The sequence below is a fragment of the Phoca vitulina genome, unplaced genomic scaffold (genome assembly GCF_004348235.1).
Source record: "Phoca vitulina isolate PV1807 unplaced genomic scaffold, GSC_HSeal_1.0 scaffold7, whole genome shotgun sequence".
In the NCBI taxonomy this organism is placed as follows: Eukaryota; Metazoa; Chordata; class Mammalia; order Carnivora; family Phocidae; genus Phoca; species Phoca vitulina.
Window position 1 is genome coordinate 29739538 of NW_022589710.1, and position 144179 is coordinate 29883716.

Genomic DNA, 144179 nt, shown 5'->3' on the forward strand with positions numbered 1-144179 from the left:
ATGAATCTAAAATTCTTTACCCAGCTAAATTATCATTCAGAATCAGGGTGAAACAAAAGACAAGCATAGATCTACAGAGATTCAGAAACTACTAAAAGATATATTAAAAAAAAAAAAAAAGATGAACCCAGAAGGAATAGCATAATGAAAGAAGAAATAATGGGAAAAAAATGAGAAACATGCTGGTAAATGTAAGTATTGCCTGAGAAAGCACTTTTATTTTTTTTTAAAGATTTTATTTGCTTGTCAGAGAGAGAGAGGGAGAGAGAAAGCCAGTGCACAAGGGTGGGTAGGGGAGGGGAGGCAGGCAGAGGGAGAAGCAGGCTCCCCGCTGAGCAAGGAGCCGATGTGGGAATGGATCCAAGGACCCTGGGATCATGACCTGAGCCACCCAGGCAACCTGAAAGCGCTTTATTTAAATATAAATACTATAAGGTGTTTGATTACATTTTTCCCTGTCTCCACTACCATTACTCCTTAGGACCGAAGTCAGCTCTCACCTAGATTACTAGTTTGGTTACTGCTAACCCCTTTCCTTGCCTCTAGTCTTACTTGTCTTTCTTCTCCATTCTGCAGCCAGAGGGAACTCTCTACAGCATAAATCATACAACCCTTTGACAGTTTCCTAAGGTTTTTAGGAAAGAGGTCTTAGAATTACATGTGTGAGCAGATAAAATATGATGCCGGCTTGAGTTTTGTTTTTGCTGCTCTAGATACTTTTTCCTTCTCCATCCCGGGAAGGAAGTTAGATCTCTGTGTTCACTTGGCTCTGTGTTGGAGAACTAAAAGGAGAGGTTCTCAGGAGGAAGACAACTCCAGGCTCAGCTTTCATTTGTGACATTTGGGCTCATGAATGTTGGCTTGTCCCAGAGAGGGAGAGGAAGGGCAGAAGAGCTGAGGATTTAAGACACAGAAATAGCCAAACTAGAGGGATGAGAGAGATTTCCAGAGATAAGAGATCAGATTCTTGAAGGTTTTCAAGCAAGTAGATACCCAGGTTCCCTTGTTAGCAACACTTGAGACTAAGCACTGGTGGAGAATGCTGAAGTCAGGTCAAGGGAACAAGGGTGGGACTACATACATACAGAGACGTCTCTTTTGTATCCAAGGGGAATATTTCTGCAGACCCAAACTTGGCATTGGCGTTGATGACATCTGCCTTCAAGGGAGAATGTGGACTTGGACAATGGGCATACCAGTAGAGGCCACCATACAGATTAAGCCCAGAATGTTGTGGCTGTGTAAGCCTCAAGACTCTCATATGACCTGGATAAAGTGGGAAGGAGCCCCAGTAACAACTGGGAAAATTCCCTGACAACCAAGTGGGATAGAGACTCAAAATAGATTAAGTTTGATTTATTGAAATAAAGTCAATGTATCCTTATGGTGTAAATTAAAATTCCTCTCTGCTCCACTTGGGTTACCATCTCTGCACGATAGAGCCCCCATCCTCCACCCCCAGACCTACCTAGCCTCACCTTTTACAGCCTACCCTGTGTTCTGCACTCTAGGCCCACAGATCTGTTCGCTTGGATACACTATGTCCTCTTCAACTCCAGGTGTTCCCACACCCCATTCACTCCTTCCCTCAGGCAGCCCTTATCTAGCAAACTCCAAACTCCAAACTTCAGGTCTCAGCTTCTTCAAAGCCTCCTGTGATCCTGTAACATCCTGGATGTCCCCAGTCATAGCCCTCATCACACCAGATTATTTATATTGTCTTTCACAATAAGGTCTGTGAACTCCGGGAGGAAGAAATAATGCCTGCCATACTTTTAATTGTTTACCAATGCACAAAGCCTGGCACACAGTAGAGAGAATCCCAGTTGATATTTTTGAGGTGACTAATAATAATATTGTTAGTAATATATAATTACTATTAATATAATAAAAATGTTGTTACAAACATTTGTTGGAGTCTTTACTCTGTGCCAGGCTGGCTGCTAAGCACTTACCCTAGATTTTTTTTTAATTCTCATAATATTCTCATTTTACAAATAGGAAAAATAAGGTAAGAGAAATTAAGCAACCTGCTCAGCTAGTAAGTGATTGTTGTGGGTTTGAACTCAGGCAGTCTAACACCAAAGCCCATGGAGTTAACCATTGCCTTCTAGTCCTGAAAGGAGCATGGATCCTGGTAGATCAGGTACCACATGCTTCTGGACTCCAGCAAGACTACCACTCTGCTGAGAGGCCCATCTCACCGTTCATGACCGCTTCTGGCAATCTGTGCATGCTGTCTGCTCACTCTACACTCTCCACCTCTTCTGCTCTTACAACCTTCCTTCATTTCTTCCAGCATGTGTGTTTATGTCCTACCTTCGTGTCTAGGATGTTGCCTTCTGAGGTGAAAACCTACTAAGCCCATCTTTCATGTGCATGGGGGAGGAAGTTCCCATTTGTCCCTCAGATAGCATATTTGAATCCAAATGATAACATGTAATGAATGGTACCTCGCCCGACTCCACTCATTTACAGTCAGCTTATTGCAAATCCTGAGCCCAATCTTGTGATTCAATCAAATGATACACTCAACATGGTGTATTTATTCCCACAAGAAAACAAAGCCCTTTTACTGGGTTTGTGGAAAAATAAAACATCAGGAAAGGCATTAACTGCCCAGTCTGCCATATCCCTTCTCCTGATGCCTGATAGAAGTCTCATGTGTTCAGGTATTTTTCATCTCAGCTTATCTTGGGCTTCCCTTGGACTTGCTGTTACTATCCTTCCAAGGTGAGGATTCAACTCAGCATCCTCACCTTTCCCATCTTAGAGAGACAAGCAGTAGGGATAGATCTTGGGCATCATCTAACAGGATGTAAAGCCAGCCCCAGAATCCGTGGGGCTCAGATTCCAGAACTGCCCCCTCTCCCTATTGTGCTTAAGCTCTCATCTTTATTGGAGCTCCCATCCTTCAGAGAAAAGCAGTTTCCTACTGTGTTCTGTTAACTGAGAAGTAAGGGGCTTCTCCCTCACTTGTCTTATTTTATTCCTAAGGTCCAAAAAGAAGAAAGATCCTCCATCTTATCTTACTTATGTAGATAAATTTAATGAGACACTCTTCCAATGGGTTGTGAAACACTAAGCTGTCTTTTGACTCTCAAAACATTTTGAGCCAATGTTTGCCTTCTTCTAAATCCCAGCTACTACTGTACTGATATTTTCTAACAGGAAAGAAAAGTATCAGTCTCAGAAAATCATTAAAATACAGTCTGACACCTATTTTACATTTTTTTCTCCCTAACTTCCAAGATTAGATCATCACAAGCAAACTGACACTTTTAAAGGCAACATCCCCAACTTTGATGTTTAGTGTGGCTGAATGACTAATCATAGAATTTCAGGTCAGGGAGAAGTAAAGAGCAGGGTCACAGCCTGACTGGCCAATAGGGTCTTGGGGTATTGATCCTCCAAGAGCACCATCCAGGGACTCCATTGCCTACACTCAGAGAGACCATTGCACAGTCCATGATAAATAGACTTTATTTATTTTTTTAAATTTTGTAAGTTTTTATTCAAATTCCAGTTAACATACAGTGTAATATTAGTTTCAGGTGTACAATTTAGTGATTCAATACTTACCTACAACACCGGGCAGTCATCACAACAAGCACAGCCCCCATTCCCCATTCCCTATTTAACCCCCCCACCTCCTCTCTGGTTACCATCAGTTTGTTCTCTATAGTTAAGAGTCTATTTTATGGTTTGTCTCTCTCTTTTTTTCCCCTATGATCATTTGTTTTGTTTCTTAAATTCCATGTATGTGTGAAATCATATGGTATTTGTCTTTGTCTGACTGACTTGTTTTGCTTAGCATTAATACTCTCTAGTTCCATCCACATCATCGCAAATGGCTGAGTAATATTTCATTGTTTATATGTACCACATCTTTATCCATTCATCAGTTGATGGACATTTGGGCTCTTTCCATCATTTGGCTATTGTAGACAATGCTGCTATAAACATTGGGGTGCATGTATCCCTTCGAATTAGTATTTTTGTATCCTTTGGGAAAATACCTAGTAGTGCAATTGCTGGATCGTAGAGTAGTTCTATTTTTAACTTTAAAAAAAATTTTTATTTGTTTATTTATTTGAGAGAGAGAGGTGGGGGAGGAAAGAGAGAGACAGTAGGGGGAGGAGCAGAGGGAGAAGGATAAGCAGACTCTGACCCAGCGTGGAGCTGGATGTGGGGCTCAATCCCATGACGCTGAGATCATGACCTGAACCAAAATCAAGAGTCAGATGCCTAACTGACTAAGCCACTGAGGCGCCCCTATTTTTAAATTTTTGAGGAATTTCCATACTGTTTTCCAGAGTGGCTACATCAGTTTGCATTCCTATCCACAGTGTAAGAGTGTGCCCCTTTCTCCACACCCTCACCAACACCTGTGCTGTTAATTTTAGCCATTCTGACAGCTGTGAGGTGATATTTCATTGTAGTTTTAATTGTATGTAGAATCACTACTTATATGCGTATAAATGAAAATATTTAATTCATTTTATCAACTATGTTAAATTCATCAAGATGTTACATATCTATACTTCAGTAATTTTTCTTTAGATGTTGAAAGCATCAATGCAGGAATCCGGAGAGAAAGAAAATATATCAGGCTGAGAGTCAGGTACTAGATCATTATTCCAGTGATTAGGAGCTTGTAAACCCTGTCACATGGAAAGTCCTTTATTCTACTAACTAAATGCCTTTGATGACTTTGGGTATGTTAGTTTGGGCAACCTAACATGCTGTACAGAAAAAGGGGGAAGAACTTGGAGTTTGCAGAGGCAACTTTGGGAGAGAGGGAGATGAGGAGGAGAGCGAGTAGGAAGCTGAGGTGATGGTTGTTGGTGGAATATTTCTTTCCATTCTAGTAGAACCAACTCCTTTGGCACGAGTGGATTTCCATGGAAACTGGAAAAAGGGCTGAGTCTGGGCTGATGCAGCATGACCAAAGAGCTAGAGGCAGAGGAGAATACGGTGGCAGAATTTCCCACCCTGAAATATTAGGAAGGGGTTTGGACTTCCACAGACCATGGAATTGGGTGTTTATCCAAGGTAGACCAAGTCTCCAGGGAGCAAGGAGCTTCCCAGATCACATCTAGGCTGCAAATGAATGCTTTCTTTTGCATTCTTTTGCAACTCTTTCAAATTAACTTTGAAATGGAAGTAGAAAAGTGTAAGTTTTACTTGCCCTATTTTAAAATCATATCCTCGAGTGTTTCTTCCAAATGTTAGATAATAGTAATGATAGCAAATATTTATTGCGGCTCACAATGAATGAAGTTTTGTTCTTTTTATTATTTTACTTATTATTCAGACCAAACTTATGAGGATGGCACTGTTGTCATTCTCGTTTTTTATTTTATTTTTTTATCATTCTCATTTTTTAAATGAATAATCTAAGGGCCATAAAAGTTAAGAAACTTGTTAAAATTCACAAGGATAATTAGTAGAGCCAGGATTTAACACAAGCTGCTCCCTGAACTATTAGTAAGAAAATACTTAATGTCACATATGTGCTATAATTACTTTCTAAATTACCTGCATAGTTATATGTCTCTTAAATTTCTTTTGTCATTTGATTTATATCTTTTTAAGTCTGGTTTAGGAAAGATCTTCCTTAGAGTGGGTGGTTTAGATATAATCTCTTCTGAAAACAATTGGTAAAGTTAGATATCCTCTCTACAGCCTTTCTACTGCCAATCATCAAATACTTTTTGAGTACTTATTATGTAGGTACTATGACAGGCACTAGGATAAATCCATAGTTTTAGTATTCAATATCCATATTCAATCTGATAGGTACATTTTAATATTATCTTTACATCTTTTACATCTGAGTGTAAAAAACCTCATTATTCGACTCTGAATTAGAACAAAGATTTAAAAAACTCTAGTTGAATTACTCAGGTATAAGTCTACCAGATTTTGAAATAGTAGTACCATAATATTTGTTATGAGGCTCTTCTGTGTGTGGGCCAGACATTTCTTTTCTTAAATCCATATTGTTTTAGAGTAGTTTTGTTTTTGCTTTTGTTTTAAGATTTATTTATTTATTTGAGAGAGAGAGAGAGAGGACATACATGAGAGTGGGGGGAGGGGCAGAAGGAGAGGGAGTGGATCTCAAGCAAACTCCCCACTGAGTGCCGAGCCAGAGGGGATGGGGGTTCGATCTCACGACCCTGAGATCATGACCTGAGTGGAAACCAAGAGTCGGATGCTCAACTGACTGAGCCACCCACGTGCTCCTAGGGTAGTTTTTAACACAAAAGCAGATAACTGGAACAAAGATTTTCAAAATACTTTATGAAAAATTAATTTCTCTAACATGGATACAATTATACTTGCAAATCAAAGTAGAAAGGCTAAATGAGAGAATTTTTAAAATGTAATTCAAACAGGAAACAACTGATTTAGGGCAAACATTTATATGGCTCCTGTATTTCAGGCTCTTCATATAATCTGCAATTCAAAACAGCTGTGGTTTTGGCTTTTTTTCATTTTCATTTGTTCCTTTACAAATATTTTCTTATTCTTTATCAAAGTAATAGAATGCACATGGCAAAATGTATAATAGTACAGGACAACTTATAATGAAAGCAGTACCTTCCATCCTGCTTCTCCCCTCCCACTAGTCTTTTTCAGGGGCAACCACTTTCAGCCTTGTCTGATTTTGGTCCTTCTCATGACTACCTCTCTCAATAATAGGCCTCCAAAGCTACCTGTTGATTTATCAATTTAAAACATTATCTCTTGATGAATGAGGAGGATAGACAGACAGACAGAATGAGGATGTGGCTCATCACCACAATCCTTACCTCCGCTTCTAATTTTGAGAGTTGTCAGGGTACCTTGTCTAATTTTTGCTTTTGTGCCTTTAAATAATATTCCTTTTTTACGTGCTATTTTAGAGTTTTGTTTAAAGAAATTGGTTCATTGACATTTTGAAGACTCCTGATAGACATCACACTATAAAACCAAGTATTTGTTTTTGCCAAAGGTCTGGAGCATAATTCACAAAATCTATGTTCGAAAGTAAATTGGTTTCAGGAGCGAGTTTAGTATGCAATTACAGTAGATCACCAGAAGGGATTTTGAAAGGAAATTTACTTTCATGCTGAAATCTATTTTCCTTGAGTATAAAACACCTCCCTATAATCCCTTAGATTACACCGAAGTAAAAAGATGCAGGGACAATAATGAGTTATCACATGCCAACTCAGGGTAATATTCTGCTTAGCATTCATTACAAAACTATCTTCTAGATAACTGCTCCACAATCTCCCTTCCTTCCCGTTTTTTCATTGAGATGTATCACATATAGATAGGAGAGTGCTTAAAAACGTTTATAAATAGTTTAAAGAATAATTATAAAGAAAATATCCAAGTAGCCACTGCCCAGGTCGAGAACAGAAGCACTGACAGCACAGTAAAGCCCACAGGTACCCCTCCCCATCACAGCCCCCACCAACCCCCGAGGTAACTACCATTATCCCAACATCAGTGACGATTTTTTATTTTCTTTATAGCTTAAAACTTCACGGATAGATCTCCAAACAATTTAGCTTAGTTTCACTATCTTTTAACTTTAAATAACTAGAATCATTCTATCTGTACTATTTTATAACTGTTTCTTTTGCTTGGTATTTTTTATGAGAGGCATCCATACTTTTCCATGGTGGTTAACTGTAGTTTGTTCATTCTCTTTGTTGTGTAGCAGGTTATTGTATAAATATACCAGGATTTGTTTCTCTGTTCCACTGTTGAGGGGTGCTTGGGGTTGTTCCTATTTGGGGGCTCTTATGAACTATAATGCTATGAACATTTTTTGTAACTGTCTCTGGCTTCTCTAGGTACAAATGTGGCAATGGAATTGCTAGGATCCAGGCTCTGCATATCTTTGTCTTTCCTTGAAAAACGTGTGCTTTCCAAAGTGGTTGTACCAATTTACACTCCTGCTAGAGTTTCCATTGTTCTACACACTTGCTGACATTAAATATAGTTGGACTTCTACTTTTGCTAAACTGGTAGGTGTGTAGTGTCCCACAGGGGTTTTATTTTGCATTTCTCTGATGACTAATCAAGTTGAACACATTTTCATACTTTCACTGACAATTCTAGGTCACATTATATAAATATCTTATAGATTTTTGATACATGTAGCTAAATTGCCCTCTAAAATGTTATATCAGATTACTTCATCACTAACACTCTATAGATATTAAATACCTTCAACAATTGGAAAGATTGAAAATGACTTTTTTTGGTATTTATTTCAAATTCTTTTGGTTACTAGTAATTTGAGTGTTTGAAATTATTTTTCTAAGGTACTGTACAGGGACATTTGTGTCTTCTTGCATTGTCCTATTGTAGGTGGTTTATGGGGTGGTATTCCAGGTAGCTAATTTCTAATCTAAAGTACCGAATCTAAAATTTTACAGGTGTTGGTAAGATTAAGACACATTTGACTTTATTTTAAGTGGGATTTAGTGGTAATAATGGCTTCTAAATGACAATTTTTAAGGCAGATTTCAGTGCATTAATGTCTGTGAAGCTGCTGTAAATGTTCGGAAAGAATAAAACAAAGGGGAGTGACTCCTGCTTCCAGAAAGATGGAACAGACACTTTTCCCTATTCCTCCTGCTAAGTGCAACTAAACATTATATGTAAGACAATGATAAGAAAACTAAAGGTGGAGAGAAGAAGGCAGACCAAATAGGAGCCTCAGAAGTTGAAGAACAACATGATAGTGAGTTCCCTGGGTTTTCTTTTTGCCTCATAGATCCTAGATTGGATGCTAGAGCAGCTGACAACCCAGAGATGCTGATGGGCACAGACCAAAAAAGCCCCAACAAAAGCATGTTCTTTCTGGTCAAAGGACAGGGAAAGCATCAGCACAGATACATTAAGAAAGTAACATCTCTACTATAGCCAAAAACCAAAGAAAAAAACAGTGGCCCCAGGCCCTACCCATTCTAGCGAAGGCTGAGTAGGGACCTAAACTTCCACCCTCTCCAGATGTCCCCAAATACCCACCAGGGTGATGTTGAAGGCTGAGGAAGGAGCCAGAACTTTCATCCTGGCTGGGTAGAAATGGGGCCTCTCTTCTCCACAGTGTCAGCGAAGTCCACATGGGGAGCCTAGACTTCCACCCTCACCCAGCAGTAATGAGCTGCCCACCCCTCTCTGATAAGGTGGTGTCAGATGGAGCCTAAAGGAGAGTCATGATTTTCACCAGCAGCCCAAAAAAGGAGGCCACGTCCCTGCCCTGCCTCCTCCTCCTCACTGTGGTATCATCAGAAGCCACAGGGAAACAGTAATAAGATGCTACTTGCCACCCCCCCCCACCCCCCCCCACCCCGCCACCCAGCTAGGAGGTATCAATGGAGGCCTAGTGAAGAGCTGGAATGCCCATATCTGCCCAGCTGTATTGAGGAGCCATTCCCTAAGGTGTCCACAGAAGCTAGGTGCTGGCCATAGGTGCCAGGAAGACTTCGCTTTCCCTGGGGATCTAAGAGGCCACACAAATGATCTTATTTCCCTCTTGTTTTGCTTTCAAGACTCCCAGAGCCAAATTTGGTACACCATAGGCCCATACATTCATATATTTACTTTCCTTCAATCTGATATTCTATTTCTAATTCACATGTTCTCTGACTTGAATTTGCATTATGTATACTGTGATGGTCTTTGGATGAGTCACCTTGGCTTGACAACATTCTTCAGTTTTTCAATCAAACACTAATCTAGGTGTTTTTGTGAAGGTATTTTGTAGCTGTGATTAAAGTCTGTGATCAGTTGACTTTAAGACAGGGAGATTATCCTAAATAATCTGGGTAGACATGATTCAATCAGTTGAAAGGCCTTCAGAGCAGAGCTGAGGATTCCCTGATGAAGAAGAAATTCCACCTGTGGACAGCAGCTTCACCCCATGCCCAAGACTTCCAGCCTGCCCTTCCTGACAGCCTGCCCTAGGGATTTTGTACTTGCCTAGCCAGCTTCCACAAACACGAGAGACAATTTCTTGCAATAAATTTCATAGCACCCATATATCTCCTACTACTTTTGTTCCTCTGGCTGAATCCTCAGTAGTACACATATTTTTCTAATTTATAGTATGTATTATAGTAGCTCTCTCTAACCCACTGTGGAATGAACCAGAGCATGTATAATAGGTACATGTTCCTTATATATTTCACTAGTCTCCCCAAGGATCAAGTTCAACAGTCATGCATTCCCTTAATTTCCCTCCTGAACTCTAATATTTTCTAGCTTCATCCTTCCTGTTCTTTCTTCCTTGGTTCCATTCTCTCCAGCCTCCTGTACATCTTTACTTCATTACTGTCTCTCTCCAGATACTCTCTTGGATTACAAAAAAAACCTCATCTGACACTTCAGTCCCTATGAATTCCCATACTACTTCTCTCTTTCCCTTCACTGACACACTTCTTACCAATGTGTTCTATTTTCTCTTCTTCCATTTCCTCATTTCCTACCCACTACTGCCTGGTTTCCATATCTACTACTCTACTGAAACTCACCCCTTGAACTTTCAAGGTTCAAACACTTCCAACTCACCAAATCTAACAATAGCAGCACCTGCTAGTTGCATTCCGATATCCATTCTCCCCTTCTTCCTTGGTGATAAAATCCTGAAAAGCCATCTAGCCGCAAAGGTACATTTCTCAACTGCCTTTGCCCCTAGGAGTGGCCTGTTAATCAACTGTGACCAATGAAATATAGCATAATTGTGGAATGGCATTTCCATAACCTTCTTTAAAAGGCTGGGGCATTCCCATCACTTCCTATCCTTTCTCTTTCTTCCTCAAATACAGATGGAGCATTAGCATCCATCATGGGTCAAGAGATGACCTTGAGGACGTAAGTTGAGTAGGATGGGGCAGGGAGATATAAGGAGCTCAGTTTTTTCCTTGAGGACATGAGAGAGTTGCCAAATCAATGTTGGACTGACTGCTTTGAGACCTCTACATAAGAATATAAATGCTTGCATGTTGAAGACATTGTAGCAGAGTCTCTGTTACCAGGAGCTAAATGCAATCCCTAACAGGTATACCAGTGGTCTCTTATTGTGCATGTATCCATCCATTACGCCAATATTTGTTAAGTACTATTTTGTGCCAGTCACCATTTTAGGCATGGTATATGGTGCAAATAAGACAGGCAAAGACTGCCAGGTTTGAAATGTTGTTTAGATATATAAACAGGGAAATCACAGTGCAGTTATTTTCTTTTAAAAGCAGTCGCTTAAAGGAAAGAATGGCAGTGTGTAGTTTTGGAATTTATTAGACTCTAGTTGCTACTTAAAATTTCAATAAAATTATTTTGGGAAAGGAGGCAGAAAGAGAAAAAATAAGTCTACAAGTGAGCCCTGGCACACTCTAGTATTTGGAGGTCTGACAGAAGCGAAGCCAGGGCAGAGAGGCCAGTGATAGAAGGAGAGCCAAAGCAGTGTCCTCTCAGGGAAGCCTGGAGGAGACAGGGCTCCAGGTGGGAGCAAAGCATCAGCACACGTCCTGAGAGGCAGAGTCGGGCACAGAGCACTGGCCCTACTTCATCGTCAAAGGAGATTAACTATGAAGCTAACGAAGCTTAAGTTTCACGGCCTGTCACTAGCACAGGCTCCTTCCAATGCCTGTACCTAATTTTGTATCTGCAGTTTTGTATTCTTTTGCTCAGATGATTCTCCAAATTGTATAAACTCAAGCCCCACAAAACCTCAATCTGGCCCTCCTCACCGTCCTTCCCCCCTCTGTGACAACCTGACCACATATCCTTCACTGACATCATTTCTTCCTTAGCTTCTTGGGACACATGACCCTCTGCCACTGTTCTCTCCTCCTCTCCTGCCATTCCCGAAACGAAAATAGGGGCTAATACTTGACCTTCACCTTGTTCTCGATACACTATGCCTCGGTGAACTTCCTCATCCTTCTCATCCCTACATGAGAACTCCCAAATTCCTACTTCCAACACTGATCTCTACTACCCATACATGGGCAAAGAATTGTGCCCTTTAGAAAATAATTTGCCATGATAAAAATGTATCTTTTTACAGAACTCAGAAGCAAAAGATGAAAGGGACATGCTTGGCTCAGTCAGCATGAATCATTGGCGTGCTCTTTCAGAAAAGAAACAGAAAGCAGCCTGTGTCAGCACGATGGAAGTCAGTTTTTTATAAACCTAATCCATCACTCATGCCTTACCATACTGAGAGCTCTGGCCCCCACACCAGAGAAAGGATTACATAAAGGAAAGAATACCCGCGGTCAGGGGATCATTGGGAGCTATTTTAGAAGCTGCCTACCACACGGCCATGCCCTCCAGGAACCCCCAATATGGCCGAGAAAGTATTATTTAAGTACCTGAGGAAGACTAAGGTATTGCTGGCGCAACTGCCAGCCGATGCAGGTGGATGTTACTCCACAGTTGAGACCAAGTGTTCCACTCAGAGTACTTGTGACACGTTTTAGATTGTCACTAATCTTTAGTGTATTTTGAGATGCATTCCACAGAGGATGCCCTCCTCCCCTCCCACTTCAGAATAATTACTATAATAATGTAAAATGTAAGCTTAAAAATCTTACTAAGAGCCGTGCTACGTGGTTGTCCTGCAGTCCCCGTTCTTTCTTGCATCGCAGCTAACCGTGTACAGCGTACCGCATCTCCGTTTCATTTGTCATGTTGTGTCAAAGCTCCACCACAATACCCCTGTTCATCAAAGCAGGAGACAACTTTAGCAGGATACGAATTATTGGTATTAACACAGAAACTCAAGTTTCTCAACTCACCGGTTGAGTTTTCCTCGTGGTATAAGGAAAAAAATAGACCAACTAGCGTATTTTAATCTCTCTGAAAGTAACTCAGCGATTTAATAATTCGCACACGGGCTTGTGATTAATCGTAGTAAACATGCGGTTGACGCGATGTATTGGCCTGCTTCGCACACGCTGCGCGCACACTTTCCCGGGCTCTGGCACCGGGCGGCGCGGGCGGGCGTTCGCGGCCCTCCGGTGTAGTTCCACCCCACACCAGCGGGGGCAGAGGCGGCCCTGGCGCACCCCGGTTTGCGACCCCGCTCCGTCTCTGTCAGACCCGACCAAGTCAGTGTGGGGGGGGGGGGTAGAGATGGCAGTCCCGCGCCCAGGCTTGCTTTCTTAAGAGAAGGCTCTTGCTCGTGGTGGGCGACTGTAAAGCACATTATACCCCCGTGGGTCCCAGCGCGTGGCGCGCTACCACCGAACCCCCGGCAGGCTGGTGCCAGGTGGGCCGCGTCCTCTCCCCGCGCCCGGCGGAGGAAGGTGCGGTCCGGGGAGCCGGCCGAGGCCCGACCCGGAAGCCTCCGCGCGGGCTGTGCTCGCCTCTCGCCGGGGAAGCTCCGGGCCGCCCGAGTCCTTGGGCCTGCCGCGGCCTCCTTCCCCCGGCCCCACGGGGCCCATGGGTCTCCGTGGCGACGGCGGGGGCCCGGCCGGGGGGCGGGCAGCCCGGGTGGGGCCGCGGCGCTCCGGGGGCCTCCGCGGCGGCGTGGCCGTGTTCGCCGGCGTGGCCGCCGTGTTCACCCTCACGCTGCCCCCCTCGGTGCCGGGGGGAGACTCGGGTAAAGTATCTCAGGGCCGCCTTCCCGCCCCTCTCCCTGGTGGGTCAGCTCGCGCCCCCCGGTCCGCCCGCCCGTGCTCCGTGCGGGGTTCTGCGTGCCAGGCCAACTTCTGTTTCCATTCCTGTAACTGGTGTCTGTCGTTCTCCGGCTCTGGAGAAGGGGCTTGCCGGTTTCGCCTGGTGGGACTTTGCCGACCCCTGCCCCTGGCCAGGTCATTTTTCGGGACCCGAGTTTCCGCTTTCCATTCCTTCTCAGCCCACAAACGTTCCTGAGTCCTTATTGTGTTCCAGACAAAAGGAGTCACGGCGGTGGTGACCAAGTACCCTGGGGAGTGTTGTCGGGCGGGCGGAGACAGTACACACACTACCGCCTGCACAGCGACAGCCCGTGGGAGGGAAATGGGGGATAGGTGGGGGCGTGGGGCAGCCCGGGCCTCCTTCAGAATGGCTGGCCAGGAAAGGCCTCCGAACAGGGTGTTTAGTTGAAACCTGAATGTTGAAAAGGAACCGGCCCCGCAGACTATTTGAGGGAGAACGCTTACAAGAGCGGAAGCCAGCTGTGATTCAAGCAAGCTGCTTCTATTAAAAAGAAAAGTACGGACCACGGAAATCACATGAGCCATTGTTATGTATTTGTTATAGGCTTGTTACGTATTTGGGAAGAGGAGCAAGAGCCTGGTTTTGTTTGCTTTTGTCTTGATGCCAGATTAAGTGACCATCCGATAATGCCGGTAGTGCTGTAACTTCTCGAGGTGAATCTATAGACTGAAAAAAAAAAAAAGGAGTGTACTAGTTAAGTTACGTCTTGCTTCTTAACAAGATGACCCCAAAGTTAGTGGCTTGAAACAACAGGTGTTTATTATCTCGCCTTCCCTGTGCATCAGGAATCTCCGTGCAGGTTGGCTGGGTGCCTTTCCTCAGGACAGGGTTGTTGTCACGGGTTGGGCGGGAGCTGCAGTCTTCTCAGGGCTCATCTTGGGAGAGGATTCGCTTCTCACCTCAGTCCGGTTCTTCGCCACGTGGGTCTCTCGGGAAGCCGACTCTTGTGAAGAGAAAGAGACGGCACCCTCGACTGACACGGCTGTCATTTCCTAAACCTAGTCGTGGAAGTGATTGATAGACCACTGCCCTGTTTTATTCTTGACAGTCTGTAAATGCAGCCCACGCTCACGGGGGAGAGGATTATATAGTGAGAACAGCAGGAGTTGGGGATCAGTGGGGGCCATCTTCCGGGCTGCCTTCCACGTTGAGGATCCTTGATGTTCCTTTTACATACAAATCATTGCCTTCTTTCTTTCAAGTCCTATTGAACAAATAGGAGCAGTGTTTCATTAGTATAGTTGGGAATGGAGTTACCATGTTTCCAAGGCTTACGTTGAATAATAGAAATAACTATAGTTGTGAGAGTTTTGACAATGGGGAGAGCATTACTTAAAGATTGAGTAGTCCTGTACCTTAAAAAAAAAAGAAAAAGAGAACATTGACAGTTACTTACCCTGGTTCTTTGAACCTGAAGTTTTCAGATAGGATGAATAAAAATAACTCTTACTGAGCACTTACTATATGCCAGGCACTGTTCCAAGTGCTTTACGTGGATTGTCCTTTGTTAACTACCCCTGTGAGGTACGAACTATCAGTATCTTCCTTTTATAGCTGACAAAACTAAGGCTCAGCTGTGTCCAGAATTCACACAGCTAGAAAGCAGGGGGCAGTCAAGGAAAGAGTAGATTGACTTTAGAACAGACTCTCTTAACCTCTGCTCTAAGTTCTTTGTTAAATCCGTCATCACATATATAGTGTTATTTAAAGTCTATTTAAAATCTATGATTGGTGTCTTTATTAATACTGTTATTTTTTCCCAGGAGAATAAAGTTACCCATTTACATTGAGTTACCAAACTTTTTAGGTGTTCTGATTTGTTTAGTTTGATGCCAAATAGTGGTTGCTTCTAATATTTTGGTGTTCATTGTTGGGAATGATAAATAAACTTTTCCAAGTCTTGCCAGTAAAATGTGTATAATCATATCTTTGATAATATTGTTTATATGTTGAAAGTACTGTCCTCCTTGAATGTTGTGTTTATGAAATATATTTTTATCAATAAACAGAACACATCTCAAAACCAGTATAAAGTATGTATTTTTTTCTTGATAAGTCTTAAATTATACTCCATAAATCTATCAAATTGTGTAGTCTTGCCAAAATTATTTCTTGCACTGTTTGATACTCAGTTGATTTATGGGCGGGAATACTCATGATCCTCTGGAGGAGAGTGTGGGAATCTTGCCTTCACATCTATTTGTTATTCTTGGGTAAAACAAAGCTTATTTATGTGTTCATATATTTTAAGGATACTGTCTGTAACAGACTTGATAGATGAGCATATAATTGCGTAATTAATATAAAAAGTATAACGCAGAGGGAGCTGGTTTTTGTAAAGGATAAGCATCCACTAACAATTCTGAGCTTGCCACCCATTTGCATCTCAGACAGAAAAGCTGTAATTCTCAAACTTGAATGTACCCCAGAATTGTCTGTGAAACTTGAGCCCCGGTGCCAGAGGGTCTTAATATAGGTAGGTTTGCTCAAGGAATCTTCATTTTTAAAAAGCATCCAGGTAATTCTGGTGCAGTTGTAGTGGGACTTAAATTTGAAGAAGCCCTAGGATAAAGGGTTGGGAGTAACCGAGCATCCAGGAGGCTCTTTTGTTCCCCCCAGTCACATTTCTCTTTTCTCTTTATCATAGTCCATTTTAAGAGTAATGTTTCCCTTTAGCTTTTTTCAAGGATGCATTTATAGACTTTGAATAATAGCTATCTTTCCTATTTAGATTTTAGTTTAACGTTTGATAAGAGTAGGTGATGGAAATTTGTCACATTCCCCCAATTTTTATACCTACAGAACTTAAGAACAACATGATTTTTTAATGGTAAAAAGAAGTTAGCGAAACTAGGCTATTTTTCTTAATGTTAAATGCAATTCTAAATACATTTTACATGGAGGAGAATAAATATTCTGAAAAGTTGAAAATTTGAACTTAATTGTGTTTCATCATACCTATAGAAATACCAAAAAAGCTGATTAAAACGGTTTGGGACTGAAGACAAGCCTAATCCATTCTGGAGTAAAACTATAAAGTGTCGACAGTAGTTACAAAGGGAAGTTAGTTTAAATATTTTTAGACCATAAACTATTTCTTTAAAAAAGTCTCTAAGATGGAAAAAGTGCCTTTGGTTTCCAAATTGCTCTTGAATATCTCCAGAAAACTTAAAAGGTATCCCTAAGTAACTGACTTAGGAAAGCAGTATCTGTCTTTGGGTGCCTTTATGGGGCTTCCATGAGGCAAGCAGTCATTCACCCTAAGATAGGGGTGTCTGAGTAGTAAGGATGACAGTATGATTTGTCTTATTGTCAACCTCTGTGTGCAGGACTTGAATTAGTTTCTTTGTGGGACCAGAGGAGGGAAGGGTGGTGGTGTCTTGAAGACCCCTGAAATGGATAGGATAATATTTTCAACTTAGTAGAAAAGACAGAAATGAAAACAACTAACTAGAATATAAGGCAATCTAAATAAGTGCTAAGAGCAGGTTCTGTGGAGGAGGAAGAAGTGATTAATTCTGGTGGGGGAGGCTAGGGAGGGGTATGTATAAGGAAAGGTGTCACTGAGAAGGTGGCAATTGAACTAGGCCTTGAAGGATTTAGGAGAGAACACTGGGTGAGAAAATGAGTGATAAGAGGTGCAAAAGAACCATTCCAGAGGAACAGTGGGTAATCAGATTTGACTGAGGTGAGCATAGGTTTCATTGATAAATGCCTTGTAAAGGGACCTTGAAGCCTTTAGAGGGTTAGCCTGTTGTGCTGAGGAATCTGAACTTCATTTAGTAAGCAGAGAGCAGCCATTGAGAAATTTTGGATTAGCGATACAATCCAACCTGTTTTGGGGAGGTGGGGTGGCAAGAGGTGATTTCAGTATGAAGATGAAGTAGAAAACTGGTCAAAGCTCTTGCTGTCGTCCTAGCCAGAGGGTAAAGATCTACGTCGCGGCTGGGACAGTAGAAATTAAAGAAGCACTGATACCCATCGAAGGATAGAAAATGGACATTAATACATTTCCTAATAGATACTAGTAACTTTCATAAACCATCAACATTGACTTCTTACATTGTCCTGTATTACAGTGCACAGGAATGAATCAGAAATAGTCCCTGTGCTCTGGATACTTAAAATATTAACAAATAGACATTGAATTACTGCATCATAATTTTAGAAATAATCGCTGATGGTGAGGAATTACAAAGGACTATGTAAATAACATAATGATTTAGTGGTTTGCAGAAATGTATTACGGTAGTCAGAGCTTACCAAAATAGCCTGGAGCTAATAAGTGCTCGGCAATTATTTAAAGATACCCGACATAATTAATGTAGAGAAGGTATTCAAATGCCAGTTTAGAGCAGAATGGTACATGTTATGGAGTGTCCAAGCCTCAGAGGTCTGCACATTTTACATTATCATAAAGTTGCATCTTTGTAGATATTTTTATACTAAATTCTTGAGGGACATTGCAGCATATTACACTTATATTCTATAAGAGTTTTTGTATATTTGCAAGTGTGCACAACTTTTAGGAAGGAAAATAAGCACTTTTTAAAAACCAGAATTCACCTATGTTTCCACTGACCAGTTATTAAAAACTATCAAAGATCATTTGTTCAGTAAGACCTAAGGGAGAAAATATCCTTAGACTATTTCATGCTGTTAAATCTCTACAGATTTACAGTTTTATCCAGTCAAATTAATGCAAAACCCCAGTGCAAGCATTTGGATTTTGAAAACTTTGGAGGAGTGTCATTTTCTAATAGTAATTATTGGTTTTACATTATTTTTTCACAGGGGAACTGATCACAGCTGCACATGAGCTTGGAGTAAGTATTAGTTTTATTGTTTAATCAATGCTCTCATTAACAGTTTTAGGAATTAAGAAAGTTTAATTAAGCATGGAGTAAAGTAGATTAATTTATTTTCAAACCCCAGTTTTTAGTAACTTATAAGTACAGTACGTGACAATTTACTTTAAGTTTTAAATCCAATTAAACTAAATTATAAAGCAAAGCCTTTACTATATATACAGTAGCTGGCTTATTATCACCCCAAATTTTGTATAAGCTATGGAGAATAAAATAAATCGGGTTAACAGTTTTAATAAGTTTATTATTTAATAAACTTTATTATGGTGCATGATCCCTTTAGGCAAGACCTTAGGACTGTCAGCGTGGTGGTAATCCGATAGCAGTGTGGTCTTTCAACTTCCCAACCAATACGAAATTTCAGAACCTGCTTTTTTTCAGTAGCCTTTTAAATGACCCTAATGTACTGTGAACCCAGAGAACAAACTGCTTAAGAACTGACAATGAAATATGTCACCCTTTCTCTAGGTGACACACCATGTGATAGACGCTGCCAAATCCGCTAAAGAAAATATTTATTTGTATTGGCACAAAAGGATTACAATAGAAAACCACTGTTCAAACATGTAGACATTGCCTCTTAATCTTTATACTTGCCCGAGCAAAGGGCTACTTTGCAATTAAAGCCAGTGTGACTCTTTAGTAGGAGGTGAAAACCTTCTAACTCGCTGATTTTTCCATAGGTTGCCCATCCTCCTGGCTATCCTTTGTTCACACTGGTGGCTAAACTGGCAATTATGCTCTTTCCTTTTGGTTCAGTTGCCTACCGCGTCAATCTTCTGTGTGGCTTGTTTGGAGCAGTAGCTGCGTCGTTACTTTTTTTCACCGTTTTCAGGTAAAGTAGTTGATGAGTTAAAATTAATTTTGGCTAATTGGAGGTGGAGCATTCTGATGGCCTAAGTGCAGACATTAAATAAAACCCCAAAACCAAAACTCTTTTCGTTGCTTGAATGGTTTTCCTAATCACTCCTGTGATTACACTTTCTTAATTTCCAGTAATTTCATACGCACTTGACCCCTCAGGTGATTACACAGTTGGTTGTGCTTCCTACAATGGAGTCAAGGTGTCACCAGTTCATTATCACAGTTCTCGGGTTAGGCAGAACTAATAAGGTTTGTCATTTTATGAAGATGCAGATGGGCCAGTTTAATTCAACAATATGAAGTTCATCTTTTGGTAAATGATAAATATCATTTAATTACTCACAGTGTTGCTGATGGGCAGCTGCCTATCAGGTCCAGAGCTAATACCTAATTATACTGTATCCTAAATATGCACATGTTGTATACTCTTTGAAATGAGGCTGTTAACTAAGGAAATCAGTTTGGGATATGGTTTTGGTAAGGTTTCACGTTGTTCCTAATAAGGTAGGCAAATTAGACCCCACATACTTCACTGATAGGAAGGTTGTCTTAGTTTGGAAGGCTACCTTGCTTTTAAAAAATGGGTCATTAGTTTAGGATGTTGGTAAACTTAATTTGTCTTTGCTGCTTCTGACTCCTTCATTCTTAACCAGTCTAACCTATGCCTAAGGAGATTATAGTTAAAAAATACAAGTTACACTTCCTGCAAAGGGAGAACCAAATTAAAACACTTCTTTCAAAAACTACTGCAGTTTTGGGCGCCTGGGTGGCTCAGTCGTTAAGCGTCTGCCTTCGGCTCAGGTCATGATCCCAGGGTCCTGGGATCGAGTCCCACATCGGGCTCCCTGCTCGGCGGGAAGCCTGCTTCTCCCTCTCCCACTCCCCCTGCTTGTGTTCCTGCTCTCGCTATCTCTCTCTCTGTCAAATAAATAAATAAAATCTTTAAAAAAAAAAAAAAAAAACTACTGCAGTTTTTATTATAAAAACAAATTTTTGTATGTAAATATAGTATAATTTGAATAGACAATTTCAAACGCCATTTTTGGAGACTAATGTTTTTATTTGCATTAGTCATAAAATTGCCCTTTGACTAAATTCTTTCTAAATTTCCTTTTTAATTATTTATGGAAAGGTAAAAGTTAACATAATTATAACCCTAAAGCTTACTTTTAAATTTATTTGTGGAAAGCTTTCAGATTCAGATGTTGTAACTGTTGATCATTTACTACATTTGTGTCTACATTATTTAATTCATTTTTATTTCAGTTACAGGTTTTCAGTGATAGCCAATCTTTCAGTATGAAATGTTGAAAATAACATCTCTGCTTGGATTGATTAGTATTATGAATACTTTCTTTTTCTAAATGATTAGAGTAATCTTCTTTAGAATTGTTTCTCCTGAGTCTTTTATAATTAAGAATTTGTCGTTATTTCTATTGAGAGAAAAACTGATCTTTAACATTTTTAAATATCTAGGTTGAAAGGTAGAACTACTTGTCTTGTATTGAATGTATGAATTAATAATCTTCACAAGACATTTAAGACAAAGGCATTTAAAGAAAATTAATACCTGTATTTATTTTAGTAGTTCATCTGTAATTTATTTTATTTTATTTTTTATTTTTTATTTATATTTTAGAAGATCATTTCTATAACATATATTTAAATGCTATGTGGCTATAAAAAGCTCTTATGCAAATAAAGTGATTTGTTCTCTAAAACTTTTCCATGCTTTTCAATATATTAATTGGTGATACCATTCCACATGAAAACCACTGTAAAAATCATACATAAAAAATTTACAGAATCCAAATAGCTTTGGACAATAATTTTCCTTTGAGTTGTCTGCATTTCAAAATAGCTTTTATTATCATGCTTGATTATAATGGGTTTTAGATTAGCACACTTAACCTGTGATCCTTTTTTTTTTTTAAATACAGTCTTAATGGTAAATTTGTATATTTGCTGAATAGGCTTTAAATCAAAAACCCTTAATATGACTAAACTGGATATTCGAGTGGTTTTCAGAATGTTTTGGTAATATTGTACTTGGGAAAGTTGCTTTCTTTCAGAAAAGGGATCCCACAATATTCTCTCCTACATACATTTTAATATGAAAATACTTCATTATTTTGAATACAAATAATTGACAAGGTACACGTCCTCTGGGAACAACCTAGTTCAAGTGGCAAATCTGTTTTGTCAAACAATAGACACCCTTCAGGAGAGAGCAAGCCATCTCTATGGTAATAGGACTAACAGTAGCCTATTGATTGAGTGGAAGAAGACATTATACAATGTCAGCTGGCTTGTTACAATTTCATTTGTTGTATGACCTGAACTTAACCTTTAAAACCTTTCTTCTGTGAATATAAACCCAACAGCAGGACACAGTTCCTGTGCAGCCATTACAGTGACAGCTTTTTTTCCAGCCCAGCGTCCGGTAAATGTGTTCCTTTACAGGTTGCCTCCTTTATCAGAATTTGTTGAGGAGACATTTGACTACTTTATTCATCGACAGGCCAAATCATCATTCCATTTTGTTGTGGAATATTGGAGGGTTTTGATCCAGGAAACAGTTTTATTCTTTCTCTCCCCCCATCACTTCAGAGAACATTACTGTACACGTAGGATTAGCGCTGACTGGTGTGCAGTAAATTAATTCTTTTAACAGGTTTAGGTTTTTTTCAGGTAATTGTTCACATGGCATTCACTATATTTAGCTCTTGGGGTGGACATAAAGACCTTCTGTACCTTTTAAACAAAGATTGTATTTTAAAAGCAAATTTCTGTTTAAATGTGTTGATGTAAAAAGCTCCATTTTTTTCAGTAAACATGACTTAGATTGAAAGAACAGTTTATTCGTTGTTTCCAATTACTATGTAATTTTTGCTTTCCTTGCATCTTTCTCTTGCTTTTAAGAGCCGTAAGATGTCATTAACACTGCATTTTTTTGTCAGTCTTTCCTAATGGTTGACAAGAACTCATGTATATTCGCTTCGCCCTAATGTAGAAAGCATGGGAGTAAAAGAGCACTTTGAAAGCTGTATGCGTCACTATACTTTATTGAATTAAAAATAGTAAGATTGTGGCAGTTGTTTCTGTATGTATTTATGTATTGTCCCCCTCAGGGGTATTTTTCAGCATTCACTATGTGAAGGGCGTTTAATACATTTCATTTCTATGAAACAGTATTCGTTTTATTAATGTGTACATCTGTGTTTTTAAGACTACATAACACAGGGATTTGTAGGAACTGGGATTTTCTCTTTCAAGGCCATTGAAGTAAATGATTTTTAAGTTTTGATGGTACGATATCTAAAGTGTCACCTTTAAAATTCGCAAATCCTATTAATACAGAATTTAAAAAGTTACAGCTCAGGTACGTCACTAATATGAACGGGATTTAGCATTGCTTAGTACTTGAATTTCAAACTTATTTTCTAAGCAACCTCAAACTAGGTCCTATATACTTAATAAGGAAGGAGCCCTGAAATCACTGTCTCGCAACATCAACATGCTTACATTTCTTATGCTCTGGTATCACTAAAAGAGAATGGAGTATGTTGATAGCATTGTATAAAAATTCTTTCCCTCAGGTAAGATTTCAATTGCTTATGATCTCAGATGAGGGCATATCTTGTATCGTGTATTTTAGTAGGGTCCAGGGCAGGAAATCTACTCTCAATAGGCTTGAGAGTCAGCATATCCTTTCCAAACTATTGTGGGCCAAATGGAAGTATGGAAGAATTCATTCAACAGTGTTTGTTGAGGACTCTTGTGAATCGAAAGTAAAACTATTTTAGTTTTTATAATCAAAATTCAGTGTTTACTTAAAGAAATTAAGACAAAGTCACTAACCATTGAATAAACAGTTTTGCAAATATTTTTTTCTAGAAGGTACTGTCTTAGGAAACTTGCATTAAAAAACTTTCTAACACCGTTAACATTGTACAGTAAGAAATCAGATCTCTTCATGTCAACCAGGTTACCTAGAATATATGAATATTAACGATAATTGAAGGTATAGTGAAACCGTGCCTGCTCACTACAAAGAACCGACAACCAATTTCAGTGATATTTAAATATCTTCTGGCAGATCCTTTTGTGCCAGTATTTTATTTTTTGTAAGTGATACAATTCTAAACGTTATGCTGCTGCTAAAAATTAATTTGATTAAACTTTTGGAGGAGGAATACTTGATTCGGAGCACTGTGTCTGCGATTCTTATAGCTCCAGCTAAGATTCCATTCAATAAAGAATAGGAAATTAAAATGCCATACCTTAGAGAATGTAGAATCTCCTGCTTAAGGGACATTTGGATTTTCCAGCTCAAAGAGTATTTTAGATTATTGCCATAGAGAAGAATGTCAAGCTCTTCCTAATTTCAGAGGTAACTATGCAGAAGTAACAAATAGTCACCAAGTTTTTGTAGTTGAAGAAGAATGGAAAGTACTGGAGCATTAATTTCCATTCAGGAGAATATCTGTCTTGATCCCTGGTTAATTGATCATATATTTCTCTCATACTTGTATAAAAATTGCATTGACTCAGACTGGTTAAGCATATTAAGAGCTTGGTTCATTTGCATTTTCTTCTAAGTAGAGGGACATATTAGGCTCAAATAGCAGCACTTCATTTTGAAGGGGAAAAAAGCAGGGCAAAAACTCTTTTTTAAGACTGTAGAGTCTTTTCTGACAGCTAGTCAGAGTTAGAATTAGTTCAAGGAAATGTTAATAATGCACTGCCTGGCCTAATCCCTTTGATATCACCAGGTATCCTCCTGTTCATGGGTTAATTGCTTTAAAAGCGAAGGCAATATTCTGAGCGGTGGGCCGCTTCACCTTTTCACAGCTGTTACCATTGAGTGACAACTAAATCCCATGTGTAAGATGAGGAAGAGCTCAATCTCCAATTGGGAGAAAATTTATGTAAACCACAATCCCTTCAGAATGTGCGGAAGTCATAGACTTTCTTGATTTACTCTGCTTTTCCCAGAAAGCTCTATTGTTCACTTTACTAAGTCCCATCAACCCTTTGTAGCAGAATATCACAGAGGCAGCAGATAGCTTGAAATATATAAATGCTATCATAGCTCTGATTAATAGCAGTGCTTATGAGTCAAGTCTGATAACAGTGCAGCTCTCCACTCAATTTCAGATACTGCTAATGGAATCTGTCTTCTCCAATTGTAATATGAGAAGGCCTAATTTGCCATGGAGCTTGGAGCTGTCACCAGTAGGGGATTGTGGGGTCAGATGGGAGCTGCCAGGTTTTTGCCCTGCAGCTTGTATCTCTCACTTTGAATAGAGCAGCCCCCTGCCTGCCAGTTAGCTGATAGGCCGCTGTGGGGTTTATGCCACTATATACAATAGGAAAGGGCTACATAGGCTGACTTTATAATTGTGAAGCTAGCTCATATTTCCACAGCTACTGTGCTGCATAATTTCTAATAAGTGGTTTTAACAAATGTCAGATTATGAAAAGTTTCCTCAATTACAAAAACTTATAAAACATTCAAATTGCTAAATCTGTTTCCTGCCGAGATTTTGCCACTGGAACTAGTCATCAGTCATTACAGCTGTAATAATAAATGCATGTTATTTCTTAAAATTACAAATAAAATTCTAGATCGTAACTCCCATAGATGTGCTACTTTTCAAAGCCATAAAAACAGAAAGCGGTCTTCAGGAATTGAAGTATTAAGATATGCTTTCATAACTTTGCATGATAAGACTACTTAATATTAAATATCTATTGTTTATTGAGTTGGTTAGTGTTGCTGATGAAAACAGTTTCATACCCTCATTCGGCTGATTTTAGTTATTTGGATCTTTTAAGTTTACCTCCCATACGTTTAGTATCTTAATGTTTCAAAATGTATGCAGCATCTTCTAAGTTTTGAGTGAAAAGGGACTTAGTGTGATGACAAGCCAAGGCCAGGGCCTTTGAGAACAATATGCTGGAATGTACTTTTTAACCATTCAGGTTTGCTGTTGAATACAAAATAACACTGTCAAGCTTGAGTCACAAGGTAATTTGAGGTCTTCTGTGTCTTTAAACATTTCGAACAAAATATGAAAATTTGTAATTTGGGAGTTATTTTAAACCAGGCTGTGCTTTCAGAAGAAATTGGCTCCCATTGTGCAAGTTATTTGGCATACCATGAGAACTTAGTAAAAAAAGTAAGGTGTATGATGTTGATTCTTAGAAAGCCCAGGGTTTTTTCTTTTGGATAATTAGGTAGAAGCTGATGAGATATAATAAAAGGAGTTGTTCTAAACCTTGAGTAACTTTATTATTTATTGGTTAATGCATAAATCTGAATTTTAATGGGAATTGTGTGATTTTATCTTATTTTCGGAAGCTATTCATAATCTTACTCCCTCCGTGTCAGTTGTGGGTTTTTTTTTTTTTTGAAGACTACAGTTTGTTTGTTTTTTTTCCCAGTGTTATTTAGTGGTTTAAAATCAGGAATAATACTTTGTACTTTTCCTTTTAGTGTACTGGTATTTGGTATTTATGTAGCTGAAACTTCAGACCGGAACCAGTTTTCCTTTTGATTGAATCTCGTGAAATAGAACACACCTTGGGAGAATTTTATCTGGAGTGGAAGTAAATTTTTATAAAATGTGGGAAAAGGGATTATTTGCAAGTTTATTAAAGGTGGAAGTGTTCTACATTTTTTTAGGTGCAGTGGTGGCAGCTTCCAAGATGTAACTTTAATATACCATGCCCTAAATGATTGACTTATGTTGATTAGGTCCAAGCTTTAAAATGAACAGGAAAGTTTAGGTTCTACTGTTTTCTAAATGGCTACTGGCTATAATTTGCCCACAGAGTATCTGGAACATATTAGATGCTTAATGCGTATTTGCTGCCACTGGGTTGAGTGAACTGCCATGGAAAGAGAGGCTTGGCAGTAGCTAGCTTCCCAGTTTGACCTTTTTCCAGGTACACAGAAGAGATAAATATATGGGTGTTGATTATGTGATTGAGCCAGAAGGTAACATTTATATATTTTCATGAACAAGACCCAGAAAGATAAGAACTCCGGTAGGATGGGGGTGGTAGATTTGCTGTTGTGTCCTGCTTTACCTTACTTCCTCCCCGTAGTCCATTACATTTTTTTTAGTCATCAATATGAGTTGACACTAATAGTAATTTATTTAATAATCAGTCTCAGAGGCTGCATTGTGGCCTGCTTACTCAATCCTACTGCCTTCAAGCAGGAGTTTGCAGCGTAGAAGGAGGGCGGTGTACCCTCCATGTTGGGTCCTTTGCATGCAAGTAACACTGAAGACAAATACATTCGTGAATTTTATGAGGCACGTCAAATGTGTGTTCTGAAAGAATTTCAGGTTTCTGTTATTTGCCTTTTGATTGAGGGTTAGACAAACATGTGACTACACATGAAAATCGAATACCACGTAGTGGAAAGAAAAATATACCTTATCATCAATAGCAAACCTATGTCAGTGGTACAAATTGTAACCTCCTGATTTATCCATTGTGTCAACAGATGAAGAGTATTCCATCAGTGAGAAAACTCCTGCACAATCAGTCCCTTTCCTAGGAATCTTATCTAGGTTTCATGGATTTTGTGGACCAAAAAGAAGGCAGTTATGTATTAACCATAGAATTCTGAGCTTCACATTCTTTAGGATGATCTTAATCCTTACCCCATATTCCTTACCTCAGTGGAGAATTTTTGTTATTTGCGTTATCTGGGTGAAATTTTAAATACTTTACCACCCTTCCCATGCTGTCTGTCATACTCTTGGTGTATCTTTCTCTGTTGACTAACCACTGTGCTTTACTAGAATGTGAACTACATGATGTTAGTGTTAACCCAAGCAAAAAGCAATTAGGAAGATTTACTTACTGCAGACATACTGGAAAATATATTTTATGTGTCACATAAAAATATTTTTATTTACATAAAACATACTTCAATGATTTTTAGATTATTTGATGTTATGAATCATCTGTATCGTTGCTTTACAGCGTTAGTATGAGCCCTTACATTCAGCATACCTCTCTCACAGTGGGAAAACTTGATTTTGATTGTTAGTACGCAGATATAACTATCTTTTACAGTATAGTGGTTGTGTTATTAAAATGATCACAGTAATGGTGGTGTAAGTATGCGATCATTTCTTCATATAGCCTCATAAGATATTATCTTCTATAAGTCAGGTTAGATTCTGTTTTTTTTTTAAGATTTTATTTATTTATTTGAGAGAGAGAGAGAGAGACAGAGATAGCGACAGAGGGCACGAGTGGGGAGGAGAGGGAGAAGCAGGTTCCCCGCTGAGCAGAGAGCGTGATGCGGGGCTCGATCCCAGGACCCCGGGATCACGACCTGAGGCAAAGGCAGACAGATGCTTAACCAGCTGAGCCATCCAGGTGTCCCTAGGTTAGATTCTAAACATATGTATTTCAGTCAAAGAAATGTCTTTTTTGATCTCCTTCTATGAGGCTTTATGAGAATCAAATTAAGAATGGAAAACATTTTTTCTCATATTGTATCTAGTTCATCATAAGTTGTCCTTAAGTTAAAATGGAAAATAGTTGAGACTATTTTGCCATTTATTCTTGAGTTCTGGTGAAAAGACTTCTTATTTTTGTTCATAACCTCATTTGAATTTCTCTTCTCTTTTTTGTTGAAGTAGTCTCATCAGTGTCAGTAGAAAAATGTGTATCTTTTAATTTAGTGAGCTCATTTTAAGATGCCACTTTAGCACGTTAAGTGTACATAAAAATTAAATTCACTAACTCCTTAGTTGCTTTGTAAAAAATAATAAGCATGTTTATTCAAAAGAATACAATGAAAATGAAAAGTAGGACTCTTGGATTGCCAAGTGAAAACACAATGGTGTTTTTGATTATGTCATTTTCATTTGGAAAAAAAATCAGACTGAGTCTATGGGTAGATGACAATTGTTTTGCCTTATTTTGGAGCTACTTATATTTATAGTCCGTCTGTATATCTGACTTTCTGGATGATGCCGAACAGCTCATTTTGTGGGCTCAGAACAACCATTTCATTTAAAACTCATGCTTAAGGAATAATGTCAGATTGGACATTCCTTCCATATGTTTTTAAAAGAAAGATTACTTAGCCAGAAATTTGGATTACCAATTCACTTAACAGTATTGCATTCAGTAAAGTATATAAATAGTGTTTCCTTCTACTTACATAATTTAACTCTGCATCCCCTCACCCCCCGAAATTATAAATATCTGTTATAGCCTTTTCGGGAAAAAAAAAAAATTGTGGAGCATGTGTTCTGGTTAGAATTACTCCCCAAAAGAGATTACGACTAACTTGTCTAATCATTCACTCTGGAACACCCTTCATTGAGAGGGATATTTGGCCAGTCTCATAAAATAACAAAGACCCCAGCAATCAGAATAGACGATGGACTCATTGGAGGCTCTAGATATTCTGTGGATTCATACAAAAACACTTTTTTAAAGATACACATAAACAGATAATAAAAGGATTTATTCAGTCATCTTGTTTGCTTAACATGTTTAAAAATTAGATTTGCCTTCAGACATATTCATCAATGTGATTTTTACAATATCACTTAGGTAAATCTTCTGAACATTTAATGTCTTCTATCTCAGACTTGCAGTGACTTATTGATATGGGTGGCTCATTGATATTTGGCTCAGTAAGACATAAGAGGAAAAATTTGAGGTGTTTCGTTTGAAATTTCAGAAAAACATGAGAAAATGTAAGGGACTTTATTTACACGTCAGTATGCGAAAGGCAATATGAGTAACTATAAACCTGTATTTTCTCATTTCCTTTGAAATATGTATTTTATAGACAAGGAATAAAGTAATATAAAATTATTTTAAATAAATTATGATTTCTATACTCTTGCCAAAAGAATATTTAAACACTTGAATTAAAGTACGGGGTGGAGAGGTGCCTGGGTGGCAAAGTTGGTTAAGCCTCCAACTCTTGGTGGCTCAGATCCTGATCACTCTGGTGTGCTTGAGACTCTCCCTCTCCTTCTGACCCCTCTCCTGCACTCTCTCTCTTTCTCTTTCTCTCAAATCTTAAAAAAAAAAAAAAAAAGTACGGGGTAGAAAAATGATTATTCCTTAGTTTCTGTAAGATATATCCATATGGACATCACTTTATTTTTAAAAAATCAATGTAACAAAAATTAATGTAATAAAAATTAATATAACAAAATCTAAACAAATCCTTTAATTTTTCCCTCAATTTCATTGGTTACTAAGACACCATTTTATAATAGTAAAGCACAGCAACAATAAAGGACATGGTTCTTAAAATTTATCCCAATACCAAACCATCTTTTCTTTCAATTTTTTTGCAATTAAAAAAATAAAGAATAAATTCTAAATAATGGCATAAGTAACTTTATAATAAAGCATCATTTGGAAATGCTTGGACTTGGATCAGATAATTAGAAACCTTTGTTATTTGAAAAGCATTAAAAACTAAAGTTAAAGTATGCCTGAAATATATAGGTGGAAAAACAGTTAATTTTCAAAAAAATCAAAAGGCTCTTGTAGGGACACACACACATATGTATGTGAAGTGAAATAGACTTATTTTTTAAATGCATGAATATGCTGAAATGGCTATATCAGTAGTCCAAAAATAATTCTGTTGGCTTTGTAATTCATTATTTAGAGGATTTTAAGTTCCCTAAATCTGATTTCCTTACTGTGTTTAGATTAGGTTATAGTTAAAAATTTCTATTCCTCAGGTTTGCAAAGTTTTAGAAATATAGAAAAACCTGTCTATTCAGTACCCATTTAATACATTTAATAGAGTCTAGAGAAGGGGCAAACACCCTGGTCTTAGTGAAAATACTTTAGGAAAAACTTCTTGTGGGGTGCCGGAGTGGCTCAGTCAGTTAAGTGGCTGCCTTCAGCTCAGGTCATGATCCCGGAGAACCTCGAGTCCCGCGTCGGCTCCTTGCTCAGCAAGGAGTCTGCTTCTCCCCCAGCTCATGCAGACGGGTGCTATCCCTCTCTCTCTCTCATAAATAAATAAAATCTTAAAAAAAAAAAAAAAAAACTTGTTGGAAAGGTATGCCTATGCTGAGTTGGAAACACCAATTCAGTGGGAGTCACCCCCATAAAGGCAAAACAGTATACCTCATCTGCAAAAAAAATGCTGCGATGGAGGAGAGACAGCTTGTAAGTGCAGGAACTTACAGCTCATTTAGTGTTGCTAGAACACAAACTATGAGATGGGTTATATCAAAAAATGAAGCTGCAGGTAGGCTGAGACCAGATCATAAAAGGTCTTGTCTGTTGTAATGAGGAGCTTGTAATAGGCTTCTTTTTTTTTTTTAAGATTTTATTTATTTGAGAGAAATGTGTATGCAGGGGAGGGAGAGGGTGAGAGAATCTGAAGCAGACTCCACCCTGAGCACAGAGCCCAACATGGGGCTTGATCTCACCACCACGAGATCATGACCTGAGCCGAAACCAAGAGTCAGAAGCTTAACCGATTGATCACCCAGGCGTCCCTGTATTATGTTTTATAATCAAAGAGGAGTCATGGGGTTGAAGGCAGAAAAGTACAAGATCTTCACTCTGGTGGCAATGGTGGGCCTAGGGCTGGAGGCAGACCACATACAAAGCTGTTGAACTCTGAGGTAGGGCAGTGGCAGTATGGATGGAGAGGAGGATGAGTTTTTAAAATGTTTATGAAGTAAAATTGGCAGGATGTGGTATGTTCGACAGGGAGAGGGGCCAGGAGCTCTGATGATGATTCTTAGGTTTCTTGGGTAATTAAACTCGGTAGATAATGACAATCACTAAGACAGAATACAGGAACAGGAATCATTTAAGGAAGAGGATGAGAAATTAATTTTGCATGTGTTGATACTAAGGTTCAGTGGGATGCCAAGAGTTGGAGTGGCTTTGTGGTGAGGCATAGAACAGTCAGTTGGAGATCTGTCCATTTGAGACTAAGGGGGAGGTCGCGCTAGAGACAGATTCGGTTACTTCAGTTTGTGGTTGGCAGCTGACATCAGGATAGTGGATAAGGCCACCCAGGTGGAGTATGTAAGAGTGAGAAGAATTGCGTGAGAATGAAATCTTGGAAACACCAGCTTTAAAGGAGATGATGGAAGAAGAGGAGCCATTCAGAGAAAACAGAAGGAAGATCCAGAACCACAGAAGGAACACCGGAGGGATGTGGAGCCAGGCTCAACTCAGTAGAGTGTGCTTGGGGCTGGGATCAATCCAGCAGAGAGGTCCTGAGAGCCTATTGTATTTAGCAGTTAGATGGCAATTGGGTGCTATTTGAATAGAATGCTCGGGTGACAATGGAGCATAGAGGCTACAGATGTGGACAGCAGGAAGCTAATACTGAGCCTTGCCATGATCCTGAACTGTCTTCATGAAGTCATCTTTGAATTCAGCTGCTCTTTAGTCATTTATCTCTGTCTCATTAGGGTGAAATGAAGCAAGCTCAGATAATGTAATATGCCTTGCACAATATAATGAGACTGCCTATCTACAGAGTCAGTGAATGAATTGAAGACCTCCAGAGTCTTCAGAAAGTCCTCATGGCTTGGGGTACCTGGGTGGCTCAGTCGGTTAAGCAGCTGACTTTGGCTCAGGTTGGGATCCCAGGGTCTTGGGATCGAGCCCCATATCGGGCTCCTCGTTCAGCAGGGAGTTTGCTTCTTCCTCTCCTTTTGCTCCTCCCCTCTGCTCGTTCTCTGTCTCTCTCTCTCTCTCTCAAATAAATAAAATCTTAAAAAAAAGGAAAAAAGAAAGAAAGTCCTCATGCTTACCACTGCTGACATCATCCTTTGCTTGTCAGCAGATCACAGACTTAGCTCACAGTGTGCTGATGTGGGCCCTCACCTCTCCTTGTTAACTTGCATATGGTGCCACGGCCCTGGGCTGCACACCTGTCTTCCTACAGAGCATTCAGCCTGCAGACTTATTAGCGTATGCTGTACTGCTTGTCTTTTAGGACAAATACTTAGTTTTAATGAAAATCTTATGATTTTGAAAAAAGCTTTATTAAACCCTTTTCCATCACAGGCTGCCCTCAACAACAGAGTCCAGTCTTGTTTAACTGGCCTGTTCCTTCCTTTAATGGTTCCAGTCCCCTTCCCCAACCCACTTTGCACTACCTGGCATGACTTTAGCTTTCAGTTCACTCATTTCCTTGATGCTTCTACCCTTGTCTTCCATTTGACTGAGACCTAGAACGCTTTGCTCATCCTCTTTATTGCCTTCATCAGCCCCCTGCTGCTTTGCTTTCTTCCCTATCCAATCTAGGCCCCATGGCTTATTACAAACTCCCTTCCCTCTTGTCCTTCTGTCCTACCTGCGTAGTAAAGCCGCTAACCCTGGCTCTCTCCAGCTTTCCAGGCCAGCTTAGGCTGCTTCAGAGCTTTCCACAGCCATGCTGACAGATCCTGCCACTCCATATCCACGGTCTCTGCAGCCTCAGCTGAACAGTACTGCTACCTACAAATCCTTGTATGTATCCTTCAACTTGCGGAGTTTTTCTACAACAGATGTTTTGCATTTTCTCTGTTTTTCTTAGTCTACCAGTTGATACATGTTACATGGTCAGTAAATGTTAATTGATTCTGAATCTTAGCATAAAGCGAACTTAAAGGCAGTATGTTAAAATACGTGTGTTTCAATGGACATTCATAGTTGAGTAAAGGCTGCTGAAATCAATGAAATTCATACAGGCTTAGCTTATGTACAGCACTACGTAAACCCCAAACTGAATAGTAAAATGATGAGGCCTCCAAAAAGTTTTCTATTCTACATATCCTATATATGGATGCACACATATAACTTTTGTTCTTAGACATACTGCCCTCTCTTCTGTTTTTCACAAAGCTATGACCTCTTCAGCATTTATTTTCAGAATTTGCTCACACAGTTTGCCTTGAAACCTTAATAAGAATAACAAAAAGGGAAGGCAGTGTGTTTCAATCAGGGCTCTTGGGTGCAAGCAATGGACTCTGGCAGTGTTTAGCAGGAAAGAAATGTATTAAAAGGAAGTTGAGAAGAACTCTACAATAATACAGAGCACAACCTAATTTTTAAATGGACAATGGATCTGAATAAACTTCTTCAAGGAAGACCTACAAATAGCCAATAAACACTTGAAAAGATGCTCGATATCATTAGCCACAAACAATATGTGTGTATTGTTTTGTTTTTAACCATTTAAGAGTAAGCTACATAGATGCTATCCTTCTACCCTTAAATGCTTCAAGGTATGTTTCTTAAAAACAAGCACATTCTCTTACATATCCACAGTGCAGTTCTCAAAGTCAGGAAATTATCACTGATACAACATTGTTATCTATGGAGGTGATTCAGATTTTGCCAGTTGTTCCAATAATATCCTATTTGGCAGAAGGAAATTCGAGATCATGAATTTTATTCTATTATATCCCTTTAGCCTCTTTCATATGGACTCGTGGTCTTGTGCTTTTTGTTTTTGTCTTTCAAGACCTTGACATTTTCTTTGATCTATATCAGCCAGTTACTTTGTAGAATGTTCTTCAATTTGAGTTTGTGGGTTCAGGTAATACATTTTGGCAAGAATACCGTAGAAATGATGCTCTGTTCTTTTCATTGGAATAGATCAGAAAGCATATGAGGTTTGTCCCATTACTGGGCTTTATCTTTGATCATGTGGTTAAGATTGTGTCGGCCGGGTTTGCCCCTGTAAAGTTACCATTTTTCCCTCTGTAATTACTCTGTTTATAGGGAGATATCTTTAGACTACGTACATATTTCTGTAAAACTTTCACTCACTAATTTTGGTATCCATTATTATGATGATATTGGCTGCCAAACTCCATCATTTCTTCTACAGTTATTGTTGACTTTCTGTGGATTTTCTCTTCCCCTATTTATTTATATCACTATAGATTCATAGATTACTTATTCATTGGGTAATAATCTATTACTGTAATTATTGATGTTCACATTATCCCTGATTTGACCCCTTTAAGCTGGCTCCTTGTCCTTTTGTCATATCCTCTTTTGAATCCTTCCTTATTTTCTGGTACAAGATATTTCAGATTCATTTTGTACTTGACCTGCCCGAGACCTGGAATCGGCCATTTTTCCAAGGAAGCTTATTTATTTATTTATTTATTTATTTATTTATTTATTTATTTAATTGACAGAGGGAGAGAGAGAGACAGCGAGAGAGGGAACACAAGGAGGGGGAGTGGGGGAGGGAGAAGCAGGCTTCCCGCTGAGCAGAGAGCCCGATGCGGGGCTCTATCCCAGGACCCTGGGATCATGAAACTGAGCCGAAGGCAGTTGCTTAACCAACTGAGCCACCCAGGCACCCCTCTAATTTATGTTTTAAGTAGAGGAAGGAATCTTGTATCTTATGCTGACTTTCCAAAGTAATATTGACAGACAAAACATAGAAATTCCTTTAAAAATGTTACCCATTATTTAAGATTAATTCATTCTCATTCACAAAGTTTCCTTTCTGTGCTTCGGGCGAACGACTTCCAATATAAATGAAGCTTAACTCCAGTTCACATTTCAAAAACAAAGTCAAAGTAATTATTAGAGGCAACTACATGCTATACATGTTCCAAGATGAGCTAGAACCTGGGAATTGAAGAGAAATTTGAGAAAAGAGTAGAGTTTGAATAAGTAGAAGGAATCCAAGAACACATTGGGTTCATGGGTATAGCATGAGCAAAGGTATGGTGCTGGGAATGGGCATGTCTTATCAGGGAATTTTGGGGAGCCTAACTGGTTGGTGTAGATGATAATGTTGGTGATTAGTGGCTAGGTACCGTTTATTAGGAGCTTCAGTTCCAGCCTGGCTCACTTAGAATATTTCCTACAGGCAGTGAAGAGTCCTTAAAGTGGGGGGCTAGGTATTCATAAAGAGTATGTTTTCAGAAGTTTAATGTGATGTTATATTGCAGAATGGTTTGGAAAACAGAAGACCACTTAGGAAGCTTAATTGAGTCTAAGGTAGTAGGAATACAAGTAGAAAGGAATTTGGAAAGTAATTTAGAGGGAAGAAAAGCCCTCAATGTGATGAATCAGGGTCACTGGGAGAACGGGGAACTCTGAAAGAAATAGGAAACTGATGATTTTTATAAGGGAAAGAAAACAAATATATTGCAAAGAGGAACTCCAAAAGAAGTTCGGTGATATCAAAATTTTATTTTAACTTTTTTTTTCTGTGATGCTTGATTAAAAGCCATAGAATGACTCCACAGCTTTTTATCCAAAACAATATAGTTTAGTTTAACAGTGATGATTTAGGGCCATATACTATCATTAACTATTAGACACGGTAATGCTTGCTGAATCATAACACTTGTTAGAGATATTTGGTAATAGCTTTTTCATAATTTTAGATTTATGGGGAAATAGGAAGTTGTTTTGCTTTGATATGCTCTGTCCACCACATTACTAGTCTCAGATCAAATCTCGGAATTGAGATCCAGATTCCTGATTGATTTGAAATGTCTGGCTCTCCTTGGCGTTGGGGTTGAGAAATTTGTTTCCAAGTGTGGCGTTTGATTCTTTTTGTGCTATTGAAGTTCACATTCCCGTCCCTCTCTTTAAAGAAATACATTGTTTTCAACTTCAACTTTGTATAAAGAAGGAATCACTAGAAACTAAGAACTCAGTTTTCAAGATCTTAAAATCACCAGGTATCGTGACAAAGACATGTTTGCCATATGTTGGGAGATAAACTGGTGTGATCGTGTGGAAAGTGCCTAGGCCCAAACATTCCACGAGAAGTGAGAATGAGTGTTCCTGAACAGATATTTTGCCATTTCATTAATTCTTACAATTCAACATATTTCCGTCTCAACCAGACCATCATTCCGATTTGTGGATAGAGCAAGAGAAGTGATACAGGTTTGTAATCTCTCTAGCTACTGTCTCTTCAGGCTTTCTGAATTGGCTTGAATCCTAGAGGTTCCATCTGAGAACTAAACCTCATTCAGCCCATAGGAGACTGAGGAGGTTTGTTCCTTTGTTTGTTAATAAGTTAACATATGGACTTCCTAATTAAAATCTGTTGGAAGAAATTATTATACGAAGTAATGTATTAGCCATATAATGTGTTGGGATAGTGCTGGGTGCCTCATAATTTCTGCTGCTACAGTTTATAAAAAGGAAAAGAAAGTCAGTTCTTTTTGTTGGGAAAGAAGATTTCATGTTATCTGTATTTGCAGGCTTTCTGGCTCACATGCTGGAGGAATCCTTGCTGCGGGGGTGTTTTCATTTTCTCGTCTAACATGGCAGTGGTCCATTGCAGCAGAGGTTTTTAGCTTAAACAATCTGTTTGTGGGGCTGCTTATGGCTCTTACTGTACATTTTGAGGAGGCAGCAACTGCAAAAGAAAGATCAAAGGTAACCTATTTTGATGAAAGTGAAATCACTTTTTGTTCTAATTTTTAGACAGATGCTGTATTTCTTTTTAACTTTGGATGCTGTTTATCTGTCTTGATTACAGTCGAGGTAATTTAGGCGCGTTGAGAGAGAAAATATTCTGAGTTCTTTTACGGTGAACCATGATAGCCTTTATAAACCATGGAGCTTTTTTTTTTTTCTCCCAGAGTTCAAAAGTTTTTTGGAGAATGAGAGGATTGAAATCCCCTCTGAGTCCTATGGGAAAGATGGGCTTGTTGGTTAATTTCACCATCGTGCGTGTGTGTGTGTGTGTGTGTGTGTGTGTGTGTGATCGTTAGATGCCAAGCTCTAGATTGACCACCTTAAATTATATACCATTATGGTACATTGACTTACTCTCTAATTGAAAAAAAGACCAAATTTATACTTTTTTTTTAAACTAAGACTATCAAATACATAAATGAAGTAGTTCGGAAGAGTTTCCAGTGAATTATAAGGCAAACACTAATATCAAGATCATTTGAAACGTGAAGGAACCCTGTCTTCTAAGAGCTTACAATCTACACATTGGGAGGTACCAAACCATTTTAGTAAAGGCAGCCTTTTGTTGTTAAAGAATATACAGACAGAAGAATACCATGGTTTATCAGTGGTGCCTATAAACAGATCTGTGCTGCTATTAGAGTTCATTTTTTGTCTAAAGTAAACTTTTTTCTGATTATGAAAATTGCACATGTTCAAAAGAGCAAAAACAGCACCCATAACTGGTTTTTAAATAAAAAGTGTTCTATTTTATGTATTTAATTTAATAGGAGAAAAAGTAAAATGGAAAGAGTGCCTGAGTTTTAGTTACAGACTTTAGTAAGAATTACACAATATCTTATTACTGGTAGGACTTACCCAGTTATCATGCAGGACTTTCTAAAACTTACTTTGAAGGCAGTCATTTCAGGTCAAACTGCAGTGATGTGATGAGAATGGACAATATTATAAAAAAAAAAGTAATGGTGCTAAATATTAGTGTCTGTGGAAGCGAGCCTGTGTCTAAGAGGTTGACTTTAGCCTGACCTATGGTACAAATGCTTGGTTCTCATATAAAGAATAACTTTTTACTATTGTGCTTACTTAAGAGTTTTAGGTAAATTTTTAACTTAGGTTTTTTTTTTTTTCTTTTTTCAGATAGCTAAAATTGGTGCTTTCTGCTGTGGCCTTAGTTTATGTAATCAGCATACAATAGTACTCTATGTTTTGTGCATAATACCATGGATTCTCTTTCGACTTTTAAAAGAGAAGGTAGGTTTTTGGGTGTTTTTAATGAAAATTCATAATGTTTTAGTAAGGCCCAATATAACATTTATGGCATAAAACATGGGGCTTTCTTTTTTTTTTTTTTTTAGTTTTATATAAAGTATAAATGACCCGAGGCTCTAACAACATTGAAAAAAAATAGGATTTACAAAAATTATACAGTATTTTTTTTTTTAAGGTTTTATTTATTTATTTGACAGAGAGAGACAGCGAGAGAGGGAACACAAGCAGGGGGAGTGGGAGAGGGAGAAGCAGGCTTCCTGCCGGGCAGGGAGCCCAATGCGGGACTCGATCCCAGGACCTTGGGATCATGACCTGAGCCGAAGGCAGATGCTTAATGACTGAGCCACCCAGGCGCCCCAAAAATTATACAGTATTGATTGCAGTGGCATCTGGTCTGATTCACAATTTCCTTACTGATTCTGAGCAGCACCTTGATAATAATAAGCTAAAAAGGAGTTAAAATGAAATAACAGATTTCCTTGATTGTTTTATTATATGTCCTAAAACAAAGGGTAGTGTATTAATAATAGTTTATTCATTGATCCAGCTGTTTGTTGAGGGCCTGCGCTGCGCAGATGCCGCTCTAGGTGCTAGAGATTCAGCTCTCCCGACAGAACAGACAGCATCACTGTGAGCCGAGGAACAACATCTCTGGAAAATAACAACCTGTTTTCTCAGAACAGATGTCTCTAGAATTAAAAATGATTTATTTTAGTTTTCCCTTTCCCTCAAAGGAAAAATGATTATTGATTTAAATGGCGGTCAATGTAAGAAAATTACTATGCTGTGTAAGGCATTGTGAGATGGACTGAAGAAGGCAGGGAGCTGAGTTAGACATGAGGTTTTGGAAAGATGGAAGCCCTTTATGCTGTCAGTCCTCCTCCTAGAGGTTGAAACAATCTAAATACAAAGCCAGTACTAGAGTCATTTTGCTGAATTTATTGTTTGTTTGTTAATTATACCTCAGCTACATTTATTTATTTATCATTTCATTATTTGTTGCTCTAGTCAGGATTATATTAGAAAACACATGTTCAGTAAAATTATTATACAGAAATAGGGAAATTATAACAAAACTTTAGGTAACTATTGTATTTACTGTACTTGAATATATTTTTTGTTTTTAGCTTCTGGCAACAAAGGAAAAAGTATTAACATGGAGGTTATAAAATTCTTACTATGTGTTAAAAAAAGGGAAATAACAATCAAAGGGAAGATCAACTTTTTCTTGGAACTGAATTCTGTTAAGTCAGTCATGTCCACCTTATATGAGGAATATTAAACAGTGTAACAGGTCGTGTCTAACTGGTTTTATAGAATATACAGAAGGTTCTTTATCTGGTCTTTTATTATATAAAATAATAAAATATTTTATTTTTGATTTTGAATAAAGGAGATAGAACATAAAAAACATAAATTCAGTGAAGACTTTTCTATAGATTACAAACCTGAAGAGGCCCAGATATTTTTCTTGTGAATTGATGGATGCATGGATGGGGATGCATTAACATCCAGCTGTCGGTTACTTTGGCCAGGCATTTTTTTTTTTTTTTAACCAGTCTTCATTTCTTTCTCTTTTTTTTTCCAGCTTATTGAGATACAGTTGATATATAACATTGTGTAAAGTTTAAGGTGTACAACATGATGATTTGATATATGGATATATTGTAAAATGATTGCCACAATGAGGTTAGTTAACGTATCTATCACCTCACACAGTTACAGTTCTGTGTCTTGAAAACTTTTAAGATCTACTTTCTTAGCATCTTTCAAATATAAGCTACAGTACATAGTCCCCATACTGTACATTACATTCCCCAGAACTTATTCATATTATAACTGGAAGTTTGCACACTTAGACCACCACCACCCATTTCCCTCTAGTGCTGCCTTTCCCTGTCTCTAGTGATCACCAGTCAACTCTCTGTTTCTGTGAGTTCAGTTTTTTTTAGATCCCACTATAGGTAAGGTCATACAGTATATGTGTTTATCTGACTCATTTCATTTAGCATAATACCCTCAAGTTTTATCCATGTTGTTGCAAATGGCAGGATCTTCTTCTTTTTGTGGCCGAATAATACTCCATAATATGTATGTATGTCTATCTGTTTTCTATGTTATCTCTTAGGAGTTTTATGGTTTCAGGTCTTACAATCAGGTCTTTAATCCATTTTGAGTTAATTTTTATATGTGGTATAAGATAGTGGTCCATTTTCATTCTTTTGCATGTGACTGTCCAGTTTTCCTAACACCATTTATTGGCCTTTTCCCCTTGAATAGTTTTGCCTCTTTGTCATAAATTAATTAACCGTATATGCATGGGTTTATTCCTGGGCTCTCTACTTTGTTCCATTGATTTATATATCTGTTTTTATGCCAATGTTTTGAATACTATAGCTTTGTAGGATAGTTTGAAATCAGGGAGCATGATGCCTGCAGCTTTGTTGTCCTTTTTCAAAATGGCTTGGGCTATTTGGGATCTTTTGTGGTTTCATTCAAATGGATTGTTTGTTCTATCTCTAAAATGACAGTGGAATTTTGTTAGAGAGTGCATTGAATCTATAGATTGCTTTGGCTGTTTTAACAATATTAATTCTTGTAATCCATGAACATGGAATATCTTTCCATTTATTTACGTCTTCTTCAATTTCTTTAATAAGCGTCTTAGAGTTTTCAGTGTATAAGTCTTTCACCTCCTTGGCTAAATTTATTTGTAGGTATTTTATTCTTTTTGATGGACTTGTAAACAGAATTGGTTTAATTTCTCTCTGATAGTTCATTGTTAGTGTATAAAAAAGGCAGCAGATTTTTTTATATTGATTGTGTACCCTGCAACTTTACTGGTTTCAGTTAATAGTTCCAACAGTTTTTTGGTGGAGTCTTTAGGGTTTTCATTATATAAAATCATGTCACTTACAAATAGTGACAGTTTCACTTCTTCCTTTCCAATTGTATGCTTTTTATATTTTTTCCTGCCTGATTGCTCTGGCTAAGAGCGGTGAGAGTGGGCATCCTGGTCATATTACTGAGAGGGAAAGCTTTTAGCTTCTCGCTGTCGAGTATGATGTTAGCTGTGGGCTTGTCATATATGTCCTTTCAGTGGCCATATACCTGCTTTGTTGAGAGTTTTTATCATAAAAGAATTTTGTAAATGCTTTTTCTGTATCTATTGAGATGATCATATGATTTTTATCTTTCATTATGTTAATGTGGTATATCATGTTGATTGATTTGCAGATGTTGAACCGTCCTTGCATCCCTGGAATAAACACCACTTGATCATGGTGTATAATCCTTATAATGTATTGTCAAATTCAGTTTATTAGTATTTTTTGAGGATTTTTGCATGTATGTTCATCAGGGATATCTGATATGGCCTATAATTTTTTAAATTAATTTATTTTTTTGGTGTCCTTCTCTGGTTTTGATATCAGGGTAATGTTGGCTTCATAAAACATGTCTGGAAGCATTCCCTATTCTTCAGTTTTTTGGAAAGTATAAGGAGGATGGATATTAAATCTTTAAATGTTTGGTAGGATTCACCAGTGAAGCTGTCTGGTCTAGGACTTTTGTTGGGAGTTTTTAAGTTACTGATTGCATCTCCTTACTAGTAATCAATCTATTCAGATTTTCTATTTCTTCATGATTCACTCTTGGAAGATTGTATGTTTTTAGGAATTTATCCATTTCTTCTAAATTGTTCAATTTTTTGGTGTATAATTGTTTATAGTAGTCTGTTATAATCCTTTGGATTTCTTTGGTATCAATTGTAACTTCTCTTTAATTTCTGATTTTATTTATTTGAGCCCTCTCTCTTTTTTTTCTTAGTTTAGCTAAAGGTTTGTCAATTTTGTTAATCTTTTCAAAGAATCAGCTCATAGTTTCATTGGTCTTTTCTATTTCTTTTCAGTCTCTACTTCATTTCTTTTCACTCTGATCTTTATTATTTCCTTTTTTCTACTAATTTGGGGCTTCATCTGTTCATATTTTCCTAGTTCCTTTAGGTGTAACGTTAGATTGTTAATCTGAGATTTTTCTTCTTAACTATCTCTATGAACTTTTCTCTTAGAACTGCTTTTGCTGCATCCAATAGATTTTGGTGTGTTGTATTTATTTTCTTTTTTTTGGTGTGTTGTATTTCCATTTTCATTTGTCTCAAGGTATTTTTTAATTTCTTTTTTGATGTCTTCATTGACCCATTGGTTGTTCAGTAGTATGTTGTTTCATCTTCACATATTTGTGATTCTTGCAGTTTTCCTCTTGTGATTGATTCCTAGTTTCATATTGTGTTCAGAAAAGATGCTTGATATGATTTCAGTCTTTAATTTACTGAGACATGTTTTGTGGCCTAACATATGATCTATCCTGGAAAATGTTCCATGTGTACTTGAGAAGAAAGTGTATTCTGCTGTTTTTGGATGGAATGTTCTATATATATCCATTATTCCATCTAATATGTTGTTTAAGTTTGATGTTTCCTTATTATTTCCTGTCTGGCTGATCTATCCATTGATATAAGTGAGGTATTAAAGTCCCCTAGTATTATTTTATTCCTGTCATTATCTCCCTTTAGGTCTGTTGGTGTTAGCTTTATGTATTTAGGTGTTTCTCCATTGGGTACATAAATACTGACAAATGTTATATCTTCTGCTGGATTGACCTCTTTATCATTATATAATGCCCGTCTTTGTCTGTTACTATAGTCTTTGCTTTGAATCTGTTTTGTCTGATGTCAGTATAGTTACCCCTGCTTTCTTTTGGTTTCCATTTGCTTGAAACATCTTTTTCCATCCCTCATTTTCAGTCCATGTGTGTACTTATATCTGAAGTGAGTCTCTTACAGGCAGCAGATAGATGGGTCTTGTTTCTTTATCCATTCAGCCACTTTCTGCCTTTTGATTGGAGAATTTGACCCATTTACATTTAAAGAAATTGATGGGTATGTACTTATTACCATTTTATTAATTGTTTTTCATCTGTTTTGTAATTCCTCTCTGTTCCTTTCTTCTCTTGGTTTCTTACTTTGTGGTTTGATGACTCTGTGGTGTTACACTTAGATTCCTTTCTCATTATCTTTTGTCTATCTACTATGGGTTTTGCTTTATGGTTACCATGAGGCTCGTATATAACAGCCTGTATATATATAACAAGCTGTTTTAAGTTGGTAACAAGTTATGTTTGAATGCATTCTAAAACTGTATTTTTATTCCTCTTGCCCTGTGGTTTATTGATGTCATATTTTACATCTTTTTATTTTGTGTATCCCTTAACTAATTACTGTATTTGTAGTTATTTTTACTACTTTTATATTTTAACCTTCATACTAGCTTTATAAGTGATTAAACCACTACTACATATTTACCTTTACCAGTGATATTTTTAAAATATTGTTTTCTTATTACTAATTAATGCCCTTTCCTTTTAGCTTAAAGAAATTCTTTTAACATTTCTTATAAGGCTAGTTTAGTGTCTGTGAATTCCTTTAACTTTTGTTTATCTGGAAAGCTCTTATCTCTCTGAGTGATAACTTTGCCAGGTAGTATTCTTGTTTGGGAGTTTTTCCTTTCAGCACTTTGAATATATCATGCCATTCTCTTCTGACCTGCAAAGTTTCTGCTGAGAAATCTGCTGATAGCCTTATGGGGATTTCCTTGTGTGTAACAAGTTGTTTTTTCTCTTGCTTTTAATTTCTCTCTTTATCCTTAACTTTTGACGTTTTAATTATGTGTCTTGGTGTGGGTCTCTTTGGGCTCATCTTTGGAATTCTGGGCTTCTTGGATCCGGTTGTCTGTTTCTTTTCCCAGGTAAGGGAAGCTTTTGGCAATTATTTCTTGAAATAAGCGTTCTGCCCCATCCTCTCTTCCCTTTCTGGGACTCCTATAATATACATGTTATTCTGCTTGATATTGTCCCATAAATAGCTTAAGCTATCTTCAGTTTTTAAATTTTTTTTTCTTTTTGCTGCTTGGTTTGGGTGAGTGCCATTGCCCTGTGTTTTATTTAGCTCATTGATTCTATCTGCTTCATCTAGTCTGCTGTTGAACTCCTATAGTGTATTTTTCAGTTCAGTTATTGTATTCTTCAGTTCTGTGACTTCTGTTTGGTACTGTCTTTCATTTTCTGGGTCTTCGTTGAACTTCTCACTGTGCTCATCTATTCTTCTCCCAAGTGTGGTGAGCATCTTTATGACCATTACTTTTAACTCAGGCAAATTACTTATCTCTGTTTCATTAAGATTTTTTTCCAGGGTTTTATCTTGTTCTTTCATTTGAAATATACTCCTCTGTCTCCTCATTTTGCTTGACTCTCTGTGGTGGTTTCTGTGTATTAGGCAAAATAGCTGTCTCTCCCAGTCTTGCAGGAGTGGCCCTGTGTAGGAGATGAACCTCACATCAAAGTAGCTACAGCTACTTTGCTGTAGCTCTTGGCTGTCTCTCAAACCTTTATGATTGTCTAAGCAGCCTGAGTTTCTCTTGGTAGGTTCTAGTTATTGTGTCAAGACTTGTGAGTGTCTCAGAGGGAGGGATCTCATCAGCACCTAGTTTTAGACTGATTGGAAACTAGCCGCTCAGTCAGCATCTTTAAGGTATGCAAATAGATACAGTCCTGGGAGACTGCAATCATAGACCATACTAGCCTCCAGACCAAGTGATCTGGGGGGGGGGGGGGGGGGTCTGCCCTTAGGGACTGTTGCAAATTCAGGGTTCCAGATGAGTGTACAAGTTTCTTTCTGGGAGGTGCCAGCAAGCTGTGGTGAGGCCAGATGAGAGCTCAAAGATGGTATCCTTCAGCCTGTGTTCCCTGAGAGCACTTCTCTAGCCCTTAGATGTGTGGTAAACCTGAAACCTACCGTTCAAGCTGAAGTTTTTTCATGGGAAGACCATGGGTTGTTGTTTCAGTCTATTGTCAGTGCAGTCCCTTGGGGATGGTAACCTGCCAAGAACTGTCTTTCCAGTTGTTTTAGACCCATAGGACCCAAAAATGCAATTCCCCTTGACCACCAGATCCAGGCACTTACGGGGCATCCCCTGTGTGGGCTGTGCACCCTGGCTGACTCTGGTGGAGCTGTGGTGGAGTGGTATGTGAGGTTGGGCGTTTGCCTGGCTGGCTTTGACAGAGCTGCGATGGAGTGGTACACTGGAGTGGGCACACTCACTGGCACTAGCAAGATAGAGGAAGAACGCCAGAAATGGCACCCTCTAGCATCTCTGTCCCCAGGGAGAGTTCTACCAGGCTTCTGCCCTTACAGCAGACATTTTAAGATTAGCAAATGAATCTTCTTCACTTATGGTCTAGCACTTTCCAGACTGCTGCTTCTGTACCAGGTTCTGGGGCAAGCAAGTCTGTCTGTAAGTCCTTAAGAGCAGAGTCTCTGCCCCGACAGCCCTATAATTTTCCTGAACATTTGACCTATTGGCTTTCAAAACCAGACATTTGGTGGGGGATCATCTCTCTGGTGCAGGACCCAAAGGTTGGGGTGCCTTATGTGGGGGCACAAACCCCTTGCTCCTCAGGAAGAAGTCCTATATTTATGAGACCCCTCCTAACTGTGGGTTGCAGCACTGGGATGGGGTTTTCGGTGAGACCATGTCTCTGTTTCTCCCACACATTTTCATGTGGCCCTTTTATTCTTTGTTATGGAGGCACTTGTTCAGATAGTTTTTAAGTCTTTGTAGATTTGTCGTGTCTGTGGAGGAGGTGAGTTCAGAATCTTCCTATCCCACCACCTTGAACTCCTAATTATGATGGCTTCATAATGTAGTTTGAATTAGGAAGTGTGATGCCTCCAGCTTCATTCCTCTTCTGCAAGATTAATTTGGCTATTTGGGGTCTTTTGTGGTTCCATACCAATTTTAGGATTTGTTTTCCTATTTCTGTTAAAAATGCCATTGGAATCTTGATAAGGGTTTCATTGAATCTATAGATGGCTTTGTGTGATACAAACACTTAAAAAATATTAATTCTTCCAATTTGTGAACAAGGAGTATCTTTCCATTTATTTGTTTCTTCTTCAATTTCTTTCATTAATGCTTTGTAGTTTCTAGTGTACAGATTTTTCACCTCCTTGGTTAAATTTATTGCTAGGTATTTTATTGTTTTTGATGCTATTATAAATGAGATCATTTTCTGTTTTTTTTTTCAGACAGTTTATAGTTTATTGTTAGTGTGTAGAAACACAACTAATTTTGTGCAACTTTACTGAATTCATTTATTAGTCTAACAGTTTTTTGGTAGAGTCTAGGATTTTCTCTATATAAGATCAGGTCATCTGCAAATAGAGACAGTTTTACTTCTTCTTTTCATATTTGGATGCCTTTTATTTCTTTTTCTTGCCTGAATACTCTGACTAGGATTTCCAGGACTGTGTTGAACAGGAGTTGGTAATACCGAGTAGGCACCCTTGTCTCATTCCTGATCTTGGAGGAGAAGCTTTCAGTCTTTCACTATTGAGTATGATGTTAGCTATGGACTCGTCATATGTGGACTTTATTATGTTAAAGTATGCCCCAGATCAAGTAAATCAGAATTAGTTTAGGGTGGGATCAGCTACCGGCTCAGCTCAGCAGATGGGCAGAATAGCTGGCTGGGATCTCTGCTTGGGCACAGCTGTAAGCAAGAACACAGTCCTCCAGATCTGAGCACTGGTTGCCGAAAGCCCTGCTCCCCTTCTCCTGCATGATCCCCAGTGGTTGAGCCGACCCCTTCCTCCCACCATGGTCGTCAAGAGGTGAGAACCAAATGAGCCTCCTGGGAAGTGTCCTGCCATGCTGGGGGAGCTGGTTGTCCACCTTGGAGTCTCTTTTCCCACTGGAAAAACTGTCACCCCAGGGGAGCTCTGTTAGTGCAGAGCTGGGCTGGTGTGGGGGAGGAGTGATGCAGTCAGAGTGCTCCTTCTTATTTCTAATGTGGTTCTTCTCAGTCTGTATGGTCCAAGGTGTGCTTTATCCTCACCCCTGGATTCTGGGATTCTAATCTAATATAAGACTGAAGTCAGGAATGATCTGTGTTGCCATCTTGATGACCTTACTCCTAGACAGGCTTCTGACATCAGAGAAGGTTCATTCAGATAATAGAGAGGTGCATTGACTGACAAGAACTTAAAAAGTAAATATTTTGTGTTAGTTAATTGAAAGAAGAGCCATATGCTTTTTATAAAACATGCAGGACTCAGTGGATAAGGTAGGAGCCTGGTCTGAGAGCCTGTTTATTCTGTACTTAGGTCAGCTACTGATGAATGATGCAATTTGGGGAAGTATGACTCTTCAAAGGACATTTTATTTTCTCTAGTTAAATAGCAGAGGCTAGAAAGTGAGGCCTACCAATGAAGTGACAGAGTAGTTGGATCTCACTGGTCAGATGAGTTGAGGCAGAGTAAGAAGTCCTGAGTCAGTTGGTTGCAACCCTGGCTACTCAGATGGTCTGGGAAGCTTTTAAAAAGTATGTGTATGTGTGTGCATTTGTGAATGCATGTATACATACATATATTTGTATATAGGTATGTATATTTATGCTGACCCCACTCCAAAATAATTCTGATTTAATTGGTCTGGGGTGAGGCCCAGACATTGATATTTTCAAAAAGCTCTGCAGGTGATTCTAATGTATGTACATCTAGGACTCAGAGCCACTTTCTTGCACTCTCTGAAAAAACTCTCATGTAATTGTCTCCCTGTTGATTTCTCACACAAAAGGAAAATTCTCCGGCAATTGCATCGTGCCACTCTAACTTGAACTTTATAACATGCAGAAACTGTCAAAATATAAACATTTGCTTTATTTAAAACTTTTAAGAATAGCAAAGGCATGTTGCTCGATTAGTTATTTCTTATACTCTTTCATGCCATTATTTTTATGCATCTCATTACCACTTTAGAAATATCAAATGAAATCAGTACTATAGTAAAAACACTCCATTTTCAATTAAGAGTGTTTATCTGAAAATGCTAATATAAGTCAACTGCTTGTTCTCCTGGTGAATGTGAACCTTGGTTCTTGTATTCGTTGTCACATGTGAATTTTCCTTTTTTGTAAAGGAAAAGTTGGCAATTGCCAATTATGATATTTGGAAGAGACCCCCTTTCCCACTTACTAAAGCAACCACTATTTGAATCTTTTAGTATACCAGAATTCTTTTGGGTGTAATCTTTATAAGACTTTGTCAACATTGTCCTTTATTTTAGAAATGTGCAGATGAAGGGGTGTCTGGGTGGCTCAGTTAGTTAAGCGTCCAGCTCTTGATTTCAGCTCAGGTCATGATCTCAGGGTCGTGCGATTGATCCCTGTGTCGGGCTCCGCACTCAGCAGGGAGTCTGCTTGTCCCTCTCCCTCTTTGCCTCCTCCTTGCTCTCTCTCTCTCAAATAAATAAATAAATCTTAAAAAAAAAAAAAGATACACGCAGATGAGAAATACACTCTTAAGAGGCAACATTGTTATACAGAGCAAATTTCTATCAGTACTCCTTCCTATATGTACATTGAGGAAAGAGAGCATTTGGATGAACTGGGAGGTTATTTAAAAGCTAGCTTCATTTGTGACACATATTTCCATGAAATATCCAAAACCCTTGCGGAAAGAATCATATTGTCAGTGTGTAATCATAATAGAGAATATAATTGAAGTCTACTCCTGGTGATGGTGATGAAGGGAATTGTACTGGAACAATATTTGGGGTATATTCAAAATCAGCCAAACAATCACTCCCACGTGTGTTATCCCAGCCGTGTAATGCTGCATGTCATGACATGGTTTTAAATATAAACATGATACTCCAGAGTGTCCCCTAATATTATTTGCTTCGCTCAGATTTCACCTGCCATGCAAAGGAGTTCAGGCTGATGCAATTTTCTAGTAATCCACAGTACTCAGAAGGTTTAACATAGTATTCTGTGGTGACTTAGTAGAAATTGAGAGATGAGCTCTGAGTAAACATTTTGATGTTTTCCTTGATGTGTTCTTGAAGTTCCAGGATGAATGGACTAAAAATAAACATTGTTACAAAACACAATATGCTTTGTGCAGGAACTCTCCCTGGGCTCTCTGTTGAAGTTGAGTCTGTACTTCTCTGCTGGTTTATTGCCTTACGTCTACCTTCCTATCTCATCCTACCTCAATCAAGCCCGTTGGACCTGGGGAGACCAGACAACGTTGCTAGGATTTTTGACGCATTTGCTCAGGGAAGAATATGGAACATTCAGTCTGGTAAATTTATATTTAAAGCCCTTTTAAGGAAGGAAGTGGTGAAACTTCAGTGTTCTGCCTGGGCCTTGGCTGAAAAAAAACAATGTCTATCAATGACAGTACATAGGATTTTCATTTTCGTTATCTGTGTAACAGACTTCCTCCTTATAAACGTGGAATCACTTAACCTGACATCATAATGTTGGATATCCTAAGTATGTTTTTCAGGATAACAAACATTAAAAAGACTCTGTTGCCAGCATTTAAAACATTTCATTCCTCTTAGTATTGGGTATCACTTTGGTCCCTTGGTCTGTGCTTTTAAATATTTGGAAAAGATTGAAGAATCAGAAAAAAAAAAAAAAAAAACCTCAAAATTTTTAATTTACCTTGACCAAAACACTTTCTTTTTTCATATTTGACAAATAGTGTTCATGATAGTATTTAGTGTAATACGTATGTGTAAATACTTTATAAGATATAATTTCACTAGAAGTGTTTTTTTTAAGTTCAAAAGGCCTTGTTTTCCCTGAAACGTAAATTAGAGAAAAAACACTGAATGTGGTTAGAGTAAAGTTTATCTGAAAAATAAAAGGACAAACATTTTTTTTTTTTTACCTTAATAAAGACAGTTGTATCAGATTTTTCTCTCATGGTTTGTGCTTTTTGTGTCTTATGCAAGAAGGCAAATCTCTGAAGACTATGTATTATATGACACCATTGATACAAAATTCTAAACCACACAAAAAGTAAACAATCTATTGCTCAAGGTACATACAAAAGAAGTAGAACTATATATTTTTAGAAAGTAGGGGAGTAATTAACACAGAATTCAAGGTAATAGTTATCACTAGGGGGTGAGAAAAGGGAGGTCTGTGAACGCTTTGTGAGATACTTTATGGTATTCATGCAGTTCTGTTCTTAAGTGAATGGCGGCTCTGTAGATTTTTAAAAACTCTTTATCCCTTAAATATACATTATACGTGTTGTTTGTAGGAGATATTTCATAATAAACTAGCTTAATGAAAGGATAATTATTAATTACTTTTTGAATTAAAGAGTTTGATCCTTTCAGTTTATATTCTGGCTTATATTGGTTATTCCGTTACAATATGCTTGAGGGCCACTCCAGATTTGAAATTTGTATAATTCACACATAATTGTGAAATTATAGACTAACATGTGATAATGAGCTCTAATCAAAGTGCCTTAAAGACAGTCTACGACAAAAGTGTAAAGTCTGTTAATTCATCAGTGTGTTAATCATTCCTGCCGGAACTAGTTTAACTGATTTTTAGCCCATCATTATTTCTGCAGTTCTTCCTCCGGGATGTCTGTGTTTAGTTTCCACTGACTTCTCTTCAAAAACTCAGTAAGGCTCTGAAGCAAAGACTGAATGAAGAGAGATGTTGCATTGTCTACTTAAAACATGTATATTCTAAATCAGGATAGTTAAAATGCAATAGCCTAACACAGCTGCAGTTGAAGGCTTACGCAAATAAACTTCTCTCTTTTATGTTTAGGCCAAATATGAAACAGGATCCAGTATGTCTAAAATTTTGCTGTGAGTATGAAATATTTGAAACTGGTTTTAAGTGAATTCGCTATTAGTTCCTAGACTAAGTGATTTGGGGGCTTCTGGGATTGTTTCTTTGTGAAGCAGCGTGTCTGAGAAGTGGCTCTCACGGGTATGGTCACTAGTTGTTTGTGTGGACTGTCAAACATTCTAGCATTTCCTTCAGGAAGAGAAAGCTGAGAGTGAGGGATAAATACAACAGTGAGTTAGTAGACTGTCAAACTAGAAAGTTTCCACTTCCATTTGGATACAAAATGACCCAATGCAGTGTTGCTTTATACATCATTTATCCTTTGTTCTGGTTTTGACTCTTTTTTCTAGAGACATTTTAGAACATTGCATTTAGCAATTCGATTCTTTTCTTTTTAGGATTGAGCTCTGTTCTTAAATTCTTTAGAGCTTCATTTATTTAATGTCTCTTAAGACTTTTTCTTTAGGCTGTTCTTAAGCTCTATTTTTGACTTAAATATTTCTAATATCCAACCTTTTTAGAGCCGGTTAAGCAAATATATTTCATCTGTATTACCTACTAGGGTTCTTTGAAAAATGGGTTAATATTTGCTTTAAAACCCACACAGATTAAGACAACTTGAAAAATATCCATACCAATCCTGTACTATTTTTATAATATTTTCAATATAAAATTATGGAAGAATAGTCTTCTATAACACTAAAGTGATCTCCTAACTGATTATTAATTTAGGATTCCCAGGACTATTTGAAAACCATTTTTAAAATATGGGGAGAATATTTCAACTCTGTACATGAGGCAGTTCATAGGTTCTCACAGTTTCTGTTGTTAATTTGCTAGCTTGTTTGCTTCCTTCCATCCTTCCTCCTTTTCTTTTTAAATGTCCCTTTCCCCTGCTCCCTAAATGTGATACATAATCATTATAGAAAGTTTAGAAAATCCAGGTAAGCAAAAATAAGAAAATTAAAATTACTATAATTCCAATGTGTAGAGATAACCACTCTTGTTAATCCATTAACATTTCTGTCTGTACCTTTCAATGTTTTTTATATTTTTGTTTTGAAAAATGGGATCATAATATGCAGACTTTTTTATTAGCCCGCTGGTTTTCATTTTTTACTGTATCTTGAAAATATTTTCCTGCCACCAATTATTCTTATGTAACCTTTTGTTGGTTCTCACAACTGATTTTAAATGTGTTTTTTTTTTTTTTAATGTCTGACTGAAACTTTTGTGGCTCCTTTTTCTTTTTGGTTGGGGAAAATTATCAAGAAGCTCAGTTACAAAGACAGCTTTACCAATGTCTGTGGGCTTTTATTTTATTCTGCTCTGCTCCAGGCCAGAAGACTCACTGCCTTTTCTTTTCAACCTACCTTATAGGGTTGTGATCACATTTGACATTGGCAGTATATTTTGCCTTAACAAATCCCACATGAACTCCAAAGAACTCTCAAGAGTTCTCAATTATAAGTTGCACATAAAACTCATCTATTGGGGAACATAAAAGCCTCCTTTATATTGAAGTAATAGCAGTTAGGTGATATGCCTAGAAAAAAGACTTGACAAAAGTGATGACCACTCACACTCACACTATTTGTTCGAACCAAATCATAACATAGAATGGAGGCATAATCCTAGCACTCTCTGAGTGAGAGAATTTCTAGTCTTTAATTGTTTCAGGAGGACAGGAGTGTTGAGAAAAGCAACTTATAATTAACTTACTAGAAAATCCTTCAAAATGATGGGACCTAATCATCTCTCCTTTTCCAGTCAAGCAAATTAAATTCTTTTCCCATACATATCTCTAAATTGCAATCCTGTACAAGGAAATTATTGAATCTAACCCTAGGCAGTGACCATGTTTTAGAGCTTACATTTAAGCAACGGATCTCCAAGAATTAATTTTGAAACTGACTTCATTCCTTTTGAAGAATGGTTTGAAATGGACTTCATGCTGGAATCAATTTTTCAAGTGTATTTGAAAATGAGTAAGAATATCTTCTCATAGTAGATGAGTCTCCATTAGTAAAATACACATTGTGTGGTTTCCATAATTATGGCATCACATTTTCTCCAGTAAAATTGCCAGCAGGGAGAAGAAAGTTCTTCGAGAGGGTGTATAGAGTCATTTCTTTTTTAAAAAATTGGAGACTGCTAGAGCTATTTCAGAACTCAGATAACACTTGGGAAATGCTTATTAGTTAATGGAAGAATTTAGTTTAATTATAGGAAAAAAATACATTTCTCAGAGATGGCTTAAACATTTTTGAACCAAATAATATAGAAAACAAGGAAGCCCTTTTTTTGAGAGAGAGAGAGAGAGAGCACATGCCCACTCGCACACTGGGGAAGACGGGCAGAGGGAGAGGGAGAGAGAGAATCCCAAGAAGGCTCGATCCCACAACCCCGAGATCATGACCTAAGCCAAAATCAAGAGATGAATGCTCAACCAGCTAAGCCACCCAAGCGCCCCGCATTAATTTTGTTTTCAATTGCTAAATCACAGGAGGCCGTGTCTACACTACTGACAGAAGTTCAAAAACTCATTTCACATGACTTCTTACCAAACCAATTGGGGGATCCAAAATGTTATCAATACAGTATACCAGCATTACAAATACAGAAGAATTACTTGCTCTGATCCTATCCCAAATAATATAAATTGGTAACCAAATATTACAATTGGAAAACATCTTAGAACCGTTTAACTCTTTCTTATGGTACTTTTTCTCCCAAATTTAAAAGAAGACAAAATAATTTTAACATCTGCCTCCAGCCCTTAAAACTACTCAGTGCATAATCAGATGTATTTTACGAAGAATGTTGTATTTGGATCTAACCAAGTTTGTTTTCTACTCATGATAAGTTAGATTGTCTTTTACAGTTCTCAAGTAACGAGTATGAGGACCCAGCTCTCACTCAACATTCAAGCCCTTGCAGTTTGGGCAAATATATGTTTAGCAAGAAAGTGAGTAATATAATTTCTTTTCCTATTCTTTTTCCCATATTCATTAATTCGATTCATATTTTTAATATGCCATTGAAGAACATTGCCAGTATTATTTTATATTCTAAATTAATGACTCTAATCACTTCTGTTACAGCAAATGTGTATTGCTTTCTTCCTAGGTTTTTTTTTCCTGATAATAAATTAATGATTTTGGAAGATTAAGCAGTATATTACAATCTAAGTAAGCAAGTCATTTGATGTCTTAAACTTCTGGTTTGATCCCTAACTATGCCCACAGCTACTCATTATTATTGCATTGCAAAAGAAGTAAACAACTATTTGAATTCCTTGGAAGAAGAAAGTTACCTCTGATGATAAAAGAAAACCTAAAAAATATAGCACTCTTAACCTCCATTAATTATTTTTTATCCATTTTCCCTCTAACCTGAGTGTTTTATGTAAATTTATATATGTACACACATTTATAGTTCTGTTTCCTTGACACTTTATATTATGAGCATTCACCCTTATCATAAAAAGACTGAAGGTCATTTAAATGTCTGTATAAAATTCCATTCTCTGACCTAGGAGAATTAACTGAAGTGTTTTTCTGTTTGGGAATCTTCAGATTGCTTCCACTTCTATTATAAATAATATTAAAGCATTTTTATGGATTAATCTTTATCCACATTTCTGGTTTTGCTTAAAGATTTATGCCTACATGTCAAATTACTGGGTCAATGAGTGTGATTATTTTTTTTTAAGATTTTTATTTATTTATTTGAGAGAGAAAGAGCACAAGCAGGGGGAGGGGGAAGGAGTAGAGGGAGAGCGAGAAGCAGACTCCCACTGAGCAGGGAGCCCGACGTGGGGCTCTATCCCAGGACCCCGGGATCATGACCTGAACCGAAGGCAGTTGCTTAACCGACTGAGCCACTCAGGCACCCCGAGTGTGATTATTTTTAAGGCTCTTGATATATATTATCAAATTAATTTTTCTTGAGTATTATACCCACATATGTGCTCATTATGTTGCATCCTCACCAATATTGAAATTGCTGTTTTAAAATCTTTATTATTTTGAGGCATGAAAGTATTCTTTTGTTTTGCATATGTTTAATTACATCTTAAATTTAACAAGATTGATCATTTGTATTTCTTCTCTGAATTTTAACTTTCTATCTCTTGCTGCATAGTTCCAAGTGAAGTTGTCTGTAATATAGTACAGTGTGTGGTTGATTCCTATATTTCAGTTATTTATTCCAGCTCACATTTTTTTAAATGGAGATCTTTCTTTGTCCCTAGTTAAAAATGGAAAGTTCTGGGGCGCCTGGGTGGCTCAGTCGTTAAGCGTCTGCCTTCAGCTCAGGTCATGGTCCCGGGGTCCTGGGATTGAGCCCTGCATCAGGCTCCCTGCTCCACGGGAAGCCTGCTTCTCCCTCTTCCACTCCCCCTGCTTGTGTTCCCTCTCTCACCGTGCCTTTCTCTGTCAAATAAATAAATAAAATCTTTAAAAAAAAAAAAGTTTTATAGATCTAATTTTTTTCCTATGTAATATTATTATTGATATTCATGCACATAAATAATTTTGGACATATTTAATTTTTTTATAGGGACAGACAGAATCCATCATTGGTATGGCTTTTTACTGGAATGTTTTGCATTTATTCATTGTTCTTTGCTTGGAGGGCGAATTTAGATATTTCAAAACCACTTTTCATGGGTGTGGTAAGTTTTACTTAGATTTATCCTTTGACCAGAAAGTTGGTGAAGAGTGTACAAATTTGTCCTCATGAATCTTGTAGAAGAGCAACTGATCACAGAAATAGCTAACATTGTGTATACATTTTTACAGATCGAAAGTTAAATTCTTGAACCAGTAAGACTGAGGCCTTTTTTTAGGGGGAAAAAATGCTACATTTAGTTAACACAATAGTTAGGTAGAAAAATACACGTAAGGTAGTTTTAAGTTAGTTATTTTATGTGTGTGCTTACAGATATAAGTACTCCTGCAGATCTCCTGGAATTTTTTTAAAAAACAATAAAGAAATAAAGGTGGTAGCTGGGCCTCTTACCCACACACTCCCTTGGTTTTTACCTCAGCAGTCTCAGGCCTGTGCAAGAGTGACCACGTTTCTGTTTTCCCCTGGCTGCCACTTCTGAGATTAGAGTATTTCTTCTCTTTGTAGTAGAAACTATAAATGTAGACAGCTCCTTTTCAATGGCTAAAGCCAGCTCTTTTCTATGTGTATGTTCAAGAGGCCTAGTAAATAATAATACCGTTCTTGATCATCTGAGTTCTGAGTCAGTTGAGAAACGAGATAAACCAGCACAACTACAACAGGTGAATCCCCTTTATACTGAGAACGCTGAGAATGGAGAAGGTAGTTATACTGAGAACGCTGAAAATGGAGAAGGCAGTTTCTATCTGTGGGCAAGGGGGCTTCCCCATGCTGCATCCCGGAATGGACGGACTTACCCCCCACCCGCACCCCTGGTCACAGGCAGGGCTGCACAGGGGGCCCCTCCCCACCCCACCCCTGGCCACAGGGACGGGGTGGGCCCCTGGACGTGTGCGTCCTGTGGGCAGATCACTTCCCAGAGGAAGAGAGGGGGAAAGGGCCCGGCCATGCAGGCCCACTCCCAGCTCGCAGACTCCCCTTCCGCTCGGTGCCTGCAGTCTTACCGGGAGAAGTGAGGGCTGTTATACCAGGGGAGCTTCCCCACATGGGAGGAGACCTCGGGAGTAAAGTAAAACCATCTCTCCATCTCCTCCTCCTCTCAAGTGGCAGGAGTTCAAGGTGCACGCCATAGCATTGAAAAGAATGTGTGGATCCAAAAAAGGGAGGTTCGTGTGTCAAACTGGAAAGGAGAAGTATTTGAAAATTGAAAAATAAAGTGACATGGAGTTGGGTTAGGGAAGCCCGCAGACGAGACCTGAGTGACCGCGGGCCTGAGCGGGTAGGGGTACGCGATGTATTTGTTAAATAGACGAGTACCCGATTGATTGCCTCAGCCTGTCAGCTGGATGTCCTGTGTGCACGTCTCTGTCACAGGTGGAGAGATTCTGGATGCAGAGCAATGCGGTGGTGGCCGTCCTCGCCGGCCTCGGTTTGGCAACGCTGGCCTCTGAGAGTAACCGAGTGCTGAACACCGGTGGGCTTCAGTGTCTGGAATGGCTTTCCGCAACTCTTTTTATAATTTACCAAATATATTCTAATTTCAGGTAACATGCTTATTTTTATGAAAAGTAGCACTCAAGCAAGAAACACTTAGATATTTAGAGTCTTGGGCTTTATTTCACCTTTAACCTCCCCTGGTTTTCAGAGTGAGACAGCTGAGTCTGAATGCAGCGCTGCTTGAACTTTTGAACAGAATCTCAGCATGAGCGATGTGTGGTTTCAGGGCATTGCAAACAAGGGCTTGGGTGGGACACATAAACTATTTGTATATTTTCCTCTAAGGAACCCTAGAGATACTTGGTAGGATCTGGAGGGTGTAATAAAAGTCCATGATGTAAAATACCACTTAGATGGAGAGTAAAGACATTTGGGCCTTTTTGTATGTCCTAAAATAATTCTCCTTTATGCTTTGAAGATTTCATCTTTTGAGTGACACCTGGCCCTTATCTAGTTCCCTCCATAGCAGTGAATATTAATTATTTTGAAATAATTAAAGTTCTAAACGTTTCTTAACACTTATGCATTATGAGTATTATATATATTTTTCAAAATCTGTTGAATAATCTTGCCAATGAAAATCTCAGTCTGGCATAAAACATGTCCAAGTTTTAGATGATAGTTCATTTATTTCCTGCAGTATTGAGTAAACATTACAGCAGTGGAAGAGTCCACTGGAGTTTCACTGTAGTGAGATTTTATTGGTATTTTAAAAGGTTCAATACCCCCCCCTTTTTTTAAGATTTTTTTATTTATTTGAGGGAGAGAGAGAGCACAAGCGGGAGGAGGGGCAGAGGGAAAGAGAGAATTCCAAGCAGACTCTGCACTCAGCAGGGAACCCAATGCAGGGACTCAATCGCAGGACCCAGAGATCATGACCTGAGCAGACACCAAGATTTGGATACTTAACCTACTGAGCCACCCAGGCGCTTGAATTTCCCCTTTCAACTTAACTTTAAAAACTGATGTGCTTTATAATACCAGGGTAGAGCCAGTATTAGGACGCCCGTATCACCAGGAGGTCTGTTGGAAAGGGCATACATGTCCGAGATACAACTCCATAGCTGGCTCAACAAGGGCCTGCAAAGCCCACCGTGTTTCCCAAGCTCGTTTTATCCCAGTCTTCTGACTTGGGTCTTTAGGGCAACCCAGGTTCAACACCAGGGATGCTTGGACAGGCTGGGCTGTTTTATTTTGTTTTGATTCCTGTATTTGTCCCAGGGGAATAGAGAGCAACTTTGCTAGGTGGCAGAATGTGGGGCACCACCCTGCAAAGCAGGGAATCAGTAGGAAGCAGTTGCATCAATCACAAAGACAGGGGTGAATATTTTGTTCCTAGCAGTGTTCATTTGCTTTGTGATGCTTTGTGATGCTAGCCCACTGATTCAACTTTAGACTGTTTCTCAGAACCATTACATGTAACAGAGCTGATAATAACAGGAAGGACAATGCCTGTTCCGTTTTTTGATGCTTTTACTCTCTTGTACTCTTTTTCTTTTTTCATGGGAAGCTCTCAGAGTTCTTGCCAGTTTTCTTTGAAGTCAGAACGTCCACTCTGTCATTGAAAGGAGTTGTACACTGCTGTTGGCAATAGCAAAAAATGCCTGGAGAGAAGTAAACAACTCAGCCAACTCTTCCTTCCCTTCCTTCTTATTGGTCTCATTCCCTAATGATTTCTCCGTCTAGAAGGGAGAGAGGACCACAGGGAGCCTGTGGTTTGGGGAAGTGGTGGAAAGGCTCAGGCTTGCATGCAAGAGAGTCAGACCCATGCTATACAAAGTTATGCTGGAAACTGGCAGATTTCCTTTTGCATCTGAAAATCCCTTTGGTCTAAATGGAACTGACATGCAATTACCTTGAATTTCAAGTGAAATCAGAAGCCTTACTTCTTTTTAGTGAAATTAGATGTCCTTTTAGGTGGGGAAAAAAAGGACTTATTCTTGAGCACTAACCAATTCCCTTTTTATAGAAATGATGTTAAATTCCAGAAGTAAAGCAGTACACTGATTTTTACTTAGTTGCACAATTAGTCCCTTCTCTTTTTCTTTCAGATGATAGCATTCTTTTTTCAAATATATGCATCTTCTTAGAAGATACAAATTAGAATACTTTGAAGCACTACATGTAGAGTGTGTGATGGGAAAAGACTGCAGCAGAAAATAAACCCATTCTTGTTAAAACTGTAGCAGTATGTTGCTATTTTAATGTTTCCTTATCCTTTTATTTAGCATTTGTGACCAAAGGACCAACTATGTGATTGATAAATTTGCGAAGAACCTTCTAGCCTCTATGCCTCGTGATGCAATTATCTTACTCAGAGGAGATTTGCCAGGCAATTCTCTCCGTTACATGCATTATTGCGAGGGACTGAGACCAGATATTTCACTAGTGGATCAGGAAGTAAGTATATAAGAAATATACTTAGAATATAGTAACAGTAATCACTTTAAAACAATTATTTTTTAAACGAATTTTTTTTTTAAAGATTTTATTTATTTATTTGACAGAGTGAGACACAGCGAGAGAGGGAACACAAGCAGGGGGAGTGGGAGAGGGAGAAGCAGGCTCCCCGCGGAGCAGGGAGCCCGATGCGGGGCTCGATCCCAGGACCCTGGGATCATGACCAGAGCGGAAGGCAGACGCTTAACGACTGAGCCACCCAGGCGCCCCTAAACGAATTTTTAATGGCGGATTGGTACAGGTTTCACAGTTACTCTTAGATAGAATATATATCATGTTCTTTTGTTTACTTTAACTAATAGTATAAGCCATATGAATTGCTTCCTTCTCATCTAAACTGAATGTTTTAAGAATTGATGTTTTTTGTGTTAGAATCAAATAATAATCTAGGTCTCTAGTTCACATGACAAACCATGAAAGTACTGTACTGTAAATTTATTTTTAAATAGTTCGTTGACGTTCTTTCAACCCAGCCATTCAAATTAATACTGCCCACTGGTCCCAGAATTAAAATACATTAGGTTGAATATAAAATAAGTCATACTGCAGGGGAGTAAACATTTCACTCAAAACAAATTATTAACCACAATTCTGCTATAGAATTTGTGTTTTGTAAACTTTTTGGTCTTATGACAAAAATATGTTTGGAGAGGACTTGTGAAAATTTCCAGGTCTATTAAAACGGTCTTCCGGAAAAGAAGAAATGTACTTAAGCTATAAGATTTATAATTTAAACCAAAATACCTAAAAGGGAACAAATCTATCTCTGGTGTTTTTAGAGCAGTCATCAGGGAAAGAGAAATTCCTCATCTTGATACTAATCTTAATACTATAATTAGTTTGAGCAAATTATTAAGCACAATATTTAATAAATTTTGTTGAATGAATGAGTAATTTGAATTTTTGGAAGAAAACCATATAAACAGATTTGTAAATATAGGGAAATTTGCAAATTACACATTTTTATAAGCAGTTTGCGTTTGTGTCATCTATACAAATTGATTAATTTGATCTTCAGTCTAGTTTCTGACAAAAGCTAGGCTGTTAGTTGATAATATGGTATCCCACCATGATTTTAAATACTGTTTAGGATGGCAGCAACTATCATTGAGAAGCATGGATTTCAAAGTTAATTAGACCTAAATTCAAGTCCTCATTCTGTCACTCCCAGGATGTGTGATGCGGGGCTAATGATTTTTCCTCTCAGAGCTTCTGTTTCCTGATCTATAAAATGGAAATGATCATCATATAAGTTAGGATGCTTTTGAATGCAAGAAACAAAATACCTGAGAGTAGCTTAAACTATGGGGTTTTTAATCTCACATAAGAAGTAGTCTGAAGATAGGAGGTTTTAGGATGGATAATATAAGCAGTTCAATGATGTCAGTGCTCTGGGGCCACTTTTCTACATCCATCTTGAACTGATGAATGCCCAGTTCCAAATATCACATCCTAAAGTGAAGCAAAGTGCCTCTCTCCTTCTCTCCCTTCCGCTCCCTTTCCCTCCCTTCGCCCTCCCCTCCCATTCTCTTCTCTCTCTCTCTCTCCCGCACCGTCCTCTCTCTCTCTCTCTGTTGAGAGTAACATGTGTCCCAGAATCCCCTAGCAGACCTCCCCTCGGGTCCCCCTAACCAGTATTGGGTCATATGCCCATTCCTAAACTACTTTCTAGCAAAGGAGAAAGACCAGACCCAAGCATATAGCTGCCCTGGGGGACCTGATCAAAGTCAGGATTGTGTGAGTGAGGAAGAGGAGGGTATTAGCTGTTCAGTGGACAATCAGCAGTGTCTAATGTAATTATTCTCACACAATATGGTTACTATGAGAATTATATGAGAAATATTGAGGTCATAGCATATAGAAGGTATAGAATTAATGTTAATATCCCCAAGAATTGAAACTGTTGGTTAATAAAATCTAATGCAGTAAGTATCTTTTGAGTATTTATAATGTACACCTAGATTAAAAGTAATTTGTCATTCCTAGTTAAATTACTTATATAAAGCAAGTAAAACATAAGCATAATTGTTCAAAAGATGATATCTAAACTAACAAAGCTTTGAAAGTGTAAATAGGAGTCTTTTCTTTAAAAAAAAGTAAATCTGTACATATAAAAGTATAGATAAGTATAGAATTAAGAAAAAGTGATTTTTCCTGATATTAATGATTTATTTTAACCAAAAGAACATGTGAGGATATGTAGTTAATTTGGACATACTAGTAAATTCAGATAATTTAGCCAAAAGGGGTTTTCTCTTTGAGGTCTAGATGATCATACGTTGAGCTTCTCAAGGGCAGAGACTTTATCTTCTTCACTGCAGGTGAGCAATACTTGTTTCTTGAGTAAATGGTGAACGAAAGAATAATGACACATCTCTGTATCTGGCGCAGGTCTTCTAGTCTGGCCACCTTAGACATTTCACTTCAGCAAACAGAATTTGCGAACCATTCAATGCCAGGCACCGTGCCAGGTGCAGAGGCACAGAGCTAAAAACATACAGTCCCTTCCCTCTAGAAGCTCACAGGCTAGCGAGGAGTAGGGTCAGAGCTGTGGCAGAGGTGAGGTGCAAAGTGCTGTAGGAGCATATCATTCTGCTGTGGAACCGGGGTGGGGGGCGGGAGACGGGGGGGGCATCACAGAGGAAGTGATACTTCAGCTTGGTCTGAAAGTTGGGTACACATTCTCTAGCTAGGAGAATGGGGAAAGGTCATTCTGGGTAGTCTGCCAGATGCACGGAGGTGAGATCAAACCAGGTGCTTATGTTACCAATAATAGTCACAGCTTAAGAAATGAAATCCAAGGTTTAAGTCATTAGAGGAGAAGTCAGTGCCACGGATGTGAGTTGTGATGTTAATGTTTAATGAGTATATCCACGTCGTAGAACTTTTTCATTGTACTCGATAAACCTGATTCTTTTTTAAGAAGTATATAAAAAATATGACATCATTTGTTATTTTTCTGATAGATGATGACTTATGAGTGGTATTTACCCAAGATGGCAAAGCATTTACCAGGTGTCAACTTTCCTGGAGACCAGTGGAATCCTGTGGAAGGAATATTACCTGGTGGAATGGTCACATTTAATCTTTATCATTTTCTTGAAATAAACAAACAGTAAGCATTCTTTTCATATAATAGCTTTTCTAAAATCTTAAGCTTTTCTAAAATTATTTATGTAGCAGCTGTGCCTCATCCAAAGACCAATTTTCTACACCTATTTCCCTGTCACCGGTGAGATTATCTTTGTAATTAAATTGAATATCTGTGCATAAATGAGGCCAGGCAGAAATAAATGTTATTGTTCTGGGTAAAGGAAAAATAAAGACAGATTAACAAGAATGGCAAATAAGATCTTAGTACAACTCAGAGAAATTGGAGATGTGCCTGTCTACTTGAAATCATTGCAGGTGGATCGCAAGCAATTATAGCTTCCCCCGATCAACACCAGGGCCCCCTTTTAAGTGTAAAGCAAATGTTTTCCAGGAATAATCACTATATAAAAATAGCTTAAGGATTTTTTTTTTTATAAAGGATAAGGCATTTTTGTAAATAAGAAAAACACCTACAGTTAACGCTGGCCGAGATAACGTATGAGAATTGTGAATTCTATACTTAAGAATATAAAATTATTCATAGTTAAGGTCAAGAATGAATAACTCCTTCAGTGGTATAGTGTTGAACATTTTTCCTAGCCATGAAGTGCTTTGGATTGTCCAGAGTGTGAAGAAGACTTGTTTTGTAATTTCTATTCTCTTACAAAGGGAACTTGAAAAATTCTCTCTAAATTCCAAAGTTAAATTATCCCTTACTAAGAATATGATAATGTGGTACTTGTGGTGTTCAGAGGCTGAAGTTTACTGTGGCTAATGAAGTAATAAGTAATCAGTATCAATGTATTATGAGAGTAACATTTAATTGTTCTATTTTGGAATAAAATATCAAGAGCCATTAACATCCGTAAAGAGGCATTTTTTTGGGTGAATTTTATTTAATTCAACCCCACAAACATTTATTGAATTTACTATGTTCCAGCTCATGTTAGGCTTTGGCAGTAAAGTGAGACTCAGTTCCAAGTTCAAAGAGACCACAATCTAGTTGCATCTGTACAGAGATACGCGTTTAACTGGCTGTAATATAATGGGGTGAGCTCTATATTAGCCAAGCTTTGTCAAGTGTGATACCCAGCTCAATATGTGTTTACTGAATGGATGACTTAACTGGGAGCATGGATGAAGAAGCAATTGATTCTGCCTGGGGGCATTCATTCCACATTTACTTAATAAATATTGCGTGGCCAAGATGCCCCAACAACTGCACAAGCTACGGCTGCTGGGGCATGGCCTCTTGCTGTTGCAGTCTTTCAGGGAGGGTTTTGGGCGGTGCCTGACGTATGAAGCGGATAATTACATTGTCATCCGGGAAGCATGGCAGTGTTGGTATGGACAAAATGTTAGAGACTTAAGGACGAGGTAGGAATTTGCCAAGTGGGCGGGAGAAGGCTGATTCAAGGGAAGTGCTTGTGTGAAGTCCTGGAAAGGGCTGGCTGAGCTCTAGGGAAACTGGGGGTGGCCCAGTAAGTGTGGAGCACGGGGCTTAGAGGGCTCGGTGAAGGGACAATGCGCAGGGAGGGCGGGGCCCAGATTGTCAAGGGCGTTATCCCATAGACGGGGTTGAGGCCTGGCCTCGTTATGGAAATGCTGTATGCTCCTTGGAAACTCTGGTGTAAAGAAGAGCAGTATCTGTCTTTAAGACAGCTGTCATAGTCTTAACATTTTGCTAAACTTTTTGGAATTCCATTCAGTACCATCAATTATTTACTTACACAAACACATACATTCTCACACACTCATACTGCACTAGCTGGGATCATACTTAGTTTCCTGTTCAGTTTCTTTTCACCTAATATCATGTCATAAACATTTCCCCATGTACTCCGAAAAGTGCCTTTATTACCGTCGCTTCTTGACTATTTAATATTCTTATATAGATGCACGATGACTTAACAAATATTCTATTTTTGGACATTTTTGTTGTTTCTAGACTTTGGCTATTATAATATAGCATGGTGATGAACTTTCTGGGCCATCAGTTTTTATTAATCTGATTAACCAAGGCCTCAAGATTAATGTTGCTTATTGGTATCAGTTTTTTAAATAAAATTTTTAGTTTAAAAAGTAACATTGTTCATTATAGAATAAGAAATTATTTTTTTAAACTAGAAAAAATATGGTTCTATCACTCAGAAATACAAATAAATCAAAAGTGCATATTTTTACAAAATTGAAAGCATAAAGCAGAATTCTGTTTTTTCAGTAAATATCATAAAACCATTTTTTAATGTTTTTACACACTTTTTGTAAATACTTTTAGTAGGTACATGTACTATATTTTAATAATAGAGGAATGGAACTATTAGATATTTAACGTATCTTAATTTTTAACTGTCATAAAATTATAGACTACATTAAATGACTTTGTGTGTATAGTTTTTCTTTGGAGGAAGTAGAAGTTTGAATTCTTAGGATAGATTCTCAGACATGAAATTACTAAGTCAGAGGACATGAACAATTGAAAGGCACTTGATAGAGATTTTTTTCCCCCAAGCATTGAACCATCAGCATCATATGAAAGCTCTCTAAACGGGTACTTTTTAAAAGGAAGGAAGCTAATATTAACACTTACTATTTTATTTTATTTTATTTTATTTTAACATGAAGTAAAATTTATCTTTTTTTGATGTATAGTTCTATGAATTTTAACACATGTATACACTTGTGTAACCCCCACAACAGTCAGGATACAGAACAGAGCCATGACCCAGAAACTCCCTTCTGTGTGGTCTATTCTCCATTGCTATAGTTTTACCTTTTCCAGAACGTCATGTAATGGACTTATAAAGTATGTAACCTTTTGACGCCAGCATATTGCACTTAGCATAATGCCTTTGACATCCATCCAAGTCGTGTGTACCGATAGTCTATTCCTTGTCATTGCTGAGTAGTGTTCCATTGTAGAGGTGTGGTACCACAGCTTCTTTATCCATTCACCTGTTGAGAGACATTTGACATTTGGGTTGTTTTCAGTTTGGGGATAGAGCTGCTATAAACATTCATGTACAAGTTTGTGTGTGAATATGGATGGGATTATTGAATTGTTTGTTTTCTTAACTATTGGGTTTTAAGAGTTCTTTATGTATTCTAGGTAGAAATCCTTTGTCAAATATGTGATTCATGAAGTTTGTAGCTTGACTTTTTATTCTCTTTGAGGTGTCTTTTGCAGATAAAAGTTTTCTGATTTTGATGAAATCCGGTTATTGGTTTTTTCTTTTACGGATCATACTTTTTTTCTTTTTTGGATCATACTTTTTGGTGTCACATCCAAGAACTCTTTGCCTAATGCCGGGTCACAAAGATTTTCTCATGTTTTCTTCTAGGAGTTTAATAGTTTTATGTTTTACATTTCAGATCAACGATCTACTTTGAGTTACTTTTCATAAGGGGCAGGGGATTAAGACAAGGTTCTTGGGGTTTTTTTATTGTTGTTTCTTTTTGGCATATAAATGTCAAGTTGTACTCATAGTTGCTGAAAATGCCATTGAGTGGCATTTGCATCTTTCTCTGTATTTACAGAAAAAGAATTCTTCTGAGTTTTTTATTGGTTTTAATTTGATTAGTGTTTTCATAGTGTATCTTTTTTTATCCTTTTGTTTTTAACCACCTATATCATATATAAAGTGGGTTTCTTGTAGATAGCATATTTATTATCCATTCTGACACTATCATTTCATTGGTGTATTTAGACCATTTGCATTTAATGTAAATATTGACATATTTAGATATATGTCTACTATTTTATGATTTGCTCCCAATTTGTTCCCTCTGGTTTTTAGCCCACTGCTCCCCCTTTCCTGCCTTATTTTGGAAAATTTGGTTTTTTTAGTACTGCATTTTAAATTATTTATTGAGATTTTTACTATGTCTTTTGGTAAATTTTTTTGTTTTACAGTTGATCTTGGGAATCACGGTATACATACTGAACTCTTCACAGTCTACTCAGGATTGATATTTTGCTACTTCAAGTGGAATATAGAAAATTTGCTGCCATATAAGTCCCTTTAACCTCCCCACTTTTGGTTGTGTTGTCATATATCTTATATCAGACATGCGATAATTTTTGTTTTCAACTGTCATACATACATTTTTAAATTTAAGAGAAAAAAATAGTCTAAGATATTTATGCAGATATTTACCAGATCCGTCGCCTTTCTTTTGATCCTGATAGTCCATTTGCCCTTTTGTATCATTTCTCTTCTGTCTGAAGATATTCCTGTAACGTTTCTTTTAGGGCAAGACTATTAGCAGTGAATTCTCTTAGTTTTCCTTTATCTGAAAATGTCTTTATTTCTTCCTCATTTTTGAAGAGTATTTCCAGATATGAAGTTCTGGGTTGTTCGTTTTGTTTTGTTTTGTTTTTTTTCCCCCACCAGCACTTCAAAAATGTTATTTTGCATCCTTTTAACCTACATGGTTTCTATTGGAGAAACCCACAGTCATTCAAATCATTGCTCTCTGTGTGCAATGTGTTGTTTTTCTCTGGCTGCTTTCAAGAGTATTTGTCTTCAGTTTTTAGCAGTTTGATTATGGTGTATCTGGGCATGGATTTGAATCTAATCTGTTTGGGGTTCACTGAGCTTCTTAAATCTGTAAGATGGTGTCTTTCACAAAATTTGGGAGCTTTTTAGACATTATTTCTTCACTTTTTCTGCTTCACATTTTTTCTCTTCCCCATCTGGGATTCTGATGACATGAACATTAGACCACAGGTGCCTGAGACTGTACATTTTTTTTCAGTCTTTTTGCTCTTGGTTTAAATTATATCATTTCTCTTGATCTGTCTTCAAGTTCACTGCCTGCCAGCTGTCTGTCTCTTTCTCTCTCTCTCCAGACTTAATATTAAGCCCATCTGGCAAATTTTTAATTTCCATCATTGTATTTTTCAGGTCTATGATTTCCATTCGGTTCCTTTTTATATCTTTTATTTCTTTGTTGAGATTTTCTATTTTTCCATTCATTTCAAGAGTACTTGCCTTTACTTGTTGGTGCATGCTTATAATAGGTATTTTAAAGTCTGTCTGACAATTCTCACATCTGTGTCATCTTGGAATTGACATCTATTGATTGCATTTTCCATTGTGAGTTGAGATTTTCCTGGTTCCTCATACGCCAAATAATTGTGGATTGTATCCTGGACATTTTGAACATTTGGGCCTTATTTAAATCCTAGGGAGGATGGTATTTTGTTTGTTGTGTTTGTTTAACGGACCTTCAGTCAGGTAGATCTCAGGCTGCAAGTTCTGACCTGCTGTCTGAGGCCTACAGTTCCAGTGTTGGTTCTGTTTTCAAAGCATTTGCAGTGCTATCTGAATCAATCCCTGTGTGTGCTGCCCATTACCCAGTCTGGGACCTGAGTGGCCATCTGTCCAGTGGCTCATTTCTCAAAGTCTATTAAGGGTCAGATCCATGCATGCTGAGCTCAGAGATAAGCCAGGAGTTCATACACAACTTTATGGGATGGCTCTCTTGACCTCCCTCCTTTCTGTCTTCACCCTGGCCCTTCCCCCTCCTTGGAGCCTTCTTTCCGGTTCTCTGGGCAGAAAACTGGCTCTTTAATTTCCCTCTTCGGCCATGTACTTCCTGTGACTGTCTATATGTGGGACCAGGCTGCCAGAGGACACAGAGAGGTAAAGAGCCGTGAGGATTTGCTCCCAGCTCTTGCAACCACAGCTCCTCTGATTAGAGAGCAATGTTCCTTTCCCTCCGAACTGTGGGAACCAGCCCACCGTTGTACTGCTGCCTTGTTGCTGGCACAGTACTGCCTGGGGCCTGGGGAAGAAGAGAATGGGGGCAAGCCAGGGCATTTCCTCTGCTCTCCACAGAGTTCCCTTTCCTCCTCCCCAGGCTTTTCTTGGAGCTCTTTTTGTCCTCACTTGGTATGTACTTCCGGGTTTTATGCTTCCCTTGAGTCCAGGCAAGGCAATACTGGAAGGGGAAAAATGGAAAACTCACCACAGGTTTGGTAGAACTTAGAATTCTGGTGTCTCTCCCCATCCTTCTTTACACCATTTACTTTTCAGAGTCCTCAGATTCCATGCATTCTGTCCAGGAAATCTGGTATGCAGTGGGAGAGACAGGGGAGAGTGTGCTTACTCCATCTTCCCCAGAACCAGAACTCTTCTAATGTTTGAATACTGTACTTTGTATCAGATGCCTCATTTAATCTTAAATGGGTTATACCCATTTCACAGATGAGGAGACTAGACACAGGTAGTGAAGTAATTTCCTCCAAATCATAGAGGTCATAAATGAGGGGGGAAAATCTAAAATCTAAGCCAAAAGTATCTTGTTTCAAAGTTCATGAAGTTTTTTTACTTTCAAGTAATTTCTTCTAATATGCTTCCCTGACCTCCCCACTTCGTAATAGCTACTCAGGCATACACCACAAATTGGAATAGAACTATTCAATTATAGTGAGTTTGAACCAAGCTTATTTAAATCATTTCTATTCCTAATTTTTGCAGGATTCAAAGCTCCTAATAGTTTATTCAACCTAACTAATTTTATTCAGCAAATATTGTGAATTAGCTAAGCATTGTGCTATTTGCGATTCAGAGTGAATTCAGAGATAGAGAGCCTATCCTCAGGATGCTTCTGGGCTACTCGGGGAGATTTGTGAATGGAAACAATAAGCACAATACACTAATGATAAAAGAGACAAAAAATAAAGTGCAATGGGAATTGAGGCAGGAGACATTACTTCTAAGTAGGGAAACAAATGCAGCCTTATATTTCCACCTGTAAAATGAAAAAAAAAAGGTGTCAAATAAAGTGTCTGTTTACATGTGAGACAGGACCACAGAAACCGTCACTCTAACAATGCTTGTCCCCAAGTGATTTCTTACAATGTTATGAACAGATCGGTTTTTATCGTTTATGTCTGTTAACTTCCCCCCCAAAATCTCCCCAGATAGCTTTTTTACACTAATACAAATTCTAAACAGCACGTTTAGGAAAGATTTAAATAAACCAGAAGGTTTTTGCAAATGGTTTATTGGTAACAGTTTAAGGAGTTAAAAATGACCCTTCATGAATTGTATTTATTAACATTTAGAACTTGGAGTTAAAAATATATGTATTTTTCTGTTTTCAATAGAAAAAAAACATTTGTTTGCATAGGAATTCATGAAGGCGACCCAACCTGGAAAAAGAACTATTCACTGTGGCCTTGGGGCTCTTGTGACAAATTAGTTCCTTCAGAGATTGTATTCAACCCTGAGGAGTGGATTAAACTTACAAGAAATATCTATAACTGGACTGAAGAATATGGAAGGTATGAACAGCAGCTGTATTTTTCATCAGAGCATAGCGGTTTTGTGTGCTTACTAAATTTTGAGATGCCCTGCATATTTTTTATTTTTTTTATTAGTTATTAATACTATAATACTAGTTATTTGCTGCCCATGCAAATCATTAAATAGAGAACATGTATTTCTTGTCCTCGTGTTTGAAGAACAGTAGGGAGATGGGAGGGCAAGGGGGGCTGTGGTTGAGTGAGCTTCCCAACAATTTGGGGCATGGCACCTTCCACTTCCAACTCTCGTGATGCCGTATTGTCTGTCATCCTCTGTCTCGCACCCTGAAAGCGGAAGACATCTATTAACTGCAGTAGAGCTTTACGAGGTACTCTGTGTCCCATGATAATTTGCACAATGCATGAACTTACCCTATTTGTTGTTCTTCAGGAATGGCAGATAACTTCTCTCTGGGGGACACTGGCCTGTGATGAGTAACTCGTTCTTCACAGTTGTTCGTCATTAGCCTGCTCATGTTGTTTGGGGCATGATCAGTCTTCCAATAAGCATCTCTACAGAGCTGATTCTCTCCCATATGGAAACTGAGTCACCATCTATAGAAATGTGCCTTCCTTGCCTATTTTTAAGTTATGGATTATTTAAAGATTCGATAATTATTGCTTATAATTCAAGAACAGGCAAAATGATACGAAAAATGCTACAAAGGGGTTTTGGATCCATTCGTGAGCAAACAGACCACATTGCACCAACCAGAGATGGATAAGTAGGTCTATATCAAAGCACTCGGTGACCATGGTGAGGAAAAGTTAGAAAATAATCTATTCTGGGCACCCAGCTGGCTCAGTCATTGGAGCATGCAACTCTTGATCCCGGGGTTGTGAGTTTGAGCCCCATGTTGGGCATAGAACTCACTTAAAAAAATAAAGAAAAGAAAGAATATAACCTTTTCTGCAAACAGCTGACCAAAGTACAAGTACCCAGCACCACTCACTATGTCCATTCCATCAAAAGAGACACATAATAAGAAAGTCTAATTAAGAGAAAGAAAAATTCAGCAGATGGTTCAGCCAGTGCCCTGTGATGGCATCCTTGCTCCAGCAATGATGTCAGCAAAGCCAGGAGCCCCTTCTCTCAGGCTTACCGCCTTGCTTCCCAGCTCTTTGGCTCTTGGCCGTGTCCGTAGAGCGACCCAGGCCTCGCCTCTGTCCCATTGCCCATCTAGCACTTCTTAAGGGACAGCAGGCTCTTCAGATGCCTCCAGCCTCTTCCCACTAATCCTTCGTCCACTCCCATGGAGCGCTGGGGCTCATTATGCAGATTAAGAACACATTTACCAAATGCTCCAATTCCTAGCGATCAGATTTCTCTAGGAGAATAAGTTTATTATTTCAGTCCCTATCAGTCCTTCAAGATCCAACCTATTTTATTTGCCTTGTAAGATTATAAACAGGGATTATATGTCCATAGCAATAAACGTAGCCAGCAGAAAAATGTCACTGTTTTCTTGTAACTGCAGGTTTGATCCATCTTCTTGGGAATCTGTGGCCGACGAAGAGATGTGGCAAGCAAGGTGACTAGCCCACACTTTTGTGTTTGCAGTCTGTTTTGGGGTCAGTGGTGATAATAAAATAGCATTTATGAGCAGTCATTTTGTTTGAGGCATTGTGCTGATTGCTGTACATTCATAATCTCATTTTGCCCTCAAAACAACCTATAAACCTATCAAGAAGTCGCTATTATCCCCGTTTTACAAAAGGACAAACTGGAGGTAGAGAGGTTACCTGTCCAAAGCCAAATAGCGACACGTGAGAGAGTCTGGAACTCGCGTCTGCCCACCCAGGAACACTGCTCTGCTCTGATGCTCTCCTGCCTCAGCTAAACCAGAGTGATTGAGGAGAAGTTGAAAAGGCCCCGAATCCATGGGTAATGTGCTAGTTAATTATGTAAGCACTTACTCAGTGTTTCCTAGAGGCCAGACACCATGCCGCGTTTGGAAGCTCCACCTGTGAATACGACACAATTCCTACCCTCAAGGAGCTCACAGTCTAATGGAGCAGACGGACTTGTTAAAAGGGATTTGAATGCAGGTGTGCTAGATGCTATACTTTCCTGTTGTTCCTGTATGGAACACTTCACGGGGACGCTGTGGATGCTCTTGGTTCCCGTCATTATTTTAAAATATTCGAAATACTGGGGCGCCCGGGTGGTGCAGTCGGTTAGGCATCCGACTCTTGGTTTCAGCTGGGGTGGTGATCTCAGGGTCATGGGATCGAGCCCCACGTGGGGCTCCGCCCTCAGCAGGGAGTCTGACTCCCTCCCTCTCCCTCTGCCTCTCCCCACTACTCTCTCTCAATCTCTCTCCCAAATAAATAAGTAAATCTTCAAAAAAAATAAATAAAATATTTAAAATATCTAACACTCACAGACTTTGGCCTAAATATAATATAAAAGTCCTCAGTGGCATATAGATGGGGAGACCAAGTACAAGGGAAGCATCTCCTTCAGGGAAGGAAGGGGGCCCACTCTGAGCCAGAGACTGTGCTTTGCAGTGAGGATTGAGTTATGATATAAGGGATTTACATAAGTTTAAAGAGGTTTTTAAAAAGTTGTCAAGAAATAGAGCTTCAAAATAGCAATTACAAAAATAGCCGTACTGCGGTTTATGCAGCAGTGTTCTTGAAAAAGTCAGAAAACAGCATATTGCAAGTGATCAGCCTAGTTATAGGGACAAACACTTGCTTTGAAGAACTGATCAAAGATGCGCCGTATGTTTGCACAATTCTTCACTGCGATTGAATGTAGGAAAGCTGGGGAAGAAATCACATAAAAGAAGAAAGCAGGTCATTATTCAGGCAGGTACTGATTTAATGGGTTTGCTGAAGACAATTTGGATGTGTTCATGTGGTCAAAGAGTCTAGCTACCTTTGAGGAACCAGTCACACATGGCATGAGCCGTTGCAATGGATACCTCCAGGGCTGTGCTGACAAACTCAGCAAGTACCCCCCTTCCCAGCTGCTCTCGCATGACAGTGACGTACATCTGGTGGAGATCTGATGTATAATCGTGACGATGAACTTAAGCTTTTTCCTAAAAGCTTTGGCAAGCAGTGTGAATGCAGCATGTTGGCAGTGGGGACACTTCTATGAATATGAGAGAGGAAAAAGTATATAATAAAGGGTTTTGTATGTTCTTTATCGGTGGGAAATCTGGCAGATATAGCTTTAAATGTGAAATTTGACAACATGATTTTAATGAAGGTTCCCCCCTCCCCCTGCCCCAATTCCCAGGATGAAAACACCGTTCTTCATCTTTAACCTGGCAGAAACCGCGAACATACCTTCAAATGTGAAGGCTCAACTCTACACTCACGCGTATAACGTACGTTACACTTTTGTATCTATAAATATGTTTGGTGGGAAGGTGGTGGTGATTGGAATGGGGAGTGTGTATCACAGTAGAGTTTTTACTTTGTCGTTTCTAGTCTTATTTGGCTTTATAAAGCAGTATAAATGGAAAACTACTTGTGTACCACAAATAATGTCTAAAGTAAATGGTGTGGTTGGCTGATGATACCCCCTCCCTAAAGATGCCCACATCTTCATCTCCACAGCCTGTGAATGGACGGATAGCCTTACATGATGAAGGAGACTTTGCACGTGTGATTAAGTTAAGGATCTTGTGGTAGGAAGATTATCCTGGATCGTCCAGGTGGACCCAGTGTAATCACATGGCCCTTCTAAGAAGGAGGGCAGGAGGGTCCAAGGCAGAAAAGGAGAGGTGATAATGCAAGCAGAGGGCAGAGAGAAAGATTCAAAGGTGCTGGGTGGCTGGCCTGGAAGGTGGAGGAAGGGGCCACAAGTGGGGGAGTCCAGGCAGCCTCTGGAAGCTGCAAAGGGCAAAGAAACAGATTCTGGAGCCTCAAGAAAGAACACAGCCCTGCTGGTTTTCCAAAAACCTTGATTTTATGTATTTTGACCTCCAGAAGTGTAAGATAATATGTGTATGTTGTTTTAAGCCACTGTGTTGGTGGTGATTTGTTACAACAGCAACAGGAAACCCATAGGGAACCATTGGAACAGGACACAGCCCCCACCAAACAAGTTCTGACAGGTTGCCCTCCATGCAAACGTCCTGCCCCTCGCCTCACTTGAAGCGATGGGTTCGTGGCTGGTTGGGATTTCCTGAGAAAGATAAAGGGTCTTGGAGAGTGGCTCTGGCACAGGTGGTCCTCGCTGGTGGGGAACAGGAGGACGGAGCAGAGGCTTGCTGTTGCTCTATTGTAACGAGCCCCTGCTTTTCTGCGATTCATAGCCCTGGGCTCTTCAAACACCTTCGGAGACCGTCTGGGAGCCTGCTGTCTAAGAAACAGATGTCCTGGCAAGGACCAGTGAGCCCCGGGCCCCGGAGCCATCTCTGTGAGCAACTGAGGTGTCCCTGCCACCTCTAGAGTGCTATGGGGCTACTCACCCAGCACTGGTTTAGTGCTAGGTCCGCATCGCACTGTGTCCCATCAGTACGACTCATCTTACTCCTGAATGTTGTGGTCAGGGGCTCATTGTTTATTCATGTATTCACTTACTCACAGAGCATTTCTTGAGCACCCAGTCTGTACCCAGTACTGTGGTGGAGACAACCAAGCATTGTCCCTGCTCGCCAAGAGGTAGCAGCTACAGAGGGAGACAGAAGATAGAGTCGTCAGGTACACTAGTCTTGTAAGGGACACGAAGGGTTTGCAGAGGAACCATGAGGAAGAGCAGGCTGTACACGCATCCACCTCCTGGACAGGGGCCGGTGAGGACGGGAGGGGAGCCTGCGGAGGGGACGTCCCTGGAGTGTCATCTTGAAAGATCGGAAGGAGCTGGTGGGGCAGAGTAGTGGGAGAGTGGGCCCAGAGGACAGTCCACAGGGACAAGGGCAGAACCCTCCGAGGTGCCCACTCGGGGACAGCAAGGGATGGATTATGGGAGACCGCAAGCTGGAGTTCTGTGTGGCAGTTGGCGGATCCAGGTGCAAGGCCTGCTGCACCATTAATTGCCGACTGTAAGTCAGTTCACCTTTCCAGGCCTCGATTTCTTCTAAAAATAAAAGTAGGCTTTAAGCTTTATCGATTATCTCTCATGTCCTTGTCATGTCATAGCCCGTTCATCTCTAATACCCTGTGATTGTGTGAACAACAAGCAGTATTTAGTGGGGAGAAATCTGAGACTTACTGTTATTTCATATTCTCGTCAGTGACCCGTTCCGTGGTCATTTGCCAGGCCAGTACTGAAGCTGATTCACGGATTTATTGTCCCTTTGGGCCTGTAAACTTTACTCTTTTCATTGGACACAAGTCCATAGGTCTCTTCTTTGCATATGTCTCCAGAGGTGTGACCTTGCTTGCAAGACATATAAGGTCAAATACTGGATGGGTCCACACAAATCCACCCCCTGGTACTGGTTTTTCAAGAACATTCTTGTTAGGTGTAAGACATTTTTGTTGTTATTTATAGTATTCCACTCAATAGCTCATACAGAACTTTAAGTTCGGGGGACCTTAAGTTCAGGTGTAGTGGGGGAGCAGGGAATACCCCTATTTTCTTTAGGAATACATTTGATAAATGGGTGTCCCCAGTAAATAGGATAGAGTCTGCTAAGACAAATGTCACAGTAACCCATAGAGGAGGAAGTATAGTTCCACGTGATGAGAAATGACCGGCTTCTTAAGATACAGCACACGTGGCTTAATGGGCTACCCCGAATAAGTTGATGATGTGTCGGTAACAAAGTGTTCTAGAAACAGGTAGTATGCTTGTTCCGATAGCTAGAGACTAAAATGGGGAGGACACGACTGAGCCTCTCATTCTCTTGAGCCATTGGGGAAGGGCTGGCCTCTGTTTTGAACTCCAGAACTTGGTAGGACTTCGAACACTTGGGAAAGTAAAGAACCTGAACAGTCCTGAGCGCCTGCTCTGTGCCTGGCAGCGCGCCGTGCACTTCACACACATCCCTCATCGGAGGGGCGCTCAGGAAGGGAAGCAATAGTAGAGTAAACAGACCACGAGGAAAGGTAGAGAAACACTGGATATTTGACTGAGAGAACGGAAGAGTAGGAGGCTAGCTTCAGAGCTTTGATGTACATGCAAGTGCAAGGTGACTGTTCCCTTGGTTCTGGAGGGAAAGAAGCGAAGGGGGAAACTGCTTTAAAAGCCAGCTTGAAGACTGACACTTATTAAATACTGAAATGAGACATGGAACATGAATTCTGCGGATTTTTCCTGTGGATGCTATTTAAAAGTAGGTTAGGTAGGGATGCATTTATCTGCCCTGGAGTAGAAGTTGGGGCAATAGCTAGTATCTTGGGTCCCTTTCAACTGAATGATGTGATGGATACAGTTCTAACCGCAGAAGCCCTTGTCCCTCGAGAAAGCATCGTTCCTTGTTCTGTGCGCTCGCCAAGTCTGTGGACGACCTCACGTTCCTGCAGATCCGACTCCAATTTGCCAGCCCCCAAGAAGGCTGTGGAATTTCCACATAAGCAAGTCTAGTATTCCATTGTGCAGATTTGGTTCTGCTTTATTTGTTAAATTTTAATGTTTCTCCCTGGAAAACTCAGTATCAAAGACTCAAACTCTGTCCAAATTCATACGATCTCTGATGTTGCAAAACAAAATTCCTGATTTCTGTGGGCAAAATGTTAACTATCGAAATTGTAATTATAGGGCGCCCTGAAGATTTTTAATATCTCACTCTAAGGATGTCTCTTAAATTCTTTTACGCCCAGCCTATTTGATGATGGACTTGTCTGAGCTGGCTTATGGTTGCCATTGTTACTGCTGTTGTTTTTAATGAAGAGAGAAATTTATGTGAAAAGGAGGGTCAAAATTTAAATTCCTTCCAGTTCTTTTTCCATGCAGTTTTCTAAAGAAAGCTATTTTTTTTTTCTCCAACAGCTAAATTTAGAGTTTCAGCCTTTCTGCCTGTTGAGTAAATAGCTTTCCATGAATTAGAACTAAATCCCTTTCCCAGAACATCTTTCTGGAGGAAGAGCATTTTGTCCTGACACAGTGTGTCTTAGGTTCCCTCTGCAACATCCGAAAAACCCCAGAAGCAGTTTTAGATGAAGCACATTTGCCTCCTGCCACTGTAATAATTACAGTCACATTCTTGCATCTTCTGCATGGCCTAGCAATGATTCGATTTTTACTATAGGCTGTGTGGATTTTCCTTCTTGTGTGATTAATTCCTCTGTGTTTTTTGTGTTTTAAAAAAAAGTCAGGGGATAACAATGGAATACCAACATCTTTGCTGTTTTTCAGCTTTATAAGGAGATTGTCTCTTTACAAAAGGAACACCCAGTGAATTGGCACAAGAACTATGCCATCGCTTGTGAGCGGATGTTACGCCTTCGGGAAAGAGGTGCAGACCCTGAAGTCTTGTTATCTGAAACCATCAGACACTTCCGTCTCTACACTCAGAAAGCACGGAATGATCCACAGCTGCCTGATATTTTCGTTGCTCTAAAGCACCTAAGAAAGGAATTGCAAAGTCTGAGAAATAGGAAAAATGTCTGAGGCAACAGGATGTGAAAAAACCTGCTCATCGTTCAGCTTCCAGAATTCCAAAGTCCAAAAGTTTTTCCTCCAAGAAAAAAAATTGTAAAAAAAAAAAAAAAGAAATTGAAGACTCAGTCATTTCCCAGATAGGGTACAGCAGTACTGTTCAGTGGGGTGTTTGAGTGATTGCGATGTGCTACGTATGCAAATTCTGTGTATCCCTTGTCACTTAGCATTTCAGTGAGAACCTTCCAGAAAACCCTCCTACTTCTTCTGTCTTTCACCTAATGACTTTGCTTGAATAGATGCTAGAAGAGAATGGGCTATTTTCATGTACTTTAAATATCGACTGTGAATCGTTTATTGGGATCAGTTTTGAAGATTGCTTATTGCTTATTGGGATTAGTTTTGAAGATTAAATTCATAAAATATTAATACCAGACCAAAGACACATTTTCTGTTTCTCAAAAGTGATTTTTTTTTTAAAAGAGTGAACCTTGCTCTGCTTCAAATTAAAAACTTTTTTTTTTTAAGTAGCTTTGGTTGTTACATAATCTCACACTTCAAGCTAAACACCAACCCAGTGAATATTTTGAAAAAAGTTGGGAGTTTTATTGTCTTTGATAATTCTCTGAAATCGTTAAAAAATAAAGCTGCTAATTTGCTTTCTTTCAGTTGCATAATGTGGCAAATAAAAAGGATTTTGTATTTCCTTAGTTAATTTTATATTTATGTTTTACTTCTGTTTGGGCTCATAAATCCAGGCCCAATAATTAGTAGGCTCCTGCTGCCAAAATGCAAAAAAAAAGAGGAAAAAAAAAAAAAGGCGGGGACTGGGGGGTGGGGGGGATGGGGAAGTGGTTCAATAAATTCATTTCTGTTACAAGCATCTTTTATACATATTACTAAAGAGAACATAGTAAGAAATGCAAATAATAGTTCTTTATTTTATTATGACAGTTAATTAATAGCAACCTGTTTTAATGAATAAAGTCACTCCGAGTCCTTCAGCACTTCCTAAGTAGAGGCCAGAATCTGTAGGGATTCTTTTCCCCCCAATTGTATAGTTCCTAGACTCCAAGCGCTATATAGGCCCCTGTATAGAAATGCTCACTAATGAAGAGGGAGGGCTAGAAGCTTGTCTGCATTCAAAGATCACTGGTGAGTCATTCAGCAAGAAAAGGCCCCTTACCAGGAATAGTCACAGTTCCGTGGCATTGTACTAGCAAAAGGGTCTGATCAAAGGTCTCCTGCGGAGCTTGCATGGTTCCCTTTCATACCACGACCATAATTAAAACCACTAATTCTCTTTTAAAATGCTGCAGGATGCCATGTAGGCATCTGTCTGGAGTGTCCTTTGTGATGTCATAAGCTGTTAAGGACCAGTGCCGAGGGCTTTTGAGTGAAATGCCAGTCATGAAGGTGCTTCAAGACAAGGGTGCCTCTCAGAGCTTGACAGGGTCTTGACTGCACAATTCGAGCTGCATTTGCCCCTTGTCAGCTGCCAGTAAATAAATCTCAAAGGGGGAAAAGCTGAAGTTTCATTACCTGATCCATGGGGCTTTGTTGGTTTTGGCATCACACAGGGGAAGCCCTTGCCCTTCCATTCTCTGGATTTGAAGATGTCCATTGGAGCCTGCAGCGCCTGGACAGGGTTCAGAGCGGAACCTTTTGAAGAGTGTCAATAGTTGTAACAGTTCAGCTGTTAGGAAGACAAATAAATGGAGGAGCTCATTAATCCGCTTTTGGCTCTCGGTGCCTTTTGCCCTTTTATCACAGCCTTATTAGGCTCCTACTCATCTTGAACCAGAAAAAAATGAATTGGAGTTGTTGAGTACTAATTGGCAAAGACTTTTCATCATGGGCCAAGAACTTTCACTGACTTGAAAGTAACTTCTCCACAGGGAAGAACCAAAAACCTGGTTTACCTTAAAACAAAAACCTGTTGAGTTCGGGGTGGTGTAAAAATTTAAGGAAGCGTTGATAAATTGTCTAAGTTTATCCATTTGAAAGAAATCGTGTGAGGTTTCTCTGGATTTGGATTTCCACTTTTCTTAAAGAGGAAAAGTACAGTAAAATTCAAGTGAACATTCCCGGGACATGTGTTGTGTTTCTCGGGTCGGGAGAGATGGCGTGCATGGGTGAGGTGACGGAGCGTCAGTAGGTACGTGGGCGTGAATATGCATTTGGGCATCTGTATGCACGTGGTGTCGGAAGGACCTTATGGAAAGGAAGATTTCCTGTTGATGGCCTTGAGGATGGCAAGTGAAGGCCTCTTTTCGAGGGTACCTGCCCATTACGTTTGTGTCTATATGGAGGCGCTCTGTAGATAGGTCTGAATATACTTCGTGTAGTGACTGTGGTCAAAGTTTGCACAGATCCTTCTGAATAGTACTTTGTGAACAGTGGCTTTGGACCGCTCTCTGTTTGAGAAAGCACTGATACATATATGATGGCCCCAAGTCAATAGGATTGTAATAATTTAAATTGCTAAAAACCCTCAGTACATGCAAAAAACAGCAAGCTGAGCTGACTTGGACACGTTGGGCTTCATTCCCAGATCAGCTATTCTGAAGCATTCTTCCCTTTCTCTTGTGTGCGGTTAAGCAGGTCGCTTTCTCTTTCTTTCTCTTCCTTTTCCTTGGCTGGTGCACGAACACCACAAACCCTGACAGAAGGGGTCTCCTCTAGTCTAACCCCCTGACATGGGAGAACATGTGAAGGAGGTGACTTCTCATGCAGGATTTGGCCAGGATTCTCCTAGCAATGTCCCCGGAGTGCCGCGGGTTGGCAGGACGACAGGAACCCCACAAGGCCAACTTCTGCCTGGACTTTGGCCTGAGGAGCAAGTGGGAGCCAGCAAAGCCAGCCGCTCTCCCTGGGCTGCGGTGCCCTCCTGCCGGGCCCCAAGGCTGGCGCACACGAGTGCAGGGACCGAGGCTCCGTGCCCTCTGACAACCCCCCCCCCCCTCAGCCCCACGCCCACTGATGGGAGCTATGCTCCGTTCTTACTGTTGACTCTACTCTTCTCTTTGTGGCTTTCAAAGGTCCCATTTTAACAAATGCTTTTGTCCTATGACTCAAAATAAAGCTCAAATGGAAGGGCATCATTACTAGTACACTTTCTTGAGATCTTCTGATAGACACTGTGAAATGTTATCTCTGTCCATCTTCCTAGTATTTTCTGATGATAGAACTGTTATGTTTACTTAGCCATTACGATATCTAAACAATTGAGTGTTAGGGTGATTTTTTTGATACCCAGCTGATTTCTTTAAGTCATCAGGCTAGGATATATGAAGACTAGTTTTTTTAATTTATATTTTAAAAGTTAAACAATGTGAGTCCTTAACCACAGTACCCACCAATATCCCTTGGAATTTAGAAATGTTAATACTTTTAATATTCAGAAAAAAAGTTTTAATACCAAAGGTTTAAAAAAAAAGGATCCTGTTACAACAAATCCTTTTACTCTGTTTTGATGCCGGTATATTTTGTAAATGCACCAATGTAGAGTATTACTGGTCTTCCAAGTGGCTCCGAGTCCTATGGTTAGGGGAAGAAAAGAAATTCCGGCCCAGGAAAAGATTCACACGCTTTATTCATCCTCATATTTTGTTGTGGATGCAAAAGCATTCTAGAGCTTATACTCACAAACAAATAAGTAATGTTTCCAGGGCTTCTGGGAACATCTAAAGGCCAAGATCTTGGCACAACATTAGAGAGCAAACAGGGAGCTACAGCTTTAGCAGCGATCATATTCAATAAAGATGTCATTGTCAGTACCCTCGAAAGGTCTGTTTGATTTGGATCAGCATAGGACGGTGTAAAAAAAGCCTCAGGAATAACACAATGTGCTTACCTGGATATAGGAAAGCAAACTAATAGGAATATATCTTGAGAAAGGGATTTTTCTGAAAAAAAAAAAAATTCTGATTGCTCTTCAACACTGTAATGTACATCTGGTGCAAAGGATATGTACAAGAAGGGTTAGCGTTTGTCATATTGCGAAAAGAAAAAAGTGGGGGGAGAGATGGGTAGAAGTTCCCAAACTATAAATAGGAAGCCCTCAATTATTGACCTATAAATGGAGTCACCTGGATCTTTTCCTAGGATCCCAAGTGTTATTGGTTGGGGTTAATTTTCAGTGACGTAGGTATTGTGATGATTTTAGAGAAGTCAAGTTGATAAGGTGGAGAAACTTGCAAGATACGGATCAAACACATAACTGGCCCAGGTTTCCACCCCAGGGATGGAGCTCCTCCAGCAACCCAGTAGTCTTGCCTTGTCCATAGTCACCATTAGGTGAGGAGGATGTTAAATAACATTCTAATGAAAGATAAATAGAAATCCAAATCTAAGATTTAACCCTTTCATAATTTCAGTTGTTTATAATTTGCTGTAAATCTGTATAAGTAGTATCGGGGAAAGAAGTACAATAGATGGAGTGTAATCTCTATATATTCTAGATTATAAACTGATAAATAGACATTATGTCCTGTTTTTGAAAATATGCACACCACAATCATCTTCTATGTAGAAGTGTTACCTAAAAGGAGGTGATTTTGTAATGGAACGTTTTAAAGAAGATATTTTGAGATTTCTCTCATCTCAATGAAATATTCCCTGGATGGTTGAACCATTGGAAATACCCTTCTACCTGTGGTTGTTGCTTCTATGGGAAAGTGTGAGCCATTGAACCCCAAAGGGAACACTGCTTGGGAAGTGAGACCCAGTTTGCTCATTGTGGGCTTATGGTGGGATGGGACCTACATGGGTCACCTGGTACCCTAGATCCTTGAGTGTCGTTCAAGACACAAGAAATCCCAGTGATACCCTGGCATGCCAAGATGTGAACTCAAGAACTGCAACAGAGGGCCATCTAGGATCTGAGGATAGGGTAAAAGATGCAAGGACTAGAATCTTCTTGCAGTATCTCCCCTCAAAATAGGTTCCAGAAGTGGAAGGAAAACATTATATAATTGTATTATTTATTAACAGTGCTTTTAAAAGTTAATATACAAAAAACAAGGGCTCTTTTAAAATACTCAAGCAAGGGCACCTGGGTGGCTCAGTTGGTTAAGCGTCTGACTTCAGCTCAGGTCATGATCTCGGGGTGGAGGGATAGAGCCCCACATCGGGGCTCCCTACTCAGCAGGGAGTGTGCTTGTCCCTCTGACCCTTCCCCCACTCGTGCTGTCTCTTCCTCTCTCAAATAAATAAGTAAATAAATAAATAAATAAATAAATAAAATCTTTAAAAAAATACTCTGGCAAAAGCTACAGAAACTTTAAAAGGGGTTGTTTATAAATGGAAGATGATTAATTTATCAAAACACTAGGGTTCCTGTGACTGAAGAGTTAAAAGCCAGTCCAATAGGTGAGAGGAAGTTTCAAAAGTTTTGTTTATAAAAGAATGAAAACCCAAAGTTCAACTATGCAGCACTTAAAATGGGAAAGTTCACTGATGGAGAGCACTTGTACTTAGCGGTTGTTTTTATTTAGTGTGTCATAATTTGTTTGCTACAATTAGAATACATTCCTTCAATATTCCTTCAACTATATAGCTACACAGTTTTTATATTTTTCTTTCAGTGATCAGAATTCTTTTTTTTTTTAAGATTTTTTAATTTATTTACTTCAGAGAGAGAAAGAGAGAGAGAGAGCACAGAGGGAGAGGGAGAATCAGACTCCCCGCTGAGCAAGGAGCCTGACACGGGGCTTGATCCCAGGACTCCAGGATCACCACCTGAGCCAAAGGCAGACATGCTTAACCAACTGAGCCACCCAGGTGCCCCCTCAGTGATCAGAATTCTAACCACTAACCTGCACAGTCGCCTACATTCCCCTTGAGGCCGTTCCTCAGAGTACAGGATTGTGCCTGGTTATGGTGTTTGTCAGCCTGGGTCATGGAGTCAATTTAGTGGAAATTGGGACCATCTTTTTCTTAATGAAATAGAATAAAAATATCAAGATGCATCTGAGGTAACAGGGGTAAGTACTCTTTCATGAGACTTTCAGTATCATTCCTTCCGTGTGTGTGTGGTTGCGTGTATAACACATAGATCGTGCTATGTATTTGTGTGTGTGTGTGTGTATAAACACTTGCATATAAATATATACATGTATGTGAACCAGGTCATAACATAAAATTTCTATTTCTTATTGTGGGTCACAGAAAAGAATACACTGGAAAGCCAGTGGCTGAGGAGAATTTATCCAACTTTATTGAATGTGAATGCCAAAAAGTTGGTAAGGGGGCGCCTGGGTGGCTCAGTTGGTTAAGCGACTGCCTTCGGCTCAAGTCATGATCCTGGAGTCCCTGGATCGAGTCCCGCATCGGGCTCCCTGCTCGGCAGTGAGTCTGCTTCTCCCTCTGACCCTCCTCCCTCTCAGCTCTCTGTCTCTCATTCTCTCTCTCTCAAATAAATAAATAAAATCTTAAAAAAAAAAAAAAAAGTTGGTAAGGGATCATCTAGTATAGACAGCGCGACGATTCCAGTTTAGTGAATGAGGAAACAGGCCTACACTCAGTAAGCGACTTGGTTTATGTCACATCGCTAGGTAATAGCAGAACTGGGGCCAGAGCATGAGCTGTTTGGCTCAATAACTGTGACTTACATCACAGCTAAATAAAACCAGCTACATACCACTGTCCACTGTGTGTCACATTAAAGTCCCCAAATAATATGGCCATATTAAAATTATGATAGACTTTTCTAGAGGTAAATGGTATCTAAAATCGAGAACTATGTTGTAGGATATTGTTTAAAAGCCATACACTGAGCTGCTTTCTTCCCCTTCTCCAAACCTCGGGGATAGAATTTCTTTCTTTCCCTTCCCTTTTAGATAGAGCCTGTATCCCTGGCCTTTGGCAGAGAATTTCCCTACCCATTCTGGATTTAGGAACATATACCCAAATTAAAACGCTTTAAGTGTGGTAAGAAAAAGTCACTTTGAAATCTTGGAAGTTGTTGGCATAGATTATATTGCAGCTCAATCAGCTACTGAAAACTCCATTTGAAAAATGTTGCACTAATTTATATATTCCTTACCCCTTCTAAGCAGGGTTCAAAACATAATAGTATTTCTGTGTTTTACAGAAGGAAATATGTCCCAGCTCCACTGGAATTAGACTTTTCTTCCCAGAAACCAAGGCCATCTAGAGCTAGTGTTCATGATTGTTCCGTTCGGTTCGGCCCACTCTATTAAATTTTTTAAGTGTCCAGAAAGGCAGATTCCTCTCTGGAGACCTAAATGTCTGGTTTCCTAATTGTGAACATTACCAATTCAGTGTTTAGGTAATAGTGATTGCTTCCAAATTTGGCTCTTGAGTCCTATGTATGATTTGTAAAGATATATAACAATGGTAATATCAATAACTATTATGGTTGTTGATAAAACAACTAATTCCATTTAGTAGCCATTGAATGGCTTCAATGATCTGAAATCCCCTAAATGTCCTGCATTTACTGTCAGAGTTGGAAGTAGTTTGGCCCTTCATCTTTGGGAGGCAGATACGTCTGGCAAAAACCCTTGAGACAAAGACCACACGAACCATGCTGCACACGCTCTGGGGTAAAGGTAAAGGTGACCCGTTCTGCAGGGTTAGCATTTATGTGACAGTACTTTTCTCCTTCTCCACGTCCCTTGTGAACCCTCAGTTGATCCACAGAACCTGAAGCTGTTGAATATTATGAGCCAATAACAAGGTAATGTGTGAACAAAGCAAAATGTGTGAACCTACGCAAGAATCAAACAAAACTAGAACTTTGTTTTAAAGCAATTCATGAAATTTTGGTAAGATGGAGAGTCTATGTTCCTTTTTTATTATAGTGCAGGATTGTTACAGAATTAAAGAAATACCCTAACAAAAACCTTTGTCTCGTCCCTGAAAGTGCCCATCACAGTGCATGGTCTCCTGCAGGAACTCACCACGGCCTCCCGCAAAGGGCAGTTCCAGTGCCGATTGCCTGGATGGAGAAGAACATGCAAGGATGTGTGCCTGCCGGGCTCATTTTGTCCCCAAAAGAGCAAAGAGCAGGAACTTAGTCCTTCCCAGCTCTTCCATTCACTCTCCCAGGTTCCAGGCTGTTCCAGAAAGCACAGGCCTTTTGTGGATTGCACTAGAAGCACTCTATAGTATCGTGATCAGAGCTAGACACCCAGCTCTGCCATTTACTAGCTGCATGACTTGGAGCAAGTGTCTCTGTGCCTTAATTTCCTTTTCTGTAGAATGGGGAGAGAAGAGATTTGCCTGATGGTCCGTCTGGAAGGATGAAGTAGGTTGCTATGTATAAAGTGCTTTGAACATACCAACTGCTCACAGGGCAAGCTGTTTTCATTAATATGCCAGCAAAACCAGCTCCCATCCATTTGATACACCTGAGTAAAATAAGTCTAAAGAGCCTCCTGCTGCCGGCTGCTTTGCCTCTCTCGTATATTTAAAAAAGGCCTCGGTAAATACGCATCTGGAAAACTTCAATAAATAGTTCAATTTAAATTACAATGGTAATTATAAATAATGTGTTATTTAACTTATACGGAAAACTGGCCACTAGAAGAGAGTAACCAAGAAGCACTGAGCAGATGAAGAACTGAAAGCAGTCCCATTAATAAGGAAAGCATCTCAGTCTGCGAGCGCGTGCATGTGCACGCCTGCGCGCGCACACGCGAATACGATCCCTCCCATGTGACCCCAGTACCATGACGGTCCTTCCCTCTTCCTGTTGGCTTCCCTAAAGCATGGTCCACCTGGAAGGAAGCTTCAACGTTACTACCATTTGCCTTCTCTCCCCAAACTTAGATTTTGCCATCTACACATTTGATCTGGATCTGATTCTACCTTCCCCCACACAACGTGGATTCTGTTGGTCCCAGAGACCTCTCGAAGAATGGTCTCCTCGACACAGCTTCTCAGAGCACTTAGAGGACTGACATGGAAAGAATTTTAGAAAGCTTCGAGTCCTGAACTCAGGACCGCTGCTGGGCTTTTAAAACCACGCTTGGGACAGAGTCATGGATTTCCCAGTGGGGATGAGTGGAGTGCCCATCAGTATGTTCTGCAGATGAGTACTGCATCCACTCACCCGTTTTGTTTTTTTTTTTAATTCATTTCATCAAAACACATTTTTTGAGTTGCTACAATGTGCCAGGCCTGGGTCTTAGGTTTTCAGAGGAAGAAGGGAACCAGACAGACAAGGGCCTGTCCCCTGTGGAGTTTCCATTTTCAGAGGGGGTGAAAGCCAAAATGCAAATCTTACAAATCTGCCCAAGGGTCCTTTTCACCACCACTACTACTCTTTAACCCCACTGAGGGTATCCCACCTGTTTCTTCACTGTTACAAATGCTGATTGGAAACTGCTTGCCACCACTCCCTCCATCCAAATGAACAAGTTCCCACCCATGGAGAGGTCTGCATCTCATTTTCAGGTTATCTAGAGCCCTGCTGAGTCCACAAAGGGCTGCACTGGACCCACGTCTTCTCACCCCCCCCCCTTTTCCCCACCACCATCCATGATACTCTGCCTTCCCTGCCTACCCCTTGTCCTACAGATCTCAATGGCACCGGATTAAAAAAACACTAGTGCTGGGGCGCCTGGCTGGCTCAGTGGGTACAGCGTGCGACTCTTGATCTCAGGGTTGTGAGTTTGAGCCCCACGTAGGGTGTAAAGATTACTTCAAAACAAAACAAAACACAGTGCTGTCTACCAATAGCAAAGAAATGTTCTCACTTCTCCCATCAGCACCCATAGTAACAGAGAAAGGAGGAGACAGGTGTGAGAAGCCTGTCACGTGCTCTTAGGCACGGTGCCTACCTCTGCTGAGACCCACCACTCGGGTTCTAGACATGCATTCAGGCCTTCCACACGGGCCCTCGCTGAACTTCACTGCAGGAAAGGACCAGGTCCCACTTCTCCAGAGCAGTGAGAAGAAATTGGCACTTCTGTAGTATTCTTGCCCAAAATGTATACCCTCACTTTCCTTGTGAGAAAATATCACACAAACCCAAACGGAGGGACATTTCACCAGTACTCTTCAAAAGTGTCAAAGTCATGAAAGGCAAGGAAAAACGGAGAATGTCCCGGATTAAAGGAGACCAAGGAGACATGACAACTACATGCAATATGGGATCCTGGCTCAGGTCCTAGAACAGAAGAACGATATCAGGGGGAACATTGGTGAAATTTGAATTGAAGTCTGTAGTGTAGTTAACAGCATTGTACTTAACAGTTTCTTGGTTTGGATCATCGTACTGTGGTCATGTAAGATCTTAAATTAGGGGAAGTTGGGCGAAGGATATTCAAGAGCTCCCCGAACAATTTTTGCAACTTTTCTGTAATTCTAAAATTATTTCAAAATAAAAAGGTTGTGGGTTTTGTGTTTTTTTTAAACTTCTTTAAAGGCAAAATACTCCTTTTCCCTCTTGCTCCTCATCATTCTGTGTTGCCTGTTTTAAGCCTCAAGATGAACAGTAGTTAGAACTGTAGTCTTTACTACTTGGGCACACCATTGATCAAGAGGCAAGTTCCTTAAGGCCAGAGGTTACAGGCCTGCCACCAGCCCTGCCATTGGTGTAGGTGGCCCTCATTGGCCCCGGACCTGAGTTCCCTCCTAGCGGCCACCCATTGGGACCTGGGTGAGGACGGGGCATCTCCAGGGAGCCTTTGGCTCTGTTTCCAGCATCTTAGGGAGGCTCGGCAGAGGTCTGTGGGATTAAATTCCCCGCAAGCCACTGGACTTGCACCCAGTTTAAAGACAGCAGGATCTAGTGTCAGGATTATTCCTGTGGTCCCCGTTTCTCTCTTCAGGCAGTCTCTACAGGAGGAGAGGGAGTGAAGGAGAAGCCCCCTTAATACCCTAATTCTTTCCGAAGATGATTCAGGTTTTTGTAGCTTCATTAGCATTTGCAGATAGAAATACATTTTAAGTGGCATTATGCTAAGTAATTATTCTTACAGGATGTGAAATGAAACACATTTTACTCAGCATGAAATTATTCCTGCCACGTACTGAGTTTGGTGACAGCTTGAGAGTTTGGACAGTGGGTTGCAAGAAGGGGAGAAGCAATCTATGTATTAAAAAAGAAATTCCACCCAAAATACTCCACCAAAGGTAAGTCCTTGTAGCGAAATAATTTTGGCTGGATGGAATATTAAACCTGCTACTATAAATTTCACGCCTTGCATTCCTAAAGCAGATGCAGTGTGATGATGCCAAAAATTAACTGGAAATAATGCGACTTGCCTTGTGTACTCTATCCAGTAGAGGGCATAGCAGATAAGCGTTGTGTGCGTTGGTGACTTAGCGACTGATAAGGCTTGTTTGTAATTGCTTCTGTAAAGATATGTAGCAACATGCTTGGATGCTTATTTACATTTAGGAATGTGGTTTGGAATAGGAGGTTTAGATTTATAACTTTGTTTTTGTCTGTCAATACATGGGAGACTTTGGGTTGTTGCGAGCATTATATTTACCAATGCGCAATGTTAAATTGCTGGATTTAATTGTTACAGTACAGTGAATTATTCTATTATTTCTTACTTTTTTATCCTAAGGAAAATTCAAACTTTCCAGGCTTTAGGGCAGGATAAAATGGCTCTGAGCATGTCAGCGTCTCAAGAGCACATTATTTTCTTATTGGATTGTATTAACTTTACAGATGGAAATTTGAAGGAGAATTAGAAGGCTTAGGGATGGGAAATTTGGAGAAGAAAAGAATAATGTCTTAAGATTTCTGGAGGGGTTAACTGGTAAGTCATTTTGAAAGCTGCTGATGCTAATTCTCATAGCAAGAGACATAGCAGACCCTAAAATTATCAGGAACGAGGCACAGAATCGCTAAGAAGGAAGAGAATCTTTGTCACACTCAGAATTGCCAAAGGATTATTCAGGTTTCCTCTTCTTCTCCCTCGTTCTCAATACCTGTTATAACTGGCACAGATTTTTCATGTGTAAACTAATAGGGCAGCGTTCCACGATGGAGGCAGAGGGTGTTTGGCAGTCCCTCTTAGTTTAAAAGCCAGACATCCTTCTGCCTCAGATGCATGTATTGCGACCCAAAAGGACAACGACATGACATATATAAACAAACACTCGCCACAAGCCCAGGGCCCTGCAGCTGAAGGGAAGGCAGGGGGAATGAAGATCTGCATCACGGAAGCTAACCGAACATGGTGCTAAGGGGAAGGGCGTGGGCCCACCTCCTGCTAACAAATCCACTATCTCCTGAGGGGTGGCCAGGAGCAGACAAGCGCCAGGGTCCTGCCCACATGCGTGATCTGACCCGATCCGTGGCCAGGCACCGGCCGGTGGTTCTGGAATCCTGGTTGTCAGCACCCCAATCCCTGCCAAAGACTCTTCTCCCTCCGGAGCTCTTCCCCACCATTTTGGAGGTTTCCACACCCAACCCAGAGCAGAGGCGCTCTGTGGGGAAAATGGGCTGGGGAAGAAACTCACCAGAGAGCGGGCCTCTGGAGGGGGAACCAGGAACACAGGCTCAAGGGTGGCAGAAGACTTGCTGTGTGTCCTTTTTAACTGTAAATTTTGTACCTCGAGCAAGGATTGCCTGATCTTAGAATTGTAGCGAAATGCAACCCACACCTACAGATAAGGAGAGACTTGCCCATTCCTAGACCTGGGCTTGTTGTCAGCCTCGCCCCCCTGCCATGGGAAGTACTTTCTCCTGCTTGTGCTTTTCATATAGGAATACTGGCCCTTTCTCCCGGCATGTGCTCTACCGCAGATCTTGTTATCATCGGTGCGTCGTTTATATCACAAGGTTTCTTTACAAATGGACTCATCCCGTGTGTGTGTGTGTGTGTGTGTGTGTTTCCTGTGCCAATAGATGGTGGCACTGAAGGATTTCTGCAGGAGGGGAGGGAAGGACAGAGAGCAGAGAGAAAAGTGGGAGAAGCCATTCGTCATTAGAAAGGTAGTGGCAGAAGATTTTGACCTGCAGGCTTATCAATTTAGGGTTGAGTTTGAGGACAAGGTCAAGTTAATGTGAAGGTTAGCGTCTCCAGAGCTCTGCCTCCCATCCATGCCTCAAAATCCTATTGGTGGTGCTGTCATAGCAAGTCGTATGCACACCCCAAATGGCAAGAGCCCTGATTTGGCTCCTTTAGAGCTGCAGCTGCCCAATAAAATGCCTAAGTCTTCTCAGCTGCTTCTCCTGCCTTGAGATCTTTCTAATCAGAAACATATTTAATATTGCAAATAAGTACTCCCGCAGTATATGAGTCAGGCTCCTAGCAAAGGACAGAATCTATGCCAGCTAGGGAAGCAAGAAAGGGACAATTCCAAGGCACTAAATGGCGCTCAGGATTGCAGGGAGGTCTGAAGAGACAGGCTCATTAACCTTCCAGAATGACCTCAGCGCTGCTCTGCAGAACCTAACCACCATCAGAGCTATAGCCTTCTACAACCAGGAAGCTCTCTGTCAAAATTGGAAGCTACTACCCCTGCCTTCAACTCCAGAACCTCAACATCACTGTCATCCTCAGGAAGCCACCGTGTTCAAGAGGTCCCTGCACCTGCTCCAACCAGAGCCACCCAAGTGCTCACTGGAATCCATGCCAGCAAATGGCCGGCCCACCACTGCTTTCAACACTCGCAAAGCTAGTGATCAGACACAAGGAAACTTAATGTACCTGAATGAGCTTGCCAGCAAAATGAACAGAAATGAGGGCTAGGTCTCGCTCCTGCCTTACAAATCCCATGGAGCGCATCTGAGTGGCTGAGCCATGCTCACATCTGAAACTCCAGCTGCAAGGGCATCTGGGAAATGCAGTTTTCATGTCCCAAACTCTACAGTACAGAAAGCATTCTAGAAGGTAGTTGGAGTAAATGTGGAACATTAACACACTGTATTTGCTACACTCCAAACAATTTTTTTGCTTTTTTTTTTTGAAGTTTATTTATAAACTATACACAAGAATAAATAGGTTTTTTTAACCAAAAAAAAAAAATGTGCATTCAGAAATGGGCAGATTAGTAATGCAGGATTGTTCCAACAGGAATTTACAGGTACTGAGGTCAACACAAAAAGGGCAGGGGAGGGTGGGAATTATTTATTTCCTCTGTCCTAGCAATAGAATAGAGGAATTAGCCAAGATCAATGTGTTGTGTCTCTTTCTGTGATGGTAATCAGGACATGATTAGAACACGGAGCAGAAGGGCAAGAGGTAGCTGATTTTACCCACTAATGACATGGAGGCTAGTGGGAACTTTCCTGCTGTGAAGACTAGAAGTGAAAAAGGGAATGACTGCATCATCAATGGAATAGGCAAAAGATATAAAGTGGTCGTGGCCATCTGTAGGAATTGGGTGTGCATGCATGAGCAACGGAATCAGCATGGTTCCAGAAAGATCAGAGGGCCTGCCCATAGGAAAGAAACACAAAACAGAACCCGGAGCACCTTCCACTTTCCATTGTCCTTTGAGAAGCAATATTAGGACAACATGGTGTGAGCAGAAGTCCATCCTTGGGATGTTGCTGGAAGGCAGAGTAGGAAGTGCCCCTCACGTGTCAGAACTTGGACAGTGCTGCAGCAAAAGAACAGCTTAGAAAAAGAATTTCTGGGAACTCAAATGTCCAAGAGACTACAATACATACACCATCCCAAGGCTTTCAGAAGCTGGAAGGCCACTTATAAAGAAAAGCATAACATACAACTGAATAAAAGAGACCAAGGATTGCAGAAGAGACAGGAGGTGGATGGGAGCAGCAAGACACAGCGGAGATTATCCTGGGGGAAAACCTCACAAAGCTTCATGCAATTTAAGATGGACAGTCACAAGTCTGACTGAGAACCAGAGCACGAACAGGCAGCAGTGTCCCGACGGCCACACAGAGTGGGGTTCCCTGATGTCACCAGTATAAAGTGCAATCGCATTGTGCCTGGAGGGGAAGCAAGATCAACTGCTCTAAAGCTCTGAGTCAGGGGCGCCTTGGGTGGCTCCGTCCATTAAGAGCCCCCGCATTGGGCTCCCTGCTCAGTGGGGAGTGTGCTTCTCCCTCTGCCCCTCCCCTGCTCGTGCTCTCCCCCCACTCAAATAAATAAATAAAATCTTAAAAAAAAAAGGCTCTGAGTTACTTATGACCTTTATCATAGACATGAACTGTTTTACTTATTTAACAGGTTTTTTTTTTTTTTTGAGCATCCACTATATGTCAAGTAATATGAAATACAAAGGTAGGGTCCGTCAGGGGGTTTATAGTTTTAGAGGGCCGCAGGTCAGTAAAGAAGCAATTACATTACAACGTGGTAACTGCAGTGGTAAGGGAAGCATAGAGGATTATGCAGAACACTTACCCAGACTCAGAGTGGGAGACTGTCCTGGGGAGCAGGCCAGGCTGAGAGGGGAGAGGGGACAGGGGACAGGGAGGAGAGTGAGCAGGCAGAGGAGGGGAGGGGCTCGTGCAGCAAGAGCGAGAGAGTATTGCCATTGCCAGAAGAGGAAAGAGCAAGTGCAGAGCCTTGGAGGGGAGGGAGAGAAAGGCGCCTTTAAGGATCGTAAAAGAATTCTGGCTGGTTGAGAGGCAGAATTGGATGTGAAGGAGGCAAGAAATGAAGCTGGGAAGCAGTGTGATGGACCGGCTCATGCAGGATCTTAGGAGCCACATTAAAGAGTTTGGATTGTATCTTGATGGCAAGGGGCACTCTGGGAAGTTGCAGACTGGGCTGGGACACCTTGTGAGTTTAGTGATGGGGTGAGAGCAGTGGAGGGACTAGCCTGGGAGCAGAGGCAGGGCGGGCAGAAGAGAAGCCCATGGGAGGAGGTTGCCATCATGCAGAGGGGCCTGTGTGATGGTGCTGGATGGCAGGGCGCATGTCCTGGAGAACCGCAAGCCCCCCAGCAACCCCCGTAAGCGTGGTCTCTCACCCTCAACACAACCAGCTTTCTTCTCTCCTCTCAACTCCCGCCCCCTTCCCTCACCTCTTAGCTGTCTCCTATGTAGTTGAGAAAATAGAAGCCATTAGAAAGGGTTTCTCTCTCCCTCACCATCAGACCCACCTGCTTCTGTGCCCCTTCTCTTGCCCTTTTGCGCTCCCAAGACCTCCCATCACACGCCAAGCCCATGATGACCTGAAATCCTGTGCTGGCCGCCTTCTCAAGGACTCTGCTCCTGTGGGCCTCTTCTGCATCACTGGTGTCTCATTCCGTCTCTGTCTCTGTGTCTCTGTCCCTTTCTCCTCCTTCCATGATCCAGCTCTGCCTTTCTCTCCAAGCTCCCTCCTCTGGGTCCTTCCACATTTCAGCCTTACTGGCCCCAACTGTTTCAAGCCCTTTCCTCCCTGAGGGCCTGTGTGAAAACCACTCCACCTGCCTGAAAAATATCTTGCCATTTGCACCAGTTGAATAGTGGCTCCCAAATAATCAGATTCACCCAGAACCTCCAAAATGGGAACTTCTTTGGAAGTAGGGTCTTTGTAAATGTAATTAAGATGAGGTCATACTGGATTCAGGTGGGCTCTAAATCCAATGACAGGTGTCCTTATAAGAAGCGGAGAGAACACACAAAGATATAAACACAGAGCAAAGAAGGCCATGTGAAGGTGGAGGCAGACATTGGAGTGGTGCCTCTCCAAGCCAAGGAGCCAAGGAGTGCCAACAACCGCAGCAGCTAGGAGGAGGCAAGGGAAAATGCTTCCCTAGCGCCTTCAGAGGTAGCATGGCCCTGCTGACATCTTGATTTCTGACTTCTGGCCTCCAGAACTGTAAGAATAAAATTCTGGTGTCTTCAGCCACCCCGTTTGTGGTCATTTGCTATGGCAGCCCTAGGAAATGAAGACCCCATCCTTACACCACCCAGGCCTTCTCAGCCCTGTCTCTTCCTTAGGAGGGCCTCCCTGGCCACATTATTGAAGATTTCTCTCATGTTTTCTTCTTTGTTGAAACTAGTTCATTTTCTTTATAGCCCTTATTGTGAGAGGAAATCATATATTTATTGGCTCTAAGCACGTTGTTATTGTATTATATAATTTAACATTCACACAGTCCTGGGGGGTAGATATCAATATTGCCATTTTAGAGATGCAAAAACTGAGTCTCATTGGAGGTCCTCATTTGAGGTGAGACTCAGTTATTATATAATACAGTAACAGGTGCTTAGGAAATGTTAGCCTCCTTCCCTTGACCTGTTCTACTCACAGAGCCTTTGCTTCTTCAAGGGTGGCTCTGAGACCCAGGGAATGTGCCCTGCCCTGGGCAGGAGGAGCCTTGGATTCTGGCCTCAACTCCATCGTAACGTAAGAGCTGTGAATTCTGTTTGACACCATCCTTACGGCTAATGTGCACCTCAGATACAGGGAAGGCGGAAGTGTCTTTAAAAAGGTAAGCACTAAATATTAGGAAATAAAATATCATTTATTTTTCTTTGGTCAGCCGATATTTAAAGTGCATCTGTTGTGGGCCAGACACTATACTAGGGAGAGAGGCTGCCATAGTGTGAAACCTAAGAACGTCATCTCTGCCACATCAAGGTTTTGAGGAGAGTGGGTCCAGTGCCTCCATTTATTCACAGGGTTGGGGAGTCTCTTCAATCCTTGTCTTTATGGCTGTCCATACGAGGTTTAGCTCACCTTTTTGGGCAGACCAGCCTCCAGTCTGAAATGAACTCCCTACCAGGCTACTTTCTGGGCTGTCTGTGATGAAACCACCAACAAATGTTAGGAATTCTATTTTTCCAAAGACCTGAATTTGAATAGCAATTCTGCCATCTTCTAGCAACCGTCCTTACATTCCTGAATTTCCCTGAGCCTCACTTGCTACCCTGTAGAATGAGCACACTACTCACATGGAACTGCACATGTGAGTAAAATACCAAGGTGCACAATTGCTGAATCATGTGTCAAGACTTTGTTTAGCTTTGTAAGAAACTGCCAAACTGTCTTCCAAAGTGGCTGTACCATTTTGCATTCCCACCAGTAATGAACAAGAATTCCTGTTGCTCCACATCCTTTTTTTTTTTCTTTTTAAGATTTTATTTATTTGTTTGACAGAGAGAGACACAGCGAGAGAGGGAACACAAGCAAGGGGAGTGGGAGAGGGAGAAGCAGGCTCCCCCCTGAGCAGGGAGCCCAATGCGGGGCTCGATCCCAGGACCCTGGGATCATGACCTGAGCCGAAGGCAGATGCTTAATGACTGAGCCACCCAGGCGCCTCCTTTGCTCCACATCCTTGTCAGCATTTCATGTTGTCAGTGGTTAGCCGCTCTAATAGGTGTGTATTGGTAGCTCGTTTTAATTTGCAATTCTCTAATGGTATATGATGTTGATCATCTTTTCATATGCTTATTTGTCATTTGTACACCTTGTTTGGTGAGATGTCTGTTCAGAACTTTTGCCCATTTTTTAGTCAAGTTGTATGTGTTTTTATTGTTGAATTTTAAGAGCTCTTTGTTTGGGTACAAGTCCTTTAACAGGTATGTGTTTTGCAAATTTCTCCCAGTCTGTAGGTTGCCTTCTCATTCTCTTAACAATGTCTTTGGCAGAGCAGAAGTTTTTAATTTCAATAAAGTTTAACTTCTCAATTTTTTCTTTCATATTCATGCTTTTGGTATTGTATCTAAAAAGTCATCACCCAACCCAAGGTCGTTTGGATTTTCTCCTATGTTATCATCTACAAGTTTCACAGTTTTGCATTTAACACTTAGGACAATGATCTATTTTGAGTTAATTTTTGTGAATGGTGTAAAGTGTCTAGATTCATTTTTTTTGCATATGGATATCCATTTGTTCCAACATCATTTATTGAAAAGACTGTCCTTTCTCCAGTGAATTGCTTCTGTTCCTTTGTCAAAGATCAATTGACAATATTTGTATGAGTCTATTTCTGTGGATCCATTCTGTCCCATTGATCTATTTGCCTTGTCTTTTGCCAATACCATACTGTCTCAATTTACTATAGCTTTATGGTAAACTTAGAAGTCAAGTAGTATCAGTCCTCCAACTTCATTCTTCTTCAATATTGTGTTGGCTCTTCTGGATCTTTTGCCTTTCATATAAACTTTATAATCAATTTGTGAATATTCACAAAATAACTTGCTGGGATTTTGATTGGGATTGCATTAAGTCTATAGATCAGGTTAGGAAGAATTGACATCTTACCAATATTGAGTCTTCCTTATCCATGAGCATGGAATATCTCTCCATTGATTTAGATCTTATTTGATTTCTTTTATTAGAGTTGTTTTAGTTCCCTTCTTATAGCTCTTGTACATATTTGTTAAATGAATACTTAAATATTTCATTTTTGTGTGCTAATGCAAAGATCGTTTACATTATGTTGTACAAGATAGGAAGTGAAAGAAGTTGCTAAGGAGGGGAGTGGTATTGTACATTTATGTTTAAGAAGACTGTTCTACTCACAGTATGGAAGACAGATTTGATTTGAGTAAAACTGGAGATAGGAAGACCACTTAGGAGGATTTTTTTTTTTTTAACGTGTACAAGTAGAATAAAAACCTAAACCGAGGAAGTGGCAAAAGGTATGGGAAATGGTTAGTCTAGCTCAAGAAATAAGGCAAATAGTAAGGATCTTCTTTTCTGGAGGAAACCAAGCAGACAGACCTTCCAACAGCCTTGATCACTATTCACCCAAACTAATCTTGATATGCCAGGGAGGTGACACTGAAAGACCAAAATGGCAGTGTTCGCTGCCTGCCTCAACATCCATTTACCCCTGCCTCTTTTCCTGCCTAACACAATACCAGTTTTGCTCAAGTACCCTCTTTTCCCACGTTACCAAGTACTACAGGGGAAGCCTACTCTAGCCCAAACTCCAGGGGTGGCTTAATTGGTCTAAGGGTGACCTCACCCATGTCACCAGGACTTGACCAGGAATGTGCAAAGGGGCCAATTCTGGCCAATGAGACAAAAGAGAGAGTCTGCTGAATGGGGTGGGTACAGAGGCTGAAAAAAATTTCCTCCATCCTAAGTGAAAGCCATGAGAAGAAATAGTCTCGTAATTTGCTTTGAAGGTTGTCCTATCTTTGTGGCTCCCAGAACTCAATAGCCATATTGCTATCAGCTAGAAGATGGAGCCAACAGTGAAGGTGGTATAGCATAGAGAGAGCATCACTGAGCTGCCGAGTCAAGGAAACCACATCTCTTCATTGTTTAAGGCAATTTGAGGTGGGATTTCTGAACATCTGAAAGTACCCATCTGTTGAAACTGCCCATATTCAGCAACTAAGCTACAGGAAGCTTGCCTGCTATCCACCCATCCCTCTGAGGATATTAAGTTTTTTCTTAGTATCTGAGAGTAAGAGTTTGCCTGCTTGTTTTCGGCTCTAACCCCCACATCTGAACCTGATTTAAGAAATACCTAATGAGGGCGCCTGGGTGGCTCAGTCGTTAAGCGTCTGCCTTCGGCTCAGGTCATGATTCCAGGGTCCTGAGATCAAGCCCCACATTGGGCTCCCTCCTCGAGGGGAAGCCTGCTTCTCCCTCTCCCACTCCCGCTGCTTGTGTTCCTGCTCTCGCTAACTCTGTCTCTGTCAAATAAATAAATAAAATCTTTAAAAAAAAAAAAAAAGAAATAGCTAATGAATCAATGAGTGAATGAAATACTCAGGAGCCAAAATTTGAGACATTTGTCTAGCTACTCCCCATTTCCCACTTTGTTTCCTCCCATCAAGATTTACCATTATTGAGTTGTGACTGATGTGTGCCCTTGACAATTGCCAAAGATTATATAGCAAGAAATAGCTATATCAGAATTGCTTGATTCTCAAACACACTGTATGATGCTTTTGGAGTTCCTATACAAAGTCCCCTCAAATAAACTTAATGCCAGAAAAAAAAGCATAACTCTCCTGGAGAATTGTTCTGCTTCCTTCCAGTAGGTTGTGTGGACTATCTCATTGGGTATCCTTTTTTGCCCTGGCTACCAGGAAGCTCAGTACCTAATCTGAAGCTAAATCACAGTGACTCTATTACACCTGACAGTCAATGCTTGCTTCTTTCTCCTTTCTATGGCTTTGCTTTTCTAATTTTAGTTGAATGACCTTACTGTGTTTGCCTTCATTGTAAGTTGCTTCAAATCCTTTTCAGAGAGAGGTATGTATTAAAAAAAAAAAAAAATTAACAGCTCAATTCTGAAAAGCCATGCAGAGCCTGAGTTGGCACCACTTGCTCTTTGTAATAGCCTGGGAGGGCCCCCAAAGTAGCCTGGTGCTTTATCTTTACAAACACATGTCAGCCAGAGCCGCGGTGCTCACCAGAGATCTCGGGAGACAAGGGCAAAAATCACCCGTCATTTTCTACTGAATGGGTGTCTGGAGGACCATTCAGGCTCCTAGTGGCTGGATTTGGTGGGGTGGATTAACGTGGAGAGCCCTTGGAAAATCAGCGTCCCCCCTGCCTGCACTGGCTATTGTTCCAGAGGTGAGTCGCTCTGTCTAGTTTGGAAGATGGACTCTCTCTCTCGGGCCTGGCTTTGTACGCTCAGGGTCCTGTGCCCTTTCCCCCACCTCTGGGCCACCGGCCTCTCCAGCCAGCCCTCCGTGCCAACTGGCAGAGGGTGCTCTTGTATAGCAGATCTGACTCCCTCCCCAAGAAGGAGTTCCCAGGGCTTTCCCGCTCCAGCGGGGCTGCCTCCACCAGCTGGGGGCCCTGGAACCCTCACTTGGGCACATTGCTGGTTTTTTCCAAAAGCTGGCCTAGGCCGTGCCCCCAAACCACTGCTGAACCGGCCTGACTCCCCTATGAGCTTGTGTGCCTCTCTCTGCACCCCGGTTTCCCGCAGGTAGAACAGAATGAGGCTGTTTATGGGGGACATAGTTTGGTTTGCTGATACCATATGTGAGTGTTGGAGGGGAGAGAGCTATGCGAAGACACACTGCCCTCTCAGAGCTCTGCAATAATAGATTTCATGATTTAATTGGAAATTTAGTAAATCTGCTAAAACATTTAGTGGTTTAAATTTTTCCTGTTCTGCAGCGAAACAAAAGCTTCTGGTTTACCCTGTGTCTTTCAACAACTTTAATTTCATTTGTAAATTACGGATGGAAGTAGCATTTCCACTCGATTGCATACTGGGCATTAAGAAGACAAAAACCTTCATTGTTTGCAGCCCTTGGGATTTTTTTTTTTTCAGACATTAAGCTGTAGGTGGCATTCTTTATACTTGACATCAGAGCACTTTTGTCAGGCGTTTAGTTGACAGGATTTACTGCCAGCCCATCCTAGGTGTGTGAAGCAGAGAAAACAAGAAAATATTTCGTTCAGGTGGGCAGAGAGAGGAGGGCAGAGGCCCATCAGCCCGATCGGGTAACTGCTGCTTTTCAAACTGTGTAATTAAAGATCTTTAGAGTTCTTCGAAGGGAATTAATTAGTAGAGAAAGGCTGTTTTGTTTACAGTCTTTATCATCAACATAATCAAAAGCCAGCCTAGATACTGGTGGCAAATTGGACTGAATTCTCCAAAGCCAAGGGCACCTCACGCAGAGCTTGCTTCAGAGGTTTGTTCCATCTGTGCGTTAACTTGCCATTGGGCGGAGGGGGAAAGGTAGAGGGGGGGGAGTGATGCGCTGTGGAGGGGGTAGAGGAGAGGTATTCAGGAGAGTCAAAACATCCGTGGGCGGTGTGGTGTTCCCATCACCAATACCAACCTGTATGTGGTGTGTTGGCAGGTTGGGATTAGTCTTTAGGTTCACCTGTCCAGATGGTTTGTCCATGGGTGACTGTGTTTTCAGGCCCAGACCACCGCACCTGGGAAGCCCTAAAGAAACCATCTGGTAATGGGTCACAGTGGATATTACCGTCCTGGCCTGGTGGCATCAGACATACCTGGAACACTGCATAATAAATGCAGATGTCTGGGTCCCACTCTGACCCACTGAACCAGAACCTCCTGGGATGGGACTCGGGAATCTATGTTATTAACTCACTACCCAGGTGCTTCTGTTATTCGGCCAGGTTTGATATGCAGAATGACTGGTCTAAACCACCAGGTGACCTTTTTAGTGAAAAGGCCTGGGCATGAAGTGGGGAGAAGGGCAGGGGTACCCAGGAAGATTACCTTGGGCCAGAAAAGGCTTGTCACGGGGTATTAGACCCACAGCCTCTGAGTATAGACTGAAGCTGCCGGGAAGCAGGGTCAGTCTTTGCAAAGCACAAGCAAACCCTCACCTTGAATGATCATCCTAGAAACCCAGCCTCAGCAATAGGGGCCATTCTCCAAGCCAAGAGAGACTGCAGGGCAGCTGCTATCCTATTGTTCCCCGTCCTTCCAAAATCCCATTTCATGGTGCCAGGGCATGTTTGGAAGGCCTGGCAGACTGAGGGGAGGGGCTGCACTGGTCAAACGATTGTCCAGCTTGCGAGAAGCGGGTCTCAGTAGGACCTGGGTTTTATAGGCCCAATTTCATCTGATTACCTTGGTGCTAATATTCCAGACCCTGTCTTGCCTGAGCTTGACAAGAGCTCAGAGATGGCTTCCTCAGCGGTCCCACACTGTGCCTGGACTTGGCCACCTCTGCAAATCATGCATACCACATAACCTGGATCTCATAGAACCTCTAGCCCTAGCCTTTTACTTTAGTTTCATTTTCAATGGAAAGTTTATATTGTAGGGGCGCCTGGCTGGCTCAGTCGGAAGACCATGTGACTCTTGATCTCAGGGTCATGAGTTGGAGCCTCACACTGGGTGTAGAGGTGACTAAAAAATTACATAAATAAACTTCAAAAAAAGTTTATGTTGTAAAAGTAATACAAATATGCTGTTAAAAAGAAATTTTTTTAAACAAGTAGAGGTGTTCAAAGTGGGGAGTGAAAGCTCTTCGTGTAATCTTACCCTTCAGAGATAATCCCTCATTTTCGAGATGTGGACACCAGGGTTCGGAGAGGTGAAGTCTGTGATTCTGTGGCAGAGCGAGGACAGGGGTCCCTGACCCCTCGGCCCAGTGCTCTTTCCACCTACTCCTCTTTGAAGGAGGCCTCTATCAGCACCCCAGGTCTTCAGAAACTTCTTGATGCCACCAACAAGGAGGGGAATAACTCCTTTCTCATGCATCAGTAAAGGTGATCAGCACACTTTTCTGGAAGCCTGAAGTCATAGCTCCAAACTGGATTCTTCTGGATTATAGGAAACATACCCTGCGGCTGATTCCTCCTCTCCCCCTCAGGCCTTTACACCCATCAGTCTCTTGTCGCAAGGCTTCGCTCTTCTGCAGCAGGTTCCCAGAGCTCACAGATTCTCGACAAAGAAAGCAGAGCTGAGCATTGTCCGTAACCGTTGGTCGGGTGGGGTCCTGGGAGCCGTGCGCCCGTGGCCATCTGGGAAGACGCCCTGGGGAGAGTGGAGGGGAGAAGGCAGGCAGAGCCGCGGTCCCCCCAGCAGAGCCCACTGTGCTGTGTTCTGAGAGTTCCCCTAAAGGCCTGTTCACTCTGTCCCGGGACTCCTGGGCACTCAAGCCCGCCCCGCGGTTGTTCTCTCCTTCTCCCACGTGCCATCCGGCCATGAGGCAGGGCATGGGCGAGGTGGGGAACTAAATGTCCTGGGCTCCAAGCGAGGGGGGCACACGGGCACGGTGTGGCTACGGGGAGAGGCTTTCACGACACTTCGCGAAGTGGAGCTTTATGCCTCGGGGGGTGTGTGTTTTCTTCAGTAGGCCCCGTGGACAGTCACACTCAGGCCAGCTCCCAGTACTTGCAGAGTCCTACTGGGACAATAAGAACTTTCATGACATAAACTGTTAGTTATGAGGCACCAAGCATGTGCCAGCCACCAGACTAGGTGCTTCCCGCAAAGTATGTCATTTAATCTCCCCTCGCAGAGGGCGCTCTTATCTCTCGGAGAAGCTAGCTGCCCCAAGAGTCAGGTTTCCGATCCTGGTTGATTTGATGGCAAAGCCTGACAATTTCTCGGTGAAAATGCAGGCCTGGTGTCAGATCTTAGCCCCTACCTTTCCCAGCCTGAGACAAAGCTGACGGAAGAAGGCCAGGTCAGCTCAAGTGAGGACTGGTTTCTCACCCTTAATCCCAGCAAGGGGATGCCGAGCAAGGCCGCCCTCCTGTCGTGCTGGGTGGAACTTTGGGGGACACTGTGTTACCTGAACACAGGACAAGGACACACTCACCTGGAGCCAGGACTCTGTTATCCTGCCTTGCTGATTTATTTATTTGATGTTTAATCCCTTTTCCCCCTAGAAAAATGATCTCCACCTCTTTTGAAACCCTTTGCCAATCGTTCTGTCAGCTGCAGTGACGTAGATGGACCACGGCCATTGATAAAGAAATAAAGGCCTCTGTCAGATGTCAGGGTGCAGAGGGAAGCCGAGGTGGCACTAATCAGGAGGGACACCCAACCAGCCCAGAGGTAATGTTCAGGGGAACCCAGAGCAGTTTTTTTTTTTCCTTTCACCATTTTAAAATTCATGTCAGCGAAGCCAGGTTCATGGTGCACCCCTCTCTTGCTTCTTAAGCTTAGTCTGAATCTCCTCCACATTTGCTGTGCCATTGTTGGAAGAGACCTTCATTTTAATTCTTTTCTCTTCTGTGGCCCCCTCCTTCTCTCCCTCCTCCCCAAATGTTTTAGCATCTGTTAATCCCAGTTGGAAACCTTAGCAGATAAAAGTGGTGTTCCGTGTAGATTGCTTCCAGAACAAATACGGGGTGGGAGATAATTTAGCATTCAGTTTCAGGAGAGCTTAGGGTGGGGGCTGCAGAGGCCAGCACCTCTCCCTCATAAGACATCCAGGAAAAGCAAAAGCAAAGTAATTCCCAGGCTCAGATGGAATGCATGTAGATCAGGTTCATTTCCAGAACGGCCGCTGCCTGCATTTAGGTGATATTAGAAGCCACCATGACAGCAAAGTAGTTTTATGCATAGCGGCTTAGCCAACACTCTGAGAACTAGTTTAGTGAAGCTATCAGGTTGAAAAACACCAAGTCACAAAGTTTTAATGAAACTAAGTGTGGATCAACGTATCATAAAGAGCATCCAGGACGACTTAAAAGATCCACGGGTGGAAATTAGAATGGATCTTCGGGATTTATTTGGCAAAGCCCCGTCTATTTTGACCTTTTTTTTCCGTTTCATATTAAGGCTACTGAAAGTGTGTTTTGTTTGGCTGGGGCTGGAGGAAGACAGCCGCTATTGGGACCGTTCCGCTGAGGCTGCCACTGAAGTTGAGCGGCATTAATTGACTGATAAGGGCCGGGCATCAAATAGCAGAGAGAAAGGCCATCACAGATTTTCTTGCTTTATTTCTCTCTGCACTTCATTTACATCTTAAGCCATATTGGTGATCCAGATTTGAATAAAGCCACAGCTTAAGCCGTGATTAGATCTCAATAGCTTGGATTTTCTATGAAATTGCTGCATTTTTACTAGATGTATTTAGAAATACTGGTGAAAACTGACACCTTGGGTAACTTTATCATTTAAAACGGTGCTTCGGGTGGATAAAAAAAAAAAAAAACACGCTAAAATGGGGGTATTAGTCGCCAGGCCTTTGACTCAAGCAGTGTCAGGGGTTAGAATTATACAAAAGCCAAGCTGAGCACGATGTGGGCAAGAAAGAATGCAGATAACTCAACCCACCACCTTCCCCTAAGCCCACTCTCCCCAAAAATGTTAATCGAAGCAGTGATCCCATAACCTGAAGAAAAATAAGGAAGGCAAAAGGAATATATAATGCAACAAGGAGCTTTTTTAATGCTGAGATTTTTTTTTTTTTAATCACGAAGCAATATTTTTAACTCTAAGGTTAACCTGCTAATCCTTAAGCTGGTGATATGACGTGTCAAATGTGATGGGATTTTGTGATTCTCATTATTGTTATGTATTGTTCTTTCCCTGGTATTCCATATTAATATTTATAAATGCCCTTTTTATAGAACCAAGAGGACCAAAACCCATTATTAAATTTTTAAAATGGACAACCCTCGCATCCAATATAGTTGATTACAATTTAGAACAAAAAGGATTTCGGTAGTAATCCACTTCTTGCTTCTCCTTGTTGTTGATTTGTGTGGAGAGCAGAGCTCCTGACGTTATTTAAAACAACAACAACAACGACCAAAAAACCCCTACTGCTTGGCCAAAGTAACATCCAAATGACAGAGGATAACAGAATATTGATCCTGCTTCACAAGAAGCAGGTGAAAGGCACCAAGAGCAGGTAAGGGGGTAGGATGGAGAAAAGGTGTGCATTTAAAATGCTAAGTCCCCCACCAAGAGCAAGGGCAAAATGAAAGAATCGATTAAAATTTGAAAAAGGAGGTTGTTCATTCAGTTGTTTTCAAGAGCCTCATTTTACTTGACAAGTGGCCTCCAAAGGGTTCAGTAGGCATCCATGTGTGTGAAAGAGGAAGTCTCTGTAATAAAGAGAGGCGAATCAATCATCCCACAGCCTAACTGTCAGGGAGAGTCAAAATTGACAACGGATCTACCCAGTGCGTTCTCCTTTCAGCACCATGGGATGCAATCAAACATCCCTTAGAGTCAAAAAAGGAAGGAGAAGTCTCTCAGCTCAGCGACATTACTATGTCCTCAGCTCTGGGTAGCTAAGAGGCTTCAGCCCCAGAGAGGAATATTCCTCATGGAAGAAAGATATTTTATGGCCAGCTGGCCCCACCACTCCCTCTGCCTCCAAAAGGACCTGAATAACTCAGGGTAATTAGCAGGAGTGTGTAGAACTAATTGGCTGTAGTTTGGGGAGCCCCGGGGGAGGTGGTGGCTGGGTGGCCTCATTTTGTAGAGAAATCATCAAGGAGGAGAAAGGGTAACTAACATTTCTGCTCATGAAGCCAAGAACCTGGAGCAGTTTTGACAGATTATTAGAAATGTCTCACCTGGGGCGCCTGGGTGGCTCAGTTGGTTAAGCGTCTGCCTTCAGCTTGGGTTGTGATCTCAGGGTCCTAGGATGGAGCCCTGCATCGGGCTTCCTGCTCAGCAGGGAGTCTGCTTCTCCCTCTCCCTCTGCCCCTCCCTTGTTTGTGCTCTCTCTTTCTTTCTCTCTCTCAGATAAATAAATAAAATCTTAAAAAAAAAAAAGAAAAGAAAAGTCTCAACTCTATCCCTTTGGAGAGAGGGTGTTTTCATGGGTTGTATTTTTATTCTTGCTTATAAAAATCACTTTTTTTCCCAACTCAATGTCCAAAGCCTGGGCTTCAGAATCAGACCCAAGTGTGAGTCCTGGTTCTTTCTCTTCAAACTGTGTGATTTGTGGCAAGTTACTTTATCGAATTTCCTTAATTGTAAAATAGAGAAAATGAGGTGCCTGGGCAGCTCAGTTGGTTAAGCGTCCAACTCTTGGTTCCGGCTCAGGTCATGATCTCATGGGTTGTGGGATCGAGCCCTGTGGCCCCGTGGCAGGTTTCTCACTCAGTGGGCAGTCTGCTTGAGATTCTCTTCCTCTGCCCCTCTCCCTACCCCCCCCCCATGCTATCTCTTTCTCTGTCTCAAAATAAATAAATAAATCTTAAAAAAAAAAAAAGGGAAACTAACCCTACTTCGTGCTGTTTTGGGAGAGCCAAATGGGATGAGTACAAGTTGTGCGGGCCTGGCCCAGAGTAAGTGTTCGAGAAACAGTAGCTCTAATATGTCCATGGCTTGGGAGATTTGAAACTCTGATTCCTTATTTGTGGATCATTTTCTCTTTTATCCTCTCCTGGTTTGAGAATTACAGCCATAGATTGTTGTAACTATAGGTTTGCACATGAAGGAGAGTATGGGGGGGCCCAGGTTGCTTGAGGAATTCCAGACTAAGTTTAGCCTTCCAAGATAAAACACTAGGGATTTATTTTGAAACACATCTAAGGTATTTTCTAACACCAATAAGGAAAGACGAGTCAGAACTGACGCCTAGTGGTTCTGACAGTCATTCTATTATAATGCAGAGTTATGGCCACAGAGATGGTGTGTCAGCTTCCAGCTATGTATGTTGAAAGCAGCAGGGGAGTAACTCAATTCCGATGAAACCCAAGTTTGGGGAAGCAATGAGAAGGCTATTCATCGTGACCAATCTTTATAGAAACTGGCCTCGCCTTCTGGGGAAACATGTCTTACGTTTCAAGCATGTGGAATGGCCTGGTTTTGCAGCGTGGTGTTCATTCAGAAAGTAGGCTAAGGATGCAGGCTTCTCAGACCTCTCAAAAACACGTCAGCCTACGCCTCCTTGAAGTCCCTAACGCCGTCCTGTCTTTAAGCATCTTCGTCTGAACTCTTCCTAGAGGGAGTCCTCCGGAGTGAGGTTGGAGTGATTTGCTTTGGATGCTTTCTCCTGCTTTTCACAGGAGACCCTAGGCTTCTTGCCATGCTCTTCTCAGGCAGTTGGTGACCTGAATCAGCCCCACGGGTCTCCTCTCTCCACCATCACTCACTGCCCCCAAATTGTTCTCCTCCCACTGACGTATCAAGTTTTACCTGTCCCCTGCTCCATTTCCTTAGGAGGACCCTGAATGAGCCTCCGTCACCCTAGTAGAAAGCTTAATAAAAGCTTGATTAGAATTGAATACCTGCATTCAGCCGTTGGTGCTAGCCTACTGTAATAGTGACTTCTTCCCCCAGAGATGACATTTCCTTTATGCCAGACAGGTTTGGTGCCCTGGCTCCCATGGACTCAGGCCACCTGTCCCTCCCGCTGGGACTACGGCAACACCTGTGCTCTGCTGCAGCCCGGAGCCCCTCTTCTCACCTGTGATTCTTCCCTCTGCGTTCTGCCCCCGGGCCCCTCCTGGCCCCCTGCCTGCGGGAGCCGGCCCGCCATGCTCACACACACGCAGGGCTGCACAGGCACGCACACGCGCGCACAAGCCTACGGGTGTGCCAGACTCGGCGCTCCCCCGAGCTCACTTGGACCAGCAGAGACAGGAGCCCATGGGCGAAACTCCCCTCTCCCGTGTCTTCCCGCTCCTCGGAAGCTCCTCCTGGGGGACTGATCCACCTGCCCACCATGGTAGCCAGCTCCCAGATGCACCCTTGGCTTGCCTTTCCCTTCTTCCCTGTTTTATTCTCTCTGGTTCCCCCACTCTAGATCCCCAAGTTTACTTCTCAAAATAAACTGCCTGCACATAGGCCCTTATCTCAGACCCTCCTTTTTGGGAGAACCCAAGGCAAAACATCCTTTCTAACAGAGGACTTCTTGAGAAGACTCTCTTCCTCGAAGACAGTCCACCTCTGCAGGTAGAATTTCTGTGCTGTGGGCTGCATGTTGGGGGCAGTGCTCTTCCTAACCCAGAGTCACCAAGCCATAATCTCTTATGGCTTTTGTCATGTTAGATTGTCATGACCTGCTTACTGGTTTGTCTCTCCAATATACTGAATTCAGGGACAGTATCTCCTCTGTCTCCAGGTGCCCAGCACCATGTCTGACATGGAGTTGATACTTAATAAACATACTCTTAACGGATGAAAGAATGAATGAAGGAGTGAGTGCAAGGGACCCATGGTGGCCCCATGTCACTTATCGTAGTTAACAATTCACCCTACCTAACCACATCTACATCCCCCCAAATACAAACATAACATAATATAAAAATAACCTCATAGAATTAAGGTACATTTTAGAGGAAGAAACACTCACACACACAAAGAACACCTTTGTCATCACTTGTGCCCCTCCCTTGTCATCATTCCTGAGCCTCTTGCTTTGTAGCCACTGAGTAGCCGGTCCCAACTTGATCCCTTTTTTCTGCCTTTCCAGGTGATCCTTTAGGTATCATTTGGATCTGCATAGACTTTCCTTCAGACATTCCTCTAGGGGATAAGGGAGTCATATCAAGAATTTCAGGTCTTCTATGAGTTTTTAGGATCCCTCAGAACTGGAGTGACAAGGCACATAGTCCCCATATTTTACCTGGGTCCCTATAATAAAAGACCACCCCATCTTGGGAAGCTGGCACCAAGAAGAGAAACTCATCTTGAAAGGCGTCTCAGGGTGCCAGCAAGCTCCGTTCAGATTCCCTTACCCTCTGTCTGAAACTTCCTGTGTCACTGTGATGATTTTTCTCTGCGACCTGTATTCCCCCTGGGGAGATGCGGAGCCCAGCAGGTGGGGAGGTGGGACCTCTATGGGAGAATGGAGCTGGAGTGACCACGCTCCCCTCTGTAGCCAGGAAGGCTCAGCACCCTTGTCCCCGCAGCAGGAAGGCAGATTCTCTCACTAGCTTAAGTGCAGTCTTAGAGCCTTACTTACTATGAAGCATTTGAAACAACTGCAGGTTTGTACATGATCTTACTTTAAATTTAGTTTCCCATTTAAATGAGAAATTGAGCTCATAGCAATGTCTACTACGAGAGTGGTAGTTGTAGCAGACTGAAGTGGGGTTCATCTTGCCTTGCTAACAGCCAGGGTTTATCAGTTAGGAGGCTTTTGATTGCAAGTAACAGAAACTCCAAATCAAGCCTATTTGAATAATAAGAAATTTATTACCTCACATAACAGAAAGAAAAGAGGTACATTAAGTTCCCCAGGCTGGTGGAGTCAGCAGCTCAAAGATGTCATCAAGGATCCACGTTCTCTTTACTCCACCAGGGTAAGTGTTGGCCTCACCTTTGGGAGTGAGAAGGTTGTAGCAGTCAGTCCCAGCTTCACACCTAGACCCCAGAATCCAGAGAAAAAGAAAGACTACCCATCCAGTGGTTTCTTTTAGGAGAAAGGAAACATTTCCCAAAGATCCCCCATCTGACTTCATTTCATATCTCATATCTAGAAAAGGGTCTTAGCTTGAGCTTAATTATACTCGAGTAAGAAATAATCCCCAGGATGTGAGGGTGACCTGGTTGTAACATCTGTCACCCCATTGATGGCCAAGGTTGATTTGGCTGATCTGGCTGCCTAGGTGAGTGTCCCCTTTCTCCCTCATGGCTCCATGTGTGTCCCTCCCAAAGCTGCCCACTCAGTGGAAGAGGGCAATCTTACCTGATAGAGGAGGGTTGTTCTGCAAAGGTATTCAGGTAACTCCCCTGCTAGAACGTCCAAACAAGCTCTAAAGGTCCAGTTGTAGAAGGTGAGGTCAGTCAAGCTTCTAAGATTCCAGATACATCCAAATGAGGTGCTGCATGTGGCAGCCTGCCTTTCTCAGAAAGAATGAAAGAAAGAAAGAGAGAGAAAGGGAGAGGGAAGGAGAAAGGAAGAGGGAGGGAGGGAGGAGGGAAGGAAGGGAAAAAAGGGAGGGAGGACGGATCCCCAAATTTCACTGGTTTCACAGAGCAAACATTTATTTTTCACTTCATGCAAAGTCTACTGTGAGTCAAAAGACTTTCCAGGATGGTGATCTCCATGGGTTCACTCAGAAATCTTGTGGCGCCTGCATCTCCAAACATTCTTCCACAATCACTGTGGCAGAGGAAGAGAGTGGTGGAAGGTCTTGTGTAACAATCTAATGCTGAACCCTGGGGCCATACTTGTCACTTTCCTTCATGGCCCATTAGTTATATGGCCCCATCCAATTGCAAGGGGATGGAGAAGTGTGATCTTCCCATGCCCTAGAGATGGACTATAGAACCAAATACGGAGGATGCTGGAAAGTCTCTGTTCCCAGCTTGCGAGGGGGTGGGAGAGAGGCGAGCAGTGTTTATAGGCTGATCTAGAGTGAGATGGGTGTTAGGGACTGAACCATAATTCCAGGTGGTTTGAACACTAAGGAGACAACAAATATAAACCTTGAGATTCTTGAAAATGACACAGAAATCAAAGAGCAAGTCATTCTGGATTGACCATGTGTTGATTACCCAATCTTCGATTTGATCATTAGAGAAAAGAATGACAATCTTAGTTACCTGTGTTAGGATCTTACCTAAACACACCACCACCCTCTACCTGAAAATTCCCTTCTGCCTAAACAACTTGAATCAGGAGATACAGATTTTTTGACATCAGGGTTCATTTGCACTTCACAACTGCCTATTTGAGAGTCCATCAAATATGCTTTTCGACCCTACAGAGCAATCTCTGTTAAATTAAAACTCTATTAAATCTCTAGCAATCATACCCAGTCCTGGACCTGAGAAAGAAGTGAGTGGGCAACTTTTGGAAGCTCTTTTTTCCTACAAAACTAAACCTAGGACACCATAAAAGGGTATGTCATGTCCCCTCAATTTCCCAAATTGGGACTGAACTCTTCTCTAAAGGGTAGCATCTGCCACATTTTTTTAAACTTCTTTTAGCCCTCTTGCCCATCCAGTGACCAGCTGCATTCAGATTCCTCAGGAGAATTTTAAAGCCTTGCACAAACAGGGGGAAAGAGGTAAATAAGTAAGTATAAATAGAAGCAGCTCCAGCTTGGAGACTCCACTTGAATAGCTGTAGAATGTGGCTCCGGAATCTGGATTTTTATAAAGTCTCTCAAGCAATCACGACACAGTGCCAGGCTTTGCATCACAACAGCCTGTCAACAGGTAGAGGGACCCCTATGGACACTGTTTTTTCTTCATTTGATGGTTACCTTATTGAACAAATAACGGGTCTCATTAGCTTGTGAGGGAAAACAAAGTGATGTTTATTGAACCTAATGGAATGATAAATCCAGTTTGCAGTCACTTTATTGTGTCTAAGATTAGTTATTTTGTGTCTTGGTGCTTTTCTGATAAGCTGGATGAGGAGGTCTCCAAAGGAAGCATGGACACTTCTGAATGACACTTTGACTTATTGTAGAATGACTTTTAATGCAAATGAGCCCATTTTTAATATAGTTTTCTCCCTTTATAAGCAGAAGTGTTTGCTAATGTTCATTGCTTGCCCCTTACAGTAGCAAATATTGGATGACAGAAACCTTGCTTCCACTCTGCACCTCAGTTTATTCATCTGTGAAATGGAAATAACAATAGTATCTATTGCAAGAGGTTGTTAAAAAGGAAACAAGAAAGAACAGAGAGCCCAGCAACAGAGCCACACGAATATGCCCCACTGAATTTTGACAAGGCTGCAAGAGGAATTGAATAGAGGAAAATAGTCTTTTCAAGTTTGCTGGTGCTGAAGCAACTGGCCATCCTTTGGGTGTGGGGTGCAGGGGAGGCCCTCCCTTAGTTTCACATTGCATACAAAAACTAACTCAAAATGGACCTTGGCCTTAAATGGAAAATGGAAAGCTATAAAACTTTTAGAAGCAAACATAGGGGCACCTGCATGGCTCAGTTGGTTAGGCATCTGCCTTTGGCTCAGGTCATGATCCCAGGGTGCTGGAATCGAGCCTCGCATCAGGCTCCCTGCTCAGCGGGGAGTCTGCTTGTCCCTCTCCCTCTGCCCACCCCCCACAATCGTGTTCTCTGTCTCTCTCTCTCTCAAATAAATAAATAAAATCTTTAGAAGCAAACATAAGGAAAAAATCTTTAGGATCTGAGGCTAGGCAAGGAGTTCTTATACTTGACACCAAAAGCACGATCCATAAAAGGAAAAATTGATAAATTGGACTTCATCAAACTTTTAAAGTTTGCTTTGCACAAAACCCTGTTAAGACAATGAAAGAACAAGTTATAGAGTGGGAGAAAATATTCCAATAAAGACTAGTATCGGGGCACCTGGCTGGCTCAGTCGGTAGAGCATGTGACTCTTGATCTTGAGGTTGTTGGTTCAAGCCCCACATTGGGTATAGAGATTACTTAAAAAATAAGTAAATAAACTTCTTTAAACAACAAAAAAAGACTAGTATCTACAATATATAAAACTCAAAAACTCAAAACTCAACAGTAAAAAAAAAAAAAATCCAATAGAAAATGAACAAAAAACATGAAGAGACTTTTCATCCAAAAGTACGTAGAAATGATAATAAGCACATGAAATTACGTTCACCACCAATAGGGAAATGTAAAATAAAACTACAATGAAATATCAGTACACATCTACCAGAAAGACTAACATAAAAAAATAGCGACAACACCAAATGCTGGTGAGGATGTTGAAAAACTGGATCACTCCTACACTCCTCATGGGAATGTGAAACAGTCTGGCAATTGCTTCAGAAACTAAACATGCAACTATCATACAACCTGATAATTACTCCTGGGCATTCACCCCAGAGAAATGAAGACCTATGTTCACATACAAACCGTTACAGGAATGTTGTTGTTGTTGTTGTTGTTGTTGTTGTTGTTTTTAAAGATTCTACCTATCTATTTGACAGAAAGAGTGAGAGAGCACAAGCAGGGGGAGTGGCAGGCAGAGGCAGAGGGAGAAGCAGACTCCCTGCAGAGCAGGGGGAACCCGATGTGGGACTCGATCCCAGGACCCCGGGATCATGACCTGAGCCGAAGGCAGTCGCTTAACCAACTGAGCCACCCAGGCACCCACAGGAATGTTTATAGAAGCTTTATTTGTAAGAGCCCAAAGCTGGAAACCACCCAGACGTCCTTCCCCAGGTGAATGGTTAGACACACGGTGACACGTCCATACTGCGGAATAGTACTCGGCACTAAAGAGGAGTGAACTATTGACACATGAAACAATCTGGATGAATCTCCAGAAAATTATGCTGAGTGGAAAAAAACCCACAAAAATTATGTGCTGCATAATTCCATTTATATTAACGACAAATTTATAGAAATGGAGAACAGACTAGTGGTTGCTAGGGGGAGGGCGATGTAGGTGTGTTTGTAAAAGGCCAACACGTGGGTCCCAGTGGTGATGGAAATACTGTGTATCTGGACTGTATCAATGTCGATACGCTGGGTCTGACACTGTTCTATAGTTCTGCAAGATATTACCATCAGGAGAAACTGGGTAAAGGATACACAGGCTCTCTCTCTCTTTTCCTACAATTATGGGAAGCTACAATTATCTCCAACTAAAAACTTTACTTAAAATAATTAATGAGTTGATATCCATGACAGACACATAGTATGTCTTTAATAGATTTTAGCTATTCTTGATTGCACTTTCCACAGTCACTTGATACAACTTCTGTTTTGTCCCTCTGTCCCTCCTGAAATACCATGGGGCAACGGCACAGTGGTGACGCAGTACCAGCCAAAGTCACCCTCAACTTCCAGTCATAACTCTGACCATTATGAATCAGCTCTGTGACGTTAGGCAAGATAAAATCTTCCTCGAGCTTTATTTTCTTCATCGGGGAAATGAGGCTATTAATCGCCCCTTCTATCCTCATCACAGGGCTTTTAGGTTGGTTGGTTTGCTTGTTTAAGAATCAAACGGATGATGCACAGGGAGGGGAGATGCTTTGAAAACTGTTAAGTGCTACAAAAATGCTTCGCATTGAACATACATTTATTAAATACCTCTTACTCATCTACTACTGCTATTACTAATAAATATGACAATTTACTCTCTTGAAACCCTTGTTGGAATTTGGCATGCAAATTTCCTGAGTGTTGCTCATTTGCATTGGAAAAAAGGAAAGAGGTGGGAGGCCTTTTGAAGCCTTTTGAAAATTGAGCTCAGGGGGGATGAATTCTTATCACTGGGCCCAAGGTATGATTGATTTTCTACACAATGACTCACAGGTGCTACATTTAACACCCTGAGTAGGAGGATGGAAGTGTATGCCAAGGTGCAGCTTTAACTTAAAATATCTACGTAGTCAGCCCCTTCACTCTGGGGAAGGCTGAGAAGCCTGGGGGGCTGGGGTACCCCACCTTTCCACCAGTTCTCTGAGGTGCTGACAGAGGCACCTGCTCCTTACTTACTTCTCATCCCACTCAGAGAATTGGGCCTCAGGTTTCTGATTTTCAGTGGCCAGATGCCAAAAGCCCCTCTTTTCAGGCCTGGATCACAAGGTTAGGGAAGAACACAGGGCAAGCCCACCATGAAATATATATTAATATTATAACAACCCTTTCAGAGTTCACTGTTGCTATGTCAACAAAGCAGCTGGGGAAATTGGGTCTTTGGGAAATTGGGAAATGAGGTCGGCTTTGGCAACATGGCAAATGTTTCCTTCTCTCAGAACAACTGGTCTGTGACACTAGCCACCTTTTCCTACCTACCCTTTCTCCTGCTTATTTATGGGAAAATGGAGAAGCAAAACGATAGTCATTAAGGTTTGGGGTGAGGGGGGTGCCTGGGTGGCTCAGGTGGTTAAGCGTCTGCCTTCGGCTCAGGTGGTGATCTCAGGGTCCTGGGATCGAGCCCCGAGTTGGGCTCCCTGCTCAGTGGGGAGTCTGCTTCTCCCTCTCCTTCTACCCCTCCTCAACCCCCACTTGTGCTTTCTCTCTCAAATAACAAATAAATAAAATCTTTAAAAAAGGGGGGGGTTGGGGTTAGGGAGCTTCTGCGTCATGGAAAAAGCAACAGAAATAAAATTATTTCCCTCTCCCCCTTCTCACTTGTTTATGTCAGTTTCTCGGTCCCAAGCTGGACTCCACTGGACTGAACATGGATTCTATACCCAGCTCTGCAACTTTGGGTGAATTACTGGCATCATCTCAGTCTTAATTACCTCATCTTATGAAATAAAGGTATATTCATAGGACCAGCTACATAATTTTGGGGTCAATACAAGATAAAAATGCAGGGCCCCTTATTCAAAAATTAAGAACTTCAAGATGGCGACAGCAGAACATTAAACCAAGCACAGTGCCTTTCTAAGGACAGAGCCCTGTGCGAAGGTCCAGGTCTCAGACCCATGAAGCTAGTCCTATACATCAGTTATGACTCTAGGCTTCCAAATGAGAGAAACCAAGTCACACTCACACCTCAGAAAGATAACTTAGTGGACGGTTACTGTGTTATTATGGAAGCCAAGGGAGAGCTGAACAAATGAGGGGCCATCACTGACCCTGGTGAAAAAGCAGAGCCCAGACCTTTCCTCAGTTTTCTGTCTTATAGCTTCAACCACCAGAGACACTCACTGACTTGCTCCCCTAGTCTCCTAAATGTGAACTCTTGGGAAGGGCCTCCCCAGCCTAGATTAGGTCAGGTGCCCAATCCAAACTAGGCAACCCTGAATGCGAGCCCAGCTGAATTTCAGAATACTGGTAGAGGCCCAGCAGGTAATCCCACAGCTGTCCTATCTGCTGTAAGAACAGAGATAGCAATTTCACCTCAGTGCTGCTGCAGTTCTCTTGGTAGCAGGGGCCTAGAGAGAGCTGGAGACAAGATGCCTGGGGCCACACTGGACAGTCATGAGGGCAGGCTGCCATGCTGTCTCCCACGAGAAGGGTTGGCCCAGGCGCTTGCATCAGCCATCTGTGGACTAGAGTCTGTGAGCTCGAAGTTTTCTTACAGCCCCAACATTCTAGAGTATTTCCTCTCTGCTCATGCTCATCCCCAAAATCAACTTTCAGGAAGACTTCATGTGTAGGGATAATTTATTTCATTCAATAGATGTCAGTAAAATGTGATTAAATCTTTTAAAATTAAATGGATGTATTTGGAATACACAAGAGAAATGCTCTAGCTTAAGCAATTCTGAAGTGAATCCTTTGGTAAAGCAGATTCTTACTTAAAATTGAATAGCCACTTAGCTCCTTAGCAAATCTGAATTTTTATGTAGTGTGCTTTGCTCAAGATAGGGAGACTGAGGATCCGACTTGGAAAGACAACTGCTGAGAAGGGGATGGGTCTGCAGAGGGCAGAAAAATGTACCAACCGGGCTCTCTCTATCCCACTCCCGCCTAAGTGACAGTGGAGAATTTTCCTTCACCTGGACATCCTTAGGTAGCTTGGCCCCTCTGGGATGCCTGAGTGTTTATTCTAGTTTATTCTAGAGTAGTTGTTGTTGTTGTTGTTGTTGTTGTTGTTAAGTTTTTGGTGGTAGTGAGGAGAGGACAAATAAGAGTGACAGAGCTTTAGGCCACTGCTATCCAATGTGGTAGCCACTAGCCACATGTGGTTGTGGAGCCCTTGAGAGGTGGCCAGACTGCATTGGACTGAACTGGGATAGGCTGTATGTGTAAAATACACACTGGATTTTGAAGACTCTATATGAAAAAAGAATGTAAAATATCTCAATATTATTCTGTAATGATTACTTCTTGAAACGATCATTTCTTCATACATTGGGGCAAATAAAATGTATTATTAATTTCACCTGTTCCTTTTTACTTTTTGTTTGTTTGTTTGTTTATTTATTTTGGTATTTTATTTTTAAGTAATCTCTAGACCCAACTTGGGGCTTGAACTTACAGCCCTGAGATCAAGAGTCACACGCTCTACCCACTGAGCCAGCCAAGCGCCCCTCTTTCCCCCCCACCTTTTTTTTTGTATCAAGTAGTCTCCATGCCCAGCATGGCACCCAACTCATGACCCAACTCATGACCCTGAGATCAAGACCTGAGCTTCGATCAAGAGTCAGATGCTTAACCAACTGAGCCACCCAGGTGCCCCTCCTTTTATTTTTTAGTGTGGCTACTAAGAAATGTGAAGTTCAAGTGGCTTGCATTCTATTTCTGTTGGACAGAGCTGCTCTAGACCCTGCTGTCCAGTGGTGGTCCTGGGTGCGGCCATGATGCCTCGTTGGTTAAAGGTTTTCCAAAGCAGAAGATGGGAGCAGGTCAGACTAAGGGAGACTAGATAGAGGACAGAGGTAAAGCAGGTGAAGTGAAGATATGTTCCATTTCAGGTTAGGCTAACAGCAGTGTCTAAAAGAAATTCGTAGAACTGTAGAAGTGGAAGCCACAGATTCACATCTGTGCTGTTATACCCATACAGTTTAATCTACCCTGTTGTGGAGGATTCGAGCCAGCGGCAAATCCTCAAGACTCCTCCCATCAGAAGGTGCGTCTGTGCCCCCGGCCCGCCCAGCACCCCACCCCTCCAGTCTGGGCAGGCTCGTTGACTGCCCTCCCAGTCCTGGGCCCAGCCTTTAAGTTTCCAGCCTAGAGCCTTGAGCCAGCATGGAAGAAATCCCACCCCCTCTAGAGGGAACAAGCTGAGCCCAGCCTGCCCAATGTCTACACTGAGGTACCAGGACGTCCAAGTGATGCTGTCTTGGATTCTTCGGACCAGACCAGCCACCAGCCCAGCTGATACCACCAAATATCCCAGCTGATACCACTGGAATGAACAAATCACCCAGCAGAACCCTGCCCAAATTCTTGATCCAATAATTTATAATAAAAATAAAATCGGTCGATGTTGTAAGCCACTAAGTTTTTAGTGGTTTATGATGCAGCATTAGTTAACAGGAAAACCTACAAATCATCCACTGTTGGCTCGCGTTTGCAAAAAGACACTGGCACTCTGGTCAAATATTCATTCAGTCACTCACCATTCCTTTGAGAACATAAGGGTCTTGAAAAGGGAGCAGTAGAGAGGAAGGGATATTAAGACCAGTTTGTACAGAGTCTTGAATTCCAGGCTAAGGAGTTAGATTTTATTCATGGGCAGTAGAGAGATACTAAGTGATCTGAACAGGGAGTAATGTGATCAGAGCTGTGCTTTAGAAACATTACTTAACAGCTTTGTGCAAAATGGCTTGGAGAAGGGAGAGATTAGGAGTGAGAAGGCCAATTAGATCATCCAAAAATCCAACATCTCAGATGAAAAGCAAATTGTCAGGATCCAAGGTAGGGACAGAAGAAAAGTTCCTGTGTCTCTCAACTGGGAGACACTGAGCCTGGGGGACACATGGGGACACCTAGGGCTGTTTGTGTCCCAGTGACAGGCAGGCACTCCTAGCATTTGGTGGGCAGGGCCAGAAATGTTAAATGACCTGCAATACAGAGGACAGCCCTACAGAATGAAGAACCGTCGTATCCACTATGCCCTGTTGAATGATACTAGTAGATAGAAGGCTCTACGCGAGGCTGAGTCAACAGAACTCAGTACGTGATGGAATGGAGGAGGAGCAGGGGGGAGATGCGAGTCGATGGCTTTGCTGAGGTTTCTAGATTTGATGACTGGAATCATAGACAGAGATGGAAACTCAGGACGAGGAGCAGCCATGGGGGGATGCTGCGGAGTGTGAGGTGCTCTTGAGGCCTCCGGCTGGAGGTGACTCACAAGCAGCCGAGTGGGTGTCAGGACACACTCGGAAGACAGGTCACGGGTGGAGGTTTAGTAAAGCCAGAAGCTCGCTGTCCCACCTATGGTCTCCACCAGTCTGTAGGGTCCACAGACCCGTGCTTTCAGTCTCCCTGCTCCAGCGGACCCTGCTCTGGCCTGGGTCCGGCCATCAGCACCTAGCAATCATCCAGGCCCAGAAGGTTGACTGTGAGGTGAGGTGGAGGCTGGTCCAGAGAGCAGCAAATCTCGGTCTGCAGCTGGCTCTGCTCCCCACCCACCAGGCGGACGCGGCCACTCAGCCGACCTGTGAACCACGTGTTTGAACCACCAGATGAGCCTGGAGGATGGTGCTAACTCTGTCTGACTGGGGACCACAGCCCCACGGAAGGACCCTCATTACAAGGGTCTTCCTTCTTGAGGGGAGAGTTCTCATGGGACCACAGGAGAGCCTCTAAAATGACAAGCCAGTGCCCTCCCAAAGGAAGAAAAGAGCATTCCAGGTTCAGATGATGGGAAACATAAGCTTCCTTCTCGAGCTCTTCCTTGAGTCTATTTGAACTTAAAGCCTGTCTTCCCAAGGGCTCATCTTATGCCTACTCTTTTCTTAAGGACGGGTGTGGAGCAGCCCACCCCATTTCACTGGGGGCCCACATCAGATCTGAGCCTGCCCCCTGCTCTAGTCTGTTCCCTCCCTGTCCCTCCGGACCCGTGCCAAAAGGCTTATTTCCTGTGTGAAAAAGAAAGCAGGACTTGGCGGTGGATGATCCATTGTCATTACTGAGGTGCATTACGTGGCAAGGAGATTTGGGGACCCAGAGCAGCTAAGCGACACCTTTGCTCCCCGGGGCAGTATTTCAAAGTGACGTCACCCCAATACCCAATTCAAATTCACGCCTTTTAACCTCCACAATCATCTGAGATCCGTATCAAGTTTGATTCCGGTAAGATGCCTCGATATTCTAAATTATTTGTCAGCCTGGCACGGCAAATAAACATTTGTGAAATTCATTTCAAAAGATGTTAACACTGGTGAAACCCACGTGCCCCCAGAGGGATTATACAAATTTCCATGTCAAATATTTGAGGCAAAGCACTTGTAGAGAAAGTGTTTTTTTTGTGTGTTTTGATGCCTTTCATTTCCATAAACTAGATTACTTTCTGAAATTACTTTCACACAGAGAACAGTTTCTATTGAATTCCAGTCAGTGAACTCCTCCGAGTGTGAGGTGAATAAAATAGCTCGGGGCTGTGGGGCTTCCTTAATGCATATGTACCCGGTCGTGTAAGGAAGGCAAACCAAGTTGAGATGTTATCTTTGGAGAGCTCATGTACCCAGATCTGCTGTCTTACGGTAATTGCTAAACAACCAATTCATTTAGAGCCTAACAAGGAAGCTCTAGGGCTTTCTCGTCGCGCCCCCCCCGGCCCCCCTTCTCTCCTACCTGGCTAACAATGACTCCAGCTCTGTTGTTAACTGGAGATTTGCTGGCAGGCAGTGCTTGCTACTGCGAGGTTCTCCAACAGTCAAGTTTTATCTGCTTCTTGCAAACACTGATTCTGCCAAAAAAATTCTCACAAAAAAATTTGATCCGAGGAAACATTGTCCTATTGTCCTAGTTCTGTCAAGCCCATAAAATTAAAAATGGACTTAGTTTTCTTAAAGGGGAAAAAGAGAGAGAGAGAGAAAGTAGTTGAAGGCCCAAGGAGAAGAAAGCGGCTGAGTTAAACGTTACTTGAAACAAACCTGCATTTCCTGTAGGCGTGGGCTCTGAGCCACCGTGTGGCCACAGAACGGGGATTCCTGGGGCGGGGGAGTCGGGGCTGGGGACAAAGGGGACAATCTCTCCTTAGATAAAGCCACTAGAAGGTCTTATCTTCCAGGGCTAGGAAGGAGAGTTCCCAGATCTGGAGGAAGACATTTCTTAGCAAATCTAACCTTGACCGAGTTTAAAATGACCAAGTGATCAGCACGTGAGCGTTCCTCCGCAGCCAGGGTGCGGCCCCGTAAACAGTAGGCGCCCGGGCGCTCCCACAGGACGGGGAGGGAGAACACGAGCGAAGGGCCTAGATCCGGCAGGGCTGGGTGTTTGTTTTTGTTTTATCCAGAGAAGAAGAGGTGACGACAAGAGTTTCCAGCTTGACTCCTCCGAGTAAAGTGGGAGCCACTGGAGGGTATAAACCGAGGGGCCAGATGATGCGATTTGCTTTTTTAGCTAGATCAGCCCGGCTGCCGAGTGTAGGGTAGACCAAAAGGAGAAAGGATTAGAAGCCGGTTGGAACAGCCAAAGTGAGATATGATGGTGGTTTAGAGCAGAGTGATAGCGGAGGAAATGCTGAGGAAAGGTTGAATTCCGGATTTATCTGAAGGCGAACCAACCCTTTCGGGATATGGGGATAAAGGAAGACTAAGGGATGACCCCGATTTGTTGTCCTGAGCAGCTGGGACAATGAAGTTGCCGCTTACTTGTGTGAAGGAGGCTGTAAATGGAAACCAGGACTTGGGTAATACAGTCTTCATTTTGAGATGTCTACTGGACTTCCCAGTGGAAAACTCACGTAGGCAGAGGGCATGGACTTGTCAATTCAAGAGTCATCTATTTACAGATGTTTTTTAAAGCCTTGAAATTGGATGAGATCACCAAGGAGGCGAAGGTGAAGATAAAAAGAGGTCCTGGGGCGCGTCAACATTGGGCACATTTGCAGCTTATCAAACTGTAATTACAAATGCAAAATAAGCTAACTTTGTATAGAAAAAAATTAGCTATCTGATCCCTTCATGGGCCCTGGAGGATTGAAACACAGGATGTGTACATTATCAAGGAGACAAGGCAAGGTCACTAGGGAATGATGACATCCAAGGGGCTGGGAGGGACGGGGTGTGATGGCTATCACCTTCAGACCAGACTGGCCCAGGAAGCGGAGGGTATAACAAAGCTCACGGGTGCAGATGAGAAGGAGCGGCTGCGCCGGGAGGTCATTACAAAGTTGACAGAGGACATACAGAGAGGAACGGACCACAGCCCAAGGAACAACCCCTCTTTGCAAATTTTCCCTGGGCCCCGGCTCCTCCTCGCTGCCCTCACCGGTAGCCTTCCAGGCGGTGCAGGTGCTGCGCATGCGCGCATTCGCCTTTTCTCATCGGGGAAGAGATTGGAGACGCTCCGCAATGCAGGGCCAGCCCGGACTCCCGTTCCCCGTCCCTTCACCTTTGCCTTTTTTCTTCAGTTCCCTGCAACCGCCCAGCATCTCACCAAGTCCGTTTACTGCCTTAACCACTGGCTTGGAAACCCCATGAGGACGGCGACTTATCCTTAGTGCCTGGAACCGTGCCTAGGATACAGCAGGCACTCAGTAAATACGCATTCATGAAATGGGTGATGTGCTGAAAGGCAGTGAAGGTTAGTGATGCCACCACCTCCTAGTTTTTTTCATCAGCTGTCCCAGCCTGTTTTTTGAACTACAAAATGGAAATCTTATCTACCTATAGGTTGTGAGAATTAAAATTAAATGAGATTAGTTTTGTAAAGCCCCTGGTCTGTAATGGCTACACAAGAAAAGTTTTCTCCCTACCTGTCCTCCACTTTGGTCCCAAGAGAGTCAAGGTAGAGAGTTCCCACTCTGATGTCAGCGATGCAAACTAGCTTCCAGCATGGTGGGTTCTCTCTGGCGGCTCAGCTTCGTATGGAGGAAAGTTCTAAGTGTCAGAGAATGAATTTTCATGGTAAGAATTGCATTTTATAAGATGCTCTCATAATGTAAACTAACAAGATTACCAAGGAGGACATCAGAAAAGAACCATATAACGTTTTCACAATGAGAACTTGGCACATAGTAGATACTTGATAATATCTGATGAATGGACACAGTAAGATCAATTAAAATTTAACCTAACAGTAAAGGCTCTCCTACAACTTGCCCTTGATTATCAATAAATCTCATTCTAATGAAAGTAGCCTACGCTGCATTTTCAAGTGCTCTCATTTGTCAGTGGACTTTGCTTTGATCAAACACTAAAATGCAAAGTTTACATTTCTGCATTGAAAAAATATTTTTCTATTTGATTCCAAAGTTCTTTAATTTTCCCAGCAAAAATGTTAATTTCTTAGTAATTTGGCATGAGGTTTAAGCACTTCAAACATCCCTCGTTCTCCCCAGTCCTTTTTTATGCTTTCTACACTGTACAGAAGTTGTTTCTCTCTACTTGTAAGAGTCTCATGAGAGCCCAGGGAAGTTCTGGGCACAGAATAAATAAATGGAAATGATGCCAAGAGGAAGGTTATGATGTTTGCCATCAATAAGAGAGTAACAGCGTGCTCAGGATAGGCTGTGGGTGAAGCTCCTGAAGGCTCAGTCCCAGAAGGGTTGTTTGAGGTCGTCTTGGAGAAGTTGTTCTTGGCGCTAGCACCCCCAGAAGATTGGGATGGGGCAGAGCTCTACTTTGAGGTAACTTTTCCTGTGTCAAATGGACTGAATGACTGTGATTTAAAATCTATCAAAAGGAAAAAATAAAAGCTTCTTCTTGGCTTGAGACATCCATACCAGATTTCTGCCTGCAGCAAATTTTCATGGAGAAGCCAGGCGACAGTGAACATATGGGTGTGCTATTGAAGATGGCCGCCTGTGGGAGGCCACTACCAAGGCAGCTTCTGCTGAGAGTCGGCGGGGGGCCCATCCAGAAACTAGTGCCCAGTCTGCCCATCGTCCCACCAACCCCACTGCCTCCACCTCCACCCCCACCCCACTTGTACCCCTGCCCTCACTTCTTAGGCTTTGAGTCTGCTCTGCACCAGGACAGGCTCTCCAGGAAAAATAGTAAAGTGTTCGCCATTTGCCGAGAGGGTCTGCAGCTGCAGGTCTCGCCTCTGACGCTCAGGAGAACTTGGAACAACCTGGGAGCTGAAGTTTTCGTGTGGAACAGGGCTGGAGAGGGTGGAGGTAGAGCAATGATACTGTTTTTGAGGAGCAGCCAATTTTACAGGTGTTGGGTTTGTTTCTCTCTTCTGCCTCAGTTAGGACCAGGAGCCAGGGCATCCCAGAGGCTTCTCAATGGGCAGGACACATCTGAATGTCTCCCCAGGGCCTCCCTTCTGGGAAGTAGGGTTGGAGCACTTGGCCTGGCTCAGTCACTGACAGAGTTCTGGGGTGGCTGTGGTTTGAGGGCCACAGGGCGCTCATGGCTTTCTTATGCTCATTATCGTTTAATCTGCACAACCGGTCTCTGAGGCAAGAACTGACTCTCACGTGGACGAGGAAACCAAACTCATGGAGACTTGGGGGTGCTGTCCGCCCTCAAGTAGCTACTGAGGGGCGGGAAATCCTGGAATCAAAACGCAATGCCAAATTCAGGCTCTCAATGCATTTTTCTGCCCTATAAAGTAGATTTTTCTCTTCCCATCTAGCAGATGAGGAGACAACGGATCTAGCAGGGTTTACCAACAGAGAAAGCCTTGCTAGGTCATCCAGTCACCCCTGCACCGTCTCCCCACCCCCCACCTCGAGATGGATTAAACCCAGAGGAAAACACAACAACTTTGCTTTTTAAAGAAAGCAAACTTGATCTTTGCTGATTCGATGCCAGTTCTGGTTTAAGTGGTGGTCCTTACCAAAATTAGCTCACATGGAGCCTTTGTGGCTTGTCCTTGCTCGATATTATATATAGTTATGATTTATACTTAACTTTGGTGGAATCAGATAAGGACCTGAGAGGGACACAATTACTAATGTCACCTGGCCTTTGCCATTCTTAAGGGAAAACAAGGCTATCTGAGCTTTTCTCCACGACCTCGTGAGCAGCTGCTTGGCTAATCTTTATGGCCAGGGACGTTGACTTTATCAGGTTATTAGTTAACAGGATTGGTTTTCTCATTTCTAGTGTCACATGGATGACTCTAGTTGCTTTGTATGGATCTATGACCACCTATTGAGAGACAGACTACCTACAGACAGCAAGTAAACTGTCCTTTTTCTGGTTATGCTAACATGGGCAGCTGGGGAAACCTTAGACCCCTCTGATTTCTGACTTTTGTGGTCCAATAGAAGGCTTTTTCGACAGAACAGCAAAGGTTACCTCCATCTCCTAGGTGAACAGAGCACCCCATAAGTCCAAATAAAATCAATTCATAGCAACAGAACAGTTAGTACTTTACTGACTCAAAATATCTTGCAAAACACCTAGGAACTTAGCTGACGGAAGATAGCACAAAAGGCTCTTCTCAAAGGGACCTCTCCAGGGGTGCCTGGCTGGCTCAGTCGGTTGAGCATGCGACTCTCGATCTTGGGGTTGTGAGTTCGAGCCCCACATGGGGCGTAGCACTCACTAAAAAAATTTAAAAAATAAAAAAGCAAAGGGAGTTCTCCAGTCCATGGCTGTTTACTTGCAGTTCCTTAAAGACGGATAAAGATAGCAACCTGAGGCCCAGCTCAGAGACCCGGCAAGGACAGAGACGGGTCCGGCCACTGCATGTGGAGCAGTCCTCAACTGACCATTCTCTCCCTAGGTGGGATTAGGTCTTGCAGTACCTGGGAGACAACAGTGGGGCGGCATCTCCCTCACCTCCTGGGGAACCAGGTCACCCCCCGCACCTGCGTAAGTGGGGTTAATGCACGTCCCCCAGGAACTTCACAGCTGGGCCTTCTCAGGGAGCACATGGCTGTCCTTGCCCCAAGGTGTCACATTTGGAAGCTTTGTCTCTGTTTTTCAGGTGGTTAACGCGCTGTGAAAACCAGTACCTGGAGAAAGCGAACTTTCCTCGGGGATGCAAATAACCATGGATGTTCTGTGTTTTGTAAAGACGGCCGAACACTGCTGGTTGCCTGAATGGCTTTATTACATGTGTGAGCCCATCAGAAAGGCTGCCACACTCCCAATCAACGGGAGCGATTTGTAACCACAAACTTTGTGACAGAAAGACAAATGAGGAAATCTCAGGACCAAATTAGGCCTAATTAGTATCCATATAGGAAACTCTCCAGTAACCTGGCAGTTAGCAGCCAGGGGGAGGACACGTGCGGCATTGTCTTAACAACAAGTTCATCAAACGTGTAATTAGCCACCAGCCACCAGCCACCTTTGCAAACTGGATCTCAGCTGCTGCCAATCAGAGATTGGCCAGCGGGCGTCTCTTAACAGAAGACTAGGTAGATATACAAATACTGTGCTCACCAGTAGGGGCAAACAGCCAGGCCTGGCTGGCTTTCTTACGTGGTGGACTCACAGTATTTTCCCCCCCATGTTAATGAACTTGGATTTCAGGGGTCGGTTCCCCTCAAGTTACTTTCTGAAGAAGAAAGCCCAGGGCATCACTTTCTGTCAGAGTTGAGTGACTGCTATGGAGAGAGTTGGCCTACAGAGGATGACCTTGGTTCAGACAATTAGAGTTTCCATCGTAGAGAGGAATTCAAACACTTCCAAGAAAGAGAGAGAGATTCAGAAGCCCGGTACTCAGAACCTCCCACATCCAGGGTGGTGAGAAAGGCCTCGGGATCCCCACCTTCCCATTCCAGCATTGCAGAAAGAATTAACTGGAAAATATTGTCTCTGCAAATAAAAAATAATAGTACATCCAATTAAGCATGACCAATAAAGATTAAAGTGTGTGGCTTTTCTTTCTGGACATATCTGTCAATTCACTCTAGGACCAATATAGACTATTTCTCTCAGGAGGTGAGATTACAAAGGAAGAAAAATGTTCTCAGAGCTCAGTTGGTAATTAATCTTTGCATATGACTTCCTCATAGTTCCCATTAATTATCAATATTCAATCATGCATTAAAAATGGATTTTTCTTTGACAGAATTTAGCTGTTTATAAGACTTACTATATCAAACTAACTTCTAATATAATCGCAGAGGTTGGCCTTGCAAACCTTCATTACATTTTTACAAATCCTTTAGCAGAGGGTTCCATACAAACACATTAATAATAGCCAATTCAGCAAAATCAACATGCAAAAAACAATATCAAAAGCAAATATAAGCATATCAACCAACTGCAATGTGTGGTCTTTATTTGGATTCTGATTCACACAAACCGGATTTCTTTTTCTTTTAAATTATGACATTTTGAGATGACTGGAAATTGAACATTGACTGGATATTGTTAAGAAACATTAATTTTTAGGCATGATAACTGTATTGTGGTTATGTTTAAATGTTTATGGATAATATGATGTCTGAGATTTGCTTCAAATTAATATGGGAAGGGGTGAGCATAGGTAAGACAATATTGACCATTAATTGAAAAATGCACATGGAAGTTTTTTGTTTTCTCAGCCAGATATTACAGGAAAAAAAAGCAAAATATGTGAAGTCAACACAAGGATTGTCTCTCTAAAGATTATCAAGTAGCCATCGCTTAATAAAATCGAAAGCCTCTTCTAACGATGACAACTCTAAACCAGAGGAATCAAACCAAAGACCTGCTGACTGAATCAGGCTTGCCATTGTGTTTTGTCAAGAATCTGAATTGTTTACTAACATAATAATTTCTTAACTAACATAAAATCAGGATCTTCCGCCAGATTCCTGGCTTCTTTTGAAAAGTCACAAGAGTGGGGCGCCTGGGTGGCTCAGTCAGTTAAGCGTCTACCTTCGGCTCAGGTCATGATCTCAGGGTCCTGGGATCAAGCCCCATGTCAGGCTCCCTGCTCAGCGGGGAGTCTGCTTCTCTCTCTCCCTCTGCCTCTCCCCTCCACTTGAGCTCTTTCTCTCTCTCAGATAAATAAATATAATCTTAAAAAAAAAAAGAAAAGAAAAGTCACAAGATTTGGCAACCCCAAGCCCGTGTCCCTACTTAGCCGCAGATGTTGGTAGCTGAGTGGAGGCTGCCCCTTATGGATGGGGCAGGATGACCAGGTGTCAGCCCCTACCAGACCCACTGAACTCATTGCTGTTACGGATAGATTTGGGCTTTGGCCCTCACTCTTAGAACAGTCCTCCAGGCGATGCCTGGGTGACTTAGGCTCAGTCGGTTAAGCGTCTGCCTTCAGCTCAGGTCATGATCCCAGGGTCCTGGGATCGAGCCCCATCGGGCTCCCTGCTCAGCGGGGAGCCTGCTTCTCCCCCTGCCTGCCGCATCCCCTGCTTGTGCTCACGCGCACGCACGCGCGCTCTCACAAATAAATAAATAAAATCTTAAAAAAAACAAACAATAAACATCCTCCAGGTTTATTCAAGGACCCATTGCCTGAGGACAAATGGCTTCAAATCAGCTTTTCAACAATTACAACCAGCCACCCACAACTTTAAATCAAGCCACTTTTACCAGAAAGGGCACAACTCTCTCAGGGGCTGGAAAGGACCTGAAGACCATCTAGCCTGACTTGGCTACAAATTAGAATCCCGGGGGGTTTAAAAATTTTCAAAGTACAAAACTTCATTTGAGGCCTTTAAATCGGACTCTTGGGGGTGACATGTGAATCCGTCTGGCCCTTTCACCAGCCTAGCCATCGGCCTACAGGGGCCCCACCGGCCGGGCAGCCTTCACTGCTTGTGATCGCCTAGATATGCCCCGGACTTCTCCTGCCTTCACAGAGCCTTTGCTGTCCATGCTTCAAAGATGTCCTCTGCCTGCTGAAATCCTTTCAAATCTTCAAATGCCACCTCCTACCTAGGCCTTCCCTGATCTCATTCCCCAAGCAAGATGTTTTCCCCTCTCCTGACATCCCACAGCAAGTCATTTATAGCTTTCTTATAATGTGTGCTCTATTCTACCTTGTGCAACAGCTATTTCATACTCCTGCCTTTCTCTATATACCAGATCTTAATCTCCCTGAGGCCCAGGGTTGGGTCTCCGTTATTTTATCCCCACAGCATAATGTTCAGAAACAAGTATTCCAAGATGTCAATGAAATAAACTGATGCGAGTTGCATTAAATAATTGGGATCCCATTCGTTTGATCATCTTAAGAAATACATCTTAAGAAATATTTTTTAGGTTTGTTTTGTGTTTTGTTGATTTTTAAGATGGGGAGTTGGAGGTAGGTATTAATTTCATTTTTGAGACGGGGATATTGATAGTAACAAGAGTATCCTGCTCCAAGCCATTTGGAGTTGATGACGGAAAAGGAGCTGGAAGCCCAGCTTGTTGGCTCTCCTACCTGCCCTTCTTTCCGCGCTGCCCTGCTCTGTGTGTGACAGAGCCATGCCACTTGAGGGGGTTATTCCTGTCAGGGGGCCAGGAACACTGGTGCCAAAGAGGAAAGCATCAGATTAGAAATCCAAGCTGCCTGGAGACTTTCTACAATCAGCAGCTGTAGGACACTCTGTTCTTATTACCACCCAGGTAGGATCGAAGGTCTCTAAAAGGGACGCAGCTGTCCCCCCACCCGCCTCGCCCAGCCCTTCCCGTGGATGAGAGCACTCAGCAAAGCTGACACATAGTAGGTCCTCGACACATGGCGGTTATTGATGTATTATTGTTACTCAAGTAATCTGGCCAAGTCCAAGTGCAGAATGAGGAGCATGTATGTTGAGTGCCCCAAAGCCTCGGTCACTGGCCTTCTGGAAAACCCAGGGCTGTAGTGCTTATTTTTTAAATGATGGCACCTTTTCAGAATTAAAGAAAGCTATGGGGTCACTCTTCCAAATGGTGGGCAAACATACAAATTTTATATAACATTTCAGGGACTTTGTGACCTACTGAACCTCACCATTCTTAACCCCTGGTTAAGAAACTCTGCCCCACAATGGGTGACCCTGTGCATGGGGGCCTGGGAGACAATGCCAAGTGCCAGAGCTGGGGGGCATATGGTTGTACGCATAGCAACTGCTTACTGGCCATGTGGCCTTGGACAAATTACATATCCTCTCTGCTTCCGGTTGTTCTTAGATGTAAAAGGGGGATATTGCACCATTTACCCACAGGACTTTGAAGAGATTAAAAATGGGACACAGTTGGTTTTTTGTTTTTTGTTTTTTTTTTTTAATGCCTGGCACATTATAGATGCTCAATAAAGGTTATTTCCATCTCCCCAAGCAGAAAGGACTAGAATTCTAGCTAACTGATAACGAGGCCAAGAGACCATGAACAGTCAACATATTTGACCTGTCAGAAGTCTAATCAAATCAGAGGACTTGTACCACATCCCGAAGGTCAAGCCCTTGGACTTTGTCAGCCTGGGGTGGGATGATCTGCTTTCAGAGGCTGATTTTTCTTTTTACTGCAGGACAGAGAGATGATTTGGCACATTTGAATTGCAATTGAATGTAAACAGAGCTCTCTTGAATCACTGGAGAATATAGCTGGGTGCCTGGTGGATGTGCGAATCCTATTTTTATATTACACTGTGGTCCTGTTCTCCAATACCACACTCCAAACAAGGAAATTAAATTAAGCATTGCTTAAAATGCCTCAGACAATAATATAAATTTGTATTAAATGAATTTAGTGTCATTTTCTTGTTTGGAGTGGAAGGTGGGAAAACACTGGAGTGGTGGAAAGAGTAAATAGCTAACTCGATTAATCCTATTGAAGGGGAGGATGGAGCCACACGAGTGACTTTTGTGTGTGTTTGGTTAATATTTTACTGAAAATTGCTATTAGCTCTAACTGATCCGAATCAAAATCCACTGTGTAATATAGCCAACAACTTAATAGCTGAAGTATGGGATGGTAGGCTTGACGTGATACCATGCTATTCAGGGAAATAGAAAGAAAAACAGAAAAATTAAGGGGGGTAGGGGAGGACTGGAGCTTGAGATTTAAAATCCAGTGAATGGAAAATTCAAACCAAGTAGGGAGATAGGATGGTTGGGGGAAAGCAAGGTTGGGGCAGGAGGATGGAGGCCGGTCCCAGGGCCTGCTCTACTGGAAATCTGCTTTTTTTAATTCACAAAGGATAAGGAGAGTGTTTGAGATGGGGATGGAGAATCCCAAAAAGAAATCCAAACCCTACCCTCTAAGAGCCACCATTGTAGTAACCCTCATTTTCCTTAGAATCCACCAAAGCTGGAAAGAGGATGGGGGACAATCCCCATGCCGCCCCAGCCTGTGGGATAAATGTCGCTGGGAGGTCTTTTTACCCTTAACTTGAGTAGGGAGGGTTATTTTTTAGTTCCTTTCATCGGGGCATGGAGGGGGAGTGCCAAGAGCAGGGGTCCAGTGGAGGGTGCCTTGTGGAGCCCTTGCCTCAAAGCCCTTGTCCTCTCCCCACTGTTGGGTCTCATGAGGCAGAGGCACTGGGAACAGGAGAAAATGCTCTGAAGGACCCAGCTGGGCCCAGAGCTTGGGGTTCTCCCCTTCCTGAGTCAGTACAACGGGGAAAATATGGGGCTCTCTCCACACCATTGTTCCGTCCTATGGTACACAGGCTTCAGAATCTGGCAGTTAGAATCCTGACCTTGGGGCACCTGGGTGGCTCAGTCAGTTCAGTGTCTGACTCTTGGTTTTGGCTCAGGTCATGATCTCAGGGTCAAGATCAAGCCCTCTGTTGTAATTGTAAATGACTAGCTCAGTGGGATGTCTGTTTTGGATTCTCTCTCCCTCTCCCTCCCCTCAGTCTCTCTCTCTCTCTCAAATAATTAAATAAATCTTTAAAAAAAAAAAAAAAGAATCCCAACTTTGCGCTTACTTGTTGTGAACAGAAAATACATGCAGAAAATTAGGGCTGTTGTGGAGGATTGGAAGTGTCTAGCACTTTACTTTCCAGGGTAGAAAGTAAAAATCCACTTTTACTGTTATTCTTGCTTCCAGAGGTTCTCCGATTCCCTTCTAAGAAATGTGAGCCTAGACCGGAAGAACTGACCACAATTCAGATTATTATCTCACATCTTCCACAAAGGATTTCAGGTGACTGTATTACAGTGTGAAAAATCATACTGAATGGAACAATTAAAGATAGAAACAGAACGGAGACCATCTGGGGAAACAGGGAAATGGGTCTTCCAGGAACTCTCTAAGAGGAGTTAATTAGTGTTGCTGAAATTGATTTTGGCTTCAAGTCTCTAGGTAACTAAAGCAAGGAGGAAAGTATATGAGTTACATGGTGTCCTTCCTCACCACACCCATGCGCGTGCACACACACATGCGTGCACACACATACACACAACACACACACACGCTTGACTAATGAGAAATTCTTTTCTAGGAACTAATTTCCAGGAGAAATTTATGATGTGATTTCATGAATACAGTATATTGGGTAACAGGATAATGCTTTCTACTCTGGTTTTACATATTCAAAGAGAACTCTTCCACCCACCTGTTCACTGTGATGTCATAATGCTCATTGTTTAATTGTGGCTTTGGGGGAGGGGAGCAGGGGCTGAGAGAATGGAGTGCTAAATATTTTGTTTTCTCCTGGCTTTACTTAATACAGTGAGAGAACTTGGAGGATCTAGGACAGTAAATAATGAACATGTCCTTTTGCTATTCCATAAAATTCTCTGGCTGGTTTTGAATCACTATCAGTTCATGACAAAAATCTCCAATTCGTACTTGCTGTGACAATATATGAGGGCAGTAGTTAAACTGAGAACCATTTGCTTTGGCCATAGGATATGAGGGCAGAAAGGAAATATACCCCTGACCCAGCTGTGCCCTACTTAGCGAAATATATTAAAGATGTTCACATCAATACAATGTAAATAAAGAAACAAAAATAGGGAGCAAAAGAGAAAACACAAGCACAATTTTTCACCTTCACAAGCTCAACAAATACTACCTAGCATGAAACAGTAGCCATTCCTCAAAAAACTAAAAAACAAAGGGTCAAAATGGATCTAATCAATGATTGAATGTTAGCCACTAGTAGAACACCAGTAAAGTTTGCTGGTGGAGTTATTCCAGCTAATCATCACCATGATTTTGACATATAAACCTGAACTCTTGTGTTCTAGACAAATTTAGGAGTCTATCAACAATCCTGCTAAAGAAAATCATTTTTATTTATCCCCTCAACAATATTCGTTAGCGTCCACCGTGTGCCAGACACTGTCCTAGGCCCTTGGGATACATCAGTGAGCAAAACAAAGATCTCTGCCCTGGAACAGTTGACATTCTCCAAGGACACACTGACAGTGACAATGCATTCGGCAAGAAACATCTGTAATACATTAGCAGGTGGTAAATGTTTAGGGAGAAAAAGCAAGGATAAGAGGAGGTGGGGGCATGCTATAGGAGACAGGGCACGATAGAATTATAAACAGAGTGGTCAGGGTAAACCTCCTTTGAGAAAGTAACATCAGAGGAAAGGATTTGGTGACTGAAGAGGAGACAAGAAAGGTGTAAATGCCTGTCAGATGAATTCAGTTTTTACAGTGTATTTGAACTCAAATTCAACATGTCCCGATCCAACCCCAGTTTCCCTGCCCACCCCCTGCAGCAGGCTCTCTACTTCTGTCTCCTCTCACTGAATGACATCTTCATTCACACCTGGAGCCACTGGAGACATGGAGAGCACTCAAGTATAGCAGTCAAGAGGAAGGGCTTAGACCACAACTGGCTGGCCTATACCTCAGTTTTCTCATGTACCAATTGGGGATGATACATTTACTACATATGGCTACAGTGTGCATGAAATGAATGTAAAGCACCTAGAATGGTACCAGGACATAAAGTGTTCAATAAAAAATGATTCTTCCCTGGGGCGCCTGGGTGGCTCAGTCAGTTGGGCGTCTGACTCTTGGTTTTGGCTCAGGTCATGATCTCAGGGTCGTGGGATCAAGCCCTGAGTCAGGCTCTGCACTCTGCTTGTGGATTCTCTCCCTCTCCCTGTGCCCCTCTCCCCACTCACGCTCGCTTTCTGTCTCTCTCTCTAAAAATAAATGGATAAATTTTTTTAAAAGATTTTATTTATTTATTAGAGAGAGAGAGATCACAAGGAGGGGGAGTGGCAGAGGGAGAAGCAGGCTCCCCGCTGAGCAGGGAGCCCGATGCGGGGCTCGATCCCAGGACCCTGAGATCATGACCTGAGCCAAAGGCAGACGCTTAACCTACTGAGCCACCCAGGTGCCCCTCACCAAATCCTTTTGCATCTTACTTCCAAATGTCTACCAAATATACTCACTTTCCTCCTTCAACACCAGCCTACTCCACACTGCCATCATCTCTGCCATCTTAAAATCCTTCAGTAGTTTCTCTTGCTTTTTGCATAACACGAACTCAGACATAGTCAATAAGGCCCTGCACGGTCCTGCTGACCACTGCAACCTCAACTCATACCAGGCTCCTGACTGCCCTCTGACCTCCCCATTCCTCACACCCAGCTTCTCCCTCCTACCACCGAGGCTTGGCTGGCAACACTCCCCATTGCTCTTTCACCTGAGTAAGTACTACTCATCCTTCAGATCTTAGCTAAAACGTCTCTTCCTCCAGGAAGTCTTCCCTGACCTCCTAGACCAAGTCAAATTGCATCCCTTGTAGACCATCCTACAACCGGGTGCCCTTCTTTGGAGGACTTGCCCAGAGTTCATTTACATGTTTCTCTTCCCCAGCAGGTCACAGGCATCCCGAGTACCATGCGTTCCCACTGCTGTCCCTGCAGTGCTGGGGACAGCCTGGCCCTGGTATAGATGATCCATAAACACTGAGTGCATGAATAATAGAATCCCCAAATAACCATACATCACCGCAGACGTTTGGATTGTTCCCCAAGAGCACAGCCCTCAACTGGACACCAGGAAAGTCTCCAGGGAAGCAAAAGACACAGTCTTTGCCCTTGAGGAATGTGAGTCTGGCTGGAGAGAAGCAGTTGAACACTTGCAAACAACATATTGAGGGGATAAATCAGGGGCATAAAAAGAATAATGAAGGGGCAGGACTTGCAAATCACGTCAGGCAGGGCTTTATGGGGGAAAGGAGTTTTGAGGCAGGTTTTAAAGGAGGTACGTCTGAAAGGAGAGAGGGGGCCCATGCTTATTCAGTCTTCTTACCCAGTTACTATTAAGTATGCTGCCGTCCGAGTCACCGTCTTGGAGCCACGTTGCTGGATTCAAACCTGACTCAGCTGCATGCCAGCTGTGTGAACTTACACACGTGATTTTCCCTCTCTGTCTCAATTTCCTCATCCTGGCAAAATGAAGACATTAACAGTTCCTATCTCAAAGGGATATTGTGAAGATTGCACCAGTCCATATGTGGAAAGTGCTTAGAACAGTCCCCCCCCCCCCCCCGTAGTAACACTACATCTGTGTCTGCTGCCATTTTTGTAGCTGGTGTTACAGTATTACTATTGGCCATGCTGCATATGGGCTTTCTAGCATCCTGCCCCAGATAACAGGTTTTTACTGGAAGGACCAGGAGCCCAGTAAAACAAGGTGTTCAATCTGTTATTCAGTCACGTTGATTTCAATTAGCATAGTCCCTGGCATCGGTGGTCCTTAAATATTTGTGGAATGCCTGATTTTTTTTTCTTTTTTTTACGATTTATTGATAATGTACAATGTTCTCAGCATTGAACCAAGGACTTGACAGGCAGGATCATCCTTCATCCTCACAATACACCTGTGAGGTAAGTACTATGGTCCTCTTGGCTTTTCAGATGAGGTTTAGGGAAGCTAATTGACCTGAGGACACACAATAAGTGGTAGCTCTAAATTTGAATACAAATGGCTGGTTCCAGGATGATTAATCAGTTAATAAAGAGTTTGTGTATTATCAACAGCAAAAAAACAGAAATAACCAAGGGTGGAAAATACAAAGGTAGTACCTTGGTAAAAGAAAGTTCTTAAGGGGCAAGGTATGAAGACAAAGAACTTACTTAGAAGCAAATATGGAAATACAGGTACCCAGTGATTAGGGCCTAGAAGTCAGATAAAATAAGGTCTCTGGCTCTGCCGAGAAGACCACAGCTGGGTTTCTCAAGTGTTCCTTACCTGAGGGCGTGGTGCAGAGCACCACCTCTCACACTAAAATCTGTTGTTTTAATGTGGGGGGATTGCTGTGAGAATCTGATGGAAACTATGATCCTTCTCTTGAGAAACACAGCCATACGTATGCACGCATGCACAAGGGTTAATATTTCTAGAGGATCTCGAGCCTTCTGAAGCCCACCATGGGCCCAGGTTAAGAGCCCTCCCGGTCTAAATTCAATCTTTGGCAACCTTGGGGTGCCCACCAAGCTTACTAGTTAAGGTCTGAGGAAAATAAAGCCAAGAGGAGCCATCCTGCCAATGCAGTCACTGAGAGCCAGACCCCACTGCACTGCGACAGGCCCCACCCAGCCCAGAGGGGCGGAGGGGTGAGGGGTGAGGGGTGGGAGTTGCAGGGGGCTGGTAGGGAGGAGGCAGCCACCCCTCCAGTAGTCCTAGATTCTCTTTTCTCCAACTGCATTAGAATGTGTTGTCCTCGGGCCCTAGCCTTTCAGGAGGCTAAGAGAACTCAGTGGAAAGCCCTACAGATCTGGGAACAAAAAAGGAAGTCACCTCTTGGAAAGTGTTCTCTAGTGGTAAGATGGTAATTTTTGTGATTTTGCAAGTCTCATGATCGATTTGGCATTTAAACAAAGAATATCGTATAATGATCTGTAATGCCAGCCCCAAGAGAAGCAGCTGAGCTGATACTTCTCAGCTTATTGGTGATTACAATCCCTAATTACAATCAGAGGAAAATTTTAAAACAACTCCAGAAAATGGGAATTCATAGAATTGCCCAGTATTCAATAAAAATCTATGCCGAGGAAGATTAATGAGAAATTCTGGGTGAAAAAAATTCCTTTTTTTTTTTTTTGAGTGGGGGAGGGGCAGAGGGAGAAGGAGAGAGAGAGAATCCCAAGCAGGCTCCGTGTCCAGTGTGGTGTCCAGTGTGGTGCCCAGTGTGGAGCCAGCGTGGGGCTCGTTCTTACATCCCTAAGATCATGGCCCAAGCCGAAATCAAGAGTTGGACGCTTAACTGATGGAGCACCCAGGCGCCCCTAAGGTTGAAAAAGTTCTAATCCATCTTCTACAGTTTCTACTACTGCAAGGAATTGCCCACACCAAATATTTCACACACTCAAGTATTGCCTTGTCCAACTTACATGAAAGAAGAGAGATACTTAATCTAAAAAATTAAGTATAAGCCATGTTACCAAACATGTATTTACCTGATGTTGAAGATCACATTTCTTATAACCACCTGTTCAAAGACATTTTAGGTTCTTACCTAAAAGATAAAATGAGTCATCAATAATTAGCGATAAAACATTCCTTTTTTTATATACCAATATGATATTCCTTCCTATCGACCTGAAAACAAATGAAGTATATTTCAATAGGCGAAGCAGAAAGCCTGTACCTGAAGAAAGAGTTTGTCTCTCTCTTTTTAAAAGATTTTATTTATTTGAAAGAGAGAGAGAGAGAGCACAAGTGGGGGGAGCAGCAGAGGGAGAGGGAGAAGCAGACTCCCCCCTGAGCAGGGAGCCCAATGCGGGGCTCGATCCCAGGACTCTGGCATGGTGACCTGAGCTGAAGGCAGCCGCTTAACTGACTGAGCCACCCAGGCGCCCCTAGAGGGTCTCTTTTATAGCAGAATTAAATTTTATTTTCAACAACCAGAAGAGCCTTTGGGTTTTACTGCCTTTTTTTCTTTTTTTTTAACATTCCAGTATAACTGGTTGGATGGCGGGAAATGGGTAACATAAGCAATTAAGTGGCTCTGTGTTCTACCTGACCCCCAAAACTTGATCGACTGCTTTTCCACGGAAGCTGCTGGTTCGTCCACTGCATCCAAATGCGGCCCTGCTGTTGGTGCCTTGTGCCCCTGACAGCTCTGTGGACGGGCGGAGGGTTCTCCCAGGCTCCCTCTGCAGGGTGCGGGTGCTCCGCCCTCTCTTTCCTCCCAGGCATGCTCGCTCGGGACATCTGTACGTCATTGAGTTTGGACAGTGGAGGGGAATTGGCCTCCTAACCTTCCCAGGATTCCTGGCATCCCCTGTCAGCCAGTTTCCGAAGTGGAAGGAGAAAGGATTCCCAGGAAATTCTAAGGTAGAAGGTGAATTGGAAAGAGGGATGCGCTCGGGCCACGCGGCCAGGCAAACCATGCCTCCCCTAGCGTGAGGGAGAAGCAGAGGGGGGGCAGGGAGCAGGCCAGAACTTCATGCTCCTCTGGTTGACAGTTCCTAAAATAAATGTTTTGTTCTTTCCAGCTAACAATTGCTTTTGTTGGACACCCACCCCCAGGTGAGCTTTTGGTTTCTGGTCCCTGGATGATAACCCTAAAAAAACCTCAGCCTCAAAAATATGATCCCTGGGACACCAGTGTCCAGGAATCTGGCTAGCAACAGGGACACCATTTCAAAAAGCCCTAAGCAGAGAGGGGACCGTTTATCTCGACCCACTTCAATGAAAATTGTCATGTTTTTATATCGCCATGAAATAACAATCAGAAGCTGAGGGAAGGCACACAATTTTCCCTGCCCAGTTGTCCCAAATGGCAGCCCTGCAGAAACCAATTATGCGAATAATATTTTCATACTAAAAAGGAAATGCGCGATTGCTGGTTATTTTGTTTTGAACGGATGTCATTTTTTCCATTGGGGAAAATTTAAATGCAATTTTGTTGTTTCCCTTTCCTCAAAAATGGATCTCAAGTGGCAATAAACCCCAGTTACAAGAGTCTTCTAGTGAATTTTGAAGACTAAAGTGGAGGCAACACTTTCTGCCCCGGGCTGCTTTCAGCCTCTAGCAGGTTAGCCTAAGTGCCTGGAATTCAGCGGCCCACCTAGTCCTGCCCTGGCCGCATCCAGCTCCTTCGTCCTTTCCCATCTGGATCCAAACTTGCAAACCAAACGCTGGTCTTCCGTGGCTTGGCATCGCCTCCCACACATGAACTTCCTGTGGAATTGTCCAAGCTGAACTGGTCCCAGCTGGTACGTAGCAGGGAGGAAGCCTGGGCCGCACCACTTTAAAAACGAAACGAACCTCCCCAAGCCCAGCACAAAACAGTCTCTGCGCTCTCCCCACTTTCAGCCCATTCCCACCCCTGCAGGAGTGACGTGAGCAAAAGCCCTTCCTTCTTCAGAGTGATTTCCAGTAACCTCCAGAGCCGTTTTTCTAATTAAATAAACCTCATCTTGTCTAGCTTCCTGGTCAGCATTTTGAACCCCCTACAGATGGGTCTGAAGGATTAACAGCAAATCCTCCTCGACCTAGCTCTGGCAGATGGGCGGCATGTGTCTGATAAATACTCGGACCAGGCTTGCTTCCTCCTGTTCCTAACAGATAGACAAATTAATTTTAAAAGGGTGCCCCTCGCAACCCTTAGAATGGCAAAGGAGGACAAACACAAATGATATGAATTTCATATGTGGAACACATTATCACCTCCCAAGAACTGAGAAAAATATCAACCTGTTGGGTAAACAGGCCCTCAGGGGAAGGCTGGGTCAGCAAGCTCACCCTCAACCTGGAGGGCATTCCACGGACACGCTCGAGGACTCACCTCCCTGTCACGCGGGCACGTGCATGGAGCCCTTTCCTGCTCTGAAAATGCCCTTCTGCTTTTGCATTTACTTTGTGGTCATCCAGGTGCCTTTGGAATTTAGTGTAGATATGCCAGAAGATGGAACTTGTGTGGTTTTCTTGTTTTTAAAACAAGAAGCAACCGGAAACAGGTGATGGGGATTAAGGAGCGCACTTAATGCGGAGCACCGGGTAATATATGGAAGTGTCGAATCGGTAATTATACACCTGAAACGAATATAGTACTGTATGTTAACTATCCTGGAATTAAAATAAAATAAAATAAAATAATTTTAAAAGGAAACTAAAAAGAAAGAAACAATGGGGGGATATAACAAGGGGAGACAAAAATATCTTTCCCAATTGTTAGAGATCTTTACACTTGAGGATCGATGACTGTGTCAGTTTTTTCTGACTTGGAAAAGCAAAGCAACCCTGAGCTCTGGGAGAAGGGAGTGAAGCACATGACTTCAGTGAAAGCATTCTTCCAGCGAACCTTCATTTGGAAGCTGTGTGGGGTAGCTGCCAAAACTCGGCGCTGCCAACCAGAGGCGTGTGCCTTCCCTTGCTCAGGTACTGTGGAACCCTGAGCCTCTGACCTCATTTGCAACATGGAAAAAATTGCTATTTTAACTCTTCCCCACTCCTTGAAAAGCCCAAGCTGTATCAGATATCTCTCAGGATTCTTTAGCATTAAGAGCTGTGACTTAGAACCCTTGAAAATGGACAAGGCAGGTTGGGGAGGTATTGTTACCCCTATTCTAGAAATATGGGGAAACACACTCCAGTTGAGAGAACACAGAGTTGTTCAGTAAATGATGAGTAAAAGGGCAAAGGATGGAAAGAAGGGAACTCAGTCACAGGGATAAATGTGCTGAGGACATACTGCTACTTTCTGGAAAAGACAGGAGTGGGAGCTTGGTTTCTAGACCGTGTGTCACTCCTCTGTCGAGACCATGTACTTTGCAGATAGAACTCCTTGAACTCGCCCAAATGATACAGTGGCAGATTGCTGGTGACTTATTTCACGGTGGGAGCAAACTAGCCCACAGGAACTGAGGTGACTAACGGACAGGATCATGGGAGCTCCACAGATGATTCAAATCAAGAATCCGGGTCTCTGGGTTCCTGCTTATGTGTCACCACACTCTGTGACCTTAGTAGCTCTAATTTTCTTCATAGCCAAGGTGAACAGATGTCCACTTTTGCTCAGGACAGTCCTACTTTACACTGATTGTCCGAAAGTAATTATAAAAACTCCCCTTTTCCACACTCAAAAGGAAAAGGATTCGGAAAATAAAAATTACCTGATAAATCACCACCTGACCTGTATTTTGTTTGTTTGTTTATCGTTTATCTCACCCGCTAGGATGGCAACTCCGTGATAGCAGGAACCTTGTGTTTTGTGCGGAGCTCTGTGGTTAGTACCTACTAGTGCTGGCACATGGCAGATATTAATAAATACTTATTGAATTAACTAATTAATATATTTTAAATGAGCCAGATTTATGGCCTCAGAATAGTATTAATGAGTAACATGATACAATGGATTTCAGTTTTAGTTCAGACTCTTTGTGTGTGTGTCCCTCCAGCACATCCCCTAATCTCCAGGAGCTTCAGGGTCTGCCAACCAGGGCTAAGGGCAGACGTGCTAATGCGGATGAACACATACGAAAACGCTTTGGAACCTCTAAGGTGCCTTCCAAATTGCTATTTGATTTTACTGCAACAATTACAGAACAGTGGCTTTGTGAAAAATTAGATGGCCGTATGGATGAGAAGGCAGGTGGTAAGGCTCATATTCAGACTTTCTTTTTAAAGGGCTGGGCACTTTGGGCCCTTGCAGCGCTTGTAGGGAAGTCTGACCAGCAAGGGCGGGCTTTGCAAAACAATGTTTTACGGTGCTGTGCTTAAAAGGCAGCCTTTCCCGGATTCCCGTTTCAGGGGAAATGTACTTAAATGTACTGTTCCCAGGCCCAGCTGGCTCCCTCCCTCTTTCTCTCTAGGCGGCCCCGGGGCAGCTTGCAAGGAGCCAGGCTGCTTGGAGCAAAGACGTGGGTCCTGCTCTCAACAGGCCATCGCACACACTTAGAGACAAACCACTGCAGGCCCGGGGCTTTCTACCCTCTCCCGGGGAGTTCCCAGAGCAATTAACGAAACAGAGGCCTAATTAGGAGCATTTGGGATTTACTGCCGACTTTAAAGTGATCCTGAGACCCTTTTATAGGAAAGTGAGGTCTTTTCCCAGGATCCTCCAAGCAGGAATTTGTCAAAGATTTGTCTAAGGGTGGCAGGCTGGCAGCTAATTCGCAAGCCTCTCCCGATGGAATCTCTGCCCTTTGAAGAGCTTTCCCCCAGTCTAGAAAAATCTAAGTAGCAAGGCAAAGAAACATAATTTTGACAACCTGAGGCCTTACCTTTTGCAGATTACTTTCTCCCCCTTTGCTTTGTGTATTTGCTTCAGCGAACGATGAGTTTGCTTTCGACTTTTTTCTCTTTTTTAAGGACTGACCATTCAGACCATGTGAGTGTGTGCCCATGTCATTCCCTGGCTAATCCTTCAAACGGTGTGCAATTAGCCGTTCCTGCCTCTGTGCTTCCCATCACCGGAGGCACCAAGAAGAATAAAATCAACGTAAACTGTCACCTCTGGCTCAACAACACTCATAGGAAGAGAAATGCAAGTAAAAACTCTTCTGAGATACCTTTTACACCTACCAGATTTGCACCGATCCACCGCAATGCAAGGTGCTGTGTTGGCGAGAGGGTTGGGAGATAGGCACGGCCACAGATAGAAAAGCTGGGGGCATTTAAATCAGTGCTGTTTGGGGCTATCTGTCAAGTTCACAAATGCACTCTGACCTAGCAGTTCCACTTTTAGGAATTTTTCCTACAGACATCCTAGTTTGTGTACAGAATGTGTTTATCAATAGGAAAGCGGTTACGTGAACCATTAAGAAAGCCATAGAAAACAAGGAAGGTTTTTATGTACCACTGTGTGCCAGATCTATGGCTAGGTTAGAAAAACAAAGGGAGAACAGTGTGTACAATAGACTGTCACATTTTTTAAATGGGAATGATTGCAAGAACATATACAAGTAAGTTTGAATATGCATAAAATGTCCCTAGAGTGAGAAGCAAACAACAGTTAACATTGTTTGCCTTTAGTGAGAGGAACAGGGGAACAAGTGTAGAAGGGGTACTTTTCTATATACTTTTCTTTTTTAATTATTCATTTCATCCAAGTTTTTATTTTTTTTTTATTTTTTAGAGAGAGAGCGCGCGCGCATGAAGAAGGGAGAGGGAAAGGGAAAGACAGAGAATCTAAGCAGGCCCCATGCCCAGTGCGGAGCCCGATGCAGGGCTCGATCTCACAACCCTGAGATCACGACCTGAGCCGAAATCAAGAGTCAGAAGCTTAACCAACTGAGCCACCCGGGTACCCCACTATTTTTATAATTTAATACAAAGAGATACTGTATTGCATTTCTTTTTTTTTTTTAGATTTTATTTATTATTTTAAAGAGAGAGAGAGAGCACAAGCAGGAGTGTCAGGCAGAGGCAGAGGGAGAAGCAGCCTCCCCGCCGAGCAGGGAGCCTGATGTGGGGCTCAATCCCAGGACCCTGGCATCATGACCTGAGCCGAAGGCAGACACTTAACCGACTGAGCCACCCAGGCGCCCCTGTATTGCCTTTCTGAAGTGGTTTCAGATACAGGATTGACATAGGAGTTTAACATTAGTTAAATGATATCTCTCAATATAGCAACATTTTGTCTAATTTCATAATTCTTTAGGAAAAATTTTTAAAAAGAAAAAAGAAATTAAAATAAGATAGATGTGGAGATGAATTGAAAAATTAAAATAAGGGCGCCTCGGTGGCTCAGTTGGTTGGGCATCTGCCTTCGGCTCTGGTCATGATCCCAGGGTCCTGGGATCGAGTCCTGCATCAGGCTCCCTGCTCAGCAGGGAGTCTGCTTCTCCCTCTGCCCCTCCCCCTCCTCGTGCTCCCACTTTCTCTGTCCCTGTCTCTCTCTCAAATAAATAAATAAAATCTTTTAAAAATTAAAAAAAAAAATAAGATGGATATAGAGATAAATTTAGGGTGCTTAGAATCAGAAATACATCTCTAAAACCAGCTCTTAATATTCGATCTAATAGATGATAATCAAATACCAAAGATAGTATTATTTTCATTTTTTCATGAAATGAGGTCAGATGATCAGACAGAGGTTCTCAGAGTTGTGAGGAGCAGGGGGTGCTGTGTGGGACCGCAGGCCCCACCCCCACCTCCAGCCCCGCAAAGCAAGAGAACAGGGTTTCCTATCTAGGGTCTTGGCAGCAAACACCTTCTGAGAGGCCCCCTGGACGGATACCCAACCTACTAGGGTCATAGATGGAAGTTAGAATGTTCTGGTCCTTGAGAAGCCCAGGATGAAGAACGTCTGTTGGGCCAGACGGTAGGCGTCAATGGGTTCCTACTGCTACTGTTCACACGTTGTCGTCATTATATTACTCTGTTGTACATTAGTGAAGCCCAGTGACTTCTATTTTGCTTACTTTATATCAGGTTACTCTTTTCCTATATTTGGAGAAATTGAAAAAAGGGATTAAAAAAAACACCAAAAACAAAAACAAATTCAGCTCTTTCAAAAGGCATCCAAAGCCACACAGGACTCTCCTTCCCCCCATCTTTCCACACTCAGGTTTATTTTCAGGTACTCACAGGGAGAAAGGGCGCTGCTTGTAAAAGAACCTTCGCGAATGGGCCTCTGCTAATGTCTGCGGTGTCACCTAACCTCACCTTGCCACACCCCAACCATGCTGAACCGCTTCAGGTCCCCTAAAGCACCATGAGAATTCAGTATAGCTTTTGTCTTAAACATGGTGGCTCTGGAACAGACAACCTGGACTTGGATCCACCATCTTCTTATTACCTGCTCAATGACCTTGGGCAAGTTCTATAAACTTTCTCTGGCTCTGTTCTCCCATTTATAAAATGAGAATACTATGCTTCATAGAGTTATTATGGGGATGACATATATGTATATAGTGCTTGGAAGAATGCCATGCAAACAGTAAGCATTCAGTACATGTTAGCTATCCCTGTAAACTCCAGGATTTTCCCATTGCTGTCCGCTCTACTTAGAACACTCACACCTTCCACGTGTGCCCTTTTGCTTTTCCCTCACTCTTTAGAATCAGCTTAAAGTCAACTTCCTCCAGGAAGCCTTCTCTGAAAAGCCCCCTCAGCTCCAGCCAAGACCAGGGGCCCTTCCTTTGGGACTTTTCCTCATCCCTTGTCAACCCCTATGTAGAGAATGCCAACTCATTTATAAGCGTCACTTTACTTGTCTGACATCCCCCCATATTAGGAGTTTCACAAGGATAGGTATTTAATCGGTTTATCATCAGATCTGTAGCATCTAGCCAAGTGCTTGGCATGCAGTAGGTGATCGATATTTGCATAAGAACCTTGTCCATTGAGACAGTGCTCACAAATGTCTTTGAAGAGAGTTTCCTAATGGAATGCCTCTTGACATTCAAAAATGGTGAGCCAATC

General features: G+C 41.7%; 1 protein-coding gene across 3 annotated transcripts; it reads left to right on the forward strand.

Annotated features, from left to right (window-relative positions):
• Nucleotides 1–13356: 13356 nt before the first annotated feature.
• TMEM260 (transmembrane protein 260) lies at nucleotides 13357–94685 on the forward strand. Of its 3 annotated transcripts, none has more exons than XM_032405181.1 (16): nucleotides 13357–13615; nucleotides 18508–18539; nucleotides 19265–19416; nucleotides 36674–36851; nucleotides 38031–38144; nucleotides 49183–49362; nucleotides 50865–50905; nucleotides 53773–53856; nucleotides 55452–55566; nucleotides 56895–57064; nucleotides 59246–59417; nucleotides 62444–62592; nucleotides 69688–69864; nucleotides 71364–71417; nucleotides 73136–73226; nucleotides 94561–94685. In XM_032405181.1, exons 1-16 carry the CDS (start codon nucleotides 13456–13458, stop codon nucleotides 94660–94662), a joined length of 1971 nt encoding a protein of 656 aa, XP_032261072.1. In that variant the 5' UTR covers nucleotides 13357–13455; the 3' UTR covers nucleotides 94663–94685. The 3 variants fall into 3 exon arrangements, with proteins under 3 accessions (XP_032261072.1, XP_032261070.1, XP_032261071.1); XM_032405179.1 differs by lacking the exon at nucleotides 94561–94685 and adding an exon at nucleotides 77147–77502; XM_032405180.1 differs by lacking the exon at nucleotides 94561–94685 and adding an exon at nucleotides 77147–77502 and having other exon boundaries at nucleotides 55452–55473.
• The last annotated feature ends 49494 nt before the right edge of the window (nucleotides 94686–144179 follow it).

Coding starts and splice junctions, on each gene's coding strand:
- TMEM260 (XM_032405179.1), top strand. CDS start 13,456: ATGGGTCTCCGTGGCGACGGCGGGGGCCCGGCCGGGGGGCGGGCAGCC. Junction 18,540..19,264: donor CAGCTGCACATGAGCTTGGA/GTAAGTATTAGT, acceptor ATTTTTCCATAG/GTTGCCCATCCTCCTGGCTA. Junction 57,065..59,245: donor CAAATATATTCTAATTTCAG/GTAACATGCTTA, acceptor CCTTTTATTTAG/CATTTGTGACCAAAGGACCA.